The sequence below is a fragment of the Lactuca serriola genome, chromosome 3 (genome assembly GCF_051521515.1).
Source record: "Lactuca serriola cultivar US96UC23 chromosome 3, Lser_US96UC23_V15, whole genome shotgun sequence".
In the NCBI taxonomy this organism is placed as follows: Eukaryota; Viridiplantae; Streptophyta; class Magnoliopsida; order Asterales; family Asteraceae; genus Lactuca; species Lactuca serriola.
This window is the reverse complement of record NC_136410.1, coordinates 253,087,319-253,231,497: the sequence shown is the minus strand read 5'-3', so window position 1 is coordinate 253,231,497 and position 144,179 is coordinate 253,087,319. Positions and strand designations below refer to the sequence as shown.

At 37.5% G+C, this 144,179-nt stretch overlaps 2 protein-coding genes across 2 annotated transcripts; both read left to right on the top strand.

Moving 5' to 3' along the window:
• Positions 1-53,205: 53,205 nt before the first annotated feature.
• On the top strand, positions 53,206-55,968 carry LOC145096183 (uncharacterized). The gene is made up of 5 exons (XM_079033948.1): positions 53,206-53,221; positions 53,337-53,549; positions 53,929-54,072; positions 54,438-55,655; positions 55,724-55,968. The coding sequence occupies exons 1-5, from the start codon at positions 53,206-53,208 to the stop codon at positions 55,966-55,968; spliced, it is 1,836 nt and encodes a 611-aa protein (XP_078890074.1).
• A 25-nt stretch (positions 55,969-55,993) lies between these two features.
• LOC145096182 (uncharacterized) lies at positions 55,994-56,719 on the top strand. Its single transcript, XM_079033947.1, has one exon. The coding sequence runs from the start codon at positions 55,994-55,996 to the stop codon at positions 56,717-56,719; it is 726 nt and encodes a 241-aa protein (XP_078890073.1).
• The last annotated feature ends 87,460 nt before the right edge of the window (positions 56,720-144,179 follow it).

The following is a 144,179-nucleotide window of genomic DNA, read 5'->3' as shown; positions in this document are numbered from 1 at the left end:
GCTTTGGTTATTTTAATCAAAGGAAAGACATGGCTTAAAGGCATAGGAGACATGTAGGCTTTAGGGGAATTGAGTGTTTAAAGTGTTAAGCTTTCTTGGGTAATGATTTAGCTCTATGAAGGCTTTCATTGCATCCTTCTCTTACTAGTTGAATCTGTAAGTTGATGCCTTTTCCCTCTAATCTTCTCTCTAGTAAAAGGTGAGAGAATACTAGCTTGATTTTTGCTCTCTTTAAGTCATATTTGCATATTGACCTAAAGCTTAAGAGTTTTGACTAGCATATTCATCAATTTGAGTTCTTGTTGGTATCTCCATCAAAGGAAGAATTTTACTCCACATCCTACATCTACATTTAGGTCTCCCCTTGAGGACCCAAAGAATTACAAAGGTTGTTTTATGCTTTTATGCTTCTTTTGTTTTTGTTTTATTTCCAATCTTTGCAAGTAGATCCTTGGTGGGCATAAACTTATTTATGTTGTCTGAAATTTTAAAGTCTTTGTTGCTAAATCTTTTTTTTTTAAACTAATTTATGAATAAAAACCAATCAATTTGTATTAGAACCACCTTGTATGCTTGGTTAGAATTTTTTGATTATATGGATAATCTTGGTTTTTGGAAAGTATGGATAACTTGTTTTATGTGAAAAAAGTTTACATGCATATTTTTTCATTTAAAGTTGTCTTAGAAAATAAAGGTTGTTTTATATGTTAATGTATTTTAGAGTGCATAAACAAGTCATGAACCCTTCGTGTTGTTGTTTTGTGATGATTTATTAAAGTGGTTGTAATATTCGATTACTCATATGGTATGTAATAATAAATAGTTAGTTTTTTTATCTTTATGATTTTGTAAGTAATAGATTAGTGTTAAACTATTTTATTTTATATAAAGTGTAACAAGATGAAAAAGGTGTCTATTTTTGAAGATCATGATAGCCCACGGGTTTTATGATTTTTTATAAAATTTTATAACTTTTGTAAAATCTTGTAAAATTACTATAAAGGAGATTGTCAAAGCAAGTGAGAGAATCAAGAACAACATGAAAATTTTTGTGTAACATCCCCAAATTTCCAATAAATATAAACTTTTTAAATAGCATAAATCATCCATTCAATATATTTTATTCAAAATAAATTTAAAGCCAAAAACCCAAGATCAATTCAATTACCAAAACCATTATTAGTTATAATTCTAAAATTTATGGAACACACAATTATTCCATTATTAAAAATCCAATATCTCACCTCGAGCCGGTATGTACGATCATGCCCGACAATCTTGTGTACCTAAAACATTATTATTAAAGGGAAAATGGGTAAGCACAAATCTTAGTGAATTCCACACATACATATTATCATATCATATAATTCTTACCTCTATACATTGATACAAGTGGTATCAATACACAACCACATATGCATGTTAAAGAACGAATCAGAAATAAACATATTTCTATTGGGACACATTGGCTAGGCTCGATCCCCCTTTTCTCAATACATCGAGCCCTTGGTACATATTGGCTACGCCCAATCCCCAGCACATGAACCTATTGGGACACATTGGACATGCCCGATCCTCTTGCTTTGTACGTCGAGCCCTTGGGACATTTTGGCTACACACGATCACCACTTAGATGAGCCAAGTCCTACCATGCATAATCCCTAATACATGAGGGAAAAACATACTTCCACTAGACTCCACCCTGCCTAGTTCTACTCACATAAATACTTAGCAAACACGAGCCAACGTAAAGGAAATATAATATAATACGGCGTAGTGAGAAACTCACTTCAAGTAGCAAGGTCAACCTCCAACAATATCCCATGACCCACTCACACCAAGTCACCCTTCACTACTCCTAAGAATGGCAATCAATATTAGAAATGGCTACCGTTTCACCCTAAACATGTAATTAGATTACTAGGTTAAATTTCCAGACTTTAACCCAAAACAGCAGTCTGTTCAATACATGTTTTCCCCTCTTAAACACATCCAAACCAGATTATGGATCCATATTCATAATTTTCAGGTCAATACCTTTTATGGACTACTTACACAAGTCCATACGATTTTTCTACAATTTATAATGGATTTTACAAAATGAGATATCAATGCAACTAATTCCTGACCAGTTAGTGAAAATGATGATTTTCAACAAAATTATAGCCAACATCAGGTCAAGGAAAAATGATGGAGATAATATACTCAAAACCTAAACTTTGGGCACTGACAGAACCTAAATCCAACCATCCATGATTTTTCTATAATTTTAAAATACATGGACAGAATAGGATAATTTCATAAAATCACAGCTTTATTCTTTTATGGTTAATTTGGCATCTTAACCCATTAAGCACTTATGAAAACGACCTCAAAGTTAGATAATAAGGAATTAAAAGTCCTTATGAGGTGTTATGACATAATTGTCATTTGGTGATCAAACCACAAATCAAAGTACAATATCTAAAAGAGAAAAACACCAAACTAAGGATTATGGGTTCTTCTCTTAACCCATTAAGATATAGAGAGTTAACACCTTTTATTACATTTAGGATAATTAAAATGGGAGAATCACTTACAAGGATGAGTCAGATTAAAGATCCCATGCGAAAACCTTGACTCAGAACTATCCTCTTTTTTTCCTTTTTGTTTTCTTTCTCCTGCCTAACATCTCTCTAGATATATTGTCTCTCTCTTCATCTCTTTAAAAAATTTCTTCACCATTCTTCCTCCAAAAACTCTATAAACGTAGAATTTCTTATAAATTATTAAATGAGCTAGGGAGATTTTGAAAACCACATGTATAAATTGATCGTTTGTTTTGTTTTGTGACATGCAAATTTTACCCTCAAAGTCAAGACTTATCCTCTCTTTCTCTCTCATGTAACCCTCTTTCTTTTTGATTTTTTTGGCTGGAAGTTGATTTACACATACCTAGAATGAAGCTTGAAGCCTTCCTTCACTTTCTCGGTGTTCCATTCCACACTTTTCTTCTCTCCATCTCTTGCTTATTGGTGCCATACACAAAACGCAAACTCTTAGCTGTAGGGTGGATCGAGAGGTTACAAGAGCTAACGAAGGGTTGACCATTGATTGGTTTTGAGATTCCAAATATGTTCAATACCATAAGGAACAAGCATAAATTGCATTTCATGCATCTATCACCAAATGGCAAACCTAGTCCCTCTATTTTCACATAAACGTTTATTTTGTCCTTATGATCCATGTTTTTACATTTTAAGTTGTAAAATTGTTCCTTTTACCCCCTCCATTGAATTATAATTACAATTAACTCAATACTGATTTCTAAATTATTTTTATTACTAATTAGAAATAATTTTATTTATTTATTTGTATTTATAACTATATTCCTTTATTAAATAATTAAACCGAAAATTGGGTGTTACAACTCTCCCCACTTAAAACAGACTATGTCGTCGAAGTCTTCACTAGTGAATAATTATGGATAAAGTACCCACACTTATGCCTATGGTTCCCATGTCCATCCCTAACCCTTTCAATTTTGCCACTAGACCTTGACCAACCCAAGCAACGATATTGTATAGACCGTGCACCGATGTCCCTACTTTCCCCTCTTACAGAAACCAAATTACTCTTATCAAGGTGAAATCTTTAGCATGATATAATCTACTATCTGAATTTCAAAATTTGGATGCCTCATGCCAACATAAATCTTATGCCGACTATGTGCAGTTACCGATAATTTATGTACCATGTGAATCAACTCATTTGTCCTAAGTATGATATATACATCCCCTAGTACTTGATGACCAATTTTGCCCAAGACCTAGGCATCTTGCACTTTTCACCAGAAAATAGTCTGAATGCTGACAAGGAAATTTAATTACCCTTAAAGATTAAACTAGACATTTACTCATATTGTCTATTCATGGGTGAGATATTGTGCTAAGCAACAACTAAGCATCCATTTCTTCTTAAAACCTTCCTCAAAACCGAGATCTAAACTGTGTATCCCTATCAAGGGACAATAGAAACAATCAGCCTCGTGTCTGGTGTCGACCTTCTTCATGCAAACATTTGCTTCACCATCGACGAAATCTCTTAACTACATAATAAATGATCACTCTTATTCAATCAATAAATGTTGACCCCCATGACTGGTGGGTATACCAGCTTTCAACTACATGAATGAGTTGTACCTTATACACTGGCTAGAATTCTTCTATTTGTATGCCTAACTTACACTCTTACAGTATTCCACTTCTTATCCAAGGTATCGCACTTCGCACCGAATGGTACCCAATGGTACCCTCATCAATCAATTATAATACAGTCAAACTAAACTAGTCTAAACATGCACTTAATACATATCAATTGTATACGTATATACCCTTCCTTTGGCTCAAGGCAACCCGTTGGTCTTTCTATCATCCCAAATAGGCTTGTAGGTACAAAATCATCATCCCATTAACCTAAGGAAACTAGCCATCACCCGACATTACCTAAAAATAATAGTCAAGAACAAACTGAGATATTGAACCCTAGGAACCTAGAACTATCCGGTCTTCGGACCATGCCTCGAATATCCAAGCCTTCATCAAACAAGAACAGTCAAGGGGCCCCTCACCGTGATCCTAAAACCAGAGCCTATCCAAATACCTAATACGTTAATCAATGATGATGACTCAAAACTCCCGACAAGAACTTACTTGAATCAAGTTGCACTTGCTTTAGACAATCGAGCCTAGAACATTCTTAAATACCTAACAACCCGCAATGACACGCCATTCCCAAACCAAATCATCCATCTCTGAAAGTTCTGCCTTTTCTCTTCCATGTCCGCATTACTTGAATAGACTAGAGATTTTAAAAATCTACACCAACTGTCTCAAGTCTTCCCTACCATACCGAGGTCTACATAATCCCTAGATGGTTAGCCTGGAAAAATAACTTTCCCTTACTTATAGCACAAACAAAAACGTCGAAACCTTTATTATATATATATATATATATATATATATATATATATATATATATATATTCTAATAAAAGAATAGTTTTAATCTCCTTTTGACATGTGTCATCATATTAGACTTTCTAATTAATACACATTTTATTCTTTTTTTGTCATGTGTCATCCTATTAATCCTCTTAATTAATGCATGCCACTTGTCAACCTATTGATTATTTATTTCAAATTTTAAAATTTTCACTTTAATTACAATAAATTAATAACAATGCAATAAAAATTAAAATAAAATTAATAAAAATTATAAGAAGATATAATTTCACATATTTATTTAAATTAATGATTATGATTGATTAATAATTTTTTGTTCTAACTATTAAAATTTAATTAATTTTGTAGCCGTGGTTTCACGGGTTATATATATATATATATATATATATATATATATATATATATATATATATATATATATATATATATATATATATATATATATAAAAACCAACACGATGTTGTTTTGTTTTCTTGTAAAATTATATTAAAAATATAAAAAAGATTTTTCCAAGCCTATAGTGACGCCATGTACGTCTTCAGCATATATTTTCAGAAACCCACTTAAAATCTTTTCAGAAACCCACTTAAAGTCTTTTTGCTTCCCTCCTAATCTATTGCCGACACGACATGTAGTCGGTGTACTCTTTGAGGTCAAAAGATCATGGTCAAACACTGTGGTGACTACATGTATGTAGTTATAGCCCAAACAGTCGATGAGAAGATACAATTAATTTACCCACTCGCGCGAATTGTCTTAATTATTAATAAATGTATATGTATTAAAAGTTCAACCATACAAATATAAAGTAAATACTGAAGGTCAAGTCGAAAGATTATAACCATGCTATTTCACAGACTGATGCGCAGAACTTATAAGTTGAACCTTTTAATATATGGTTAGTACCTACAGTAGCCAAAACAAAACCATCCAATGCATGCATGGAATACTTCTTTTGCACATCATGTTACATTCTTGGAAGAATAAAATAAGATACATGCATACGATGCATGCATGTCCACATCATTAAAACTTATGGAAATTAACCATGTTCATGATGAGATCACTCACCATTGGTGACAGGTGGGATCATCCTCTGGGAAGCAACTTTAAGTTGTAAATTAATGATATATATGTACGTGGTGTTGCGGTTTGCGACTCATCTGATTCTCAGTCGATGGTGGCATAAAGCTCAGCTTTTCAGGTGGTTAATTTTTAATGGGTGGTGGTATTCCGATTGGAGTTTGTAGTCGTTGATCTTCGATTAGTGGTGGTATAGTGACTGGAGTTTGTGGAGGTTGATCATCAATTGGTGTTGGCATATTAATCAGTGTTTCCGGTGGGTCATCCTCCATTGGAGGTGGCATGTTGATCGGATTTTCTGACGGTTCATCCTCAATGGATGGTAGCTTATCGGTTGGCATTTCTGGTGGATCGTCCACCACAGGTGGTGGCATGTCGATTGGATTTTCGAGAGGTTCTTCCCCAAGGGGTGGTTGCATATCTATTGGCTTTTCAGGTGGTTCATCATCCACCGGTGGTACCATGCCAATTGACGTTTCTGGTGGTTCTACCTGAGTGGGTGGTGACATGTCGATTGGCATTTTTGGTGGTTCATCCTCCACGGGTGGTGGCATACCGATTGAAATTTCTGGCGGTTCTTCCTTACTAGGTGGTGTCATATCGGTTGCAGTTCCTGGTGGTTCAAACTCCACAGGTGGTGGGATGTCTATTGGAGTTTCTGGTGGTTCTTCCCTCATAGGTGGTTGGATGCCAGTTGGTGGTGGTTCAACCTCTATAGGTGGTGGGATGTCAATTGGATTTTCTGGGGGTTCTTCCCTCATGGGTGGTTGGATGCTTGGTGTTTCAGGCGGTTTATCCTCAATAGGTGGTGGCATGTCAATTGATGTTTCTGGCGGTTCTTGTATTGGTAGTGGCTGGTCGGTTGGAATTTCCGGTGGTTCGTCCTCCACAGGTGGTGGCAGGCTGATTGGAGTTTTTGGTGGTTCTTCCTTCATTGGTGGTGGCATGTTCGTTTGCATTGGTGGTTCATCCTCCATGGGCGGTGGTATACCAACTGAAGTTTCTGGAGGTTCTTCATCATTAGGTGGTGGTATGTGTGTTGGTGTTTCTGGTGGTTCATCCTTCACCGGTGGTGGCATGCTTATTGAAGTTTCTGGTGGTTCTTCGTTAATGGGTGGTGGCATGTTCGTTTGCATTGGTGGTTCATCCTCCATGGGTGGTGATATCCCAACTGAAGTTTCTGGAGGTTCTTCATCATTGGGTGGTGGTTTGTGTGTTGGTGTTTCCGGTGGTTCATCCGTCACCGGTGGTGGCAAGCCGATTGAAGTTTCTGGTGGTTCTTCCCTAACGGGTGGTGGCATGTTCGTTTGCATTGGTGGTGGCATACCAACTGAATTTTCTGGAGGTTCTTCATCATTGGGTGGTGGTTTGTTTGTTGGTTTTTCTGGTGGTTCATCCATCACCGGTGGTGAAGTTTCTGGTGGTTCTTCCTCAATGGGTGATGTTATGTCGGTTGGAGTTTTTGGCGGTTGAATGGGTGGTGGCATGGCGATTGGAATTTCTGGAGGTTCTTCATTTATGGGCGGTGGCATGCTGACCGGAGTTTGTGGTGGCATATCATAATGGGGTGGATCGTCAATAGGATCTAGTGGAGCTAGGGTTTCTAGTGGTGGCTGACTATCGGCAGGTGGTGGTGGTGGTGGTGGGATGTCATTTGAAACTGGTGGTCTGGTGTCCACAACAGGTGAAGGTGGTGGTGGAATGCTGATTGGCGGTGACATGTATATCGGTGGATTCACTAGAATAGGCCTTGATGGTGGTGGACTATTCTCTAAAAATGGTGGTGGGATGTTGATTATAGGTGAAGGTGATGGTTTCATGTTGATTGGCGGTGTGTACATTGGCGGCTCCACTCGAATATTCCTTGCTGGTGGTTGATTATTTTCTGAAATTGGCGGTGGCGTGTAGACAATAGGTGAAGGTGGTGGTTGCATGTTCAATGGCGGTGTCATGTATACAGGTGGTTGAACTCCTATTTTCCTTGCTGGTGGTGGGTTGTTCTTTAAAATAGGTGGTGGCGTGTCGATAATAGGTGGTGGTGGTGGCGGTTGCTTGTTAATTTTTGGTGCCATGTAAACCGGTGGAGCTACATGAATAGGTCTTGTTGGCGGTTGGCTGAAGACAGGTAATGGTGGTGGTTTTCTGTTGATAGGATGTATTATATACGCAGGTGGTGTCACGTGAATAGGTCTTGTAATTGGTAGTGGACTTTTTTCAAACCCTGGAGGTGGCGTATAGACAGGCAATGGTGGTGGTTCCTTGTTGATAGGTGGTATTGCATATATAGGTGGTGCTACATGAATTGGTCTCTTTGGTGGTGGACCATTATCAAAATTTGGTGGGTGTGTGTAGATAGGTAATGGTGGTGGTTGAATGTTGATAGGTGGTGCTATATATATTGGTGGTTCCACGCTAATAGGTGTTGTTGGTGGTGGACTACTCTCAACCTCTGGTGGCATAGGGACCGGAGATGATGGTGGTCCCATGTTGATAGGTGGTACCATGTTCATTGGTGGTGCTACATGGATATCTCTTGTCGGTGGTGTGCTATTATAAAAATCTGGTGGTGGCATGACAGGAGATGGTGGTGGTTGGTTGATGATTGGTGGTACTATGTATATTGGTGGTTCAACATGAATAGGTCTTGTTGGTGGTGGATTGTTCTCTAACTCTGGTGGTGGCATGACAGGAGATGGTGGTGGTTGGTTGATGATTGGTGGTACTATGTATATTGGTGGCTCAACACGAATAGGTCTTGTTGGTGGTGGATTGTTCTCAAACTCTGGTGGTGGCAAGTAGATAGGAAATGGTGGTGGTTCAATGTTAATGGAAGGTACCGTGTACATAGGTGGTGATACACGAATAGGCCTTGGTGCTGGTGGAGTATACTCGATATCTGGTGGTTGCATATAGACGGGTAATGGTGGTGGTTTGATGTTGAATGGTGGTACCATGTAAACAGGTGGTTCACGAATAGGTCTTGTTGACGGTGGATTGTTATTGAAGTATGGTGGTGGCTTGTAGACAGGCGATGGCGGTAGTTGGTTGTTGATTGGCGGAACTATGTACATAGGTGGTGCACCATAGGGTCTTCTTGGTGGTGATTCTTGTATTGGAGCAGGCAAGGTATATGCAGGTGTTGTTGGTCTAACCACCGGCGGTGGCCTTACCACCACCGGCGGTGGCCTTACCACCACCGGCGGTTTGCAATGGAAGTGCAAGGGTGAGGGGCGTCGATGATGTCTATGTGGAAGAAAGTTAGCTATGGAAAGGGTGGAGGGTGTTATAAGTACACTAAGAAGTAGGACTTGAAAGTGTACGAGAGACATTTTTTGTATGTGTATTAAAGAGAGTTTGTTGCATTTTATACTGTGGATTTGCCTTGAAAGAAGGCTCCCTTCAAGCCCATGTGAGAATTATGGCACGAAACACTTGACCAAATTTTTGCCGATGGACCACAAAAAAATGCATTTGGAATGAGAGCTTTTTGCAAAAAATTGGGGTAATTTCTGATTCTTTTGTAGAAAATGTGGTGTTTTAAAAGCTTTGCAAAAATGGGGTTGTTGGCACACAACAATCACACGAATCCTTTAGATTTACAAAAATAGTTCGGATATATTTACAATTTTAGCCTATTAGTTTATTCAATATATCATGTTTATGTCTTTTCTATTTTCAATTTCTTTTCATATCTATATCAAAATTATAGATATTGTTATTTATTATAAGTATATCATTAAAAAATTTATATAAAGATTAATAATTTATACCACTAAAAAGTCACATTATCACCATCAAAACAATGCTAAAATGGAATACTATTAGTCTATTACAATTATATCAATACAAAACTATATAAGTATTATTGGAATTATCACATGTACTTTATGTCATTGTTGCTGAGAAGAATATGTATAATTCTTGTTGGTTTATTTATTAGTTCTAACTTTTTTTTCTCAAAATATAAATTTTTGTTTTCGAAATTTGATTTCATAACGTATAATTATTTCAAAAATAACTTTAACAGAATCTTCGAACTTGTATCAGAATTTTTCGAACCCACTTTACTTTCAAGAATCTATTTATAACGTAAAGTGATTTCAAAATTTGATTTTATTGTCAATTTGGAACTCATTTATTATTATTTTTTTAACTTTTTTTTTAAATATTTCTATTTTTAATCTATTTAAAGAAACATTTCAATGTATCATGAGCAAAACTTCTAGAATTCAATACATTTTTAGTGTATATAAGTGGTAGCAAAACTTTCTAAATGATATGTATCGGGACAATACATATAAATCTAATTCATATATGGATGATACTATATACACATCATCTATAACATTCTATCCTAAATTTAGCCTCTAAAACCTTAACTATGTGTTCCATTTTCCAATTATATATATGTCATGTGTATCTATACCATGTGAGAGCATCCACACTTCATTCAACTCATAGAGAGTTGAACAGGGTGCCAAGTAGGAAAGAGAATGCATACTATCAAGTCAATTCTTTAAAAGTTAATAAATATGCATTAGAAATCCATTCAACCGTTCAATAAACATTGAACTCTATACTCTCTCTCTCTTCCATATTATCTACATCTATATCTATATCTATATCTATATCCTCTAATAAACAAAACTCATTTTTGCCACTTGTCCCTATTCTACATTGCCACTTGGCCACGTGTACTTTTCTAAAAAATCTCACACTTTCGATTTAAATAAATTAATACAAGAATCAATCCTAATTATTCGATAATATCTACTATCTAAACTATCTAAAATCCCGAATTTATATGAAGTAACTAGTTTATAACCCGTGTCTACTACGATTACAAAATTAATTAAACTTTCACAATAAAAACTTAAAATTATTAATCAATTATATTTTTTTAGTTATATAAAATTATAATCATTGATTTAAATAAATATGTGACCTTATAATCTGTACCAAATTTATTATAACTACTATTCTTAATGTTATTTAATTTAATTTAATTATAGTGGGAATTTTAAGTTTTGAAAATTGAAATGGATAATCAATAGATTGACATGTGACATGACATTTAATCATGATGCCTAATAAGGTGACACAAGAAACAAGGAGAATCAACCTATTCTTTTATTAGAATATGAATATTGAATGGTTTAAGGTTTGAAATTCCATGTTTTTTTGGAAACAAAATCAATTTACATTGTCAATCTTTGGTTACATATCCTATTTTTTTTAATCCTTTTAAAGATTTGAAACAATCCCAAAAAATCTGCAATTTTAATTCAAATTTTAATACATAGATATCGAATACTCCAATAATACGTCTTCAACTTTCGTTCCAATTCCAATTGTCGACTTTCATTGTGTTTTCTTCTTCAACATTACGTTTTCTGCTGATGATACATAATAACAAATTTGGTTAGTTCATCTTCATATCTTCATAAACCAATAATTCTAACCTTTTTCTGAAAACACTTTAATACCATTCTACTTTCAGTTCTTATTTCTTTGTTGAGATGCATCCTACTTGACTCATCTATTTCTGATTCGATTTCTCCATATATAAACTCAATATCAGATCCTACAATCTCATATATGTTTCTCTGCTTCTTTCATGCATAACAATATTATGTTTGTGAGTATATTGTTTGTTTTTCTGCAAAATATAACAAAAACTATGTATATCATCCGGAAATATCAAGATAGTTACATTTTAGTATATCCTAATTGATCAAAGATCGTACAACAATTAGCATCTTGACATAAAAGATGAAATCAGTATAACATTTACAAAAAGAATAACCAAGAAATATGCGTTTCGTGTTTTGGATAAGTATAGTACCTTGTAAATTTGTTTGTTCCTTTTAACCTATGAATTGGACCTTATTCACCAATGCTCGAAACATAATCAATAAACTTTTATTAATTTTTTTTTTGATGAATGTGAGAATTGAATCTCGGAATGTAAAGGCAATTTTTTTTTTCTGTTTTATTTTTTGTTTAGATGCCATTACAAAATACAAAAAAAAAAAAAAAAAAAAAAAAAAAAACCTTTGAAATAGGGGCAGTTTCGGTAAATTTTAAAAAACAGGGACCAAAATCAATTTTATAGCAATGCTTCTACTTTGTTATATGTTTGTAACATAAAGGAAAAAATAAAAATACAAAAAATTGTCCATTTTAAATTTTATAGCAATGTTCTTTGAAATAGGGACAGTTTCGGTAGATTTTAAAAAATAGGGACAAATTTCGTCATTTATCATAATACAATGTAAATTTTTTTTTTTTTGATGAATGTGAGAATTGAATCTCGGAATGTAAAGGCAATTTTTTTTTCTGTTTTATTTTTTGTTTAGATGCCATTACAAAATACAAAAAAAAAAAAAAAAAAAAAAAAAAAAAAAAAAAAAAAACTTTGAAATAGGGGCAGTTTCGGTAAATTTTAAAAAACAGGGACCAAAATCAATTTTATAGCAATGCTTCTACTTTGTTATATGTTTGTAACATAAAGGAAAAAATAAAAATACAAAAAGTTGTCCATTTTAAATTTTATAGCAATGTTCTTTGAAATAGGGACAGTTTCGGTAGATTTTAAAAAATAGGGACAAATTTCGTCATTTATCAAAATACAATGTAAAACGTTGGAGTACATATTTTTGTGAATGTGTAACAGGTCTGATGTATTTTTTTTAACTTTTAAGAAGCTTTATTTCCTTGATATCTCAACATGCTATTACAAAAAATGATCATAATTACCAAAAAAAATTAAAAAACTGATGTGGTTGAGCAATTTTTTTTTATAAAAACTGATATATGCTTCACTTTTTTTAAATAGCTTCTACTTTGTTATATGTTTTTAACATAAAGGAAAAAATAAAAATACAAATAATGGTCCATGTTAAATTTTATAGCAATGTTCTTTGAAATAAGGGCAGTTTCGGTAGATTTTAAAAAATAGTGACCAATTTTTGTCATTTATCTAATTACAATGTTAAAAGTTGGAGTACATATTTTTGTGAATGTGTAACAGGTCTGATGCATGTTCTTTGAAATTGGGGCACTTTCGGTGGATTTCAACTTTTTTAATTTGTCAAATAGCAATTTACCCTCCCGTTTCAATATTTCTTCTCATTTGATTGACTTTTCAAATATTTTGCAGAAATATGGCTACTTCAAAGATAACATTCATAAAAGAAATTGACCCAGTCAATTCGGATATCACAATCAAAGTAAAAGTATTGAAGTAATAGACACTCAATTCTAAATTTGATGCTAACCAAAAGTACTCTATCGAAATGATTTTCTTGGATGAAACATGTATATTGTTAAAATTTTACCATTTGGTAATTGTGTATGCTAATTATAATTGTTGTACAAAAATAAATGAATTTTATCATTCATTTTTTTAAATGAAACCTTTGTTGACAAATTGCTAATTTTGTGTTGTATATTTTTTTAGGGATCTCTAATTCAAGATAATGTTTTCCAAAACTTATTTTATAAGTTTGAAAAAAGTCTTCGCAAGGGATCCACTTATGAAATTACCAACTTATCTGTTGCAAAACACAATCCACATCCGAATTCTACCATCTTTTCTGATCTTCCAAATAAAATTATCTTTGTAAGAGAAACAAAACTTAAGGATTCTTTTGATTTTCCCGGAAATGTTTTCAGATTATCTTTCGTGGATTTTCAGAAAATTAACTCCAAAGTTATCCCAACCCGAAGATCTGTTGGTACGTTTTCATTTATTTAATAAATATTGTTTTTTTAATAGTTTAGATAGTGGTATTTATTAATTTTAAATTTTTACAACATTAATTTCGTAGATGTGATTGGCGTGGTTGTCTCTCGTACTACTATTATCCCCCCTCAAAAAAAGACAAGCAGAGAATCCATCTAGAGCTCAAAGACTTAGAGTTAGAAAATTTTCTTTTTGAATATTCGTTATTTATTCTAATTTTTTTTCACCTAATTTATACTTTTGTGTTTTTTTCAGTGGTGTACGCCTTAAGGTCATTTTGTGGGATGGATTTGCCAACAAAGTTTTTGATTATCTTGACAATCATAAAACTGATTATTGTGTCGTTATAATTCTACAGTTTGCAAAAATAAATGATTATAAAGGTTTGCCACTCAATAAATGATTATAAAGGTTTGCAAAAATAAATGATTATAAAGGTTTGTCACTCAATAACTGTCAATTTATTTCTTTTTATAAATATCTTTACGACATTTATTATGTTATCTATAGGTAATATCGGTGTTACAAGTTACTATGACGTGACAACTGTCTTCATCAACAACGAGATTGATGAAATCAAACAGTTTAGAAAAAAGTTGGTTACTTTCTTTTATGTTTATTTATTTTTATCTAATTGATTTGTTGTATTTATGTTTACTTTCTTACTTTCTTTAAAATAAACATTTGTTTTTTATTTATTATATGGCATTATATCACATTGAAATATACTTATATTTAAATATTAATGAGGTTGGCTAAGGATAATGAATCTTCACAGTCATCTGGTACCATCAGCTTAATTTGGACCAAACATGTTTCAATCAATCATGATTTCCTAAAAAATATGAGGTTAAGACAATTTTTAAAAGTAAAGAACCTGTCCAGGTAAATAAATATTTATAGAATCATATATTTATATACTAATGTTTATTCACATCTTAGTTTCTTTCAAGCAGGTTGAGGAGTTCATCATTGTCGGTATTATAATAGGAATCCGCCAAGACAAACCTTGGTGTTACCAAAGTTGTCCCGACTGTCACGTAAAGCAGTCGAAATTCCAGGTGGTAATGAAGATGTGAAACTTTACAAGTGTACAAATGTTGAATGCAACAAGTCCACTAAAGTTGTTGTCCCAAGGTTGTTTTTTTTAAATCATTTTAAATTAAAAATTAGGTTTTTTTTAATTAGCCATTTTTAATTTGTTATAACTTTCTTTTTTTAGATACGTGATTCCAGTTTGTGTACAAGACGATTCTGCTTCTACAATCTTAACTATGTTTGATCGGGAAGCATATGGGCTCTTGGGGATTTCAGCCACAGATTTAGCAGAAAAACATACTAGGGTATATATATATATATATATATATATATATATATATATATATATATATATATATATATATATTCAAATCTAATTAGTTTTACCGTTTAATCCTTATGTAATAGTTATTTTTACCATTTTTTCAGCTTCGATTCAGTTTGGCCATATATCCGCCTGAACTTAATTTTTTGAAAAACAAGCATTTAGCTTTTAAAGTGAGTGTCATGAAATATAATGTGAGATTTCAAAACAGTGTCTACACAATCTCAAGGGTAACGGAGGATAAGCATATAATTGAGACTTTGGAGAGAAAGCTACTTCAATTGCGAGTTATCATTTACTATTATTTTAATTTATTATGCAAATTTAAAACACCATATTATTAAATTTCTATAAGTACAATATTTTATTTTTATTTTTCTAATCTGCCCTAATATATCAATTTAGTTTCCAAGTACATCTGTATTTGCACGTATACTTAAATTTTAAAAATATGTCAAAATAAAAGATGTTTTGATTAAAAAAAATATAAGTATATGTTCATTTTTTTCATGTAGAAACAAAATAAATGGTGAGAATATGAGTCTGCTTTGTCAATCATTAATTCCATTTTTGTGAAAATTTTAGAAAGTAACATGCTTTTAAAATAACAAAAACAAAATCAAATGTATTTGTTTTAGTAATCTGTATCACAGTTACTTTGAATTGTACATATGATGGAGAAAACAATATGAAAGTAAACAAATTTACTTATGTTTTATATGTGTTCATGTAAACATTATGTATAAAGGGTAATCAGTAATTTTTGCAGTCCATGTTTGTTTATGTTGATGTGTATGTATCTGTTTAATGTTATTGATACATGTATCACATTATTAACATATATTGTCACATATATAGCTTGGAAGTTTAGAGTCTTTGAATGATGGACCATCCGACTCCAATTCTCAAGAAAAAATAGTTACCAAGGTATCATATAACACACTAATATAATGCCACTATAAGTATTTTACTTCTTCATTTTTTACATAACATGGTTCAATTTTATGTTTTAAGGATTTGGTTTCACATTCCGACAAAACTGTTACATCATCTACCGATGATATTTTGACACCTACAAGTTCTCATCATATCAAAACTACTCCAATGAATTTAACACGCAAGTTTGAAGAAGTGTACGATGTGGAACAGTATTCAAATTCGTCGTCAACAAAAGCATTGCGTCTTTCAACAGGAACCGGAGAGGAAATTAAGCTTTTGATACCAAAGGTTGAAAACTAAAAAGACAAACATTTATGTTAAGAGTTTTTTATTTAGGTTAATTTATAAGTACCCATGATGTTTTCAATAATTCTTGCCACTTGGTGAATAAGTTAATATAACATTTTACTTTGAAAAGTACAATTCCCCACTATTTTGTATCGATGGATTTTAAGACAATTATGTTTGGTTGGGTTTTTACCTTTATTAAATATTGTTATTTTTTTTAACTTCGTTTTCATATGAATTTATACTTGTGCCTAAATGTTAAGTACGAAATTTTATGCATTTTTAAAATTATTAAGTATATCATTGTATTTCATTAAAAATGGCATTTCAAACTCAAAGTACATTGATATTAACCAAATATGTTCATAATCAAATACAAAGTATGTTGCGAAGTAGAATGTTGTTTGTTGTATGATTGGAGAAAAAAAAATAATGAATGTTCGTTGCTATTTATTGGTATGACTACCAATACCAAAGTAAAAATTGTTATCATATTTGTGTTATGAAAGCATGTAAATTATAGAAAAAAAAGCAATGAGAAGTCAAATTGTGAAAAAATGACAAAAAATGGCCAAAATAAAATAGTAAAACTGATGAATATCACAAAATTGCTCAAAAATGGTCAATGATGGTCATTTTTAAGTGGTAAAAATTTGAAAAAAAAAACAGCAATAAAATGACCAAGTTGGACAAAAAGGGAAAAATCGTCATTTTTAATAAAAAAATCAAACTTTGAAAAAATTCCAACCAATGTAGCATCCTACTTACCTTTGCTTCTCACGATATCCTCAACTAAAGTGTATATTTGTTAACTTTATCAAAAAAACAATGAGAAGTCAAATCGAGAAAAAATGACAAAAATTGTAAAAATAAAATAGTGAAACTAATGAATTTGACAAAAATGTTAAAAAAAATGGTCATTTTTTTAAGTGGTACAAATTTAAAAAAAAAAAAAAATATAAAAAAAAAAACTTAAAAAAAAAAAAAAAAAAAAAAACAGCAACAAATTGACCAAGTTGGACAAAAATGGCAAAATGGTCATTTTCAACAAAATAATCAAACTTTGAAAAAACTACAACAATGTAGCATCCTACTTACCTTTTCTTCTCACAATATCCTCAACTAAAGTGTATATTTGTTAATTTGTGGCTATTTGTTTTAAAAATGTTTCATGTTGTTGTTTTGTTTTTTTTTTTTTTTCAAAATCCCATTTTAGCCTTGGATATACTAAAATTTATTCTATAACTGTTTTTTAAAAACTGTCATTTCATATTTATTATCAATATAGTGTTTCTTTTGTTTCTATAATTGTTCATTACCCTTATGACTTTTTAGTCATTAACTCATTTTTTATAATATCCAAGTTATGTTATGCTCTCTAAAAAGGATTAATGATATGTAACGCCCATAAAATTCAAGCCAATTTAAAACATTTTAAAACATTTAAAACCATTAAGTTATTACAAATTGTTTACAAAATAGTTTAAGCATCAGAGTATCCTCATAATCAATAATGAAAATGTGAGGAGGTGTGTGACAACCCGAAGTTTGTTTCATCGCCGTAACTCGTTTCCGTCCATAAAACTCGTCTTTAACAAATTGTTCCGATTACGTTTTTGGATTAAGTCATTTAAGTTACGACTTTTATTATGACCTCGTAAGTATCCAAAACCGTTAGAAACACATGAGAGCTCCCCAAATTATTATTTGGAAAACTTTTAGTTTCGACCATGTCGGGTTACATCAACTAAATCGGGTACGACCAAAAGCCCCGTCTAACGTCATTATCGGGTAAATTTCCACCGAGCCTCAAACTCAAACCATATATAAAGTAGAGTGAGCCTCATTTGAAGCTTTTTCACTCACTCTCTACTCTCTCTCTCTCCTCAAATCTAAGTTCTTGATCCAAAAACACCCCATTTCAAGCTTCAATTTGGTAATATATCTATCCTAACTCATACTGTAACATCTCTAGCCTTCAAATTCGTGTTTGAATCATGAAATAGGACCAAGAACAAGTGTTTACGGCCCAAGAACAGCCCTAGGCCGCAAACACACATAAATGGGGTTTTGGAGCCCCAAGACCCTTCCAAACCACCTTTAGAGCTTAGATATGACTTAGGGGCTTACAAGACTGGACTTGGAACACCAAAAACTCAAAATTTGAGGGGTAAACATGAGTTTACGGCCCAAGAACATGCTTGGACCGTAAACCCCCTTTCTTAGGCCGTAAACACCTTTTAAGGTGTTAAGATGCCCCTTAAACACCTCCTAAGCCTTAGAATAAAGTCTAGAACCAACCACCATTGTGTTAGGGGCCTTAAACTTGAAGGAAACCACCCCCTTTGGAGTTCACGGCCGTAAACCCCCCAAGGAATGGTTCCTGGGCCGTAAACTCCTATAAGTTGGTCAAACGGTGCCCTAACTTCCATCCAAGGCTTGTATATCGAGTTAGAATCACATGTGATTAACCTAGAACCACCAAAACACAATAAGAATGGTTATATGAGAGTTTATGGCCATAAACTCCTAGTTTACTGCCGTAAACTCCTCAAATGGTCCTTGTGTTGTTCAAGTCCCCTTCCATTGCCTTAAAACTAAGCCTAGCATTACCCCTCAATAGTTATAAGACCATTAAGCATCCTAGAACACCCCACCATGAGTTTACGGCCGTAAACTCATGGGGATATGGTCTTTGGGCCGAAAACTCCATTAGGAGTTTACTCTTGAAGAGAAAAATCCATATCTAGGCCGTACACATCCATAGATGCCACCGGGGTCACTCCAAACACTTGTAATGCAGTGTTTTCGCATCTCGAAGTGTTTATTCATATTTGATTAGTGGTTCAGACTCAAATTAGATACAAATGTGTATCTCTTCATATTACATAGGAACCTCGCGCGTTTTCAAGCCCCAAACTGATGTTTAGCATCCAAACCGACACATTCCTCGATTGGTGAGTTCATACCCCAACTCCTTTTTCCGTGTTTTACAAATGTTTTCAGGGGGAATACAAGCAAAAGTACAAGGAAATCTTGTACTCAAAATTATTATTTCAGTTCAAATGTTCATATTCTGTAAGTTTTTAATAATGAAAACCGTATTAACCAATAGTTCGAATTGCAGAGTTAGCTTTCAGACTAATTGTAGATTTCTTCATAAAATGTTATAATCTGTGTTACATTTTATAATTTGCGAAGGATTCATACTAATCATAAATTAGGATTATTACTAATAAAATACGCCTCCGGATAGTACCAGAACTTCGAAAGTACAGCTAGCTCACGCCTTTGGATGGCACCAAGACTTCGAATATACAGCTAGTGTACGCCTTGAGTGTCACCAGAGTTTCGGAAATAATTTGAAAGTACGCCTTTGGATATCGACAGAGTTTCGAAAATATACGCCTTTGGATGTCGACAGAGCTTTGGAAATACGTCTAAAACACGCCTTTGGATGTCACCAGAACTTCGAATATACAGCTAGTGTACGCCTCTGAGTGTCTCCAAAGATTCAAAATTTCAGATAAGTATAGTAGATATTCGACATTCGTGTATAGGATAACCAGGCTTTTAGAATACTTATCTAATACTACAAGTATGATAGATACTAGTACATTGCATTCCGAACCAAGAACTAACCACGACTTTTAGGAAAATAAGGGTTTTTCCTGGGATAACATAACTGCTCTTAACCACACTGTGTAACAAACGGATAACTAAACTTACTTATAAGAAAATATGGGATTTTCTTGGATAACGACTTTTTCAAAAAAAACCAAAGGAAACTTGTTCTTTTACGAAAATAAACCGCTTATGAACTCACCAGCTTTATGCTGATTTTCAAACTGCTTGTATTCTCAGGTCCACATTAGACAGGTACCCCGCGATCTTTTGGAGAAGACGGAGCGTATAAAAGACTCGTCTTAACTTTTGTTCATATGATATATATGTATAACACTTGTAACACTTTGTTTTCAGACAATGTAAATATTTCTATGTAATGTAATGGTTGTGTTTACTACGCTTACTATGTACATTGGTTGCGATACTACATGACGTCCTCCGCCCTAGAACGTTTCCACCTTTAGTTTCGGGGTGTGACAGATTGGTATCAGAGCCCTTGTTTATAGCGAACTAGTATACCAAACCTTACATGGTATAAGACTATAAACACTAAGGGGCCGAAATGCTTTGAACTAAAAGTATACTTTAAAATATAAGTATTTTCAAAAGTATACAAGTATACCTAACCGTCGGAATCCGTAACTACGAGTAGAAAAAAACATAAGTAATTGGGTGTTGTACGTTGCGGTTAAACCTGGGCAGTTATGTAGTCGTGTCTAGGGTCAATATAGCATGATCAACTATATTCATTCGAGACACGGCCAACATGTGCTTGGGAGTGACTGTGGTGTGCAGCATGCCTAAAACTTACCCAATACCCAAACAATGAGTCGTCGTCACAGCGAAAACATAAAATACTATAGGAGTATTTTAGCCAATGCCAAATACGTTGTAGAACTTCATTCCGAGTGTTGTTACTCATTCCTTCTTTAGCGATAGTTTATCTGCTTTGATAACTCTTTCCTGCTTATCGCTTATAGAACCCTATATCTGTCATAATGAGATATCCCATGTTCCATATCTCTTGATTCAAATCAGAGGACTTATGATCCTCTCTATCCTGGCTATTTTAGATCAAGATGCCTCCAAGGAAAAGACCCAGCTCAAAGAATAACAATCCTCCTCCGCCACCACCTCCTCCTCAATTTGATCCCGCCATGTTCCAAGCAGCCGTTGCTGCTGCTGTGGCTGTCGCTATGTCGCAAATGAACCCCGGTGGTTCAGGCGGTCCAGGAGGTGGTACCCAGTCCCAAAATCAGGAAGGTAGCCAAGGACACCGGAAGGAGTGTTCCTATAAAGACTTTATGAACGCGAAACCCACATCTTTTGATGGCACTGGAGGTGTCATAACTCTAACTCGGTAGTTAGAGAAAATCGAATTAATTTTCGAAATTTGTGCATGTTCAGAATCCGACAAGGTGAAGTTCGCTGCCTGCACGTTCACCGATAAAGCTCTGACTTGGTGGAACGGCCGAGTCAAATCTCTAACCCTACCTGTAGCCAATGCTATGGGTTGGGAAGTCATGAAAGAGCTTCTGCTTGCGGAGTACTGCCCTCGGGGCAAAATGTAGAAGCTGGAGCATGAACTCTGGAACCTGAAGATGAAGGGTTCCGATATCGCCGCTTATACTTCCAGATTCGATGATTTGGTGCTACTCTGCGCGGGAATGGTTACCCCGGAGAGTAAAAAGATTGAGAGGTTCATCTGGGGGTTGACCCAGCCAACCAAGGATAATGTCTTGGCTGCAAAGCCAGACACCTACGACAGCGCCAAATGCCTAGCGCAAACCCTGATTGACCATAGTGATGACCTAGAGGAAGCAGCCACCACTCCTGAGCCGATAGAGAGAAGTGGTGAGAAAAGAAAGTTTTGGAAGAAGAAGAAGAGTCAGTCTTCACTGGAATCCTCGAAGAAGTAGCAAACAGTGGCAGTCCACGCTGCTACTACCCCTGCTGCTGTTTCTGTCGTCGGTTCCTCAGCCCAAGCACCTATCACTGGATATGCTGGTATTCTTTCGTGGTGCAACAGGTGCAGTTACCACCATTGTATCCTTGGCCCATGTCATGAGAAGTTTTGCAAAAACTGTGGCCAAGAGGGTCACCTTGCGCGAAACTACAAAACACCAACCAAGCAGGCTTCCGAAGCGGGTATCAGTCAGGCCTGCTACGGTTGTGGTGAATTCGGGCATTTCAAGCGAAACTGCCCCAAGACAGTAACAACTGGCAATACTGGAAGAGCCCTAGCTATGGGACAAGATGAGGCAGCCGCCGATCCCACCGTTGCCACAGGTATGTTCCTCCTCGACAGCCCTTATACTTGCAATCCTTTTCGATTTTAGTGCTGAAAGAGAACCTGTTAACTATTCATTCAAACATCTTCATAATCTTAGTCCTCCACTAGTAACCGAAACGTTTATCGTCGATATAGCTAACAGTGAGAAAGAGAACACTAGCGATATATTCCTAGGTTGTACCCTTACCCTCGGCGGTCATTCTTTTCCCATCGATCTTATGTCGGTTTTTCAATAAAGAGCTTTGATGTTACCCTTGGTATGGATTGGTTGAACATCAATTGTGCTGATATCCTTTGTTACGAGAAATCTATCCATCTCAACCCTTCCCCTGGTCAAACCCTCATAATCTACGACAATGCATTACTTCATGCATCAAAGCTCAAAAGGCTTCCCCGAAAGGAGTGCCATAAATTCCTAGCCTATGTGACCAACGAGAAACAGGAAGTTGAAGACTTCGAGAGCATCCCAGAAGTCTGCAATTTTCCTGATGTCTTTCCCGAAGATCTCCCAGGAAATTCCTCCTGAACGCCAACTAGAGTTTCGCATCGACCCAATTCCTGGAGCAAATCTTGTAGCAAAGTCTTCGTATCGATTAGCTCCAGCAGAAATGCAGGAGTTATCCATTCAGCTTCGAGTTCGAGAATGATGTTCCTAAGACAGAATTCAGGACTCGATATGGTCACTACGAGATCGTAATGATGCCCTTCGGTCTAACCACTTTCCTTGGTCACGTGGTAAGCGAGGAAGGCATACACGTGGACCCGCCCAAAATCCAGGCAATAGAGAATTAGTCGGCACCGAAGACACCCATAAAAATTCATCAATCCTTGGGTCTCGCTGGCTACTATCGCAAGTTCATCCATAATCGCCTAACCCCTAACCACTCTGACACAGAAAGGTGTACCCTTTTGTTGGAGATTGTGTAATGTTGAAAGTCTTACCCCGGAAAGGCATGATACGCTTTGGAAAGTGCGTAAAACTTAACCCGAGGTACGTATGACCTTTCAAAATCCTCGTTAGGATCGATCCCGTAGCCTACAAACTCCGAATACCTTCAGAACTTAGCAGCATCCATCTGGTATTCCACGTCTCTACTCTTAAGAAGTGCCTATCCAATGAAACCCTAGTAACCCCTTTTGATGAGACCGAAATCAACAAAAGTCTGAACCTCATGGAAGAACCAATCGAAATCATAGATCGAGAGATTAAACGTACGAAACAAAACTGTATCCTGATAAGTGAAAGTTCATTGGAATGCTAAGCAGGGACCCAAGTTCACTTGGGAGTGCGAAGATCCGATGAAGCAGAAATATCCACATTTCTTTCCAAATCCATGATTTGTATCTAAAGTTTGAATTTCGGGACGAAATTCCCTCTAATGAGGGGATAATGTGACAACTCGAAGTTTGTTTCATCGCCGTAACTCGTTTCCGTCCATAAAACTCGTCTTTAACAAATTGTTCCGATTACGTTTCTGGATTAAGTCATTTAAGTTACGACTTTTATTATGACCTCGTAAGTATCCAAAACCGTTAGAAACACATGAGAACGCCCCAAATTATTATTTGGAAAACTTTTAGTTTCGACCACGTCGGGTTACATCAACTAAATCGGGTACGACCAAAAGCCCCATCTAACGTCATTATCGGGTAAATTTCCACCGAGCCTCAAACACAAACCATATATAAAGTAGAGTGAGCCTCATTTGAAGCTTTTTCACTCACTCTCTACTCTCTCTCTCTCTCTCTCTCTCTCTCTCCTCAAATCTAAGTTCTTGATCCAAAAACACCCCATTTCAAGCTTCAATTTGGTAAGATATCTATCCTAACTCATATTGTAACATCTCTAGCCTTCAAATTCGTGTTTGAATCATGAAATAGGACCAAGAACAAGTGTTTACGGCCCAAGAACAGCCCTAGGCCGCAAACACACATAAATGGGGTTTTGGAGCCCCAAGACCCTTCCAAACCACCTTTAGAGCTTAGATATGACTTAGGGGCTTACAAGACTGGACTTGGAACACCAAAAACTCAAAATTTGAGGGGTAAACATGAGTTTACGGCCCAAGAACATGCTTGGACCGTAAACCCCCTTTCTTAGGCCGTAAACACCTTTTAAGGTGTTAAGATGCCCCTTAAACACCTCCTAAGCCTTAGAATAAAGTCTAGAACCAACCACCATTGTGTTAGGGGCCTTAAACTTGAAGGAAACCACCCCCTTTGGAGTTCACGGCCGTAAACCCCCCAAGGAATGGTTCCTGGGCCGTAAACTCCTATAAGTTGGTTAGTGGTTCAGACTCAAATTAGCTACAAATGTGTATATCTTCATATTACATAGGAACCTCGCGCGTTTTCTAGCCCCAAACTGATGTTTAGCATCCAAACCGACACATTCCTCGCAGGGCCTATAGCCTATCTGGACCGCTCCCGAGCCTTTGGCCTAACTGGATCGCCTCGAAGGGCCTACAGCCTATCCGGACCGCTCACTGGGTATGTTGGCCTACAACACAAAGCAAGACCGTTTCAACCCAACCCCGAAGCAAACAAACATGTGCACATAAATATCATACGCTAGCACATATCATATAACAGTCAAACTGATCTAACAGATCACTAATCATTGCAACATCCCAATAACTGGGATACAGACCTAACCGGTCACTAACATAACATTGTCCTATAACCAGGACAATTATATGCACATAGATATCATATAACACTAGCATGTATATAACAGTCAAACCGATCTAATAGATCACAAGGCATGGCAACAATCCATAACCAGGATATTGACCTAATAGGTCACTAATATAGCATCATCCTATATACCAGGATACTGACCCAACCGGGTCACAAAAGCATAACATGTCACCATCCTAACTACCAGGATGTAATTCAGTAAGCATAATACACAATAATCCGAATAGAATCCATAAAGGGTCAGCCTTGGTGCCTTAGACCCTGTTGATATAGTGAGGATAACTCACCTGACATTGCTGAAGTCCCGTAGATAAAACTCCAGTTGCTGGTTGACAGGTTCCCAAACTGTCAACATCAAATAACACCCAATTAATAATTCGGTTCCAAGCCCAAGGTCCAACTCACTCTACAAAATCCCAAAAGTCAAATAATGGGCTTGAAGCCTAGCATATGGCCCAATTTTCCAAATTGGGCCCAGACCTCTACGGGGTTTTTCTTTAAGGCCTATCCCATTATTCCAATCCAATTCCCAAGATCCAATATCACATAATCATGATGGCCCAATCATGGCCCAACTTTCCAAATTGGGCCCACGCCCTCACATGGGCCTTACCCTAAAGCTCATCTAATTACTTTGGTCTATTAACTTGCTCTTGGATGGCCCACCAATAGTCCAATCGCCAAAGCCCAACAGGAAGGCCCAATTCAAGGCCCAAATGAGATTAGGGCTTTCACATGAAATGATGATTAGGGTTAAGTGTTCCTACTTAACCCATTAAGGACTTAGTCTACTAAGGACTTAATCCATTAAGTCTAATATTGCTTTTAGGTTAATTTTGTCAATGATTATTATTTAAAATTTCAAGTTGTTAAATAATCTCGTGTGTGTCCCGATTAATTCTCAAAATTAGGGTCTTATACCATTAGGGTTTTCCAAACCCTAATTAAGGTTTTCTAACCCAATACTAGCCCATTAGTCCATTGGTTGGGATTTTAGGTCATATTAGGCCTTATTGGGCCCATTAGGGTTCCATTGATCCCACATTGTCCAAACATCCCCCAAACTAGGTCCAAGCGTAATGAAAGCACACCGCCACCTGACACGGCGGCCGGTGGCGGCAGCCACCACCTTACGGTGGTGGTTTAGAGTTTTCTTACTATTCCGATAATTTTCAAGTTACAACATGATAACCGACACACACAACACACCCTACAACACACAGAACAGCAAGGCGTCAATAACCACCATGGTTGGCAACCATAGTGGTCTTCCATGGTTTCCGGCCAAACTAACACCATACATGAAAAGCGCAACAGCAAGAGGGACAGCACGTGCGACTTGGCTCGAAAAATAATCCAACACCCACCTGTGGTGGGCAACGACGACAGCAGCTTCACGGGAGAATAGTTACACGCCGGCTACAACTACGACGAACCCCAACGCCCGCAACCACGATCGGCTTCTCTCACGACCACAGCGTCGGTTCCTGTGGTGTTTTCCTGGCTACAACAACGTCCGGAGCCAGGAACTGGAAAAAGGATACGGAGGCCCATTGCTTCAAAGGCATCGGACAACAGCGGCGGTCTCACATCGGCATCAACTCTTGTCAGCGGCGGCGACGTTGGCTGAAACGGAGAAGGAAGAAGAGTAGTGGGCTTGCATCATTCCCGGAGGGAGGCAGCAGGGCGGAAGTCACGATTTCGTGATCCCCGGTCCTCCGACTCACAAGTCGCGTACCCACGGTAGTTGTCATCGACGGCAGCGGAGGCAGCATCGAGGAACGACCTCACCGGTGGCATGGTTGATCGGAGGGCGAACAGAAACGGCGATGGCAGCTGGAAGGGTGATACCCAGCGGCTGAAGCAATAACTTAGGGTTGGGGCTTAGATGGTTACGTTATATACCCGGCTTAATCAAACTTGGGTCCATAATAACACCTTTAGTCCCTCATTTCCCTCTTTCTTTCAATTTAAATCCGTATTTTACCATTTAAACCCTCCTTTAGAAAGTCTTTACATACGAAGTCCAAATATTACCAAACTCTCCCCTACTTCGGAAATGCTTATCAAAGTAAATCCCGAAATTACATTTTAACCCCCATAGCTTCAATTCTTGTCATTTGGCTTCCCGAAACTAACAACCCACTAATTATTAATTAATTTTGGACAATAATAGCATATAATAATAATGCAAATTGCTTCCTGGGCTCCAGGTCCATTATTTAATTATATTATTTTAAACGGGATGTTACAACTCTCCCCCACTTAAATTTGATTTCGTCCTCGAAATCGTTTATTACCATTCCTTACACGCCACACAACTTGAGCTACTTGGCTACAACCCCGAGCGAAACTCTAGCCTCTCCAGGGCAACCATGTCCAACCCTCGAAGGGTTTTAGAACCAGGAAAATAAACGAATCCCTTACAATATGATCACATTTACTCAATCCAAAATCTGGAATCTCGAGATGGTTTGGCTTCCTGATAGACCACCCATACTAGATCATTGCCGAGTTCATTGGACTTATCTCTCAACTAGCTACTCAACTGCTAAAACCCTGGGGTTCCCACCCGAAAACATAATCACAATCCCACACTGCTACTTGTAATTCTCTTTTGACAAGAGATTAGGTACTCCCTCAAGAGAATCCGTCTTGATAACCAATTCCTAGTGGTATAATAAGCAACGAGATGTAATTGGGAGATGAACCTTTTCTAGATCAACAAAAAAATGTTTCCTTTAGTTCCCGAACCACATTCATATAGTAACCGGCTTATAAGCACAATTACTCATACTTGGCCCAATCAGCCTCAGGCTGGAATACCAGGCATGCGCATGACGGGTCCAGTCATCCCTAGGAAGGAATACCCTCATATCACACACATGTTTGGTCCACTCAAACCTCAGGTTGGAATACCAACCACGTCAGGTCCACTCAATCGTAGGGCCTGGTCATCCTCACGATGGAATACCCTAGATTGGAATAACACTTTATACATAACTCGAGTCTAACCCATAAGTTGAAAATCCAAGGACCTATCCTTGCATCTCATCCAAAATCCTCTGATTCGCCACAACCGAGTAACACTCATCTGAAATACCAGGTTACGGCCCGATCGCGAAGCTAAAGGACTCCCACACAGTTTCCTCACACGACTTCCGAACGAAATCCTTCCTTAGAACTAGTTGCCACTAGTTATCATGCCTCTGCGACTCTAACAACCTCCTGATCTAACCGATCGGACCCATGCGTCACATCCTGACGTCACCAAATCCCAGGCTAAAAGTGATTGCTACCTAACCAACGGTAGACTTATATCACAAACGACCTTAAGCAATTCCTTGCTTCCTTGATCTCTTAATTGTAATGGCATTCCTACAGTCCTATCGCTGGCTTAAACAGGTCTAATCCCTCTGGGGAAACCCCTAAACCCATCAGTGGATTTCCATATGCTCACTGCTACACCCGAACTGGTGGTTACTACTGTCCCTTCTGCGTCCTAACAACGCACCCATGCTATCTACCAACCTAGTGAATGTTGTGGCTATTGGATTAATGTCTAAGTCCATAACTATAATTGGTAAGACTTGACCCAACCCGGCATGGTCCATTTGGGTTGCATACCATCATGCACTTGGATAGACTATAATGAGAGAAATAAGACACTTATGGTTATTAATATATTATAAGTTCTAGTATATTAATAATAAGAATAATAAGATTATTTAATTAGTATTGATCAAGAATTAATCTAGGATTAATTAAGTGATCAAAAGAAGACTAATTAAATATATGGGTTGATTGTGTAAATCATCCATACTTGTATAGTGGGCTAATGCTCCATGGATAATCAAGTTGGGCTAAAACACATAGGATGGTCCATGGATGCTCCATGGTGTATTTGTACCCATGGATCATGGAAATGAAAGGCCATGTCAATTAGGGTTTACATGGTGTAACCCTAACTATATAAGCATCTTATTCTTGACCAAAATCGGTTACTAGAGTGTGAAGTAAAAGGGCTAGCCGATTTCATGAGTTGTAGAATTCTCTCAAGTTATTCTAAGTGTTTTGGTGATTGTGATTCCATTTGAGGCTTCCACACTATTGGGGCTAGGCACTCAAGCTTCATGAAGACTTTCTACATCAAAGAGGTATGTATTCTATCTTGTTACACTCATTGTTTTGTATGCTAGATTAGGATTATACCTTGGAAGTTCTTATTTGCATGTATAATAGAGAAAAACATAGATCCAAGGTATTTAGGGTTGCATGTACACTTAGGAGTGTTAGAATGCTCAAAACCCAACAGTGGTATCAGAGCCACGGGTTGTTTTCTGTTATATTGATGCAAATATTTTATTTTCAAAGTTGAAAAAAAAAGAAAAAAAAACATGAAGTTCGTCAAATTTTAAGATAATTACTTGTTCTTGTGAAAAACTAATTATTTGTAAAATTTGAATAATTTGCTTTATGAGTTGAATTAGGTCAAATTTAATAAAAGATAAAATGATATGATTATTTTATTAGTTTTAAAAGTTTGATCTAAAGAGTTTTATTTTTTGAAACCTCCATAAGTTATGGATATGAAAAGGTTTTTAAAAAAAAATTGATTCAAAGTTTTTATGGAGTTACAAAATTTGGTGTTAATGTTTTAAAGGATTCCATAACTTAAGAATAAGTTATGGATCACCAAAAGTTTTTTGTGTTACCTTGTTTTATGAGTGAATTTAGATTAATGAATAAAATTATGTGATAGTTGGTTTTAATCCAAATTAATCTAAGAATTGATTCTAAAATGTGTTTTTGTAACTTGTCCTCAAGTTATATGAAAAGTCACATTTAAGAATCATAAAACTCATAAAAATTGGCAAAGGTTACAAAAATGAAGAGTCTAGTTCTAATTAAAAGGTGTTATGACTCCATAATTTGTCCTCAAGTTATGGAGGACCAAGAGTCTCTTCATTAAATAATAAATTAAAAAAAAGTGTAACCTTAATTAATTCCATAAGTTATAAAATAAAGAAAAAGTTAATTCTTTTATTAGTTTAAAGTCTTCCATAACTTGTCCTCAAGTTATGGAACTTGAAGAGTTTTTGAATTAAAACTACTTTAAACACATAAGTTATGGAATTAATTAGTTTTGAATAGTTTCAAAACTTGTCCTCAAGTTTTGGAATTTGTAAAGTTTTCTCTTATGAATACTTTAATTCCAATTTAGCCCTTAGAATTTTAAAGAGTTAAAATTCAACCCTTATACTTTATAATATTATAAGTTAATAATATATATATGTATAAGAGTAAAGTCAGTCTTACCGCTAGTACGCCTCATTCACGAAGCCGGTCTATAAGGTGGGTATAAGGTTGTTGCCTATAAAATGGCAACTTAATGGGTGTCCACTCTCACCCACCGCTTGCTTGACTGGTGGAGGGTCGTTAGCCGAACGGGTTTGACAGGACTATAATTCTCCCTTCATTAAAATTATTAATGATAATTACTAAGTAACTAAACACTTATAAATACCCAATCTTAGTTACTTAGGAAAATGTGAATAAGGTGCTAATCCATGAAATTACACTTTGCACTTTGTTTAAGTCGGTTAGTGGAGCGTGTGTGGTTAACCGGCACACTAACTCGTATTTAACAAGGTAGGCAAAGGGTAACTTAATGTTTATCATAGTATCGGTGGAGCGTGTGTGGTTAACCGGCACATCGATTGAGGGGTAAACACTTAAGGGTACCAAGTAATTTGCATGGTTACTTCACACCTTGTTTTGTGATCCTCGGCATCCTAGTCACAAAACCTGAAGGGCACACTCGAGATTGAAACATGCCATTGAACAGTTCAATGAATCTCAATAGATCTAGGAGTTTCAAAACCAATTAAAACCTAATAATACATTTAGTTTATCTTGGTGGAAATTGGTGAATCGTCATTCACCTACCTTCAAATATTTTATAGCTTGGATTACGGCATCCCTCTTCTAAGTTATAAAATAGTTTGTTGGGTCCTAGCCTTAATATTTCATATTGGGTGTTATATTAAGGACTTAAGATCAACTATCTTGAATATCTCCCAAAAGATGTCTGGTTTAGACATTTATGATCTTCCTAAATCTCTTGAAACAAGCTTTCCTAAATGAAGATGATGTCCCATGGAAATCATACTTCTTTCACCTCCTCCAATTATTCTCCCTAACCCACAAGTTCAAGGTCACTCAAGCCCTATTGGCAAGGCAAGGTCTAGGTGTGATCACATCTTAGAGATGTAGTCACATATTGACAAGCCGGGAGAGTTGGGTGTCAAAGTCTTGAGAAAGTTGGTGGTTCAATCACTTTCTAAGTCACATAGTGAGTTCCTTTGGGACACCTATGAAACAGACTATGACAAGACCCTTAATGATCTTATCTATTTGTTAAGATCAACTTCCTTAAAACTTGATGGACATTGACAATAGTGACACAGGAAATCCAGAAAAGCATTCTCTTCCCAATGGTAAAGGGATCGGCCATAGTCAACGTGGTTGACCAAATGGTAAAGAGAAAAGCTAAGTCTGTGATAGTCCCTTGTACCATTATCAAAGGGTCCATATGTTTATATTGCCAAAGGAAGGGGCATTGGTTGCGAAGCTGCCAAATTTACCTAAGGATGTTAAAGTCAATAAGTTTGACTCTACTTCAGGTAAATTCCACTATCTAACTCTGCTAAGTTTCTATTCTGAGATTCCTGATACATGATGTGACTGTGTCACATGGTGATGTTTTAAGAATCAAAGAAAAGTGAAGAAACTTAAAGAAAGAATATGTTAAATCTGATGGCGTAGATGGATTTCTATCGCATAGTTTGAAGATCGGATTCTTGAGCTACTTCTTAGGAGTTATGAGATATTGCTTAGGAATAGATAACAACAAGTTTTCATATGGATTGTAAGGACAAGTTCTTCCACAAAGTTTTTAAAATAAAAGGAAAATTTTTGATTTTATTTATTTTAAAATATCCTTACAATGGCATCTGTGGAAATTTTTGTTGCTTATAAGATTCCATTAATAGCAAGAGTGGAAGTATGAAATTGATTCTTTCATTTGTGGTAATGTCTAAATTTACCAAATAAGGAAAGATTCTCATCACCCAAGTTTCAATTGGACCGGAACTTGGAATCATGCAAGTTGTATAGCATGATGAATGAGAACTCTCAAGTATTGGAAAATTAAGACTAATTACTTGTTCACATGGATGTGTGAGTCAAGTGAAGGACTAAGGGATCGAGTACCCAGTCTTGAGCACTGATTAAGTCCACCACAAAAGATCGATAAGATTATTTGTCATAATTTACTATAGCTCAGTAAATATGGTTATACTTACAAGCTTAAGTGTAATTCTGAGACATTGGAAAAGGTTCCAATGCATGGCAGAGCGAATAAGAAGAATCAAATTAGGTAGAAGGATAAAAGTTTCTCAAATCTAAAAAGATGGGAGAGAGTACTTTCATATCAGTTTTGTGATCATCTTAATGATTTAGAGACAATTCATTCTCTAAGAGCCTTCTTATAGCTAAGAAGAGGAACTTGAATTGTTGAAGTGGTTAAATCAAGAAGATGATTCATACTTCGTTCCAAAAACAATTCTTAGAGTTATACTCTAAGATTGTAACTTGAGTGACATGTCTTAAAGAAGGTTTAAAACACTTGTCAAATGTAAGAGTAAAAGTTTCCTACTCTTGTACATTTGAAATTGGTAAGTTGTGATGTTTTGGACAAAACAAAGACCAACTAAGACCAATTGTGTGAAGTGTTTGTCTTGATTAGAATCCACACTATCTCTTGGATATTTGAAAAGGGAGTCTTATAGGTCAAGAGGACAGTGGGAGTCTTAAAGGTCTTGAAAGTCTCAAGAACTAATCAAGAATAGAACCTGAAGTTCTTCACTAGCACACGACTTGCGGTTTATAACCTATCGTGTTGACATATTCTATGCCCATTCCAGTTAAAGTTGGCTTTGCATATGAGTTCTTAGAGTTCTCAATTTGTTGTACAACAACTTGGAAGCAATGGCAGGCCCTTGAGCTGCCAGGTGGCAAGAAATTAAGATTGAGTTCAGTCCATATGAGTTTGGATTTGTCATTATCCCTGTCTTGTGACTATGGTTTTGATAATTCACATAGATAAGAACACATACACCATTAAATCTAAGTGTCATAAGGTTTCTCTCCGATTCATGAAAATGATGGTGAGGACACACTTTCACTAAGTAGATTTTAGCTAGATAGCAATTGTGATATTTGCATTCTCAAAGTCGTTAGTGGAGCGTGTGTGGTTTACCGGCACACTAACCTGGACTTGTGAGAAGTGGCAAAAAGGTCTAACCATTATGATTACGGCATCCCTCTTCATAATTGTTTAGACACACAAGTGTGCTATCTAAGGGAAGGTGTATGATTTTGATAAAGTTTTATCAATCTAGTATCAGAAATCTGAACTTTGGTAAGAAAGTCAGCTGATTTCTGAGTACATGTCAAAGCTAGTGGGAGCATAAGTGTTATGCTAATAATCATCATGTTAGTGGGAGCATGATAATTATGATAAGTATTGCAAGTTAGCAATGTTAATTATAGAAAACAAAAGTTTCAATTGGGAAAGAGTTGTTTTGCTATAATTAAGGGAGAGGAAATTATACTTAATCTCAAATCTATAAGCTTAGATCGTGAGGTTTTAATCATTTAGTCAAGGATATATATATGAATTTCATGTTGGAATGGCTCAACATAAGGAAATTATGTATATGGGTCCATTATTTGCGTTCTAAAATTCGATTATGATTACGGCATCCCTTTTCATAATCTGAATTATGAGAACTTGGCAAATAGAAATGGAAATGTGATAGCAAAAGACTGGTTTAGTCTTTATGTGAGACATCATGAATCGTGTCCCATATGCTTCGGATATAGGATCGATTACATGTGCTATATTCAACCATTCTAAAATTTTCCAGATAACTGGGGCATTAAGAAGGGAAAAGGTTTAGAACTGGATATGACTAAAAGGATTAAACAATTGTCGAGGACAATCTAAGGTTTACCAAAGATTGGTTGCTCAAGGACAGTTGGAAGTATAGTGATAATTCTGGAAGGACCATATTGACATAGTCTGTAAGGAGGCAACTCTTGTTCAGAAGTGATAGTCAAAATGGAATCTGGAAATGTTTCAAAGTTAGAATTTTCAATCTGTTTAAGATTAGGAAACTTAATGCAAGAAGGATGTTTCCAAGGAGCTGATCTCCTTTGGAATACTTTGTAATGGTTGTTGTCAAGTCTTTATGACTTTGTACATAATCATCACAAGAGGATCAATGCATATAAGTTTAGAATCTAACAGATTTCAGTAAATGGCATGAATTTGGAATTCTTGCATTTGCAGTAAGGATTTGGGAGTGTGAAAAGAGAATCATTGAAGTTATGTTAAATTGATCTAGTTCACAAAGTAAAGATCATAGACAAACATAGTATGCATACTTGGTGTATGGCATGACTAGTGTTTAGAAAACATAGTGTGCATGCTTGGAGCATGGGACAACTATTGTTTTAAATTCAAGAATAAAGTTGATAGCTGAAACAGTATACAATGAATAATGTGTAATCATATGGTGATAAATAAAAGGTGTTTTATTTATGTTCAAAGGGTTGATACCATATTGGATTCAATTATTATTGTGTTTCATTTTGCATGTTTTGACTTCCCGAATAAACTAGGTTATTCTTCCGGAATGACTAAGTTATTCAAACCATCCACAGTCGGTCATATGTTGGAAGTAGATATGAATTAAGACTGTCATGGGTTGGCTTGTAGAGGTCTAAGGTGTTGCACAAAGGGCTACAACACTCATGAGTGCTCATAAGTTCTGAGTATTGGATTCAACCCGCGCTCATTGGAATCACTTCATGGATTTTATCACGAGTGATCATGAGACGATAATATCTTATATTCTTCAAACCTAGAGATATGAGTTGTTACTATGAGTTGGTTGTACATTGATTGCACGAAAACGCATTTGGTAACTCGGTGCTATAAAACGTGCCTTTGTGTATGATTCAACAAGTAGTAGAACAAGCCATATGAGTCGAAGTTTATCCATTCCTTTTACCTTCGGGATAAAAGCGATATCTGTGGGCCCCTTGATGATTTGATGATGACAAATGGAAGTGCTCGGCCGGGCCAGGACTGATTTGATTTGTTCAATTAGTCAGTCGTCGTAAATCGGAAATCGAGAAACAACAAATGGACAGAGAGAATGATTATAATCCATGTCTCAGTCCATATGATATCTAGAATGGAGGAATATATGATCCCTTATCTAATGGACAAGTCATTGACAAAGGTCAGAGTTCATCTACAAGGTCAGAGTTCGACAGAAGCTTTTGAGAGCTACGATTGCCAGTTGGTTCCTGAAGTCATACGCAATAATAGTTTTAGACTTATCCAAGTGGGAGACTGTTGGATTAATGTCTAAGTCCATAACTATAATTGGTAAGACTTGACCCAACCCGGCATGGTCCATTTGGGTTGCATACCATCATGCACTTGGATAGACTATAATGAGAGAAATAAGACACTTATGGTTATTAATATATTATAAGTTCTAGTATATTAATAATAAGAATAATAAGATTATTTAATTAGTATTGATCAAGAATTAATCTAGGATTAATTAAGTGATCAAAAGAAGACTAATTAAATATATGGGTTGATTGTGTAAATCATCCATACTTGTATAGTGGGCTAATGCTCCATGGATAATCAAGTTGGGCTAAAACCCATAGGATGGTCCATGGATGCTCCATGGTGTATTTGTACCCATGGATCATGGAAATGAAAGGCCATGTCAATTAGGGTTTACATGGTGTAACCCTAACTATATAAGCATCTTATTCTTGACCAAAATCGGTTACTAGAGTGTGAAGTAAAAGGGCTATCCGATTTCATGAGTTGTAGAATTCTCTCAAGTTATTCTAAGTGTTTTGGTGATTGTGATTCCATTTGAGGCTTCCACACTATTGGGGCTAGGCACTCAAGCTTCATGAAGACTTTCTACATCAAAGAGGTATGTATTTTATCTTGTTACACTTATTGTTTTGTATGCTAGATTAGGACTATACCTTGGAAGTTCTTATTTGCATGTATAATAGAGAAAACATAGATCCAAGGTATTTAGGGTTGCATGTACACTTAGGAGTGTTAGAATGCTCAAAACCCAACAGTGGCTACACCCACAGACTTACAACACTTTACATACTAACTGATTACTTGTGAATGCTATGGCTACCCCTGCAGTCTTACAACACTTTCCATACTGGTCGAACACGCGCTCGACCTAACATACCACTGAACTAAATTCATGGATAGAATCCCAACCTGATTTCCCAAGTTCTGCTATCAAGCATCGAGAAAACTCGATTCACATGCTGGGGAGTTTTTTCCGAACTCCCAACCCACACAACACTTAAACCAAATCGCCACTAGGGTTGTCTTCCTTCCTGACAACGATGTGAAACTCATCCCATCTTCTAAACCGCTCCTGCTTCTAGATCCCGGAACAGTTCTCCCTCACTTAGATTCGACTAAGTCCTCACAATACATGACAGTTCAAGAATTTCCAATCCTTCTTACTTTCCAACGATCGAACTAATGAGAACCAACTCCTTCCAATTGGTTCTCCATTACCAGCCGATCAGAAGTGATCACACACTTCTAAGAACTAGCTGAACACTTCCTGAATCCCAGGGAAACCGACAGTCCCTAATACTTGAATGATCCCACACTCAAATCTTGAAGTCGACAAGATAGATGTTCTGACTAACATCTCAGCAACGAGCTACTTACCTTAGCGTCTTCCTCCGCTAACCAATAATAGTCACTGAACTACTGAATCTTGACAATGTTGAATGACCATCCTGTGGGATGCAGTCCGCAGACCTCCCACATAATACCTTTCTTCCCAAAGTGTTCAAACAATCATCCCGCTCTCGGCTCTAGAACTCATATCCTTCATGGCCTTGCACCCTGACTCACTCCCCAACTCAATCACCCACAGGTGAATTGCAGTAGCGGAGACAACCCTTGCCCTAAACCGGGCTACAACTACTCCCAAAACATAGTCTACAATCCCAAAATGCAATAGCTTGCACAATCAATCCTTACCATCCGATACAAGAGACCCAAGACGAATCAGATCTCATAAGATACTTATGCCACTTCGACCCACCTGTGCTCCACCGCGCCGAAATACTGTCGCCAATCCCAGCGACTAACTGGCCCCGAGCTGAAATACAACATGATCCTGGGGTCACAAGCCTGCTCAATCCTTCAAGCCCGTAAACTGGAAGAGCACAATCCTTGCCCTAGAAAACGGCGTTCCAATCCTATCACTTAACCATCCTACTTTCAGTTGCATAACTCCATTTGAACATAATCATTACTCCTTTCTGGAGTCCCCGTGACTCACATTCCGGCCTCGAGCAAAACCCCCGAAGCCTCAAATATAGAAAAGCATGTGCTAGACTTCCCGCTTAACTTACAGAATGTAACAAGTACATAACATCTCCCTGATCACAAGTGACTGCAGCCCTCTGCTCATCAGAATATATCCCAGTAACAAGTCCCGGTATCGGAAAGCTTGACCAGCTCCTTCCCTTGACGTCGATACAGCTGCTAAAGTTGTCGCGGCAACCGTCTCGGCAATGGATGAACAGCGTCTGTCGAAACACTCAACTATGGCGGTCTTATTAAATCCTAATGTCTCCGGCAACTGTCCACGACCAATCCCATTCACTTCCTCCCGGATGATCTCACTGACATGATCCTCTGACAATATTGGGCTATCCTGACTGCCAGCTTCTGATCCTACTCCGTATCTGGTCTCAAGACGTCTCGTAACCACAATTCTGGCAATGCACCAGAAGGATCTCTAATAACCCATATAAAAACCGGGAACAAAGTCCTACTAACCCCCAGGGGTTGTGACTTCCTTGCTACGCATATGGGTCCTGTGCTTTCAGTAGTACGGGCCCATACTACCTTCCACACCTACCCATATTTGTCTCAAGTATCATCACAACACCCTAAAAATATACAAAACATAGCGAGCGCTCGATCCTCACTCCTAGAGGAATGCTAAATATCACATAACTGGCCTCTCGACCTCACACAACCCACCCATCCATGAAACTTCCTCCAACCCTGTAGCACTAGTGTATGCTAGCCATACATAACGTTGGACCCCATAGACTTTCGAATATCCAATCCTACCCTAAGCCCCCAATCAAGAAGAACCGAACATAAGGCCAAATCAAACATTCTCAGGCTATAAGATCTTAATTGTGTATAACCATGATGCATACACTAAGCAACTACAGTAATAATGTCAATTTCATATAAGGAAAACCCTACGCTAGTAGGCATCATGTAATCAGGCAATTCTATCATGCAATTCCTGAAGATCCCTAGCCTAGTACTAGCATGTTGTGCTAACATATCACATAATCAAATAACTGTATGGTATTTTGGGGTCTACTTACTGGCTCCGGCTGATCGTACACCCTGCATCCTCCTTTACTTATTTTGAAAACCATTTTAGAAATCATTTTGAAAACCTTTCCTTGATTTGAGACTGGATTCACATGAATGTTCCTCCAATTCACTCAAACCAAGGCTCTGATACCATCTTGTAACACCCATAAAATTCAAGCCAATTTAAAACTTTTTAAAACATCTAAAACCATTAAGTTATTACAAATTGTTTTCAAAATAGTTTAAGAATCATAGTATCCTCAGACTCAATCATGAAAATGTGAGGAGGTGCATGATCACGCCTATGCCTTCCCGCGATCATCAGAAATACCTGAATTAAAATCAACAACTGTAAGCCCGAAGCTTAGTGAGTTTCTCCAAAATACCAAAGCCATACAAGTATAACCATATCATATAACAAATATAGAACAAAATGCATAATGAGCCTTCAGCCTGACTGGACCACCTCATAGGGCCTACAACCTCTCTGGACCACTCCCGAGCCTTCTGCCTGACTGGATCGCCTCGCAGGGCCTACAACCTATCCTGACCGCTCACCGGGTATGTTGGCCAATAACACAAAGTAGGACCACCTCAACCCAACCCCCAATCAAAAAAACATGTGCACATAAATATCATACGCTAACACATATCATATAACAGTCAAACTGATCTAACAGATCACTAATCATTGCAACATCCCAATAACTGGGATACAGACCTAACCGGTCACTAACATAGCATTATCCTATAACCAGGACAATTATGTGCATATAGATATCATATAACACTAGCATGTATATAACAATCAAACCGATCTAACAGATCACAAGGCATAGCAACAATCCATAACCAGGATATCGACATAACAGGTCACTAATATAGCATCATCCAATATACCAGGATACCGACCCAACTGGGTCACTAAAGCATAACATAGCACCATCCTAACTACCGAGATGTAAATCAGTAAGCATAACATGCAATAATCCGAATAAAATCCATAAAGGGCTGGCCTTGGTGCCTTAGACCCTGTTGATATAGTGAGGATAACTCACCTGACATTGCTGAAGTCCCGCAGATAAAACTCCAGCTGTTGGTTGACAGGTTCCTAAATTGTCAACATCAAACAACACCCAATTAATAATTGGGTTCCAAGCCCAAGGTCCAACTCACTCTACAAAATCCCAAAAGTCAAATAATGGGCTTAAAGCCCAACATATAGCCCAATTTTCCAAATTAGGCCCAGACCTCTACATGGTCATTCTTTAAAGCCCATCCCATTATTCCAATCCAATTCTCATGATCCAATATCACATAATCATGAAGGCCCAATCATGGCCCAACATTCCAAATTGGGCCTAAGTCCTCACATGGGCCTTACCCTAAAGCCCATCTAATTACTTTGGTCCATTAACTTGCTCTTGGATGGCCCACCAATAGTCCAATCGCCAAAGCCCAACAGGAAGGCCCAATTCAAGGCCCAAATGAGATTAGGACTTAATCCATTAAGTCTAATATTGCTTTTAGGTTAGTTTTGTCAATGATTATTATTTAAAATTTCAAGTTGTTAAATAATCTCGTGTGTGTCCCGATTAATTCTCAAAATTAGGGTCTTATACCATTAGGGTTTTCCAAACCCTAATTATGGTTTTCCAACCCAATACTAGCCCATTAGTCCTTTGGCTGGGCTTTTAGGTCATATTAGGCCTTATTGGGCGCATTAGGGTTCCATTGATCCCACATTGTCCAAACATCCCCCAAACGAGATCCAAACATAATCAAAGAACACTGCCACCTGACACGGCGGCCGGTGGCGGCAGGAGGCGGCAGCCACCACCTTACGGTGGTGGTTTAGAGTTTTCTTACTATTCCGATAATTTACAAGTTACAACACGATAACCGACACACACAACACACCCTACAACACACACAAAGCCACCACCACGCGGCGGCTGGTGGTGGCAGAACAACAAGACATCAATAACCACCATGGTTGGCAGCCATGGTGGTCTTCCATGGTTTCCGGCCAAACTAACACCATACACGAAAAGCGCAACAGCAAGAGGGAAAGCACGTGCGACTTGGCTCGAAAAAGAACCCAACACCCACCTGTGGTGGGCGACGACGACAACAGCTTCACGGGAGAATAGCTACACGACGACTACAACAACGACGAACCCCAACGGTCGCAACCATGACCGGCTTCTCTCACGACCACAACGTCGGTTCCTGCGGTCATTTCCCGGCTACAACAACGTTCGGAGGCAGGAACTGGAAGAAGGATACGGCGACCCATTGCTTCGAAGGTATCAGAAAACAGCGGCAGTCTCACATCGTCAGCGGCTCTTGTCAGCGGCGGCGACGTTGTCTGAAACGGAGAAGGAAGAAGAGTAGCGGGCTTGCGTCATTCCCGGAGGGAGGCAGCACGGCGGAAGTCGCGATTTCGTGATCCCTGGTCCTCCAATGTTGGCTTTTTCCAGGAATGCTAACAACTTCTTTTCAAGAAAATAAAGTAAACAGGGGATAGAAGCTCAAAGTAGAGGAAGCTAAAATCAGAGTGAGACAAACATACACAGGGCATAGGCAGAAAAACTGCAATGTTTCATACATAAAAATGGAAAAACTAGAGGAATGCATCTAACGGGGCATAAAGCCTTACAATTTAAACACTAAGAAATGCATGAAAATCGGAAACAAGCTAACTAAATGCCAAAGACCAGGAGAATCAACTTTCCACGTGCTTTGATTTATTCTTTTGCCTTTGATTTATTCTTGGACTAAAATTAACAAGTCTTGAATTATCTCAACACTTTCCCCCTTAATTCAAGACTTTTGTACCTTCTTGATTCCAATCAGCTCCTTCATCTCTTCATATTTTATTCTTCCCAACGGTTTTGTGAGGATATCTGCTTTCTGTTCTTTACCAGCCACATGACTAACTGTTATCTTTCCATTTTCAACACATTCTCTTATGAAATGATATCTTATGTCTATATGTTTGCTGCGTCCGTGGAACACCGGGTTCTTCATTAGCTCAAGTGCAGATTGGTTATCGACATGTAGTGCTACAGGTGGGACCTTTTGACCTGTAATTTCAGTGAGAAGGCGATGTAACCAGATACCTTGACAAACTGCCATGGTGGCAGCTATAAACTCAGCTTCACAGGATGAGAGGGCCACTACCCTTTGCTTTTGAGATGCCCATGTGACCAAGTTTCCATTTACATAAAAAGCTATTCCTCCGATGCTTCTCCTGTCATTAACATCCTTGGCCAAGTCACTATCTGAGTACCCTGTAACTGTGATTTCTTTCTGTCCCCTTCTGTAGGTTAGCCCATGATCTAAGGTTCCTTTAATATACCTTAGAATTCCTTTGACTGCCTGTAAATGCTTTGTGGTTGGTCGCTCCATGAAGCGACTAACTACCCTAACTTCAAATGATAGATCAGGACGAGTATGTGTCAAATACCTTAGTCCTCCAACTATACTTCTGTATTCAGTGGGATTTACCAGGTCTCCATCGTCTCTTTGTAGCTTCAGTTTGTGCTCCATTGGTGTTTGTGTGGGATTGCAGTTCAACATCTGGGTCTTGATCAAAATGTTCTTTGCATAAGTTTCTTGCTTCAAGGTTATTCCAGCCTCACTTTGGCTCACTTCGATTCCCAAATAATAACTGAGCAGGCCAAGATCACTCATCTCAAACTTGTTATTCATCTCTAGTTTGAACCTTGCCACATCATCTTGGTTGCTTCCAGTCACCAAAAGATCGTCCACATACACACCTATTATCAAAATGTGACCTTCTTTCTTTCTTGTATAAACAGAGTGTTCTTGCTGGCATCTAACACATCCCAGGCTCTTCAAATACTTATCCAAACAAGCATTCCAAGCTCTGGGTGCTTGTTTTAGCCCATAGAGAGCCTTTTTAAGTTTGTACACCATTCTTTCTTTCCCTTTTTTCTCGAAACCCTCAGGTTGGGTTACGTATACTTCCTCTTCTAAATTCCCATTCAGGAACGCTGATTTCACGTCAAGATGATGTACTTTCCAGCCATTTGAGCCTGCAAGAGCTAGGATAGTGCGTACCGTCTCAATTCGTGCAACAGGAGCAAAAACTTCCTCGTAGTCGATTCCCTGTTTTTGGACGTAGCCCTTTGCTACGATTCTAGCCTTGTGCTTTATTATCTCCCCTGTTGGATCCCGTTTCACCTTGAAAACCCATTTTAGGCCAATTGGCTTTCGTCCGTTTGGCAGATTCACAAGGCTCCAAGTATTGTTCTTCTCAATCGATGACAACTCTGCCTTCATGGCATTCACCCACTCGACTCTTTTCTTGGCTTCTAGGTACGTGGTTGGTTCTTCGTCTTCACAAACCATCAATATTTGTTCTGTGGCATCATATAGATCTATGAGTAGCCTATAACGTTTGGGAGCACCGCCACCAGTTGAGCTTGAATTTGTACTTGAGGAATTTGGCGTAGATACAGACGAATTTGATGAAGTCGGAGAATTTGGTGTTGGCGGTGAGTTTGACGCATGTGGTGAATTTAACGGACTCTCATTTTGACCTGATTGGGAGCCCAATTGGTGATTAGTGGGCTGTGAGTCAATACGAGTCCAGTCCATATCGTAAGTTGGATCTTCTCCATCGGGTGTACCCGGAATTTCCCTATCTCCTTCGTTAGTCTCGCTTTCAGCGACTAATTGGTCATCATCAAAGTTGAAACCTTCAACTGTGAAAGTCAAACCTGGTATTGCTCGTATTTTTGTCGCCTTTTCCCACATCCACGCTTGATCTTCATGAAACACAACGTTCCTACTTATGTGAATCGACCCAGTGTCCGGGTCTAGTAATCTGTACGCCTTCATTCCCCTCTCAATTCCCAAATGTACCACAGGCTTGCTTCTTTCTTCCAATTTCTTTAAATGGGTCTTAGTGATCATCATGTGCGCCAAGCACCCAAAAACCTTGAGGTGCCCAATTTGTGGTTTACGACCGGTCCACATCTCGTATGGCGTTGATTCATTGAGAGCTTTGGTACTGATTCTGTTCAGGATGTGAACAGCATAGCTCACTGCTTCACCCCACAGTACATCTGGCATGCTCATCGTCTTCAGGTTGCATCTAACCATCTCCAGAATGGTTCTATTGCGTCTCTCTACAACGCCGTTTTGCTGTGGTGAAAACGGTGACGTGTAGTGACGTTCAAGCCCCATTTCCTCACAATACTTTGTGAACTGGTTTGAGAGAAACTCACCTCCACGATCTGTTCTTAGTGTCTTTATCTTCTCACCCGTTTCTATCTCCACTTTTACCCTGAAGTTTTTGAAGAATTGAAAAGCCTCATCTTTCGTCTTTAGCAAGTACATCCACATGACTCTACTGTAGTCATCTACCAATAGCAAGAAGTATCGGTTCCCTGCGGGTGTGGGGGTGATATAGGACCACATAAGTCCCCATGGATGAGCTCCAGTCTCCTCTGTGCTCTATAGCTTGTATGAGACGGATAGGGATTTCTTGACTGCTTCCCTACCAGACAGCCGTCACAACGGTGTGAGGGGATTTCTATCTTGGACATACCTTCGACCAACTTCTTATCAGACATCTCTTTGAGTGCAGCAAAGTTTACATGTCCCAACCTCGCATGCCATAGCCATGTCGAATTGCTCAATTTCGCAATTAAACAATTTGTTCTGATCTCTTCCAATTCAATTTTGTAGAGGCAATTTAGGGATCGTCGGACCTTCATCAATAGTCGCCCGGTTGCATCATGGACCCATAGAAACGGCTCCTTGATTCTGATTTCGTCTCCTCCTTCAGACAACTGACCCAGACTTATGATGTTGTTACAGAGATCAGGTATATAATATACTTCCTGTAGCTTTCTTTGTTCTCCGTTTTTGCACTGAAAAACTATACTCCCCTTTCCTTCAATTCTAACTTTGGATTCATTCCCAAATCTTACATAGCCCTGGATTGCTGTGTTAAGATCACAAAATTTCCTTCTATCACCTGTCATGTGATTACTGGCCCCTGTGTCTAAATACCACAGGTTTGCTTGACTTGATTCATCTCCTTTTGTTTTCAATTTTGGGTTCATCTTTTCTTCATTCAGAAAAACTTCACATGTCTTTTCTTCTGTTTCAAGAGATGCCAACATGAGTGCAGGTTCGTCATCTTGTATTAGGTTGTTTTCTTGAACTCTTTCACGCTTAGGATTCTTGCATTCGGCTGCGTAGTGTCCGAAATCTTGACAATTGTAACATTGGACTCCACTCTTGTCTTGATTACTGGGTGAGGCTCGGTTCTCATTCTTTTGGTAGTGTGAACCACTTCTTCCGCGACCACCACCTCGACTGGCTTGATTATTACCTCTGCCCCGTCCTCTTCTTCTTCCATGTGAACCCCCCGTACCTGCTCTATTTCCTTTAAATTTAGAGCCATCTCCACCTTTCTTCTTATTTCTTTCTGTCCACTCTTGATGGGTCAACAAAAGTCTTTTTTCTTCTGTTTCACTATGGCCCTTCATCCTCTCCTCATGAGCTTTTAGTCTACCTATTACTTCTTCTGTGGACATTTCATCTAGATCCCCAAATTGCTCTAGAGTTGAGGCAATTTGCAGGAACTTAGATGACACGGCTCGCAATAACTTCTTTACTACATATGACTCTTCCACTGTGTCCCCCAATGCTCGTAAAGTGCTCACCACATTGCTTACCTTCACGGCAAAGTCATCTACACTTTCAGATTCCTTCATGTTCAGGGCTTCAAAATCCGACTTCAAGGTTTGAATTTTCGCCACTTTCACTCGATCGACTCCCATGAACATTATTTTGAGAGCATCCCATGCTTCCTTAGCCGTCTTCTTTTAAGCCAATTGCAGTAATAGGTCTTCAGGTATCCCTTGGTAGATTGCTGCTAGAGCCATCTTGTCCTTCTTTGTTTCTACAAGGGTGTTGGGGGTTCTTGGTTCAACAGCCTCCCATACGCCATGAGCCTGCATGTACACCTTCATTTTAATAGCCCACGCTGCATAGTTGCTTCGAGAAAGCATTGGGTAATGCAACGTGATCTGACCATCCTTCTCACCATTCCCTGACATTTCTTGTGGACGTGGCTGATATTTGGGCATGCACCAGATTCGCTCTGATACCAAATGTTGGCTTTTTCCAGGAATGCTAACAACTTCTTTTCAAGAAAATAAAGTAAACAGGGGATAGAAGCTCAAAGTAGAGGAAGCTAAAATCAGAGTGAGACAAACATACACAGGGCATAGGCAGAAAAACTGCAATGTTTCATACATCAAAATGGAAAAACTAGAGGAATGCATCTAACGGGGCATAAAGCCTTACAATTTAAACACTAAGAAATGCATGAAAATCGGAAACAAGCTAACTAAATGCCAAAGACCAGGAGAATCAACTTTCCACGTGCTTTGATTTATTCTTGTGCCTTTGATTTATTCTTGGACTAAAATTAACAAGTCTTGAATTATCTCAACACTCCAACTCGCACTTCGCGGACCCACGGTAGTTGTCTTCGACGACAGCGGAGGCAGCATCGAGGAACAACCTCCCCGGTGGCTTGGTTGATCGGAGGGCGAACAGAAACGGCGATGGCGGCTGGAAGGGTGATACCCGACGGCTGAAGCAATAACTTTGGGTTAGGGCTTAGATGGTTACGTTATATACCCGACTTAATTAAACTTGGGTCCATAATAACACCTTTAGTCCCTCATTTCCCTCGTTCTTTCAATTTAAATCCGTATTTTACCATTTAAACCTTCCTTCAGAAAGTCTTTACATAAGAAGTCCAAATATTATCAAACTCTCCCCTACTTCGGAAATCCTTATCAAAGTAAATCCCGAAATTACATTTTAACCCCCGAAGATTCAATTTTTGTCATTTGGCTTCCCGAAACTATCAACCCACTAATTATTAATTAATTTTGGACAATAATAACATATAATAATAATAATAATAATAATAATAATAATAATAATAATAATAATAATAATAATAATAATAATACAAATTGCTTCCCGGGCTCCAGTTCCATTATTTAATTATATTATTTCTAACAGGATGTTACAGGATACTTCTTATTTATAGTAAACCAACATATGCTTTGTTAGGCTTTAAACATCATAAGGTAAAGCAAAAAACTTATGTTATTGATAATAAATGCGATGCAGAAATGGGTTACAACTAAGCAACCCTTAGGCTAAAAATATATACAATTGTAGGGCTAGAGGCTACTTATAACCCAATGGTATGAAATCAAATACTAAGTTTTCCATTAGAGATGAACATAAACCAAAAGTCAGAACATAGAAAATAGATGTTGACATTCATATCAGAAATTTTATGACCTTTTTATAAAGTTTAATTTTGTTGTTATCTTTTACAGAGCTGATTTTATTTATTTATTTATTTATTTTTTGATGCTAATAGTTATGATTCCGTTACTATGCTTCTCCAAAGGCTAAAAATCTCATCTCAAAATATCAATCGGGGATTTTAAAAAAATGATAAAACACCAAGCGGGAAATACAACGAAAATTTCAGATTCTGTGATTTCAATTTTACGCACATAAACACAAAAAATTCAAATTTCGATTTCATCTACAAGCATATAAACAATTTAATAGATACTTAATCTGGAATAGGGAAAACCAATTATCTGTGCATCTACTACAAAAAAATGAAAATTTTAGATTTCCCTTCTATTCATCTTCTTCAGACGTCTTTCAGAATCAGATGGCAAGGAAGCCATTATTTCTTCAAAAACTTTTATCCTCATTTTGACCTCCATCTAGGTGTCTTTCTTCTCTACTCTCTAATAAAATTTTTTACCTCTGTTCATTCCTTATTCAAAAACAAAGTTAGCACTCAGGTTGAAAACCATGTGCGAAATCGTATGGATTTCACCAAAAATCCGAAATTGTGAATACGAAATCATGAAATCGCAACCTGTGAGAAGCAACTTATGTAACACGTCGATGAAATTTGAAGTAAAAACATTGATAACATATCTTTGAATTGTATATTTGGAATTGTGCCCTTTGTATTTTGTAAATCAAACCCATTCTTTGAGTTTGTACGATCGTAGAAATATTAATCATTTATTTGGATAAAAAAACGCCTGCCTTTTAGGTTAGAGTAGTTTAGGGTAAAATACATAAGTTGCAATATATATATATATATATATATATATATATATATATATATATATATATATATATATATATATATATATATATATATACTATCTTCTAAAAGAAATCTCACTATTTCTAAAAATAGATTGAATATAATAATATTATTTTTTTAAGACGTTCAAATCATTAAGCTAATAGTACAAGTAGTCATCAATAAAATAATATTAAATTTTAACCTGTGTTTTGAATCTTTATATTTCTCAACAAATTCTATCTCCTTCCCTAAATTTCGGATAATTCAAAATTTGAAACCATCAGAAAATACATGTTGATTCAAATATCCCTCCTGCAGATGGCTCTTTCTTAACAGGTTTTTATTTTAATCCTTACTTGTAATTGATTTCATCATTTTTAACTTTTTGTATTTTTATCTTATAAATATATTGGGTGAAGGCTTTATTATATCAGGTTTGTTCCTAAAAAGGTTTTTACTATGTTTCTTTAATGTGTTGGCTTTGCAGGTTCAAAGAACTCAACCAAGAGGGCCAGTTAGAGCATTGTATTATCATTAGTTTGTATATTTTGGCATCTTACTTTTGCAATAAAGAACGGTTAAACACAAGATTTGACATGATTAAGGTAGTTTGTATATTTTTAATCTTGTTTAGTCTAAAAATGAAACCTTTTTCATCATTGGTCCTTATACTATCAAGTTTCATCACATGGACTTCCTGATTACAGTGATTATTGTCCTTATTATAAGGTTCTATATAGATTTTGTTCAATATTTTAAGGTTTCGAGAACCTAAATCAATATGAATCCTTGAATTACATACCATCATTGAAAATGTTTTAATTTGTGACCAAACTTGGTTTAAAATCACAATGAACAAGTTGACACCTGAGTATTTTGGCATTCTCAAAGGCCTATTTATCGACTTTTGAATCACAACACCTGATATTCTAAAGGTTTATTTTTATAAACTATTATTTATATATTTTAGCATTTTACTTAGTAGGACATTAAATAAATAAATGAATTAAGGAAAACGAAAAAAAAAAGAGGACGATAAACAGTACAAGTGGTTTGGGTATGTATAAATGGAAGTAATAACCATTTAGGGGGTGTTTGGCAAAAAAAGCTTATTGCTTATTAGTTTATTAGCTTATAAGTTAATAAGTAAGTATATGGTAACTTATGAAAAAATGACGTATTAGAGGTTTCCCACCGGAATAAGTTATTTTAATCCAAACACTTTTTTAACTTATAGTGATGTGGAACCTAATAAGTTGTTTTAAAAAAGCTTAGTCAAACACCCCTTTAATATGGTATGATAATGCTCTTGAAAAATAAAATTCATTTAATATTCATTTCTCGAAGTGAACGCAAAATGGTTTTAACTCTAAAGATATCAAATTATTCGCCGCCCGCCGCTTTGCGCGGGGAGACGGCTAGTGTATATATATATATATATATATATATATATATATATATATATATATATATATATATATATATATATATATATATATATATATATATATGTTATTTGATATTTATGTTTTTTGTTATTTCTTTATAAATATATTAAATTAATACATTCAAATATGTCAACTTTATAAGTGTTACTAATAGCTCATCTATTCTATGGTTTTCAACTTACACGATATAACAGGTTATTTCAAGTGTCGTGCTCATTTAATTGTGATGGGTTACTCATTGGCTTGTCCATGGCATTGGGCCTATTTGAGTGTAAGACCATTGTTTCGTTTAGGTTTTCCATAGCATTGGGCCTAAAAATTGTTTTTATTATTTCATTAAGATAGAGTATTTTACATAAGATCTCATTAGGTTTTTAAACTCATATATAAGATAGGATTTTTAAGAAATACCTATTTATTTACGTTACATATCACTTAAACAATACAGTTTTAAATGTTATTAATTAACAAATATGATATTATATGCAAAAGTAATAATAATAATAACAATTTTCATATGTATAATCCAATGAAATTTTTATTTGAATGTGTTTATTTAACTCTCCATATATTCTTATAACATATTTACAAATATATATCATATTTTTTAACATTTAAATACTACTTTTTTTCTTTTTCTTTTTTTTTTTTTTTTTTTTTTTTTTTTTTTTTTTTTTAGATTCAACAAACAATATGGACTATAGTCATGCTAAAGAAAAGAGAAAACTTAGAAAATTATATTTGGATAAAAAAATCAAATTTTTTTTCTAAGTCGGTACCTCAGAATTCATCAACCTTTTAAACATGAAAGAGAATGGTGATAATATCAATTTTGTTTTTTATCCAACTTTTACTATTTTCGATATTATTATACAAAAGAATTACATATCAATCTCTTAAAACGATTTATAAATCTTTTTAACTATCTTGAAACATTTTTTTATTTTTCATTATATTTTGAATACATTTTATTGTAATATTTTTATCGTCTTCGTTACTTTTGTTTTATAGAACGAATGGACATGTAGTATAATTATGTTAGAGAGAAGAAAGATTAGAAAGTTAAATTTGGATATTAGAGAATCCAAAAGAATCTCCACTGCATCAACCGTTTAAAGTCCATATAATTCTCATGTTTTGAACATGCACATCGATGGTAATCATTTTCCGTTCCTTATATATATATATATATATATATATATATATATATATATATATATATATATATATATATATATATATATATATAGTTAGGTTCACATATAAGTCTTATATATTGTGTGAATGTATGACCAATTGTGGACCAATCACCAACCAAAGACAAATTAGGAAGATTGTGTAATATTAATTTCATAATCAAAATTACATTCCTATATTTATGGAAACTCTATTAATGCATCCATCTTTATTGATTTCTACCTCTAATCATCAGTTTATTTACCTGGTTATTGTTTATTGTCTTCTACCATTGCTACTTCATGAGAAATATATACATCTACAATATCTTTTTGTGGTTATTGTGCTACTTATGAGTCTATTACAAAATATACATACACAATATTTAGAACATAGTTATTATTTAAAAAATCATTAAGAATTATATTAGACAATACGTTTTCTATTATTAATAAAATCACAAAATGCTAATAAATAATAATTCATTAAGCATAAATATCATTTTCACTATTTATTTACATACCATTCTTTTAGAATTCATACAAAGTGTTTGGAATGAAATATTTAGTCGTAAACTAATTTCAAACTAAGTTTAGAACTAAGTACATCACTTGTAAGCAACAAACTTTTCACTTTTGTGTTCAAAAGGGTGCATACTTATTTGATAATGAATTACTTAATATTCTAAGAAAAAAAGATAAGAATGAGATTTACCATGCTATATTCTTTAAGAATATAACTTATTAAAGTTTAATTATTTCAAAATTTCATATGGCAATATGACTAAAAAAAACAATTACAAACAAATTACATCAACAACAAATATTCTAGTTTGGTTGATTTACAAACAAAATTACTTGCACAAAAACCATTTTGTCTTCTAGACCAAATATCATTCTTGAAGAATTGATACTAATTGCTTTAAAGAATAGAAAATTTATTACTGAACGAATTTAAAAACTAGACTTGACTTTTACATGCTTTATTCCCGAAGAATATGATTGCCTCATTTTTAAAGAATACAACTACTTTATTCATAAAGAATTTGACTGCTTCAATTGTTTTATAAATTCCACATGTTAATTAAACACGTAAGAATAAAAACCCCAATATTGCATCACCAAAAGTACTACGTTATAAAAATGATTTTATTTTCATATTAAATATTATTAATTGTATTGTAATATATTTTTCTCCTTATTCAATTCGTCTTCATATCAACAAAGAAGCTTACAATCTCCTTTTTCAATTCGAAATGTTAGAACATCATTATCTAACATTTCCAATGGTATGAGTAATTTTCTACCACCTATTATCCAACTTTTACTATTTTCGAGATTATTATACGAACGAATTACATATCAATCTCTTAAAATGATTTATAAATCTTTTTAAGTATCTTGAAACATTTTTAATTTTTTATAATATCTTCAATACATTTTATTGTAATATTTTTATTGTGTTCGTTACTTTTGTTTTATAGAACGAAGGGACATGTATTATAATTATGCTAGGAGAGAAAAAAGATTAGAAAGTTATATTTGGATAATAGAAAATTCAAAAGAATCTCCACTGCATCAACCGTTCAAAGTCCGTATAATTTTCATGGTTTGAACATGCACATCGATGGTAATCGTTTTCCATTTCTTATAAATATATATATATATATATATATATTTTTTCTTTTCATACCTTTATTTCTTATAAATAATTATATATTTTTTTAACAAATGTTTATATTGTATAATAGAAATGTGCAATCCTTATGGACAGTTGCTACCTTTAAACAACTCAAAAAATGTTGGTAACGAAAATACAAGCAACTATAAATCGTTTTCATATCAACAAAGAAGCTTACAATCTCCTTCTTCAATTTGAAATGTTAGAACACCATTATCTAACATTTCCAATGGTATGAGTAATTTTCTACCACCTATTATTACTATCATTCATTAAATGTATAAAAATTCTAACAAAAATTATACTGTCTAATTCTTCTATCATTTTTACAGGCATATATAATTCTTATAATAACATCCAAACACCAATATCAAATAACAGACATTACTCTTTCTTTTCCAGTGTCATGCAATCCATCGACTCATCGGCTATAATTCAATCTTCTCTTCTGTTAATTTAACAAGACGGACCCAGAGATTAAAAAGGAAGCCTACCAACATATCTACAATTCCTATATTTGACTTGACAATAGATGAAGAAGTTAATGATAAACATATGCATGCAAACATAGCTAAAGGTGTATCAAAAAGTAACCATCACAAAAAAATTATTTGAATTAATTATTATCTTAAATTTATGCAATTGTAACGGCTACATAGATTGTTATATTTGACATTGATTTTTTTAACAGATTATGTTGATCATGGTGACCAAAATGTTATATGTCAAATATGTAATGCAAAGTTATAGACGGGTGAACCTATTAGAGGAAAAGACAAATAGTATACAAGTTTTTCACTATGCTGTGGTTATGGCAAGGTTGAGTTGCCAGATTCTAAGAAGCACCACAAACTTACCTAAATCTTTATCATTCAACAGATTCTAAATTCAAATACTTCATTAACAACATTCGTCGTTACAATCCAATTTTTTCATTTACCTCAATGGGTGGGAAAGTTGATGCATCCATTAATAGTGGAAAAGCTCCATACATATTTAGACTTGGCAATCAAAATTATCATAAATTTGGAAGTCTGATACCCTCAAATGGATCTAAACCAAAATTCTCCCAGTTATACATATATGACACTGACAATGAGGAGTCAAAAAGGCAAACAATTTTTGGGTGCATATTCACACATATCAAAATTATTTTATGTTTTTTCATTATATTTCATTACAACTATTAACTTTTAAATTTCATTTTATTTCCAGTTGACAACAAGATGCATCTACATCAACTTTTGATTCAATTGATCTTCAGATTATACACGATTTGAAGCTTATGTTGGATTCGAATAATATGTTGGTTCAGTCTTATAGAATGGTGAGAGATTGTTTCCATGACAATCCTCACATTGACCTTAAGTTACGCCTTATTGGAAAAAAGATACAAGATGGAAGGACATATAATTTACCGTCTGCATCTGAGGTTGATGGTATAATTGTTGGAGACATTAATGATTCTTTTCAAAATAGATATATCATTGTATAAAATTCATCGGGCTTTCTTCAACATATTAGTGAATTACATCCTTCTTATCTCGCTCTTTAGTATCCACTACTCTTTCCATATGGTGATGATGGGTATAGAGTAGACATCCTTCATCGAGGTCTAACAAGTTCAAGCAGCAGCAAGCGGCCTAACTATACAGTGAGAGAATTTTTAATTTCCTTATAGAATTCAAGATAGGATTAATAGCTTCTCTTTAATTCTTAATTCAAGAAGGCCTTTCCAACAATTTTTGGTTAATGCTTATACAATGATCGAAAGTGAGAGACTTTTTTTTGTACGGAAAAAACAAAAAAAAATCTTAGATGTGCATCCTACGAACATCTTCGAAACGTACAAGATCAGGGGAAGACAACTTTCCAACACTGGACAACGTGTTATCTTACCTTCTTCTTTTACTGGTGGTGCACGTTACATGCAGCAGAACTATTTGGATGCTATGTCCCTTCGTAAATGGTTTGGATATCCATATTTTTTTATAACTGTAACATGCAATCCAAAATGGCCTGAAATCAAAAGGTTTCTTAAACATACAAATCTCAAACCTGAAGACAGGCCAGATATTCTGTGTAGGATATTTAAAATAAAGCTTGATGCAATGATTAAAGACTTGCGAGAGAAAAACTTATTCTGAAAAGGTCAAGGAGGTATGTTTGATTTTAAAATTTCAATTTTACCATCTTCATATTTATAGTATAAATGCTATCATACCTAAAAAATTATTACATTTCATTTATTATTTTATATTTATTTTCTATTTACATTCGTGACATTTTATATTTTATATTTTACTTTCCTTAAAATTTTATTATAGTTGTTTATACAATCGCGTTTCGAAAGCGTGACCCGCCTCATAGTCATATATGTCTCTTTTTGCACTCCGATGACAAACTCCATACTGTTGAACAAATTGGTATGTATATTTCGGCCGAGATTCCAAACATTAATGAAGATCCTGATTTGTATACACTTGTGAGCGAGTTCATGATGCATGGCCCTTGTGGTGCTAAAAATATGAAATGCCCATGCATGGTTGATAATAAGTGTTCAAAAAACTTTCCAAAAAAATCTTCTAATGAAACTTTAGCCGATGAAGACGGTTTTCTGATATATAGGAGACAAAATGATGGATCTTTTGTTGAAAAGTCTGATGTCAAATTGGATAACAGACATGTTGTTGCGTATAACAAAGACCTTTTGAAAAGATATCAAGGACACATTAAAGTCGAGTGGTGCAATCAAGCCGGTTCTATAAAATATTTATTCAAATATATCAATAAAGGTCCTGACAGAGCTACACGTATTGTCATAAAATCGAACAATGAAAGTGCTACTGATAATTCAGTAGACGAAATCAAAGAGTATTACGATTGTAGATATATATCTGCATGTGAAGCATCATGGAGAATGTTTGGTTATGATATTCATTATAGGTATCCTGCTGTGGTTAGGCTTTGTTTTCATCTTCCTGCTCAACAACAAGTTATTTATGATCCAGATGATGATATCGACAATATCCTTAACAAACCGTCTGTTGCATCTTCAATGTTCAGATCTTGGCTTGAGTGTAACAAGATCTATAATCAAGCCCGAGATCTTACTTATGTTGAATTCCCTACAAAGTTTGTGTGGAAAACTATATCACGGAAATGGAAACCAAGGGAAATAGGATTTTCAGTTGAGAGAATTCATGCTGTTTCACTTAAACTTGGTGAAGCATATTTCTTGAGAATTCTTTTAAAGAAGGTCAGAGGTCCAAAATCTTATGAAGATATCCAAATAGTAAATGGAGAAATATGTCCTACTTTTAGAGATGCATGGTATGGTTTAGGGCTTCTAGACGGTGATAGGGAGTATATTGAAGCTATTAAGGAAGCAAGCCATTCAACTACTGGTTATTACCTATGGTCATTATTTTCAATGATGTTGTTCTCTGATAGTTTGGGAAGACCAAAATTTGATTGGGAAAATACATGGGAATACCTTTCAGACGGAAATCTTTACAATCAAAGACGCCGATTAAAGTCTCCTTGTATAATACTTATCTTTTATTACTTTAACTTTTTTATATAAACTATATATTTGTATTTTTTTTCTAAGTTTATATTTACCATTGTACAAATTTATCCCTTACTGATCATCAATTGAAGAACTTGACTTTGTTTGAGATTGAATCATTTCTACTTCATAACAATTCCACCCTCAAGAACTTCACAGGCATGCCTTACCCAAATTTTGATTGTGTATCTTCTTCTAATAATCGTTTGATTGCTGAGGAGCTATCTTTTGACATCACAAGTCTTCAAAACGAATTTTCAGACACTGATTGTTTCATTAACAAATGAACAACGAGGTGTTTTTGAGGATGCCATGGCAGTAATTGAATATAATAAAGGAGGTGTGTTTTTTGTTTATGGTTATGGTGGAACAGGTAAAAACTTTCTTTGGAAGACTTTATCAACAACTATCAGATCTAAAGGACAAATTGTTTTGACTGTTCCTTCAAGTGGTATTGCTTCTTTGTTACTAACCGGAGGTAGAACAACACACTCTCACTTTGGTATTCCATTAAATCTTACTGAAAATTCTATTTATTCTATAAATCGAGACAGTGATGCCTCCAAATTACTAAAACAAACATTGTTGATTATTTGGGATGAAGCGTCGATGGTTAATAAGCATGTATTTGAAGCATTGGATCAAACTTTAAGGGATGTTTTAAGTTTTGGTAATGTTAGCAACTCACATATCCCATTTGGAGGTAAAGTAATCGTATTTGTAGGTGATTTTGGACAGATTCTACCAGTTGTTTCTAATGGTAGCAGACAAGAAATTGTCAATGCGTCGTTAAGTTCTTCATATATATGGACAAATTGCAAAGTTTTAAAATTAACGAAGAACATGAGGTTGACTGTTGGAAAAGATCCGTCTGAAATACAACAAACAAGGTTATTTGCAAATTGGCTCTTGGATATAGGAGAGGGAAATGTTGGTGGTTCTAATAATGTTGATGCAGTTATTCATATTCATGAAGATCTTCTTATTACTCAATCTTCTGATCCTATAGGTTCATTAATTGAGTTTGTATATCCATAATTTCTTGACAACTTGAACGATCCAAAATATTTTGAAGAAAGATCAATACTTGCACCAAAAAATGAAGTTGTTCAAGAAATAAATGATCTTCTGCTTTCATTATTTCCTAGATAAGAAAAAGAATACCTAAGTTCGGATAACATCTGCCAGACATAGTTTATTCACAATCAGTTTGATGAGAGTTTATATTGACCTGATGTTCTAAATGGACTTAAAATCTCCGGTTTGCCAAAGCATAATTTGATTTTAAAGGTCGGTGTTCCGGTTATGTTACTGAGTGATATCGACCAGAAAAATGAGTTATGTAATGGTACTAGACTTCAGGTCGTATCATTGGGTAATCGCGTCATAGAAACAGTGGTCTTAACTGGAAGTAACATTGGACATCGAGTTTTATTTCAAAGTTGTCTTTAAGACCTTCAGACAACAAAATTCCATATAAGTTCAAAAGGAAACAATTTCCCTAGCGGTTTGTTTTGCTATGACCATAAATAAAAATCAGGGCCAATCGTTAAAAAGGGTTGGGTTGTTTTTGCAAGAACCGGTTTTCTCACACGGTCAGTTATACGTTGTTTTATCTAGAGTAAAGAGCAGAGAAGGATTGAAGTTATTTATTTTAGATAAGGATGATAATTTGACTAATAAAACTTCCAATGTTGTGCTCAATGAAGTATTTCAAAATCTATGTTGAAGTTTTATGTTTATTTTTTAAAATCAAATAAAGTTGTACTTACTCACCATCACAATCAAATGTTTCTTTTACATTTATTATTTTATTTGGTCTATATAAAATTTTTAACATACCTCCCATGATTTCTACGGGTTATAACCTAGTATTGAAATATAATACATTGAACTCTTATTGCACATCCATTGTGGATGTCCTGAGGAGCTTTTCAAAATTTTAAAGTTATTTTTTTTCCTTTCCCCAAAACTTATAAAGTTATTTTTAAAGTTATTTTTTTTTCTTTCCCCAAAACTTATAACAGAAAGTTATTTTGTCTTTCCTTTTCAAAGTTCTTTTCTTATTTTCAATAGAATTTAGGTATGTGATATATATTATTAATTAATACAAAAAATTCTAAATTCTAATATTTCAAATAACGAAAACAACATATTAAATAAACAAAATAAATTCATTTGGGGCCTATAAATTTAGTACATATTATTAGTTAATATAAAAATTATAAATTTTAATATATAAAATAATGAGAAACAAATTACTATGTATTTTAAAGCAAAATATATCATACTTTTGTAATATTATATTTAAAATTATATAAAAAAAAACAAATTGAAAGGTTAATTTTGAAAGGAATAGTGTCACTAAATACGTCGAATTGCCCAAAACATCTATGTATGATAATAGTCAAAAGTAATATTGTTACATTTAAAAACAAAACAAATGTTTGATATTTTAAATAATTACAACAATAAAAATTAAAAAGTTAATCAAATGTAGTTTTTAAAATATATTTTTAAAACTAATTAATCATAACAACAACTATAAACAACATTAATTCATATACTCTATTTAATTTTAATTATGAGTAACATAATGATAAAGACCACTGAGAGGATTATGATCATATAATTTAAAATAATCAATATTTTATACTAAATTAGTATAAGAATTATTATATCAATGTTTACTATGCCATTTTTATATTTAAACAACATATAGTTTAAATTTATATTTAGTCCACTGAGACGATTAAGCCTATATAGTTTTAATAGATTTAATATAATCATATAATTCAAAATAACCAATATTTTATACTAAATTAGTATAATAATTATTGTATCAAAGTTAACTATGTTAAATTAATGCAAAAACTACATTTTAATCATAAATCAACTAAACTACAATATTAAAATATTATATTTTACTTCTATTTATAAAATTATGACAATAATTTTTTAAAATACTATAGTTAACTTGTTAGTTTATATATGTGGTTGTAAGTGAACAATTGTCATTTGAAAGTCACAACTTTTGTATAAGTTATGATTTTATGTAGTATAGTTAAATTATTAAATTCAATATAATGTTAAACGGTTAACTTAAATTAAAATTTTAGTTAAACTGAAAACAATCGATTGACTATTCTACAAATAGTTAAAAGTTATAAATTATAGTGTTAAATCTAAATTGTAATCCTAAATTAAAAAAAAAAAAGCCATGAAAGTATTTTTTATAATTATTAAAAAATTTCAAATAAGCGACTTAAATACAACTAACAGTAAGAATAGTTAAAAGTAGTATTATATAAAAATTATAATGGTATCTTTAAAAACATAAAGAGTGTTTGTTGTTTTAAATAATTACAATCAAATAAACTAAAAATATTCATCAAATAAATTTTAAAAAAGTTAAATTTCCGAAACCAAATGAAAATAATCAAGAGTTTTCAAATACGTTATTTAAAATAACTTACAACAATAATAGTTAAAAGACACATTATACAATAAAATTATATTGTTACCTTTTAAAAACAAAAATAATGTTTTACCTTTTAAATAATTAAAAGAAATTAAAATATTAAGCAAATAAACTTTTTAAAATTAACTTATCATAACAATAGCTATAAATATCAGTAAATCATATATTGTATCTAATTTTATTAATGAGTAACTTGTAGGTATAAGCCATTGACACAATTGAGATTATAAAACTTTAAAATATGTCTACATTATCATATAATTCAAAACAAACAATGTTTATATCAACATATTATAAGATTTATTATATAAGAGCTAACAACAACATGATTGATTTGTTTATATATATATATATATATATATATATATATATATATATATATATATATATATATATATATATATATATATATATATTTGTAAAGATTTCAAATATATTGTTCTATTCTACGCAATGCGTGGATATTCGTCTAGTATACTTATAAAGGTAACATTTTTTTTCTTTCACCACATTCATTTGAAACTCTCACGACTTTTCAATTTCTTTCTAATAATGATTATAAATTATGTTTAACTTAAAATGTAATCATATACAAAATAAATTTCAAGCCTTAAGTGTAATTATATATAAACTAAATGTCAATATTAAAATAATATATTTACTTTGATTTATGAAGTTATGTATTTAAGTTTTAACATGTTATATTTAACACATTAGTTTTAATATGTTGTTGTATGTAACCATTATCATTTTAAAGTTATAACATTTTAACAGTGTGTATAAAATACTTAAATTGTTAACTTTAAATATAACATTATAAGGTCAACATAAATGTAAATTTCAATTTAGCTTAAAAAACCCAAAAAATATTTTGTAAATAGTTAAAAGTGATAAATTATAATCTCAAATTAACTAAAATATTTCCTAAAGATATTTTTATAATCATTAAATGTTTTCAAATAACTAGCTTAAAATATCTTATAATAACAATAGTTAAAAATAACAATATATAAATGATTATATTGTCATTTTTAAAAACAAAAATAATGTTTGATGTTTTAAATATGGGCTAATGTCATAAAAACCCTCAAGTTTTCAAGGTTTTGTCGGTTTTGACCAAAGTTGAATTTTATTTCCGGTTTTACCCTAACATTTTCCAAAAAATGTTCGATTTTACCCTTTTACCGGTGATAACAGGTTCTCATTATATTAACTTCGCAAAAAACCCTTAAGTTTACAGTTTTTTTTTTACGTTTTTACCCTTAAGTTTATAATTTTTTTTATACTTTTACCCTATATACTTTTTTCATATTGTATATATATTCAAGCAGAAAAATCATATGAATATGTATATTATGAAAAAAAAATATACTTAGGGTAAAAGTGTAAAAAAAATATAAACTTAAGGGTAACAACGCAAAAAAATGGTAAACCTAAGGGTTTTTTTTTTGCGAATTTAATATAATGGTAACCTGGAAAACCTGTTATCACCGGTAAAAGGGTAAAACCGAATATTTTTTCGAAAATGTTTGGGTAAAAATGGACATAAATTTCAATTTTGGGCAAAACCGACAAAACCCTAAAAACTTGATGGTTTTTATCACATTAACCTTTTAAATAATTAAAATGATAGAAATTAAAACGTTAAACAAATAAATTTTAAAAAATTAATTAACAATAACAACAACTATAAATAACATTAAACCATATATTATATTTAATTTTATTCAAAAGTAATAGATGTCATTCAAACGTCTAAGAGTCTGCAGTTATAATAGATGTATATATTATCATATAATTCAAAATAATCAATATATTAAATCAACTTAGTATACGAATTATTATATCAAATTTAACAACAACGTTATTGTTATATTTAGGAAAATATATATTGTAAACATTTCAACTATATAGGTGTTTCTGTGCAACGTGCGGACATTTACTTAGTTACTAGAATAAAAGAGGTTAACATAAATTTAAAAACAACGATTGAGAACAATTGGTTGTGAATATATATCTTTTGTAATCATATATAAATTATTATTTTATAAAAAAATTATTATTTTTGTTTTATCTATCTTATGAAAAATAAGGTTGAAATACAAATTAGATGATAATAAAGTTAATAACAGTTTAATTAAATATCATAAAATAATAAAAAAAATTGAATTTTTTAGTTAATAATAACATAACGATAATAATAAAAGATAATAATTAATTTTAATTTTTTTTTAAAGTTAGGCTTAAGTTTATAATTGGGTAAATTACACCATTCGTCCCTCGTACACATGCCAGAAAGCGTGTTAAGTCCCTATTTTCAAAAATTAACTCGAACCGTTCCTGTGTTTGTTTTTTCTTGCACGCTCAGTCTCTATTGACATGAAATGACTGTGTTACCCTTACTAATTTCTTTTTTCATTGATTTTAATTTATTTATCAGTTTTAAATTAAAAAATAAATAAATAAGCCAAATATTCCAACCCCTCCATACGTCACTTCTCTTTTCCCCTGTTCTTACCTCCTTCACAGCAGACCTACATCACTGAACCAAAACACCATCACCACCTTGATCTGAAACTCCGTCGGCAACTTCCGACGCTAGCATACAAGTGAAGAAGGAGACCGATGACTTCCGACAAAGCACACCCATCATAGATCTGCTCAATCACCTTCTCCTTTCTTCTGTAACTATGCCGATGACCACACACCTAGAAATAGGGCCTGTAACAGAAAAAGGGTGCAAAATCGGAGGGGTTTCTTGAAGCTCATCAAAGAAGACGAAGGGTTTACAGATCTGAGATGATGAGGTAAGGGTAAGAAATCAATTCAAAGTCCAATCTGATGTACCATCCAGAGATTTCTGAAGACGAATGTTCAAGGGTTTTAGTTAGGGCGTAAGAAGGAGAATAATGCAACTTGTCTTTCTCTACAAATCATAACCACCATCATAACCTCTTGTTCTGATTTTGCGTGTGTATACCCACAACTATTGGATTTGGTGTCTAAGCTCATAACTATAATTGGTATGTACTCGAGGCGAGAGTAGCATGGTCTATTTGGGTTGCCTTCACCAGAACAATCTAATAGGATGGATATTTGAGAAAGAGGTTATTTATGATTTATTAATATATTACAAGATTAATATATTAATATGAAATCATTTTATTTAATTAGTATTGATCATGAATTAATTTTGTGATAAAAAGAGACTTATTAAATTAACGGGGGTTGATTATGTAAATCAGTGATATATAGTGTTTGGGCTTGTGATTCATGATGGGCTAAGTTTATAAAAGTATCCATAAGAGTTAGCCAACTTGAGATATAACCTAAGTGTATGGATTATGGTTTACCCATGACTCTTGGAATCCTATACTATATAAAGTTTACCCCTTAGCCAAAATCGGTTGACACAAGTGTTCTAAGAGTTCATATAACCGATTTTGTGTGCTCCATAATCTCTCTCAAAAAGTCCTCCTTTGTTCATCGTGTTTGTGAACCATCTGAGGCATCACACATGAGGTGCTAAGCTCTTGAAAAGCCAAAACTACAAAATACATCAAGAGGTATTCATCTAACTATGAGTTTTATATTGTATATCCTCTATTGTATGCTAGTTAGAATGTATGCTTTGGAAATTTGAAATTGCATGTATAATTAGAGAAAACATAGATCCAAAGCATCTAGGGTTGCATGTGCACCATATGAGTGTTACAGTGCTCAAAACCCAACAATGGTATCAGAGCCTAGGATTTTTTTCTATTATATTTGATGCTTGTTAATTTTCAAAGTTGAAAAAAATCAATTTTCTGGCCTATGACTGATGAAACTCGTCGAGTCCAGTTCATGCACTCGTCGAGTTGGTGCTGTTGGTTGCAGAATTTCAAATTTTCGGCCAGAATTGGTTTATGATCATCACCACAAACTGTTTTGTAATCATAAAAAATGTATTTTCTGATTTGGTAATGATGATCCTCTTCCGATTAAAATATAATTGACAAAGTTTTAAGTTAATTTTTGGTTATATGATAAACAAAGTTGCTTGTAAATTGTTGATATGAATTATCTTTCTTTATAAGTTTAGTTAGATCAATCATGAATTATATGATAATTTTATTTGTTGAAATTGATCTAAATGTTTTTTAATGACTTCTATAACTTGTCCTCGAAACATGAAAAGTCTCATCCATTAAATTGATATTAAACTCATAAGTTTTCATAAGTTATGAAAATGAAAAGTTTTCAAGAGTTACAAAACTTGCCCTCAAGTTTTGGTATTTGAAAAGTCTCAAATTATGAAAACATTAACTCTTGTAATTAAAAGATTTCAAAAGATTCAACTCTTGGGTTCATAACTTAAAAATTAATTAAATAGCTTTAATTTGACTTTTAATGGCCTAGTTGCTTTGAATAGTTCAATTACACCTTATGGACTTTATTAAATTAATTAAAGTGTTTAATTAAAAGAGAAGTTTAATAAATCCATAATAACATGGTTTAAGTTTAATTAAATTAAATTTTAGTTAAATTAAAAGATTAAACCACCTAGTATTTTAAAAGTCTAAAATACTCCCTTATACTATATAAAATTAAAAGTCTAATATATTATATATGTACAAGTTAAAAGTCAGTCTTACCGTTAGTAGACATCATTCACGAAGCCGGTCTATAAGGAGTATAAAGTTACTGCATGTAAAATGGAGGTTTAATGAGTGTTCACTCTCACCCACCGCTTCCTTGACTGGTGGTGGGTCGTTATCCGAACGGGTAGGATAGGACATTAATTCTCTTTAAAAGTATAATGAAAATACCAAGTAACTAAACACTTATAAATTCCCAATCCTAGTTACTTAGGAAAAATGTGAATTTGGTGCTAACCCATGAAATTGCACTTTGCACCTTGTTAAGTCGTTAGTGGAGCGTGGGTGGTTAACCGACACACTAATCTGGGACTGAAAATGTGTGGCAAAGGGTAGCTTGATGTTAATCATAGATCAATGGAGCATGTGTGGTTAACCGGCACATTGATTAGGTGCTCTGTAACATAAAGAGTACCAAACACATTTGCATGGTTATTCACACCTTGTTTGTGATCCTCAACGTCCCAGTCACAAAGTTGAAGGGCACAATCGATATTTAAACATGCCATTGAAAAGTTCAATGAATCTCAAAAGATCTAGAAATTCAATTCATTTAAAAGTTAATAATCAATTACGTTTTTCATGGTGGAAATTGGTAAATCGTCATTTACCTACCACAAAATATTTTGCAATTGGATTACGACATCCCTCTTCTGAATTGTTAAATATTGTGTTGGGTCCTAGCCTTGATATTTCATTTTTGGTGTTATATTAAGGACTTAAATCAACTAACTTGACTTTCTCCTATATATATGTCTAGGTCAGAACACTATGGTTTTCCTTATCTTGGTTGAAAAAGCTTTCCACATAAAGATGATATTCCACAAGACAATCAAGGTGAAAGATTAATCCCTTATTCTTCCTATAGTGGAACTTCACTTCCTCCACCTCCTCCAACAATTCTCCCTAACCCACAAGTTCAAAGACTTGAAAAGTTCAAGGCTACTCAAGCCCTATTGGCAAGAAAACATGAAGATGAAAGGTCTGAGTGTGCACATGTCTTGGAGATGAAGTCTCACATTGACAGGCTTGGAATGTTAAGCGTTGTTGTGTCGAGGAAGTTTGTTGCTGACTTGGTTCTTAAGTCACTTCCTAAGTCATATAGTGAGTTCATTAAAGATTCCTATATGACAGACCGCAACATGTCCCTTATCGACCTTACCTATTTGCTAATTTTTGCTGAATAAAAAATGATTTGGCGCACTGGTAAAGCAAATTGGATTGGAAGATCTACTTTCCAAACATCCATGGACATTGATAGTGGAAACATTGGAAGTCTAGAAAAGATTTCTCTTTCCAAGGGAAAGGGAAAGGCTGAGTCTGAGATTGTCTCGTGTTCCATTGCCAAAGAGTCCATATGTTTCTATTGCCAAGAGAAGGGGCATTGGTTGTAAAGCTTCCGTGTCTACCTGAAGGATCATAAGGATGGTAAAGTCAAAAAGTTTGACTCTGCTTCAGGTAAGTCAACTATCTAACACTATTAAGTTCTTATTGGTAGATTCTTAATACATGATGTGATAAGATTACATTTTGATGGTTTGTAGGATCAAAGGAAGCTTCAAGGAAAAGCATGATGAGTTTGATCGCGAAGAGATGGATTTCCATCGCATGGTTCGATGATCGGATTTTTGAGCTGATGCTAGGAGTTATGATAGATTGCTTAGGAATATTTTGAAACATAGTTTTTCATATGTACTTGCATTGTAAGCCAAAGTGTTCCGCATTTTATAAATATAGAGAAATTTTGATTATATCCTATTTGTATTTCCTTGCAATGGCATTTGGGAAAATTGATGTTTGTATGCTTCTAATTTAGCAATATGGATTTGATTCTTTCGTTTGTGGTAGTGTCATAATTTACCAAATAAGGAAGGATTCTTATCACCCAAGTTTCGATTACCCAGAAACTTGGAATCGTGCAACTTGTATTGTGTGATGGATGAGAACCTTCATCTTTGGGAAATTAAGATTGATTCCTTGTTCATATGTATATGTGAGTCAAGTGAAGGACTAGGGGATCGGGTACGCTTGGTTGTCTACTGGCCAGGTTCACCACAAAGAACAATAAGACTATTCGTCATGATTTACTAAAATTTAGTAAATATGGTTATACTTACAAGTTTAAGTGTAATTCTGAGTCATTGGAAAAGTTTCAATGTAGAGCAGAACGAATAAGAAAAATCAAATTAGGCAGAAAGATAAAAGTTTCTCCAATCTGAAAGGAAATGAGAGTACTTTAGTATTGTGTTTTATGATCATCTTAGCGATTATGAAAACCATATCACAATTGATCCTCTAAGGACACCTTAGTGCACTTGTATGGCTAAGAAGAGAAATCAGGAATTGTTGAAATCGTTAAATCAAAAGGTGAATCATACTTCGTTCCAAAATCAAGTCTTAGAGTCATACTCTAAGATTGTAAATTGAGTGACATAATCTTAAGAAAGGTTTATAACACTTATCAAATGTAGAGTAAAATGTTTCTTACTCTTGGACATTTGAAATTGGTAAATTGTGATGTCTTGGTTAAGACAAAGACCAACTAAGACTAACTGTGTGAAGTGTTTTGTCTTGATAAGAAACCACACTAACTCTTGAATATTTGTTTGTTAAGTAATGTTTCTTGACAAAGAGAGTCTTATATGTCAATATGTCAGTGGGAGTCTTAAAGTTCTTGAAAAGCTTCAAGAACTAATCAAGAATAAACCTATTGTTAATCACTAGCACACGAATTGAGGTTTGTAACCTATCGTGTTGAAATATTTTTGCATCTGTGCCCATTCCAGTTAAATTTGACTATGCATGCAAGTTCTATGAGTACTCAATTTCTTACATAACAACTTCGAAGCAATGGTAGGCCTTTGAGCTTCCAGGTGGCAAGAAATTAAAATTGAACAAATTCAGTCCATATGAGTTTGGATTTGTCACTAACCTTGTCTTGTGATTATGATCATGACAAATTCACATGGATAGGAACACATACACCATAATATCTAAGTGTCATAAGGTTTCTCTCCAATTCATGAAAATGATTGTGAGGAAACGCTTTCACTAAGTAGGTTTTAAGGAGATAGCAATTGTGATATTTGCATTCTCAAGTTCGATTATGATTACGACATCCCTCTTCATAGTTTGAGTTGTGAGAAATGGCAAATAGTTTGAACATTCAGAACTTATTGTTGTAAGTTCTGAATAGTTTAGACACACATATGCGCTTTCTAATAAAAGGTGTGTGAGCTTAGATAAAGGCTTATCAAAGCATCTCGTATCAGAAATCTGAACTTTGGTAAGAAAGCCAACAAGTATTGATTTCTAGAAGTCCAACTTATTTCTGGGTACATGTCAAAGCTAGTTGGAGCATAAATGTTATGCTAGTAAGATAATAATTATTATGCTAGCGGGAGCTTCATTATTATGGTAAGTGTTGCGAGTTAGCAATATTAATTATAGAAAACAAAAGTTTCAATTCGCAAAGTTGTAGAGTTTGAAAAGTTGTTTTGCTATAATTAAGGGAGAGGAACTTATACTTCATTTAAAATCTAAAAGTTTAGATTGTGTGATTTTAATCAAATTTAGTCAAGGACATATATGAATGTTATGTTGAAAAGGTTCGACATAAGGAAATTCTATATATGGAAATGTTATAGCAAGAGGCTGGTAAAGTATCAGGTCTTTATGTAAGACATTATAAATCGTGTCCCATATGCTTTGGATATAGGATCGATTGCACATGCTATAATATTCTCATGTCCTAATTTTCCAAATGCCTAGGGATTTAAGAGGGAAAAAGGACTAGAACTAGATATGATTAAAGTGGTTAAACAATTGCTAACGACAATCCAAGGTTCACTAAGGATTGGTCACTTGTGGGCAATTGGAAGTATAGTAATGTATGAACCTTATTGGTATAATTTTGAATAGATATGATTCTATTAAGAATGGATAGTCATATGGCAATTATGGAAAAGTTTCAATAATGGGAGTTAGATATCAAGAATCTATAAGTAAGTTAGAACTTCTATGCAAGAAGGATGTTCAAAGGAATGCACTTTGAATATAAGACTTCGCTTCCATGGAATTGGTCCAGTAACCAATGTCAAAAGGGAATACTTTGTAATGTCTGTTTCCAAGTCTCTATGACTTTTGTGCATAGTAATTACAAAAGGATCACTGCATATGGGATTAGAATCTAACAGATTACAACAAGTGGCAAGGACTTGGTGTTCTTACACTTACAATAAGGATTTGGAATTGTAAAATGAGTGTCATTGGAAATGTTTACAATTGATCTATTTCACAAAGTAAGGACCATAGGAAAACATAGTGTGCATGCTTGGAGCATGGGATGGCTATTGTTGTAATTCAAGTATTTAGTTGATAAATCGAAACATTATACAATGAATAATGTGTAATCAATAGGGTGATTAAATAAAAGGTGTTTTATTTATATTCAAAAGTTTTGAGACCATATTGGATTCAATTATTATTGTGTTTCACTTTGCATATTTTGACTTCCCGAATAACTAGGTTATTCAAACATCCACAATCGATCATACTTTGGAAGTAGGTACTGAGGCAAGACTGTCATGAATCTGTCTGTATATTGTCTAAAGGCATTTAGACATAGCACAAGTTTGGTGCAGTATTCATGAGTACTTATGGAATAAGATTCGTGTAACACCCGGTTCCTAACATGTATTTAATTCCAAGTATTATTGTATTTTACTCTGGGACTCGGCGAGTTGAAGGCCCGACTCGTCGAGTAGACTCGACATTATGCACGGATTTTAAGTGACCTACTCGACGAGTCGGGAGACCGAATCGACGAGTAGGAGCTGTTTGGACAAAACCCTAATATTTAGGGTTTACACCCTATTTAAACACCTTAAGTGGTTCCCTTTGTAGCCTCCAACACCCTCAGACCATCCCCACGAAACCCTAACCGTTTTTGAGTAATTTTGAGCTTTTTGTGCCATTTTGTGCAAGTTAGAAAGTTGAAGAGAAGAAGAAGGAGCTTGGGATTTCATAAGGAGCAAGGAGATCTAGAGATTTTGCTTCATTTCCTGTTTGTTGGAGGTAAAAAGTCTAGATGTTGCTTCTCCTTTCATTATATACTCTTTTTGGAGTAACTTATGGTTCTTGGATGCTATTTTGGAGCCATTCATGGATGCAACCACAATTTTGGGATAAGGACTTCAGATTTGGAACCATTGAGGGTTCCCATGGCATAAAGGTGCCAAATTTATGGCCATGGGAGACCCATGCTTCATATAAACCCCTTTTTATGTGTAACGCCCGTAGATCCGGGCTAGTCAATATAGAGATAATAAGGGTCGAAAACAACTTTTCGACAAAAGAATATTTAGAATAAATAATCTTAAAAGTTTTAGAATATGTCTCAAGGGTTCCGTACATATAAAGAGCTCCGAAATCCGAGTTATAACGAAGAAGTTATGGCCCGTTGAAGTTTTTCGGTAAAACCGGCACGACACCGGGCGACGTAAAATAATGAATTTACGATAGAAGACTTTTTGGCCTTAGTAATATAAACCAAAGTTGTAGTAGACGTTAAACCAAGAACATCCCTCAAAAGAACGCCCAAATCTGACTTCGTATGAGGAAGTTATGATTTTTCTAAGATTCGGCTTAGCAGTGCACGACCCGAAACTCAAATTTTAGTTCGAGCGGTTTTTGGCTTACGCGACCTAAATGAGAGTTGAAGATCTCATTAATAGGAACTCAACGGTAAAATGACAGACGAAAACAAAGTCCGTATGAAGGAGTTACGAACTCTTCGCTGTCATTTAACAGTCTAAACACCTCCTACTATTAAATTTAAAATCGGTCGATAATTAGCCGACAGAGTCTAAATTAAAGTTGTAGATCTTGTTTTTTTTTTTTATCTAGGTGTGGATATAAAGAATGTCAAAAACGGAACTCGTATGGGAAAGTTATGAATTTTTTAAAATCGACTGATTTCCACCCTGTGTGCGATGCCACGTGTCAGCACCAGGCTGTGACTTGGAGCCCAAGCTCACTCACGACGTGAACATCAAGAGATTCATGATGTGAGCCTTCCTCCAGGCCCTATAAATAAGTGGTGAGGCCTCCATTTATTCTGACACATTCCTACTTCTTCCTCTCTCTCTAGGACCTCTCTCTAGCCCCCAAAACCCCCCCGAAAAGCCTAGGGATCCTCCCTAGCACGAGGCGGAACCCCCGGAGCGCCCGATGGCTTCGAGAAGAAGAGCCTTTCGGCTCGGGAATGCTGCTCCAGCGAAGCCAGGTTTTCTATAAAACCCGTTGTAAGTGAGCTACGCCTACACAATTTTTAATGTAGCTTTTATTTAATTAAAGTAACGTTATTCGGAACTTATAATAATTATTTGGGCTATTATTATGAGTTATATAGTGTTGTTTAATGCTTATATATAATAATAATAACAGCTAGACTATTAATTAGCCTCGGTGAATATTAGACTAAACACTAGTGGTAATGATACTAGGTTTTGTCGAAGGAAATTGTTTTAAGAAGTAACGAAGTGCTATCTAAGTGCCGAGTCACCACCTTAACAAGTGGGATCATAGTTACTTTCATCTTACACATATATATGAAGTATTTTATATAAACTACGTGCTATGTGTGCATATTATCTGAATACTTGCTGTCTATGCTGGATGAACGTTTTTATACATGTTTTAAATGATTTAAACTATATACGTATTTTATACATACAAATATGTTGGGTATGACATGGGTAGATGAATGATGAGAGATAAAAGATGATGTGAGTAAACATAGGAAGCTATAGACTTAGTGCCTAATAAATAACATCAATAGCTATGGACTTAGTGCCTATTGGACAAACACTGGTAGCTATGGACTTAGTACATGTTAGGAATTGGTAGCTATGGACTTAGTACCTATTAGATAAACACTGGTAGTTATGGGTTTAGTACCCAACGAATAAACTATAGCAACTATGGAATTAGTGCTTTACGAACGAGAATTGGTAGCTATGGATTTAGTGCTAGTCCTATAACCCTAGAAGCAAGGGACTTCGGACTAAACGAATGCAGGATAGATGACTCTTAGGATAGATCCTTGTACTCACCAGGTTTTCCAACCTGACCCACTCAACTTATTTATATCACAGATGTTGATATGAAGTCACATTACACTGAGATTTAGGAGATATAAATCACTAGTGATAATGAATGTAAGTTATGTTTATGCTTATGTTTTTGTATTGACGATGACATCCCAAATGTTTTAAAATGAATAAAAATACTTTTCTTCGGAAATACTTTGATAACGTATTTAACATGTTTTACTGGGAACAAATTCCGCAACATTTTTATTAAAAGAGGTACTCTGATTTTTATAAAGCATAAACAAAATCGGTCTTTTCTGGACATGAAAATGGGGATGTCACATTATGGATTTTTGAGCCAAAAGCCCCATGCATGGACATCAAGTTTGTAGCTTTACATGAAAAAGGGATCCTAGGAGGCCAGATCTATAGTTTTGATGCATTAAGACCCATTATAATCGACTGTATCGTTTTGGAAAAAGAGGGACTCAGCAAGTCACTTGGGTGACTCAGCAAGTCGGGACGCTTTTTCCCCAAATCATCTTCTGGAAATGGTTTTGGTTGAGTGGAAGGAACACTCAGCTTGCTAGGGGATTGTTTTGGACTTGGAAATCATAGGACTCGGCGAGTGTATGAGCAGACTCGGGGAGTCCAAAGCAATGTCCCAACCTCATGAAGAAGGACTCGGCGAGTCAGAGGCTAGACTCATTCATTCGGATGAAGATAAACTCGGCGAGTTCAATAACGAACTCGGCGAGTTTAATAACGAACTCGGCGAGTCAGTTGAAGATAGTCAAAAGGTGTTGTTGAAGGTGAACTCATCAAGCTCTAGCTAGACTCGACGAGTAAGGACGAGATTATGGCAGTAAGGGGACGAGGGGACTCGGCGAGTTGGTGGACCAAATCGGCGAGTCGAGTCAATCAAAAGTTGACTTTGACCAGGGTTTGACCTTGAATTTGACTTGGATTTGGGTTGGCCCTTGTAAGCGTTTGTCACACCCCCAAACCAAGGATAACGGAAACGTCCGGGGGTAGTGGACTTCATGTATAGTATCACAACAACGTGTATATTAGTACTCAAAGTAAATACAACCATCATAAATATAATTGAAAAAGTTACACCAATGTATATGTTTACATGTTTCAAAATCAATTACATTATGATAACAAAATAGATTGTTTGACGATTTAACGTCCCATCCTCAAAGCGCTGATGTTTCCTGTTTCACTGATTTCCTGAGAATACAAGTAGTTTTGAAAAAGTGTAAACAATTAAGTTGGTGAGTTCATAAGAGTTTTGTTTTAGGAAGAAACCGATTTCCTTGTAAAAGCAATAGAGTTTGATTTCCAAAAAATCCAATATTTTCTTAGTTAAGTGTGAAAAGAACATTCATATATTAGATGATAATGAACCCTAGAAAGAGCCGTAGATTTCTCCTATAATCGTCCAACGTATATAAGTTATATAAGATTTGAGTTAGATAAAACATTGAATATAGTGGGTCTGCCCTAGGTCCACAACCCAACGAGGAACAAGAGATGAGGCGGGCCCACCAATTCTAAGCTGATCCAGACTAAATTCTTATACGACTCTAGCATATATGCTCAACGATTATAGCTGAAGTCTAACAATTCTAGATGAAATAAAGTTTTAATATCATAATAACTATTTTATGTGAACGTGGTACTTAGTATCTGTACCCCTTTTTGTATGAAAACCTGGTAGTTTGTATTTGTACCCCTTTTTGTATAAAACCGGTACTTTGTATTTGTACCCCTTTTCGTATAAAACCAGTACTTTGTATTTGTACCCTTTTTGTATGAAAACCTGGTACTTTGTATCTGTACCCTTTTTTGTATGAAAACTTGGTACTTTGTATCTGTACCCCTTTTTGTATAAAACCGGTACTTTGTATTCGTACCCATTTTCGTGTGAAAACCTTTTATAATGTAAATGATCATAAACTACACCTATTATAGTTTATTGAAATGTTTGAAATGTACATGCAACCTAACTATACCTATTATAGTTTAGTATGTTTGTTTGTGGTGTATAAGAACCCTTTTCTATGTAAGTCGAATGTATAGCATAGTATAACTATGTTTATCTTGCTTTGTTTTATACTAATGCTAATGATGGAGGATTCTTACAATTCGGTGAGTATTTACTATTATATAATTATACCACTACAAGAAATACATGTAAAATATGAAGTCATCAAAGATTTAACACTTTGCTCAACATGTTACAAAGTATGTTGAAAGTTATAAGCTGTTAAGTAGTTTTTAACTTTTCTACACTGTTTTAGAAAGATCATAGAAAAATCATACGAGGTCGAAAACTGAATCCGTAAATACTGAGAGTTCCTTAAATGTGTCTAGTTTACTCATAATTTTTATCATGATTTTTAAATACCTCCAACTTGTGTGAACAAGTCCATAATCACAGACTGGTCCGGATTGATGTTTGAAATGATAGACAGTTTTGTACAAATCACCATAAATTGTAGAAAAATCATATGGAGATGTGCAAGTATTCATTTTAAAGATAAGAACTAGAGCTACTTGCAACTAAAGCAGTTTTGAAAATGAAAATGTTTAAGTTGTCCAAAATAGTCCGTGAATGGAGTCCAACTTTTCTGATGAAAGCTGATAGAAAATTTTAGTTATGTTCTTAGTGTTTTGACTTGTATTCCCCCCCCTAAAAGCTTAAGAAAACATGAAAATATAGGGGTATGAACTCACCTTATATGATTTCAGTGAGTGAATGTTGAAGAAGTGAAGTGTTCAACTCAAGAAGACTTGAAGAATTGCTTTGAAGATTCAAGAATCTAACACAATAATGATGGAGTTTGTGTAAGGAATCAATGATTTGAATAAAAGGCATGTAATAATCATAAGGAGAGTGATGATACTTACTAAATGAAGATGGAAAGCTTGACAAATGACTTGGAAATCTCAAAATTGTATGAGAGAAAAAGAGAGAAAAGATGTGTTTGATCTTTGGTGGAAATGAAAGAAATGAGGGAGAGTGAGGAGAGAGGGTGGGTTTTCAGCCTTTGACTAAGCGTATGGCTGGTAAAATGGTGGGGAAAGTACCCTTGAATGACCAGGTATGGTGGAGAGGTGTGGCTTAGTCATTGAGTGGGTATGGGGGTGGTTGCTTGTGTCTAACACTAAGCTAAAGTCAACACTCCACCTCAATTATTCACTCACTAGATTTTATTCTTAGATAGATATTTCCATAAAAATATATTTAAATTATGAATATTTAGGGTCTTATATGTTAAAATATGTTTTTTTTGGAGAAAATCCCACGTTAAAAGGATGAAAAACGGGCTTAAAATGTTAATAATATTGAAAACCGGGTGCAATGTGTGAAAATCCGAAGTAGTGGGCGAGGTCTCGGGCTCAGCAGTCAAGAATCGAAGTGGCTTAGTCGCCTGGGTGCGGTCCGAGTAGGAGGGAAGCTTAGCCGCGGATGAAGAAAGGAGGCGCTGCGGTCCGAAGTCAGGAGAACCGGAAGCGAACCTCGGATGCGGGCTGCTCCATGCGGCTGCGGTCGGTGGCTGCGGTCTTGACGGCTGCGGCTCTGGGCTTCGGCTGGATGGCTGCAGCTACTCAGGGACCTCGGACTCGGCTTAAGAGGCCTCGGATCCAAGAGGACTTGGCCCCTATAGAGAGGCTTTGGCCCAAAGGAGCTATTTTCCAAACTATCTCCTCTCTTTGAGTGGTTTCTCATCAAACCAAGTATCGGAATGCCCCAATTGTTTATAAAAATTTCAAGAGAGGTTTCGGGAGAGATTTTGGAGAGATTTTACAATCTTGGAGAGATTTCTCATACAAACAGAGATTTGGGAGAGATTTCACATATGGAGAGAGACTTGGGAGAGATTCCACATTCTTGGAGAGATTTGGGAGAGATTCTCAATAAAGAGAGATAGAGTAAAAACGATTGAAAGATGTTTCGTGTGTGACATTTGTGAGTGTCCGGCTTCACAATGCAAGGTCCGTAAGCCCCGTTAAGCCTCGTTTAAGGATCTTACACACTCCCGATGAGTATGGAACATTGTTTTATCGGTTTGGTTCGTTACTTACTACAGTTTTTGGTTAAGGAGATCTAGATGTACGTACTTTTCAATTTATGACTTCTTATTAGAATAGCGAGTTGTGAAGTAATTACCTAACGTAAGCCCTAGAATCCACGGGCTAAGTGAGTCGACCGGTTTGACTTGTTGACTTTATTTGACTTTGACTTGACCGGATATTGACGGTTGTCACATATGTTGGATTAGTGTCTAAGTCCATAACTATTTTGGTATGTACTTGACCCGATGGTGCATGGTCCTTTTCGGTTGCCTTCACCAAAGCAACTTGATAGGATGAATTATGGAGAGAAAGGATTAAATGTGATTTATTAATATATTATGAGAATAATATATTAAAGGAGAAATCATATTGTTTAATTAATATTAGTCAATAATTAATAAGAATTAAGTTTGTGACTAAAAGACATTAAGTAAACTTAAGGGACTAGAACTGTCAATTGTATGATAGTTTAATATTGAGCTAATGGACTCCATATTAAAGGAGTGGACGAATTCTATGAGGAAACCCATTAGAAATCGTTCAAGGCCTTTAAGGAAAGGAGTCCATGGGTTGCTTAGGGCTTAAGCATCCAAATTAGGGTTTCCTTGTTAGATAACCCTAATAGCCTCACTATTTAAAGGACCCTTAAGGCTAAAAAACGTGGTGAACTATTTGATTAGGGTTTCCACACGTTTTGGGCAGCCTCCTTCTCTTCTCTTCTTCATCCTCTTGCTTTTGGTGTTTGTGAACCATTAGAGGAGTGACATTTGTGACTCTAAGCTTTCTGAAGTCATTACAAGGAGGATTTGAGATTGTTATTGCTACATAACAATCAAGGTATGATCTAAACCCTTATTCATATGTTATATTGGTTATCATATACTAGATCTAGGGTTTATAGTCTTGGATGAATTGAATGTACAATAGAGAAACCTAGATCGAAGCATTAGGGTTTGTATGAGCACATAGGATGTTCTTATGGCTAAAACCCATCAGTGGTATCAGAGCCTTGATTGGTTTCTATTGTATTGATGCCTTGTTAACTTGTTCATGCTTGAAAAATTCGATTTTAGTGAGTCTGCCTGATGAACGCGGCGAGTCCCATTGTGGACTCGGCGAGTAGGCCCCTACTTGGTGAGTCCATAGGGTACTCGGCGAGTTCGAGCGTCAGAAAGAGGGGATTTCAGGATTTCTTTCTGTTTTTCTTATGGATACTTGCCTTATCTGTTTTATGTCATTAAAATCCTATTTTATACATATTTATGAGTATATCCTTGATTTAACAAAAGATAATTACCAATTGATTAGATAATGACATCCTTATATGATTATAGTTGATTATTTGTATTAATTGGGTAACTTATTTTGCAAGAAATTGAAATCAGGTCAAATATAGATAATGATAAAATTAATTGTTTAATTTGTATTATTTGTTATTTGGTCCCTGTGTTATGAAAAGTTTCAATTTTCCCCTTTAGGTTTTATAGTTTAAATTTGAACTCAAAAGTTTTTGTTTTGAAATTTAAATAGTTGAAACCCTAATGTTTTGAAAAGGTTTCAACACTTGCCCTCAAGTTTTGGAATTTAAATATTGATTAAAAGTTTAATTTTGATGTATATTTAAATTCTATACCCTAATGTTTTGAAATGTTTCAAAAACTTGCCCTCAAGTTTTGGAATTTAAAAGTTGATTAAAGGTTTAATTTAGGAATGTTAAAACCCTAGTATTGTTTTTGAAAAGTTCATATCACACCCTTATGGTTTTATTAATTAATTAAGGTGTATAATTAAAAGAGGTTTAATAAATCCATAAAAGTTTTGGTTTACAAATTAATTGAATTAAAAGTATAATTGTTAAAATTGACCACCTAGTATTTTAAAAGTGTAAAATACACCCTATACTATATATAACATTAAAAGTCTAACATTATATATATGTATGAGTAAAAGTCAGTCTTACCGTTAGTAGGCCTCATTCACGAAGCTGGTTTATAAGGGGTGTTTAAGGAAATTGCCTATAAAATGGCGATTGAATGGGTATGCACTCTTACCCACCGCACTCTTGACTAGTGGAGGGTCGTTAGCCGAACGGGTAGGATAGGACAGAACCTTCCATTATAAGTATAATGAAGTACAAAAGTAACTAAATGTTTTACAAATTCCCAATCTTAGTTACTTTAGGCAAAAGTGAATTGATGCAATTCCATGAAATTACACTTTGTACCCTTGCAAAGACGTTAGTGGATCGTGTGTGGTTTACCGGCACACTAAATGGTTCTAAGCAAAGGTAGAAAAGGGTGACTCAATGTTTGTCATAGTTCGGTGGAGCGTGTGTGGTTTACCGGCACATCGAATAGGTGACTGTAACATGTGAGGGCACCATGTAAGTTTGCATGGTTATTCACACTCGCTTTGTGATCCTCGGCATCCCAGTCACAAACTAGAGGGGCATATTGAGATTTAAACATGCCATTGAAATGTTCAATGAATCTCAAAGGATCTAGGAGTTTTCAATGATTTAAAACTTAAATTTCTTTTTCGTTTTTCATGGTGGAAAATTATTGAATCGTCATTCACTTACCTTCAAATGTTCTGCAATTTGGGTTACGACATCCCTCTCCCGAGTTGTGGAATATTGTGTTGGGTCCTAGCCTTAATATCTCATTTGGGTGATTTATTAAGGACTCAATCTATCAACTAACTTGAATTTATTTTTCTCCCGTTTTGTAATTGTCAATGTACGAAAACTATGGTCTTCCCAAATCCCGTGGAACAAGCATTCCACATGAAGATGATATTCCACGATTCGATCGAGGAACAAGAAATCATGATTCACTTCCTCCACCTCCTCCAATTATTCTCCCTAACCCACAAGATCGAAGAATTGAAAGGTTCAATGTCACTAAAGCCCTTTTGGAAATGAAACATGAAGATGGTAAACCCGTATGGGCCCACGTTCTAGGAATGAAATCACACATCGATAGGCTGATAATGTTGGGTGCGTCATTCCCTGATAAGTTGGCTGTGAACTGGGTTCTGCAGTCACTTCCTGAATCATATAATGAGTTCAAAAGAAAGTATTATATGATGGATCATGACGAAAACCTCATTGACCTAACTTACATGCTCATTGTTGCTGAATCAGAAATGATTTGGCAAATCAATGCAGCATATTTGTTGGGAAAGTCAACCAACCATGCTTCCGAGGACGTTCTAGGAGAATCGACCTGCATTTGCTGCCAAGAGAAAGGGCATTGGATACAAGTCTGCCCTAAGAGCCTGAAGAGTCCAGAAGATGGGAGAGTCAAAGAGTATGGCTGTGCTTCAGGTAAAATCCACTATCTAACTCCATTAAGTTCCTATTCGTTGATTCTTAATACATGATGTGATAAGATTGCATTTGAATGTTTTGCAGGATCAGTGAAAAGAGAGGAAGCTTGATAAAAGAGCAAGATAAGTCTAATCACGAAGAAATGGATCTCGATCGCATGGATTTGAAGATTAGATTTTGAGCTTAGAAAGTTATGATAGAGTTGTTAGAAAATTTTCCTTTTGACTACATAGTTTTCAGTTGATTTTGCATTGTAAGGACAAATGTTTTCCGCTGCTTTTATGAATAAAATAAATTTTGTTTGACATATTTATTTATTTATTTATTTCCTTGCAATAAAATCATTGTGAAAAATTGATGTTTTCATATTTCTACAACGAGTGGATGTGATTCTTAATTATGTTGTTTGTGGAAATGTCGAGAATTTACCAAATAGGGAGAGTTTCTCATCACCCAAGTTTCAATTGGAAAAAAACTTGGAATCATGCAACTTGGTTGCATGATGAATGAGAAATTTCATATTTGGAAATTAGACTAATTTGTTGACAAAGTGTCAAGTGAAGGACTAGGAGATCGAGTACACAAAGTTTTGTGTTGATCAAGTCCACCACATGTATAACAAAGATATTCGTCATGATTTACTAAAGGTTTAGTAAATATGATTATACTTATAAGAGTAAGTGTAATTCTGAATTGATTAAAAAAAGGTTTAAATCAATAGAAAAACGAATAAGAAGAATCAAATAGGCAGAAAGATAAAAGTTTCTCTATTCTAAGAAGAAGGGAGAGTACCTTTTATTATGTTTTATGATAGGTCTTAATGATTAAGAACCATATCTCAATTGATCCTCTAAGTGAGTCTTAGTACAATTGTATGTCTGAGAAGAGAAATCAAGAATTGAAGAAATGGTTAAATCAAGAAGTCAATCATACTTCGTTCCAAAACAAGTCTTAAAGTTAAGATTGTGACATTGAGTGACAAGTCTTAAGAAGGTTTATAACATTCATCAAATGTAGAATTTGGAAAAAGGTTTTCTTATTCTTGCACATTTGAAATTGGAAAGTTGTGATGTCTTGGATAAGACGAAGACCAACTAGGACCAATTTATGAAGTGTTTTGTCTTGATAAAAGCTACACTAACTCTTGAATATTTGTTTGTCAAGAAATGCTTGTTGACAAGAGAATCTTATATGTCAAGGAGTCAGTGGGAGCCTTAATTGTCTTGAAGGGTTTCAAGAACAAATCAAGAGTAAACCTTATCGATCATCACTAACACACGAGTTGAGGTTTACAACCTATCGTGTTGACACTATCTTGTTTCTGTGCCGTTCCAATCGAGTTAATTATGCATGTGAGTTCTATGAGTTCTCATTTGAACGCATAAAAGGCAAACACGTTGATCAATGGAAAGTACATTGATAGGAAAGGGTGAGCTGCTTAACTACTTGGAAGACATGGTGGGCAGCCGTGTTACCATAAGGCAAGAAATCAAGATTTAGAAGTTCGGTCCATATGAGTTTGAATTTGTCGTAAACTTTGGTTTTAACAAATTCACATGGATAGGAACACATACACCATTAAAATCTAAGTGTCATAAGATTCCCTCCTTCATGAAAATGAGTGTGAGGAAATGCTTTCACTAAGGAAGATTTTAAGAAGATAGTGATTGTGAAAATTGTATTCTCGAATTCGATTTTGGTTACAGTATCCCTTTCCATGATTCGAATTATGAGATTTGGCAATTAGTCTAAATTTTTTAAGACACACATATAAACTATCTAAGGCAAAGGTGTATAAGTTTAAGAAGCCTTGATAAAAGATTATCAAAGCATTAGGTATTAGAAACATGAATTTAAGAAATTCAATAGGTATTGTTTTTCTGAAAATTAAGCTGTTTCTGAATACATGTCAAAGCTAGTGGGAGCATAAGTGTTATGTTTATAATAATAATCATGATTGTGGGAGCATAAATGTTGTGCTTGTATGATTATTAAGGCAAGTATTGCAAGTTAGCAATATTAATTATAGAAAACAAGAGTCATACTTTGCAAAGTTGTAAGCGTTGAATAGTTGTTTTGCTATAATTAAGGGAGAGAATATTATGCTTCATTTCGAATCTAAAGGCTTAGGTTGTGGAATGTTAATAAACTTAGTCAAGGATACATAGTGTGTTCTTAAATTTCGATTATGATTACGGCATTCCTCTTCATAATTCGAATTGTGAGAATGTAGCACGTAAAATATTATGGCAGAAGATTGATAAAGTATCAAATCTTTATGAAAGACATTATGCATCGTGTCCTATATGCTTCGGGTATAGGATCGATTGCAAATGCTATAATATTTGACCATTCTAAAATTTTCCAAATGTTTAGCGCGTTTAGAGGGAAAAGGACAAGAATCGGTTTGACTAAGATAATTAAACAACTATCAAAGGACAATCCAAAGTTCGCCGAGGATTGGTCGCTTGTGAGTAGTTGGAAGTATAGTATTGGATGGACCATATCGACATTATTATGAATAGAAAAGATTCTATCAAGAATGAGTTGTCATATGGAAAAATATGGAAACGTTTCCATATTAGGAATTGGATATTGAGAATCAATGTCTAGATTAGAAACTTTTATGCAAAAGGATGTTCAAAGGAATGTACTTTGAGTGAGAGACATCATATCTATGGAATTGTCTTGTAACAATCTCCGATAGATGACTTTGTAATTCATTGGCAATAGTCATTGTGAATTTTGTGCTATGACATTACAAAAGGGGTCATTGCATTAAATGTTAGAATCTAACATATTCCACAAGCGGCAAGAATTTGATATTCTTTCACTTGTGAAAAGGACTAGGAGTTGTGAAATGAGTATGATTGGGAATGTGTTCATTTGATTTATTTCACAAAGTAAGAACCATAGGTAAAAAATTGTGTGCATGCTAGGAGCATAGGACAAGCGTAGTAATAATTCAAGTAAGAAGTTGATTACCCGAAACAATAAATAATGAGTAATCAATATGGTGATAAATAAAAGGTGTTTTATTTATACCCAAAGGTTTGAGGTCATACGGGATTAGTATTATTCTTGTGTTTCACTTTGCATGTTTTGACTTCCTGAATAATTTAATTGGTTTAGAACAGTCAAATTATTCAAACAGGCCACAGTCGTTCATATGTTGGAAGTAGATATGAATGAAGACTGTCGTGAATTGGTGTGTGGATTGTCTAAAGAGTATTAGACATAAGCAAATGTTTGCTGCAACGTTCATGAGTGCTTATGAATATGATTTGAGCATTGGATTAAACCCGCGCTCACTTGGATCACTTCAAGGATTTTATCACGAGTGATTGGTGAGACGATAATATCTTATATTCTTGAAACCGAGATGTGTGAGTTGTATCTTGCGAGTCGGTTGCACATTGATAATATGTAAACGCACCAGTAACTTGGTGTTATAAAACATATTGTTGTGTGTGATTCGGTGAGTGAGTGTAAGCGAAAATTGAGTCAAAGTTTATCCGTTCCTTTTATTCAAAGTAGGATAAAAGCGATATCTGTGGGCCCCTCGATGATTTAGTGATGGCGCCTAAGTGCTTGGCCCAGCCGGGACTAATTTGATGTGTTCAAATTGTAGTCTGTTGTCAGTCATCATAAATCTGAATTTGGGAAACAACACATAGACAGAGAGAATGATTTAGATCCATGTCTCAGTCTATACGATATCTAGAATGGAGGAATATATGATCCCTTATCTTAAGGACACGCGTATCTGATACGATCAGAGTTGACAACGGCTTTGGAAAGCTACGATTGCAGATCTGGATCTGAAGTCGTACGCAGAATAGTTATTAGACTTATCCAAGTGGGAGACTGCTGGATTAGTGTCTAAGTCCATAACTATTTTGTTATGTACTTGACCCGATGGAGCATGGTCCTTTTCTGTTGCCTTCACCAAAGCAACTTGATAGGATGAATTATGGAGAGAAAGGATTAAATATGATTTATTAATATATTATGAGAATAATATATTAAAGGAGAAATCATATTGTTTAATTAATATTAGTCAAGAATTAATAAGAATTAAGTTTGTGACTAAAAGACATTAATTAAACATAAGGGACTAGAACTGTCAATTGTATGATAGTTGAATATTGAGCTAATAGACTCCATATTAAAGGGGTGGACGAATTCTATGAGGAAACCCATTAGAAATCTTCCAATGCCTTTAAGGAAAGGAGTCCATGGGTTGCTTAAGGCTTAAGCATCCAAATTAGGGTTTCCTTGTTAGATAACCCTAATAGCCTCACTATTTAAAGGACCCTTAAGGCTAAAAAACGTGGTGAACTATTTGATTAGGGTTTCCACACGTTTTGGGCAGCCTCCTTCTCTTCTCTTCTTCATCCTCTTGCTTTTGGTGTTTGTGAACCATTAGAGGAGTGACATTTGTGACTCGAAGCTTTCTGAAGTCATTACAAGGAGGATTTGAGATTGTTATTGCTACATAACAATCAAGGTATGATCTAAACCCTTATTTATATGTTATATTGGTTATCATATACTAGACCTAGGGTTTATAGTCTTGGATGAATTGCATGTACAATAGAGAAACCTAGATCCAAGCATTAGGGTTTGTATGAGCACATAGGATGTTCTTATGGCTAAAACCCATCAACATCATCCCCCTGTTAGAGGGAATTTCGTCCCGAAATTTGAATTTAGACAAGGAGTAGGCATGAATAATCGAGCCAAGAAGTGGGGATACTTCTTAATCGATTGATTCTCACGCTCCCAAGTGAATCTAGGTCCTTGGTTGGTATTCCAGTCGTATGATAAAAATCGAGTTCACTTGGAAATAAAGGCACTAGATTTGATCATAAAGGTGTTACAAACAAGACACCACTGTGCAACTTTTAAACCGAGTTACAATACTATTGATTTACTACAAGACTATTGCTGCGAACTAGGTATACTACAAAAGACAAGTATACGCGGCACGAGGGTCCCTTTACTGACGGGGTCTCGCAAAAGATAAGACTCTAGTTGCACTAGTTTTAAACAGTTTATGAGTCTGTTAGAATGAATGCCTTAGATACTCTAACGGGGCCCCAGAGTAGTTTCACCTGCGACAGTGATCCTTAGTATCTTCCCGTCTGCGCTGAGGTTCTTTATTATTGGAAAGTCCTTTTTGAGGTGTCCTATCTCGTTGCATTGGTGGCATATTTGGCTTGCACTAGCATTGGTGGTGGAAGTGAGGTGTTTAGTTAGAGTTACGTGGACACGGGTGCCCTCCTCGTTCATCCACTTCGAAAATTTCCTTTTATGGGGTCCGGTTTTACCACCACCTTTGTGTGCAGGGTTGGTCCCGATGCCAGGGACTTGAGAAATTGGTCGTGCTGGTGCTGAAGGGGCAGAAGTCACCACTAGTTGTTGTTGCATGGCAAGTCTTTGGGATCATTGGCACTCCTTTCGAGCTCGATGATTTCGTTTCCTCCTCTCGATTTTACAACTTTGCACGTCCGTGACTGTTGCCCTTTGTTGGCTTCCTGGATCGATACAACAATCGAAATTTTCAATTCCTTCGTCAGTCGTGATTGCGTTGCCAGTGTTGAGGTTTGTAAGGACAGCTGTCGCGGCTTGCAATGTAGCGGCTTCGATACGAAGGATAGGGGCTTTGTTGTTCGGCTGACTATTTCCGGATGATGACATGATTCTGCAACACGAAAGACAAGGAGTTTGTGAGTGACTAAGGTTGGCTCTATATTATTTTGATTCTGACAAAGAGATGATTTATTATACATGAAAACTTAGCTTATACACATTATGATATAACCAAGACTGGGCGGATAGTAAAATGTGTGATTCTACATTAGTTTCACATCCCAACGAGGAAAAGAAACTAAGTTAGAAATCTCAGATTCTATTGTCTACCAGGTCTTCGTTATATATAACTGGGGAATGTATAAGTGAGGAAATCATAATAATAACATTCTTACTAATCCTTCTCAACGAACTAGAATTCCTAGTAAAGGCTATCATTGAACCTAGATGTATTTCGACTGTTCACCTATAGAGTAGAAGTATGTTCTCGAAGGTTTGACCTACATCCCTATGATGCAGTCCTATTACGAAGTAGAAGTAAGTTCGTAGAATGGTCTCATGAAGCTTGTCGTTCAAACCGGGGATCCATTGGTTGGCGAATAACATGATTCAACCTTTGAAAGAGAATTGGGAATGATCCCGGAGCTAAATTACCTTAGTCCAATAACTTGACTAGAGTGGGTTTTCGATAGACTCCTATGATAGTATGATGGAAGTATTTGAACAAAGAGTGTCATAGAATTTAGCCGACTGACAATGTCATTGATGTTTAAGATGTAACAGGCATAGGAAAACTGACTGTGTAGAGGGTCTTACATCACATCCGGAGTAGGAAAGTTTTGGCCGCCTAAAGGCCTAACTAAAAGTACCTACAGTACAAGATAGTTTCATAGAGAATGCCAAATAGGACATAGATAGGAAAAACGATTCCTTTTTAACAGGGAAAGAAAGTAAGGCATCTACTACTGGCGGTGGTCATCCCTATGGTGAACCCTCAGTTCAACTAGTTGATGCTCCATATCAAGCATGTGCCTTTCGTACACCCTCTGGCGTACTCGGAGTTCTGTGACTTCGGTTCATGTTTCAGCCAGTGCTTGTAGCAGGGTTTCATGGTCTCTCTCAGATTTTTCACGAGTGTGCTCAAGGCGATTGGTGCGGATTGTATGCATTCTTGCATTTGCATCAACCTCTACGATACGATGGAGAGTTGTTCTGCCCTGAATCTCGTTTTGGGCAACTCTACGGACCAGGATTGGAAGAATTCTGTCTGCTGAGCTTCCTTCGCTTATGTTGTAGAAGCTTTAGTGTCCATTAAACGGCATAGGTTGGTCTTGCTCTTCGCTCCAGGTTTCCAAGCACTCTACCCAAGGAGGCGTCGGGCCTTGAAAAGCCGGATGAGGGGTAGGATTTGGAACAAGAGCCATTGGGGGGTAGGTTCTCCACTTCAGGTTCAGAGTCAGAACCATTAGCAAAGCCTTCAACTTGGTGACCATCCACAAGGATTAGGTAATCATTCTCTGGCTCCTCTCCGGGCCATCCAACATTGTTGTGGTTAGGGTAGTACGGGTCGTCGTGGGGATGGAATCCAGCCATGATATCTTCGCGAGAAAAGGGAATATAAGAAATAACTAAATAGACGTACTAATTAGATAATTATGAGATGATCTTTATCAGGTACTTCAATACATTGTTTAGTGCATACCAATCATATGCATTTGGGACAGGATAGACCTTCGAATAAGCGACCCTAACTCTAAATCCCTAATCCAACGAGAACAGGAAGTAAAGCAAAGATCCACAGATTCTAAGTCTATGACGTCCTGGATACATATAATTTTAATGTATCCACTAAGCAGTTATTGACCTATTGATAAAAATCTATTTAGTTCTCATATAAGTAATTATAATAACACCAAATACCCCTATGGTATTTCATTGTGGTAGTGTTGATAAGTTTTTAGACTTGTTGCCACATCACAACCATTCTTGGGCATATGCTAATCACTCCTCGGACCAACATAGTTGATCTGGATATGCCACTTCCAATACTGACCATACATCCCTGAGCTTACCTGTGATATCCAACAATCATTACTTTTGTTTTGTTCTACAATGATGCTGACCTTAGTATGTATGCATGCATGTATACTTTTAACCAGAAACTATTTATTTCTAAAAGTATAGTTGTTTTGAAAACTTTAAATCAGAGACCTTAGTTCCAATGCATTTATAGTTTGTATATCTTATGTGGTTCGATATACTTAGTTCACTATAAACAATGCTCTGATACCAATCTGTCACACCCCCAAACCAAGGATGGCGGAAACGTCGGGGGGTGGCGAACTTCATGTATAGTATCACAACAACGTGTATAATAGTGCTCAAAGTAAATACAACCATCATAAATATAATTGAAAAAGTTACACCAAAGTATATGTTTACATGTTTCAAAATCAATTATATTATGATGACAAAATAGATTGTTTGACGATTTAACTTCCCATCCTCAAAGCGTTGATGTTTCCTGTTTCACTGATTTCCTGAGAATACAAGTAGTTTTGAAAAAGTGTCAACAATTAAGTTGGTGAGTTCATAAGAGTTTTGTTTTAGGAAGAAACCGATTTCCTTGTAAAAGCGATAGAGTTTGATTTCCAAAAAAATTTAATATTTTCTTAGTTAAGTGTGAAAAGAACATTCCTATATTAGATGATAATGAACCCTAGAAAGAGCCGTAGATTTCTCCTATAATCGTCCAGCGTATATAAGTTATATAAGATTTGAGTTAGATAAAACGTTGAATATAGTGGGTCTGCCCTAGGTCCACAACCCAACGAGGAACAGGAGATGAGGCGGGCCCACCAATTCTAAGCCGATCGAGACTAAATTCTTATACGACTCTAGCATATATGCTCAACGATTATAGCTGAAGTCTAACAATTCTAGATGAAATATAGTTTTAATATCATAATAACTATTTTATGTGAACCTGGTACTTTGTATCTGTACCCCTTTTTGTATGAAAACCTGGTACTTTCTATTTGTACCCCTTTTTGTATAAAACTAGTACTTTGTATTTGTACCCCATTTCGTATAAAACCGGTACTTTGTATTTGTATCCCTTTTCATATGAAAACCTGGTATTTTGTATCTGTACCCCTTTTTGTATGAAAACCTGGTACTTTGTATCTCTACCCCTTTTTGTATAAAACCGGTACTTTGTATTCGTACCCCTTTTCGTGTGAAAACCTTTTGTAATGTAAATGATCATAAACTACACCTATTATAGTTTATTGAAATGTTTGAAATGTACATGCAACCTAACTATACCTATTATAGTTTAGTATGTTTGTTTGTGGTGTATAAGAACCCTTTTCTATGTAAGTCGAATGTATAGCACATTATAGCTATGTTTATCTTGCTTTGTTTTGTACTAATGGTAATGATGGAGGATTCTTACAATTCGGTGAGTATTTTCTATTATATAATTATACCACTACAAGAAATACATGTAAAATATGAAGTCATCAAAGATTTAACACTTTGCTCAACATGTTACAAAGTGTGTTGAAAGTTATAAGTTGTTAACTAGTTTTTAACTTTTCTACACTGTTTTAGAAAGATCATAGAAAAATCATACGAGATCGAAAACTGAATAGGTAAATTCTGAGAGTTCCTAAAATGTGTCTAGTTTATTCATAATTTTTAAATACCTCCAACTTGTGTGAACAAGTCCATAATCACAGACTGGTCCAGATTGATGTTTGAAATGATAGGCAGTTTTGTACAAATCACCATAAATTGTAGAAAAATCGTATGGAGATGTGCAAGTAGTTATTTTAAAGCTAAGAACTAGAACTACTTGCACCTAAAACTGTTTTGGAAACTAAAATGTTTAAGTTGTCTAAAACAGTCCGTGAATGGAGTCCAACTTTTCTGATGAAAGCTGATAGAAAATTATAGTTATGGTCTTAGTGTTTTGACTTGTATTCCCCCCTAAAAACTTAAGAAAACATGAAAATATAGGGGTATGAACTCACCTTATATGATTTCAATGAGTGAATGTTGAAGAAGTGAAGTGTTCAACTCAGGAACACTTGAAGAATTGTTTTGAAGATTCAAGCATCTAACACAATAATGATGGAGTTTGTGTAAGGAATCAATGATTTGAATAAAAGGAATGTAATAATCACAAGGAGAGTGATGATACTTACTAAATGAAGATGGAAAGCTTGAAAAATGACTTGGAAATCTCGAAATTGTATGAGAGAAAAAGAGAGAAAAGATGTGTTTGATCTTTGGTGGAAATGAAAGAAATGAGGGAGAGTGAGGAGAGAGGGTGGGTTTTCAGCCTTTGACTAAGAGTATGGCTGGTAAAATGGTGGGGAAAGTACCCTTGAATGACCAGGTATGGTGGAGAGGTGTGGGTTAGTCATTGAGTGGGTATGGGGGTGGTTGCTTGTGTCTAACACTAAGCTAAAGTCAACACTCCACCTCAATTATTCACCCACTAGATTTTATTCTTAGATAGATATTTCCATAAAAATATGTTTAAATTATGAATATTTAGGGTCTTATATGTTAAAATATGTTTTTTTGGAGAAAATCCCACGTTAAAAGGATGAAAAACGGGCTTAAAATGTTAAAAATATTGAAAACCGGGTGAAATGTGTGAAAATCCGAAGTAGTGAGCGAGGTCTCGGGCTCAGCAGTCAAGAACCAAAGTGGCTTAGTTGCCTGGGTGCGGTCCGAGGAGGAGGGAAGCTTAGCCGGGGATGAAGAAAGGAGGCGATGCGGTCCGAAGTCAGGAGAACCGAAAGCGAACCTCGGATGCGGGCTGCTCCATGCGGCTGCGGTCTTGAAGGCTGCGGCTCTGGGCTTCGGCTCGGTGGCTGCGGCTGGATGGCTGCGGCTACTTAGGGACCCCGGACTCGGTTTAAGAGGCCTCAGATCCAAGAGGACTTGGCCCCTATAGAGAGGCTTTGGCCTAAAGGAGCTATTTTCCAAACTATCTCCCTTCTTTGAGTGGTTTCTCATCAAACCAAGTATCGGAATGCCCCAATTGTTTATAAAAATTTCAAGAGAGGTTTCGTGAGAGATTTTACCATCTTGGAGAGATTTATCATACAAAGAGAGATTTGGGAGAGATTTCACATATGGAGAGAGATTCCACATTCTTGGAGAGATTTGGGAGAGATTCTCGATAAAGAGAGATAGAGTGAAAACGATTGAAAGATGTTTCGTGTGTGACATTGTTTTATCGGTTTGGTTCGTTATTTACTACAGTTTTTGGTTCAGGAGATCTAGATGTACGTACTTTTCAATTTATGACTTCTTATTAAAATAGCAAGTTGTGAAGTAATTACCTAACGTAAGCCCTAGAACCCACGGGGTAAGTGAGTCGACTGGTTTGACTTGTTGACTTTATTTGACTTTGACTTGACTGGATATTGACGGTTGTCACAACGTTATGAGTATGTAATAGTAATCAAGAAACGTCATTGTGTAGGGATTGAGGAGTAGAGGCGAGTTGATTGTCTTTGTGATAATTATCTAGGTTTGTTATTATTTGTTATGATTTATGTGCTAGAACAATTTGACGTTATGTGATAGTGGTAGTAGGGGAATAGTCCCCGACTACCTGTCGATACGGAAAAAGGGGTAGCCTAGTACCCAGCTATGTTAGACAGTATGTTTATGTTATATGTGTTGGAATAGTTTCTAAGGCTGCAACTATATTAGGCAAGTATTTGACCCGATTGTGCATGGTCCTTTTCGGTTGCCTTCACCATAGCAACTTAATAGGATGATTTATTAAGAGAGAGTAAATATTATTAATATATTATGAGAATAATATAAAGAATAATAATATTGTTATTTGATTAATCTAAGTCATAGTATTAATTGGAATTAATTTGGTGACTTAAAGAGATTAATTAAATAAGAGGGTATAAACTGTCAATTGTTTGATAGTTAAACTTTAGACTATAAATCCATATAGATATATAATGGACGGATTCTAGAAGCTAGGATAGCTTCAAAATCGTCCAAGGTGATATCTATGGAATGGATTTGGATAGCCTTAAGAGAAGATTATCCAATTAGGGTTTAGGTTGTAACCCTTAAGGAGTCTACAAGTATAAATAGACCCCATGGCTAAGGGAAATCGGCACTTCATCTAAAGCATAGAAACCCTAGCCGATTTCCTCCCCTCTCCTCTCTCCCAAATCATCCTCCTTGCTATTTGGTGTTTGTAGGCCATTAGAGGAGTGACAATTGTGACTCTAGAAGCTCCAAGACAACAAGATCAACAAGGAATTCAAAGGTATGGTTCTAGATCTTTTTCAATGTTGTTATTATACCTAATTAGTCATTAGAAGTCTTGGATTCAAAGCATGTTTAATTAGAAAGCCTAGATCCAAGCATTAGGGTTTTGCATGCGCACATAAGAAAGTTCTTATGGCTAAAACCCATCGGTGGTATCAGAGCCTAGCTTGTTTTCATTAAATTGTTGCTTAATTGTATGAATCATAACTGCAAAATTCGATTTTTGTGTTTCTGAGTCATGGACTCGGCGAGTTCCAAAGTGGACTCGGCGAGTTGGCCTGACTCGGCGAGTCCCTTTGTGCACTCGGCGAGTCCAAGCGTCAGGAATGGCCAGATTCGGGATTTCTTCATAATTATCTTATGGAAACTTACCTTAATCATATTAGATCAACCCAAATCCGATTTTTTGATATATATGACTATTATCTTGATCTAATTAAAGATATTTATCAACTAATAAAATATTTAATTTCCTTATATGATAATTAATTAATTATTTTAATTATTTTGGTAATTATCTTAAAAAGAAATCTTGAATAAAATCAAATATAGATAATTAGGATATTAATTGTTAATTGGAATTATTTTTTATTTGATCCTCCATGTTTTAAATGTTTAAAACTTTCCCTCAAGTTTTGAAATTTATATTTTGTGATTAAAAGTTTTAATTTAGACAACTTAAATTTCAAACCCTATATTTTAAAAGATTTAAAATACAACCCTATACTAATATGATAATACTAGAATAATATATATATGTATAACTAAATGCTAGTCTTACCGTTAGTAGGCCTCATTCACGAAGCCGATCTATAAGGTGGGTATAAGGTTGTGGCCTATAAAATGGCGCTTAATGGGTGTACACTCACACCCACCGCTTGCTTGATTGGTGGAGGGTCGTTAGCCAAATGGGTAGGATAGGGCAACCTCATCCTCTCATTAAAAGTATAATAAGTAATACAAAGTAACTACACATTTTTTTTTAAAATTTCCCAATCTTAGTTACTTTAGGAAAAGTGAATTGATGCAATCCCATGAAATTACACTTTGCACCCTTGCTAAGAAGTTAGTGGAGCGTGTGTGGTTTACCGGCACACTAATTGGTTCTAAGCAAAGGTGGCAAAGGGTGATTCATTGTTTATCATAGTTCGATGGAGCGTGTGTGGTTTACCGGCACATCGAATAGGTGATCTTTACAATGAAGGCACCATGTGAATTTGCATGGTAATTCACACCCGCTTTGTGATCCTCGGTATCCCAGTCACAAACAAGAGGGGCATATCGAGATTTAAACATTACATTGAATAGTTTCAATGAATCTCATCCGAACCTAGGAATTCTCAATACACTTAGGACTAATAGTTTAAGTTTTTGTGATGGAGAATTAGTGAATCGTCATTCACTTACCTTCAATTTATTTGCATGTTAGATTACGGCATCCCTTTTCTAGTATGTAAATGTTATTGTTGGATCCTAGCCCTAATTTTTCTTATTGGGTGATAATTAGGGATTCTTATTCTAATCTATCTTTGTCCTTTTTCTTTTGTAGATGTCGAACGCAAACAACGCTGGTGCTAGTTCTTTCATGTTGATGAGCCTTTGCCAAAAGGTCACCTTCGATGGAACGAAGTTTAGCGAATGGATAAGATACATTCGCACCATTGCTCGCTATAGGGATAAGGAGTATGTCCTCGATGAGAAGCTCGAGAAGATCAACCCTGAAATTGCTACTCCGGCCGAAATCACCGCTTTTGAAACTCATGAGCGAGATGCAACGAAGGTACATTGCATCATGATTGCCACCATGAACTCCGAATTCCAAAATTCCTACGAGGACATGTACCCGTAGAAGATGCATCAAGACTTATTGGAGAGATACCACCAAAACGCGAGACAAGAGCGTTATGAGATTTTCACTAACATGATTTCCGCTAAGATGGGTCATGGAGAATCTCTTACCGTGCACCTGCAAAAGATGCAAAGGTATGTCGACCGCCTTCGCAAGTTAAATGTTGACTTTGGGGAAGACTTGGCGATCGACATGGTGCTTCACTCTTTGCCTCCGATGTACAATCAATTTAGGATGACCTACCACATGAACAAAGAGGAGGTCACCTAAGCAAACTCCAAGGTATCTTGAGGGTCGCTGAGAGCAACTTCAAAGACAAGTCTGTTGCACGAACTCCCAATCCACCTGCTGCTCCTGTCTTGGCTATTGGTCAAGGAAAGGGAAAGAAGAGGAAGGCTTCGTCTATGAACTATCGCAAGGTTAAAGCCCGAGATGGTGCCTATTCTAGTGGGACCAAAGTTGATTCCGCTAAGCCCTGCCCTAACCCGAAGGAGGAAGAGTGCCACCACTGCCACAAGATAGGACATTGGAAGAGAAGCTGCCCAGAGTACCCGCAAGCAATCAAGAAGGAAAGATCAAACCATCTTTCGCAGGTATATACACAATTAAATCTAACGATTCTAATCATGCTATTTCTTGGGTTCTTGTTACCAGTTGTGGTTACCACATTTGTTCTAATGTGCAGGGACTAAGAAGAAGTAGGGATGTGGAGCAAGGAAGGATCAATCTAATCATGGGGAACAGAAGATCGTCGCCTGTGACCAAGATTGGAGTGTATTCTATAGTGCTTAGGAATAATTTATGTTTAGATTTGAACAATTGTTGCTATTCGCCAGAAAGGGCCAGAAACATCATTTCATTTCATGGTTTATATAGAGAAGGTTTTAGATTTTCTTTTAATAATGAGAATGGTTCTATTTTGGCTTATCTAAATGGTGTCTTTTACTTTGAAGCTATACTATGTAATGGAATTTATGAAACTGTTATGATTGTTGATAACTTAGGAAATGATGTTTTGAATATAGATTCTTCCACTAGTATGGATAAAGCATCCTTGTGGCATTGTCGTCTTGGGCATGTCAACAAGAAACGCATAGCCCAACTCCAAAAGGATGGAGTGTTGGAGTCATTCGACCTTAGGGAAAATGACACATGCGAGTCTTGTTTACTTGGAAAGATGACTAAATCACCCTTCACGAGTACGTGTGAGAGGGGTGAGGGTCTATTGGACCTAATACATACCGATGTTTGTGGACCGTTTAGATCAATCAGGAAGGATGGAAACCGCTTCCACGTGACCTTTACCGATGATTATAGTAGATATGGGTATATCTATTTAATCAAGCAAAAGTCAGAAACCTTTGAAAAGTTCAAAGAGTTCAATAATGAAGTGGAGAATCAATTGGGCAGGAAAATCAAGATGCTTCGATCCGATCGAGGAGGAGAGTACCTAAGTCTTGAATTCCATGATTATCTCAAGGAGTGTGGAATAGTTTCGCAATTGACGCCTCCTAGGACACCGCAGTTGAATGGTGTGGCAGAAAGGCGTAATCGAACCTTATTGGATATGGTTCGCTCTATGATGAGTCGTGCTTCACTATCTATCTCTTTTTGGGGGTATGCCTTAGAGACTGCCGCCCATATCCTTAACCGAGTCCCTACTAAGAAGGTTGCCAAAACACCTCACGAGATGAGGACAGGGAACGCTCCCTCGTTGGCACATATCAAGGTTTGGGGTTGCGAGGCTTTCGTAAGACGAGATACTCACGACAAGCTCGAACCTCGAAGTGAGCGATGTATTTTCATCGGCTACCCGCAGACATCCTTTGGATATCTCTTCTATAGACCGAAGGACAACGTTGTCTTCGTTACGAGGAGAAGAGTTTTCCGAGAGCGAGAGCTCATAAGCCAAGGAGACAGTGGGAGGCAAATCGAACTTGAAGAGATTCAAGAGTCGATAGATGAAGGAACCTCTACCACTGGCACTCAACCCGAGGAGGAAACTCCGGTTGAACCGATTGACGAGTCCTTACCTCTTAGACGTTTCGATAGAGTTAGAGTTCATCCCCAGTTTTATGGTTTTCATATTACTACCGAAGGGGACACGTATATTAGTGATGGTACACTAATAAATCTTGATGAACCTAATAGCTATAAGGAAGCCATGGTAGGCCCGGAGTCTGCGAAATGGAAAGAGGCAATGGATAGCGAGATCCAATCCATGTATGACAACCAAGTTTGGAATTTGGTTGATTATGTGCTCGGACGTAAGACCGTTGGGTGCAAATGGATCTTCAAGAAGAAGACCGAATTGGATGGAAAAGTACACACATATAAAGCGCGATTGGTTGCAAAGGGCTTTACTCAAACTCCCGGAGTTGACTATGATGAGACCTTCTCACCAGTTGTGAAGATTAAATCTATTAGAGTGATGCTAGCAATTGCCGCATTTCATGATTATGAGATTTGGCAAATGGATGTCAAGACCGCTTTCCTTAACGGAAAGTTGGGTGAGGATGTTTACATGGCTCAGCCAGAGGGGTTTGTGGATCCGAAGCATCCAAATAGAGTGTGTAAGCTTGAGAAGTCCATTTATGGACTTAAGCAAGCATCTCGCGGATGGAATCTTTGCTTCGATGAGAAAGTCAAAGAGTTTGGATTTGTACGAAGCGAAGACGAATCATGTGTATATGTCAAAGCCAGTGGGAGTATAGTAAGCTTCCTCGTTCTATATGTCGATGACATATTACTCATAGGAAACGACATCCCGACTCTGCAGGAGGTAAAGTCCTGGCTCGGGAAGTGTTTCGCTATGAAGGACCTCGGAGAGGCTTCTTACATTTTGGGAATAAGGATAGTAAGAGAAAGAAGTAAGAGACTAATTGGACTTTGTCAGAATACTTACTTAGAAAAGGTACTAAAACGTTTTAGTATGGAAAACTCGAAGAAGGGAGAATTGCCAATACAAAGTAATGCCAAGTTGAGTAAGACTCAAAGTCCGAGTACCGAAGCAGAGATAGCAGAAATGAGCCGAGTACCAAACGCTTCCGCAGTTGGCTCAATCATGTACGCTATGACTTGTACTCGCCCTGATGTAGCCTTCGCTTTGAGCATGGTTAGCAGATATCAAGGGAATCCTAGCAGAGCACATTGGATTGTGGTGAAGAATATCCTGAAGTACCTTCGGAGGACGAAGGAATGGTTCTTAGTCCTCGAAGGGAGTGATGACTTGAAGGTGCGAGGGTATAGTGACGCCAATTTTCAGACCGACAGGGACAACTACCGTTCGCAGTCGGGCTGGGTTTTTACCCTAAATGGAGGAGCAGTGACATGGAAGAGTTCCAAGCAGGAAACCGTAGCTGAATCAACGAGCGAATCAGAGTACATTGCAGCGAGCGAAGCGTCAAAGGAGGCAATATGGCTAAAGAACTACGTCGGTGATCTTGGAGTTGTACCCGCCATAAAGGATCCCATGGAGATTTTCTGTGATAACGAAGGAGCGGTTGCCTTGACCAAGGAACCGAGGGATCATGGTAGATCAAGACATATCGACAGAAAGTATCACTTCATTAGACATCATGTAGAAGAAGGACAACTCATAGTGAAGAGGATATCATCAGATGATAACCCAGCATATCCGCTTACGAAGGGACTGAGTAGGGTGAAGCACTTGCCGCATGCTAGGAGTATTGGGCTGAAGGATGATATTAGCGTAGATTAGATAGTATTAGAAATGTGTAATAGATAAATGTAATTAACATTTGATGATTAAATAAAGGAGTTTTATTTATGAGTAATGTTACTATCTTATGTTAATTGTTTAACTATTGTTTCACTTTGCATGTTTTGACTTCCAGAATAATTGAGTTTATTAGGAATAATCGAATTGTTCAAATTGTCCACAATCGTTCATATGTTGGAAGTAGATATGAATGAAGATTGTCATGAATTGGTGTGTAGATTGTCTAAATGGTGTTAGACATAGCAAAGGGTTGCTGCAATGTTCATGAGTGCTTATGAACTAGTTTTGAGCATTGGAACAAACCTGCGCTTGCTGGAATCACCTTATGGAATATGATATAAAAGGGTGATCGCAAGACGATAATATCATATAGTCTTAAGACCTATATATATGGTTTGTTATTTGTTAATTGATTGTACATTGATAATGCGAAAACGCATCAGTAACTTGGTGTTATAAAACGCATTGTTGTGTATAGTTGGTTAATGAATAAGTAAATGCATATAAGTCGAAGTTTATCTGTAACTTTTATCTAAGAAGGTAAAGGCGATATCTCGGCCGCTCGATGATTTGATTTGACTTATGTGTCGGGCCCGGTCATAACTGAATTGATGTGTTCGATTAAGTTCTATGTCAAATAAATAAGAGATCGAGAAACCTAAATGCTTGACTAACCATTCCATAGGATTGTCAGCATGATATCTAACAGAGGACTGTATGATCCCTTATCTAAAGGACAAGATTGATTAGATCAGAGTTTGACAGCGTCTTTGAGAGCTACGATTGCAAACTGAATTGTACTTGTGCATATAGTTAGTAGACTTATCCAAGTGGGAGACTGTTGGAATAGTGTCTAAGGCTGCAACTATATTAGGCAAGTATTTGACCTGGTTGTGCATGGTACTTTTGGGTTGCCTTCACCATAGCAACTTGATAGGATGATTTATTAAGAGAGAGTAAATATTATTAATATATTATGAGAATAATATAAAGAATAATAATATTGTTATTTGATTAATATAAGTCATAGTATTAATTGCAATTAATTTGGTGACTTAAAGAGATTAATTAAATAAGAGGGTATAAACTGTCAATTGTTTGATAGTTAAACTTTAGACTATAAATCCATATAGATATATAATGGACGGATTCTAGAAGCTAGGATAGCTTTAAAATCGTCCAAGGTGATATCTATGGAATGGATTTGGATAGCCTTAAGAGAAGATTATCCGATTAGGGTTTAGGTTGTAACCCTTAAGGAGTCTACAAGTATAAATAGACCCCATGGCTAAGGGAAATCGGCACTTCATCTAAAGCATAGAAACCCTGGCCGATTTCCTCCCCTCTCCTCTCTCCCAAATCATCCTCCTTGCTATTTGGTGTTTGTAAGCCATTAGAGGAGTGACAATTGTGACTCTAGAAGCTCCAAGACAACAAGATCAACAAGGAATTCAAAGATATGGTTCTAGATGTGTTTCAATGTTGTTATTATACCTAATTAGTCATTAGAAGTCTTGGATTCAAAGCATGTTTAATTAGAAAGCCTAGATCCAAGCATTAGGGTTTTGCATGCGCACATAGGAAAGTTCTTATGGCTAAAACCCATCAATGTGATGTTTTTATGTGGTAGTGGTAGTGGTGCAATAGTCCCCGTAACAGGTTGAGATACATCAGAGGGTAGGTCGGGCACCAAGATATGCTTGACAGGGTAGGCTGGGCACCCATATATGCCTGACAGTATGTGATTTGTATAGTATATGGTATGATGTCGGAACTCACTAAGCTTCGTGCTTACAATTTTCAGTTTTGTTTCAGGTACCTCTTCAGCGAAGGGGAAAGAGTCGACACGGTAGCTGCACATCACTCGCACATCAGATTTCTGCACTATGTGATTCATGGGATTGTATTCTGATTTTATTATTGTTCGATGTTTTGATTTTGAGACATGTTCATGATGGTTTATGGATTGATATGATATCGACAATGTTTTTCGTAAACGATTTTATAAACTACTTAATTAAAAACAAAATTTTTGGGCTCGAAGTTTGGGATGTTACAAGTTGGTATCAGTGCCTTGGTTTGAGGGATTCGGACACACCTTCGGGGGTGTCTGGACTCAAATCGAGGATTTGAAATATTTTTCACAAGAAAAATGTTTTTCCAAAAGATAAAGTGAGAACTTTTGAGTAAGAACGAGGTGTGTGATGTGCGCGACCGACCGAGCTCAAGTAAGTTTTCCCTAATATACTCATACACATGATGTTATGATATGATACGATTATGAGAACTGCATGCTAGATTAGGGCTAAGGATTTAGGAAGGATGCCTTATATGCTTATTGCCTATGTATGAGAACTGGATGCTAGATTAGGGCTAAGGATCTAGGAAGATGCCCGATATGCCTGCTATATGTGTTTTTGAGCTGCAAGATGTTACTGATTAGGTAGTTATATGATAGCTTGGATAAAGTATGTCTGATTGGGTTACTTAATGCCTGAATGTCGTTGCTTCATTCTAAAAGGAGTTCTAACTATCTTTAGTTAACTAATGAATGAATACATCACATTACATGTTGTGAGGATTGAATAATTTTGAGAAGGTTACGTTTAGCCCTATTTTGCAGCTCTTGTCTGAGTCCAACCGTTGTAGGGTAGGACCTCTCATTCGAAGAGTTATCTGGTGTTAGTAATATGTAATGATATTTGTGAGATAGCTAGGTAAAGGTAGCAGGAACTTCTTATACGGCTGATGGTGGAGAGTGGATTGGAGAGTTACCCTAGGGTAAGCCTAAGATGAGACTAGCAAAGAATGCAGCAGTAATAGAAGCGACTTGGTGAGGTCAAGGCAATCCTTGAGGAAAGTATGGATAAATGTGGAAGGTAGTATGGGCCCGTACTACTGAAAGCAGAGGATCCGTACTCGAGTCAAGGAGGGCCGAGATAGAACCAAGGAAATTGTTGAGTATGTAAGACCTCTAGAGATGTTGTATGGCCCTGACATTTATGTGTTTTGTTTGAGAATAGTGATGATTACGCGTCACAGAGCAGGAGGATTGGGATCAGGATCCATCTTTTGGGATCATGTTCGGGATCAGGTTCAGGATCAGGTGCCGAGCCAGTTGACGAGGGACTATGTGAGTTCATTGCTTCTGAGATAACTAGAGGCATCCTTGAGGCGACCCCAATTATCTTTGGGTAGATCAAGGAAGGGATCATAGAGTTAATGGAGGATCGCCTTCAAGCATTCCGGAGCGACATGGCATCTAGCCAATCAGGGCCGCGCACACTATCCTTCAAGGACTTCAGGGGGAGTGGTGCGCTAGATTTCCATGGGGCGAAGGACCCTATCATGGATAGGAGATGGGTTGTAGACATCGAGTCTGCATAGTTGACTAGCTTTTGCCCTGAAGGGTTGAAAGTTCGATTTGTTGGTGGATGTTTGAGGGATAGGGCTAGGGATTGGTGGGAGTCAATTGGTGACTCTTTGGGGGCCTCAACTATTGAGGCTATGACCTGGTCAGACTTTGTGAAAAGGTTCAGGGCGGAGTTTTGTGCCGGCTGTGAAGCTTCAGCAGCTAGCCAAGGAGTTTCTCAATATAAGGCAGACTACGGAGACGGCAGCGGAGATTACCACCAAGTTTTGAGAGAGGGCCTTGTTGGTGCCTCAGTATGCGGGAGATGAGGAAATGAGGAAGACCCACTACCATGATATGTTGAGAGATGATATCAGGGAGCATGTCAGTTACTAAGTGTGCCCGACCCTGGAGTCCATGATTTCCTGGGCAAGGGAGAGGGAGATCGACATAGAGCACCTTTAGAAGAGGAAGGCGGAGACTGAGTAGGGTACTGGGGTTTCGGGGAAGAAAACCAAGGGATTCAACGCTAAGTTGAAGGGCCTTCAAGGCCGGAGCCGTTGTGGGAACTACGCCAAGCCACATGAGGGGGCATGTAGACTAGGGTCATCGGGTTGCTATAAGTGCGGCAAGACGGGGCACTTCAGCAGGGATTGTACCGCCCCTGCACCTGCTGTTCAGATATCAGAGTTGTTATGTTTCCACTACAACCAGCGAGGCCATAAAAGGCCAACTGCCCGAAATTGACAGCAGCGGCAGCGCCAGTGGTGCCGCCAGCTCCAGTGACCCTGCAGATCACTGATGGCCGACAGGGCAAGACCGAGGCTCTAGTGACGAGGAGTCGAGCCTTCTAGTTGACTACTGAGGAGGCACGCACCGCACCTGATGTGGTGACGGGTATGATTTTTTCTCCTTAGCTTTTATTTTATCTTGCTTATGATATTGATGAGCCATGTTATATGTTTTGTTTAGGATCGTTTCATGTGAATGGTATCCCAGTTCAGGTGTTGTTTGATTCGGGTACTACCCGATCATTTGTCTCTCTTGCACTTAGCAAGAGGTTCCCTGAGGCTTCAGGCAAGTTGGATTGCTCCCTAGAGGTCGAGATTGCGGACGACCGATCAATGCGAGCATCAGTGGTTTTTAGGGATTGTGTTTTGAGGTTGTTTGAGGAGCAATATTTGTTAGAATTGGTTCCCATACGATTGTGAGGGAACAAGTTGATTATAGGCATGAATTCTCTAATCCCCAATGGGGCAGTGATAGACTGCGCGCAACAATTAGTGAGAGTCAGGACCCTAGGTGGGGGAGAGCTGGTGATCCAGGGTGAGAGGCCACAACATGGACCGACATTATGTTCAGCAGCGAGGGCTAGGCACTACCTTCAGCATGGTTGCGCAGGGTATGTCACCTATTTTTTGGACACCCAAGAGGTGGTTCAGGCGATGGTGAGTGATGTGCCAGCGGTACGCGAGTACGCGGATGTATTCCTAGAGGACCTTCCTGAGATACCTCTGGAGAGGCAGGTGGAGTTCAGGATCGACCTGGTCCCTGGTGCGGCTTCGATAGCCAAGGCACCGTATCGGTTGGCTCCTCCTGAGATGCAGGAGTTGTCTACACAGCTGCAGGAGTTGTTAGACAAGGGATTCATTAGACCGAGGAGTTCACCTTGGGAGCCTCGATACTATTATTGAAAAAGAAGGATGGGTCACATCGGACGTGTATAGACTACTGAGAGCTGAATAAGGTAACATTGAAGAATCGTTACCCACTTCCGAGGATAGATGACTTATTTGATCAGCTTCAGGGACCATCTTGGTTCTCCAAGATCGATCTGCATTCGGGTTACTTTCAGATGAGAGTCCGAGAGGTGGATGCGTAGAAGACTGCGTTTCGGACACGATATGGTCATTATGAGTTTGTAGTGATGCCTTTTGGGCTCACCAATGCTCCTGCCACGTTCATGGACCTCATGAACTGCGTGTGCAAACCGATGTTGGATCGGTATGTGACAGTTTTCATTCACGACATCTTGGTTTATTCCAAAACTCAGGAGCAACATGAGGAGTACTTGCGAGAGGTGTTGGATACTCTGAGGAGGGAGAGCTTGTATGCCAAGCTCTCCAAGTGCGAGTTCTGGTTGCACGAGGTGCAATTTATTGGGCACCTTATCAACCAGGAGGGACTTTGGTTGACCCGGCCAAGGTGGAGGCCGTGATAAGATGGGAGGTTCCGAAGTCTCCATTTGAGATTCGGAGTTTCCTGGGATTAGCCGGCTACTATCGGAGATTCATCCAGGATTTCTCCAAAATAGCCCTACCCTTGACCCGACTGACGAAGAAAATCGTTGTATTTCGCTGGGGGCCTGAGCAGTAGGCCACATTTGAGACGCTGAGACAGAGATGGTGCAAGGCGCCAATCTTATCCCTGCCAGAGGGCGTAGAGGATTTAGTTGTGTATTGTGATGTGTCCATCTCAGGTTTCAGCGCAGTATTGATGCAGAGGGGGCATGTTATTGCCTATGCTTCGATGCAGTTGAAGCCTCATGAGGCGAACTATCTGACGAATGAATTGGAGTTGGGGGCAGTTGTTTTCGCCTATGGGGTCCGCTGTACCATCTACACGGACCATAAGAGTTTGACGTACCTTATGGATTAGCCGAATCTGAAAATGAGGCAGCATCAGTGGCTTGATGTGGTGAAGGATTACGATTGTGAGATCCTCTACCACCCGGGGATGGCCAACGTCGTGGCCGATGCGCTTAGCTGCAAGGCAGCGCCGATTAGAGATATTTCCTTGAGGATGACGGTGGTGACTCTGCTGTTGGAGTGGATTCGAGAGGCCCAACATGAGCCTATGAAGGGGGAACATCGTAAGAGTGAGCACATTGTGGGCCATGTTTCCTCCATTGATTATGACAGTCGTGGATTGTTGACGCTACACCATAGAGTGTGGGTCCCATATCATGGAGGTGTGCCCCATATATTTAATTAGTCTCTTTTGATCACTAAGTTAAGTCCAAATTAATTCTTGATCAATACTAATTAAATAACATGATTTCATATTAATATATTAGAACTTATAATATATTAATATGTCACAAATGTCCTCTCCTCACAAACAGTCTATCCAAATGTTCTGATGCCATGCGACCCAAATGGATCATGCCGAGTTGGGTCAAGTATATACTAATTATAGTTGTGGACTTAGACACTAATCCAACAGTCTCCCACTTGGATAAGTCTAAAACTATTATTGCGTATGACTTCAAAAATCAACTGGCAATCGTAGCGCTCAAAATCCGTTTGTCGAACTCTGACCTTGTTGATGAACTCTGGCCTTTGTCAATGACTTGTCCATTAGATAATGGATCATATATTCCTCTATTCTAGATATCATATGGACTAAGACATGGATTAAAATCATTCTCTATGTCCATTTGTTATTTCACGATTTCCGATTTATGATGACCAACTAATTGAACAAATCACATTAGTCCTGGCTTGGCCAAGCACTTCGGGGTGTCATCACTAAATCATCAAGGGGCCCACATATATCGCTTTTATCCCGAAGATAAAAGGAATGGATAAAATTCGACTCATGTGGCTTGTTCTACTACTTGTTGAATCATACACAAAGACATGTTTTATAACATCGAGTTACCAATGCATTTTCGTGCAATCAATGTATAACCAACTCATAGTAACAACTCATATATCTAGGTTTGAAGAATATAAGATATTATCACCTCATGATCACTCGTGATAAAATCCATGAAGTGATTCCAATGAGCGTGGGTTGAATCCAATACTCAGAAATTATGAGTACTCATGAATGTTGTAGCACCACTTGCTAGGTCCCATACCTTGGACATCTACAATCCAACTTCATGACAGTCTTGATTCATATCTACTTCCAACATATGACCGACTGTGGATAGTTTGAATAACTTAGTCATTTAGGAGGAACAACCTAGTTATTCTGGAAGTGAAAACATTCAAAGTGAAAGACAAGAATAATCGAATCCAATATGGTCTCAGAACTTATAAATATAAATGAAACACCTTTTATTTATCACCATATTGATTACCGATCATTCATTGCATACTGTTTCAAACTATCAACTTTATACTTGAATTAAAACAATAGTTGTCCCATGCTCCAAGCATGTACACTATGTTTTTCTAAACACAAGTCATGCCATACACCAAGTATGCACACTATGTTTTTCTAAACACTATTCGTGCCATACACCAAGTATGCACACTATGTTTTTCTATGATCTTTACTTTGTGAAATAGATCGATTGAACATAATTCAAATGATTCTCATTTCACAATCCCAAATCCTTACCACAATTGCAATAATTCCAAATTCGTGCCATTTACCTAAATATATTAGATTCTAAACTTATATGCATTGGTCCTATTGTAATGATTATGCACAAAGTCACAAAGACTTGTCAACATACATTACAGAACATTCCAATGGAGACCCACTCCATGGAACTGAAGTCTCATATTCAAAGTTCATATCCTTTGAACATTCTTCTTGCATTAAGTTTCCTAATCTTACACAAATTTAATGAATAACTTCCACCTATGGGAACAACTCCATATTCACATTTTGACTATCACTCCTGAACAAGAGTTGCCTCTTTTCAGAATATGTCAATATGGTCCTTCCAAGATTAACATTATACTTCCAACTATCTTTAAGCAACCAATCTTTGGTAAACCTTAAATTGTCCTCGACAATTGCTTAACTATTTTAGTCATATCCAATTCTAGATCTTTTTCCCTTCTTAATGCCCCATGCACTTGGAAAATTTTAGAAAGGATGAATATTATAGCACATGCAATCGATCCTATATCCGAAGCATATGGGACACGATTCATGATGTCTCACCTAAAGACATGATACTGGACCGGTCTTTTGCTACAATATTTCTATTTTCCAAGTTCTCATAATTCAGATTATGAAAAGGGATGCCATAATCATAATCGAATTTTAGAAGGCAAATGATGTACCCATATATAGAATTTCCTTATGTTGAGCCATTCCATCATAACATTCATATATATACTTGACTAAACTTGATTAAAATCTCACGATCTAAGCCTATAGATTTGAGATGAAGTATATTTTCCTCACCCTTAATTATAGCAAAACAAGTTTTTCCCAATTGAAACCTTTTGTTTTCTATAATTAACATTGCTATCTTGCAATACTAATAATAATTATCATGATCCCACTAACATGATGATTATCAGCATAACACTTATGCTCCCACTAGCTTTGACATGTACTCAGAAATCAACTGGACTTCTAGAAATCAATACTTTATTGACTTTGTTACGAAAGTTCAGGCTTCTGATACGAGATTCTTTGATAATAAAACTTAATCAAAATCATACACCTTTCCCTAGATAGCACACATGTGTGTCTAAACAATTTTAGAACTATGAAAAGGGATGCCGTAATCATATTCTCAATTGTTTAGAGCTTTTCCATTCCTCACAAGTCCATTTTAGTGTGTCGGTTAACCACACATGCTCCATTAACGACTTTGAGAATGAAAACATCAAATTTGCTATCTCCTTTAAATCTACTTAGTTAAAGCGTTTCCTCATCATCATTTTCATGAATCAGAGAGAAACCTTATGAAACTTAGATTTTATGGTGTATGTGTTCCTATCCATGTGAATTTGTCAAAACCATAATTATAAGAGAAGGTTAGTGACAAATCCAAACTCTTATGGATTTAACTTGTGCAGTCTTAAAACTTCTTGCCACCTGGCAGCACAAGGGCCTGCCACTGCTTCCAAGTTGTTATGCAACCAATTGAGAACGCTCAGAACTCATATGCAAAACGAACTTTAATTGGACTGGGCACAAAAATAGGAATATGTCAACACGATAGGTTATAAACCTCACGTCGTGTGCTAGTGTCAAACTACAGATTTTTTATTCTTGATTAGATCTTGAAATTTTTTCATGATCTTTAAGACTCCCACTGTCCTCTTGACATATAAGACTCTCTTGTCAAATATTCAAGAGATAGTGCAGATTCATTTTCAAGACAAACACTCCACACAATTGGCCTTAGTTTGTCTTTGTTTTATCCAAAACATCACAACTTACCAATTTTAAATGCACAAGAGTAGGACAGTTTTACTCTTACATTTGAAAAGTGTTATAAACCTTTCTTTAACATATGTCACTCAAGTTACAATCTTGGAGTATGACTCCAAGAATTGTTTTTGGAACAAAGTATGACTCATCTTCTTAGATTTAACCATTTCAACAATTCATGACTTCTCTTCTTAGCCATAAGAATGCACTAAGATGTCCTTAGAAGACCAATTGTGATATGGTTCTTTAACCATTAAGATGATCACAAAACATGATACTAAAGTACTCTCCCATCTTTTCAGATTTGAGAAACTTTTATCCTTCTGCCTAATTTGATTCTTCTCATTTGTTCTAACATACATCGAAACTTTTCCAATGTTTCAGAATTATACTTAAACTTGTAAGTATAACCATATTTACTAAACTTTAGTAAATCATGACGAATAGTATTATCGATCTTTTGTGGTGCACTTGACCAGTGCACAAGAATGTGTACTCGATCCCTTAGTCCTTAACTTGACTTACATATATATGTGAACAAGAAATTAGTCTTAATTTTCCAAAGATGGAAAAATTCTTATTCATCATACCATACAACTTGCATGATTCCAAGTTTCGGTCCAATTGAAACCTTGGGTGATTAGAATCTTTCCTTATTTGGTAAATTTAGACACTACCACAAATGAAAGAAACAAATCCATTTTCCGATGTTGCTATCAGTAGAATCATATAAGCAACAATTTTTCACAAATGTCATTGTAAGGATACTTAGAATAAATGGAATCAAAACTTTTCCTTTTATTTTAAAGCTTTGCGGAAACACTTATCCCTACAGTGAAAAAGCATATGAAAAACTTGTTGTTACCTATTCCTAGGCAATATATCATAACTCATAAGCAACAGCTCAACATTCTGATCACTGAACCATGCGATCGAAATCCATCTTCACAATCAGAATCAATATATACTTCCTTTAAGTTTCTTCACTTTTCTTTGATTATTCAAAAATCAACATGTGACCCGGTCACATCATGTAATAAGAATCTCAGAATAGAAACTTAATAGAGTCAGATAGTGGACTTTACCTGAAGTAGGGTCAAACTTCTTGACTTGATCAACCTTATGATCTTTCTGGTAAATAGGCAGCTTCGCAATCGACGCCCCTTCCTTTGGAAAGAGAAACATATGGACTCTTTGGGAATGGTACATGAGACTATCACAGACTTGCCTTTCTCTTTACAATTTGGTCAACCGAGTTAATTATGGTCAATCCCTTTCCTTAGGAAGAGAAGGCTTTTCTAGATATCCAATGTTACCTTTGTCAATGTCCATGGTAGTTTGGGAAGTTGATCTACTAATCAAATTTGCTTTACTAGTCCTCAAATAATTTCTTAGTCTGCAGCACCAAACAAATAGATAAGATCATTAAGGGTCATGTCATAGTCTGTTTCATAGTAGTCCCAAAGGAACTCACTATGTGACTTAGAAAGTGATTGAACATCCAACTTTCTTAAGACTTTGACACCCAACTCTCCCGGCTTGTCAATATGTGACTCCATCTCCAAGATGCGATCACACATAGACCTTGCTTGTCAATAGGGCTAGAGTGACATTGAACTTGTGGATTAGGGAGAATAATTGGAGGAGGTGGAGGAAGTGAAGTTCCAAGAGATTTGGAAGATCATAGATGTCTAAACTAGACATCTTTTGGGAGATATTCAAGATAGTTGATTTAAAGTCCTTAATATAACACCCAATATGAAATATTAAGGCTAGGACCCAATACAATACTTTTATAACTTGGAAGAGATTTGTCGTAATCCAAGCTATAAATATTTGAAGGTAGGCGAATGAAGATTTACCAATTTCCACCATGAAAACGAAATAATTTAATTAGGTTTTACTTGGATTTGAAAATCCTAGATCTTTTGAGATACATTGAACTGTTCAATGGCATGTTTCAATCTCGATTGTGCCCTCTCAAATTTTGTGACTGGGATGCCGAGGATTACAAAACAAGGTGTGAATAACCATGCAAATATACTTGGTACCCTTAATATTTACCCCTCAATCAATGTTCCAGTTAACCACACGCGCTCCACGAATACTATGATAAACATTAAGTTACCCTTTGCCTACCTTGTTAAATTCAACTAGTGTGTCGGTTACCCACACACGCTCCACTAACCGACATAAGCAAAGTGAAAAGTGTAATTTCATGGTTTAGCACCAAATTCACATTTTCCTAAAGTAACTAAGATTGGGAATTTATAAAAGGTTTAGTTACTTTATATTTATCATTAATACTTTTAATGAAGGGATAATTCTAGTCCTTGTCCTACCCGTTCGGCTAACGACCCTCCACCAGTCAAGGAAGCGGTGGGTGAGAGTGGACACCCATTAAACTACCATTTTATTGGCAGTAACCTTATACCCCCCCCCCCTTTATAGACCAGCTTCGTGAATGAGGCCTACTAACGGTAAGACTGACTTGCTCTTTTATATATATATATATATATATATATATATATATATATATATATATATATATATATATATATATATATATATATATATATACACTATAAAGTATAAGGGTTGAATTTTAACTTTTAAAATTCTAAGGGCTTAACTTGGAATTAAAGTATTCATAAGGAAAAACTTTACAAATGCCAAAACTTGAGGGCAAGTGTTGAAACTATTCAAAACTATTCAATTCCATAACTTATGTGTTTAAAGTAGCTTTATTTCAAAAAACTCTTCAAGTTCCATAACTTGAGGACAAGTTATAGAAGACTTTGAACTATTAAAGAATATGACTTTTCTTTATTCATAACCTATGGAAAGATTTATGAGTTTTATGAATCTTAAATGTGACTTTTCAGATAACTTGAGGACAAGTTACAAAAACACATTTTAAAACCAACTCTTAGATTAATTTGGATTGAAAACAACAATTTCACATAATTTTGCTATTAATCTAAGCAACTCATAAGAACAAGATAATTCAATGAAACTTTTTCATGTAACTACCCTAACCATTAAACTAATACAAAACATGAATCTATTGACAATTATCTTTGAAATTGGATTAGCATGAACATTACCACACCATAAAGCAGGTTTATAAGTCGTCAAACAGCTTAGGGTAATGTTCCTAGTCATATTCCAGCCAAAACAGTCAAAGATATGCTGCCTGCGGGTCCAACTCGTCGAGTGTACGAACCATCTCGGTGAGTTGTATAAGTTTAGCCTTAGACCCGTCGAGTCCCTTCACGGACTTGGCGAGTCTGCTGAGCAGACAGCAACAAACTTCGATTTTTCAGCCAATTTTGCAAGTATAAAAGAAAACAAGCCTTGGCTCTGATACGATTGTTGGGTTATGAGCATTCTAACACTCCTAAGTGTACATGCAGCCCTAAATAGTTTGGATCTATGTTTTCATGCAAATATGAATATTCCAAGGTATTACCCTATCTAGAATATAATCTTTTGATACTTGGGTAATATAGCAAGTTAGAATACATACCTCTTGATGTAACTTGACTCCATGAAGCTCGAGAGCCTAGTGCCCCAAGTGTGACACCTCAAATGGTTCACAAAAAATCATCAACACTTGGAATAACCCTGAGAAGAGATACATGAACTCTAGAAATCGTCTTGCCCTCTTGTGTATACACTGGTGCCAATTTCACCAACCAAATTTGGTCTTTATATAGTGTGGCTATTAGCATTACACCATGTAACTCATGACTTTACCCATTCCTTACGCTCCATGGGTTTTAACCTCCATGGAGTATCCATGGGTCACTACATGGGATAAACCCAACATAAGGAACCATGGATCATAAGCCCACATATATAAGAATGAATGATTTACACAATCAATCCCCATATATTTAATTAGTCTATTTTGATCCCTAAATTAAGTCCAAATTAATTCTTGATTAATACTAATTAAATAACATGATTTCATATTAATATATTATAACTTATAACATATTAATATATCACAAATGTCCTCTCCTCATAAACGGTCTATCCAAATGTTCCAATGCCATGCAACCCAAATGCACCATGCCGAGTCGGGTCAAGTACATACCAATTATAGTTATGGACTTAGACACAAATCCAACAGAGTGCCCATTTCATACCGATCCAGGAGAGCATCTCGGCCGAGAAGTTGGCTGATATCTATATACGAGAGGTAGTGGCTCGGCATGGAGTTCCAGTTTCAGTGATTTCGGTCCGCGACGTATGATTAACTTCCAGATTCTAGAAGAAGTTTCACGTCGAGTTGGGTACTCATCTGCACTTCAGCACTGCTTTTGACCCGCAGACGGACGGTCAGAGTGAGCGGACCATCCAGACTCTAGAGGATATGCTACGGGAGTGTGTTTTAGACTTCAGAGGTAGTTAGGATACTTACCTTCCTTTGGATGAGTTTTCCGATAATAATAACTATCATGCGAGTATTGACCATCCTCCCTTCGAGATGTTGTACTAGAGGAAGTGCAGGACCCCGATATGCTGGGGTGAGGTTAGCCAGAGGGTCATGGGGAGTACCGAAGTGGTACTCAATACGACGAAGACGATCTAGCAGGTGCAGATCAGGCTTCAGACCGCTCAGAGTCGGCAGAAAAGTTATGCCGATAGGCGTTGTTCGGACCTGGAGTTCCAGGTCAGGGATATGGTGCTCCTGAAGGTGTCTCCTTGGAAAGGTGTCATTCGGTTCAAAAATTGGGGCAAGTTGGGCCCCAAGTACATTGGACCTTTCAGGGTTGTAGCCCGGGTGGGCAAGGCGGCATATAAGCTGGACCTGCCAGCCGAACTCAGCCAGATTCGTAGGACTTTTCACGACTCCCAGTTGTGGAAGTGTCTGGTAGATGATTCAACAGTGATGCCTTTAGAGGTTATTCAGGTGGATGGCAGCCTGAACTACATCGAGCGGCCAGTAGCTATCCTCGACAAGAAGTCGAAGGATCTGAGAAACAGGAGGGTGGAACTAGTGAAGGTGCAATGGCAGCACTACAAGGGCTCGGAATGGACCTGGGAGCCGGAGGATGAGATGAAAGAGCACTACCACGAGCTTTTTCTGGATCTAGCAACAAACATCGAGGACGAACTCTAAATTAAGTGGGGGAGATTTGTAACACCCGGTTCCTGGTACGTACTTAATTCCAAGTATTATTGTATTTTACTCTAGAACTCGGCAAGTTGAAGGCCCGACTCTTTGAGTAGACTCGACATTATGCATGGATTTTAAGTGACCTAATCGACGATTCGGGAGACCGAGTCGACGAGTAGGAGCTTTCTGGACAAAACCCTAATATTTAGGGTTTTCACCCTATTTAAACAACTTAAGTGGTTCACTTTGCATTCTCTAGCACCCTCAGACCATCCCCACGAAACCTTAACCGTTTTTGAGTAATTTTGAGCTCTTTGTGCCATTTTGTGCAAGTTAGAAGGTTGAAGAGAAGAATAAGGAGCTTGGGATTTCAAAAGGAGCAAGGAGATCCAGAGATTTTGCTTCATTTCCTATTTGTTGGAGGTAAAAAGTCCTGACCTTGCTTCTCATTTCATTACATACTCTTTTTGGAGTAACTTAGGGTTCTTGGATGCCGTTTTGGAGCCATTCTTGGACGCAACCAAAATTTTGGGATAAGGACTTCATATTTGGAACCATTGAGGGTTCCTATGGCATAAAGGTGCCAACTTTATGGCCATGGGAGACCCATGCTTCACATAAACCCCTTTTTAAGGATTTTTGAGCCAAAAGCCCCATGCATGGACATCAAGTTTGTAACTTTACATGAAAAAGGGACCATAGGAGGCCATAAATATAGTTTTGATGCGTGAAGACCAATTATAATTGATTGTATAGTTTGGACAAAGAGGGACTCGGCGAGTCACTTGGGTGACTTGGCGAGTTGGGACACCTTTTATAACATTTGGATTTTCAGGTACAGTATTGTGTATTTTAATCTTGAGATTTATGGAGAGACTCCATGAGTTGAGGGTCCAACTCGTTGAGTCGAGTCGAGTAGTTCGCATGGAATTAATGAGTGGACTCGGCGAGTCAGAGAAATGACTCGTCGAGTAGGTTCTGGTCAGAGAAACCCTAATTTCCTGGGGTTAAGGCCTATATAATGGAACTTATGCCCCCATTCACGCCTCACCAGTTACCCTACACCCCTGAGAGCAAACCCTAATCGCCTTTAGAGCTAGAGAGTGAGTGGGGAACTAATTTGAGTGGTTATGTGCATCCTTTGAAGGAGATTTGGTGAGATTGGTATGTTTGATTAAGGAGAGGTTGTAGATTCAGAGTTCTCTAGTGGTTAACTTCAATGCAAAGGTAAAAAGCTCCTATCTTGACCTTTCCTTTGTGAGATCTTAGTTTAGGGAGTTTTTGATGGTTTTCTCCCATCAATTCTTGGCAATGAGTTATTGGAGCATATCATGAGGTTGAAACCTCAGATCTGGTCTGTAGAAGGACTTGAGAGACCAAAGATCCAAGCTTTATTGAGCTAGAGTCTCGCTTTTGTGCATCTAGCCCTTGTAGGAGCATGTTTTGGCTTTATGAGTCGTATATGCCATGTTTAAATGTAAAGCTTGCAGCTTTACGTGACAATCGACCCTTAGGATGGTAGATATAGTGTTTGGGGTGATGGATCTGCTTTAAATCGTCTGAACGAGGAATCTGATCGAAGGGACTTGCCGAGTCCATGGCCTGACTCGACGAGTCGGTGACTGTTCGTCCCGATGGGTTGATTGTGCGATAACTCAGCGAGTTGGGGGTCAACTCGACGAGTTAAGCTAGACTTTTTGAGACTTCTAGGGACACGAGGGGACTCAACGAGTCGTAGGAGTGCACTCGATGAGTTGGGTCAAACATGTACTGTTGACTCGAGTTTGATATCTATTGACCTTGGGGTTCTAGTCAACATGAGTAATAAAGACCATGGAGGGGTAAAATGGTTTTTTATCCACTTCAAAGAGTTAGAGAGAGAAAGAATAGCCTTCGTTTATTTGAGTCGTGAAAAGAGTATTAATTAGATATATTCATCCTTTGTGTTAGGCGTAGGCTAGTTCGAGATCCGAACGTGAGGTTAATTGATCACCTGCTTGTGAGGTGAGTCATCTCACTATACTTTACCTAGAGTTTTACTTATGTGTGACCGGAAGGTCTATTGTGCTTACTTGAGTTGTGCATTTGTATGTATGATATATGCTATATTATGACCAGACTTGAGGGTCCAACGAATCATGGGACTGGAGGGTCCCAACCAGACTCGACCGGAGGGTCCAACGAGCCGTGGGACTGGAGGGTCCCACTGAGAAACCTAGACCGGAGGGTCTTACAGTGTTATAGCCTTGAGTGGCTAATGTGATGTATGTGGTATTTTGGGGAACTTACTAAGCTTCATGCTTACTGTGTTGTGTGTTATGTGTTTCAGGTTCCTATCAGGATCGCGGGAAGGCGCCGACTTGATTGTACACACATCAGAGTTGGAGATATGTCTTTGGAGGATCCTGCATTTGTGATAAACCATTTTTAAAATGTGTTGAAAATTTGTTACTTATGAGTTTTAAGAAAATGTGACATGTGGTTTATTGTGTTTTAAAAATGAAAATTTTGGTAGAAAATTTACGTTGTTAGAAGTTGGTATCAGAGCCTTGGTTTGAGGGATTCGGATGCACCTCCGAGTGTGTTTGAACTCAAACTGAGGATTTGAGAAGATTTTCAAAAGAGTTAAATTTTTCTAAAAATGAGAAAGAGTTTAAGAGAAAACGAGTTGGAGCAGTGTGTACAATCGGCCAGAGCCCTAACGGTGATTTTCCAAAATACCCTTACTTTTATGTTATGAGATATTTATGCGATATTTCAAGAGATATTATGCATGCTAGATATAGGCTAGGTATTTCATATTTTTGGACTAGAGTTGCCTGATTTGTGATGCCTTAGCCTAGGAGTTGCTACTATATGTGATGTGCTTTTGAGTATGTGCTGAGTAGAGTAGTTAGATGCCTCGAGATGTAGGATTACCTGAGTTGACAATGTATTTTGAGTTGGGAATAGAGCAAGAGGAAGTATATGCCAAGGTGGCTTTATGTGTTAGTGGGGGGGGGGGTCATTCGATGCCCGAATGCTTCTTGCTTTGTGCTTTATGGAGCTCTTGATAATGGGAGACAACTACTCATTGAATATGACGATATTCAGGAGGTAGATGGCTGGCATCATGAGGAGTTCTTTAGCAGCTGATGGAAGAGAAGTGTGAGAACCTAGGGAGTGAACTTAGTCAGATGGGTACGCTAACGGAGGAGAGTATTCACTGGAGGGCGAACTTGCGTAACAGGATAGGTGATCGAGAAGGTTGAATAGCTACTTAGGAAATCTGGGACGATCCGAGTGGAAGGTATGGGTAGATGTGGCAGGTAGTATGGGCCGTACTACTGAAAGTAGAGGACCTTACTCGAAAAAGGGAGAATTCTAAAAGTTCTAAGTAGCGAATTAAGAAGAGAGAACATTGTTCGAGTACCATGATTCATAGCAGAATAAGAGGAGATAACATGGTTTGGGTACCATGATTCATAGCAGATCGAGAGGTGGCCAGATGGTTCGAGTACCATGACTCATGGCAGTTAGTGCTTTCGGTTTTACCAGTTATTCCGTTGTGGTTGGCTAGACTGAGATCGGATGTGAAAGAGTATGGGGCCAGAGGGCCATGTTGAACGAGTTTCAGTGGAGCATAACTTGAGAGGGAAATCGAGTTAGTTTCTGAGGGATTTTTGGTGAGATGCCAGTTAGAGTCGCAAGACTCAGGGATGAGTAGAAAATGGTGATTTATGGAGGATTACAGTCTGAATTGAGCAATCGGCCGATAGAGGAGATGTTACTTTCTGTGACCAAAGTTGTGCTATTTCCATTTCCTGTGAGAAGCAGAAGAGATATTGAGACTTTCCGTTTCTGAGCTTGGGGTAAAACCTGTGGGGTAGCATTGGTTGCGATCTTTCACCAGAGTATATGGGCAGTATGTCTACCGCAAGGTAGTATTATAGTAAGAGAGGATCATTAGTGGTGACTGAGATGATCAAGGACAAGGATATACCCTATTTGAGTATAGTAGGACATATGTTAGAAGCAGTGCCAGGTAATCAAGAGGAGCATTTTTAGGGCTGTGGCTTTCATTTCCTAAGTTGTGTATCGGCTATGAGAGTGAGGTGTCTTGCTTTTATGATTATTCCCGCGTTGGGAGGCTGATCGAGGAGTCAGTGATGAAGTGCGTAAGAGTGCATTATTTTTGGAACGAGAATCAAGACTAACTCAGAACAGTGAGGTACCCTGCAGTGTGTCGGTCTGAGGCTTCAAGATGACTAGAGGCAGTCACATTGGGAAGATTTCGAAATTTTTTGTTAGAGACATGATATTTGGAGATTGCTTGGTTCCATTGGGAAGTTCCTTGAGTGATTGTGTAGTATGTTTCAAGAGTTAAGTGTGACATACCTGGTGAAACAGTCTATGGAATAGATTGTTGGCATGCCAATCGGTGATGGTTTGAATCCTGAGTGGGAGAGAATTGGGTATTCTATTGAGGGGATCAGGGATCCGTTCAAGTGTGGTTATAGAAATGGTTATGGAGATCTACGGTTCGGACACATGAGGCCAGGGTTATTGGAGTCGAGGCGAGGGCAGAGCGAGATAATGCATGTTGTATGTGTTAAGGAAAGGATGAGTGTCTCCACGGCAGGTGGCCGTCAGTCGAAGACCGTGTGGTAGCTCGTAAGGATAGTTTCCATGGTTGAGAATTTCTGGTTCATTGTATGGGTTGTTATATGCACTTCGGTAAGGGTAGGAGTTGATTGGGCAACCAGTTTCCAGTTCGGTATGGGTATTCTTGCATGGGATTTTGAGCAATAGAGGAGGGAGTTTCGGATGTTCGTCAACGTGTTCTGAGTCGTTGATGATTCTTCCGTGATTCATTTGAGAGTTGGAATATTCTGGAGTTACATGTTGTGTGAAATGAAGATTAGTTATGAGATTCTGAAGGAATGCATTGATGTATCTGTGTATGATGTCGTAAGTAGGAGATCAGTGGTTGAGGCAGGACATCGTGGGTTCTATTATGGTGTACCGAGGTATCCGAGTATGATGTTCTAAATTTAAGATTATTTTGGGACCTGAGTTATGAGATGGTGAGTGACGTATCAAGTGTCTACAGTTCTAGTGTGAGCCCTTTCAGCTAATTGACATCAAGCGGGGTTATCTGAGAATGTGAATTGCAGCAAGAAAAAGTGTTTTGTCCCGACGGTGGTCGTCAGGAGTAGTGATATTTAACATGGGTGGGTGTGTGTACCTATCTATGTTGGGCCACGAAGCGTGAGTTAGTGAACGTATTGAACTAATGACCTGAGGATGAGATTGTGGTGCGATAAGAAAGGGTGTTACGATACTGCGGGGAGCCGTAGTACTCACTAGTCAGCGAGAGGGTGTTATGATTCTATGGAGAGCCGTATTACTCACCAGTCAGCGAGAGGGTGTTGTGATACTGCGGGGAGCCCTAGTACTTACTAGTCAGGAAGAGGGTGTTGTGCTACTACGGGAATCCGTAGTACACACTAGTCAGCGAGAGGGTGTTGTGATACTACGGGGAGCCGAAGTACTCACTAGTCAGTGAGAGGGTGTTGTGATACTGCGGGGAGCCATAGTACTCACTAGTCAGCGAGAGGGTGTTCTGATAATGCAGGGAGCATAGTACTCACTAGTCAGCGAGAGGGTGTTGTGATATTGCGAGGAGCCATAGTACTCACTAGTCAGTGAGAGGGTAGTGTGATACTGCGGGGAGCCGTAGTACTCACTAGTCAGCGAGAGGGTGTTGTGATACTGCGGGGAGTCGTAGTACTCACTAGTCAGCGAGAGGGTGTTGTGATACTGCGGGGAGCCGTAGTACTCACTAGTCAGTGAGAGGGTGTTATGATACTGCAGGGAGCCGTAGTACTCACTAGCCAGTGAGAGAGTGTCGTGGTGCTGCGGGGAGCCATGTTATTTGTTAAGCCAGAGCATAACGCATGAGAGTTCTTAGGCTTGAGTAGCCTTATTATATTGAGTCTTCGGGAACCCGGTGGCCAGACCAGGAAAGAGGTGGAGGTCTCCATAATTGTCGAGAATCATTATATTCTGAGTTAGGTTGGGGAGATTGCAATCAGAAGGAATCGGAGAAGTGATATACACGTGGGTTGCGGGACATGGGTCGCAAGTTGAGTGTTTCGTTAGGACGAGTGGTTCCAATTCTGTGTCGGACCAGACTCTCGAGTTGAGTTTGATTCTAGTGGTGTCTTGAGTAGACGGAATGAGATTCCGGATTCAGAGATGGATTTTATTTTTGAGGGGGTATTGTTTTTCATCTGGTGTCTTAGACCTGAGTGGGTCAGTTCGTTGGTATGGGAAAACCGCGAGATGCATGGGACTAATGGGTAGTTGACGACAAAGGTCGAGGGTTAGACGATTTCAGTTGGGATTATAGTGATCGCTGGGGTAAAGCGAGCTTCATGACTTGTGTGTCAAAGTGGGACAAGAAAGTTATTGTTACAAGGAAGTCAGTGAGACGTTTTGGAGCATGTTGGGTAACCATTGGAGGTTCAATTGCTAGGTCAAGAGATAACCTAGTGCTCAGTGATGAAATGGGATATCTAAGGAGGGAGCTAGGGTTTATGATTGTTAGATGTCGAAGGATACTGCTGAGCGAGCATGTTCTTTTCTTGTGTCTGAGGGCAGGGTGTTGAGAGCTCATCGTTCATATGGGTTTTGTTTACAGTTAAGTGGATGGGGTCCCTGGTGTGGTGTGATTCGTTCGTTTCTTTGAGTTTGATTTGGATTATTTAATATATTTGGTTTAAGTGATCGGAAACCGATTTTTGGGTATTGCCTTGGTTTATCTGTCACAATGAGAGAATCGGAGCGGCAGTGAGTTATCGGGGTCTGTTATTCAAAGAGCAATTATCATGGCGATATCTTGATAGTACGGTCCAGCAGTGAGACAGGCCACTAGAGTTTCCAGAGTCTGGAGAGTCAGAAGGAGTGTCGTAGCAGTAGAAAGTTCAGTACCATTCCAGGTTCGGAAGTTCCTGTTTGGATTCAGGTGTCTATGGGGAGGATATTAGAGTGGTATGAGATCCTTCTAGTGGTGCTTTTCGATTTATTGGGTTCGATCTATTTGTTGTTCAAGGGTAATTTCGAGGGAGAAATCAAATTCAAGTGGGGGAGAATTGTAACATCCAGATTTTCAGGCACAGTATTCTGTATTTTAATCTTGAGATTTATGGAGAGACTCCACGAGTTGAGGGTCCAAATCGCTGAGTCGAGTCGAGTTGTTCGCATGGAGATAATGAGTGGACACGACGAGTCAGAGAACCGACTCGCCTAGTAATTTCTGGGCAGAGAAACACTAATTTCCCAGGGTTGGGGCCTATATAAGGGAACTTATGCCCCCATTCACGCCTCACTAGTTACCCTACACCCCTGAGAGCAAACCCTAATCGCCTTTAGAGCTAGAGAGTGAGTGAGGCATCTGATCGAAGGGACTCGACGAGTTGGTGAGGGGTCGTCCCGATGGGTTGATTGTGCCGTAACTCGGCTAGTTGGGGGTCAACTTGACGAATTAAGCTGGACTTTTTGAGACTTCTGAGGATACGAGGGTACTCGACGAGTCGCAGGAGTGCACTCGACGAGTCGGGTCAAACATGGACCGTTGACTCGAATTTGATTTCTATTGACCTTAGGGCTCTGGTCAACATGAGTAATAGAGACCATGGAGGGGTAAAATGGTCTTTTATCTACTTCAAAGAGTTAGAGAGAGAAAGAATAGCCGTCGGTTATTTGAGTGGAGAAAAGAGTATTAATTAGAGATATTCATCCATTGTGTTAGGCGGAGGCTAGTTCGAGATCCGAGCGTGAGGTTAATTGCTCACCTGCTTGCGAGGTGAGTCTTCTCACTATACTTTACCTAGAGTTGTATTTATGTGTGACCGGAAGGTCTATTGTGCTTACTTGAGTTGTGCATTTGTCTGGCTGATATATGCTATATTATGACCAGACTGGAGGGTCCAACGAGCCATGGGACTGGAGGGTTCCAACCAGACCGAAACGGAGGGTCCAACAAGTCGTGGGACTAGAGGGTCCCACTGATACACCTAGACCGGAGGGTGTTACAGTATTATAGCCTCGAGTGGCTAATGTGATGTATGTGGTATCTTAGTGAACTCACTAAGCTTCGTGCTTACCGTTTTGTGTGTTATGTGTTTCAGGTTCCTATCATGATCGCGGGAAGGCGTCAGCTTGATTGTACACACATCCGAGCTGGACATATGTCTTTGGATGATCCTAGATTTGTGATAAACGATTTTTAAAATGTGTTGAAAATTTGTTACTTGTGAGTTTTAATAAAATGTGACATGTGATTTTTTGTGTTTTAAAAATGAAAATTTAGGTAGAAAATTTATGTCGTTACACTTTTTCCCCCAAATCGTCTTTTGGAAATGGTTTTGGTTGAGTGGAAGGAACACTCAGCCTGCCAGGGGTTTGTTTTGGACCTAGAAATCATAGGACTTGGCGGGTGTATGAGCAGACTCGGCGAGTCCAAAGTAATGTCCCAATCTCATGACGACAGACTCGACGAGTTCATGGTCAACTCGGTGAGTCAGAGGATAGACTCATTCATTCGAATGAAGATGAACTCGACGAGTCAGTTGAAGATGGTCAAAAGGTGTTGTTAAAGGTGAACTCATCGACCTCTTGCTAGACTCGAAGACTAAGGATGAGATTATGGCAGTAAGGGGACGAGGGTACTCAACGAGTTGGTGGACCAACTCGGCGGGTCGAGTCAATCAGAAGTTGATTTTGACTAGGGTTTAACCTTGACTTTGACTTGGATTTGGGTTGACCCTTGTAAGGGTTATGAGTATGCAATAGTAATCGAGAAAGGTCGTTGTGTAGGGATTGAGGAGTAGAGACGAGTTTATTTCCGTGCCAAGGACTATGCAGATACTACACTACATCGAGGTGAGTTACCCGCAAATAGAAATGGGTCTAAGGCCACAACGTCGACCCATCATCAGGAGTTTCTTGACAGATGATTGTCTTTGTGATAATTATCTAGGTTTGCTGTTATCTGTTATGATTAATGTGCTAGCATGATATGAAGTTATGTGATAGTGGTAGTAATGGGGAATAGTCCACGGCTACCGGTCGATAGGGAAAAAGGGGTAGCCTAGTACCCAGCTATGTTAGACAGTATGTTTATGTTATGTGATGTTATTATGTGGTAGTGGTAGGGGTGAAATAGTTCCTGAAACCGGTTGAGATACACCGTAGGGTAGGTCGGGCACCCAGATATGCCTGATAGGGTAGGCCGAGCACCTATATATGCCCGGCAGTATGTGATTTGTATTGTATGTGGTATGATGGGGGAGCTCACTAAGCTTTGTACTTACAGTTTTTAGTCCTCTTCATCGAAAGGGGAAAGAGCCAAAACGGTAACTGCACATCACACGCACATCAGATTTCCGCACTATATGATTCATGGGATTGAACTCTGATTTTATTATTGTTCGATGTTTTGATTTTGAGACATGTTCATGATGGTTTATGGATTGATATGATATCGATAATGTTTTCCGTAAATGATTTTATAATCCACTTAATTAAAGACGAAATTATTGGACTCGAATTTTGGGATGTTGCAATTCGAGTACTGGATTAAACCCACGCTCATCTGAATCACTTCACGGATTTTATCACGAGTGGTTATGAGATGATAATATCTTATATTCTTGAAACCAAGACATGTGAGTTGTAGCTTAGAAGTCGGTTGCACATTGACGTATGTAAACGCACCAGTAACTTGGTGTTATAAAACATATTGTTGTGTGTGATTTGATGAGTAAGTACAAGCAAGCATTTGAGTCAAAGTTTATCCATTCCTCTTACCCAATGTGGGATAAAAACGATATCTGTGGGCCCCTCGATGATTTAGTGATGACACTCGAAGTGCTTGGCCAAGCCTAAACTGAATTGATTTGTTCGATTAGTCGGTCGTCATAAATCAGAAATTGGGAAACAACACATGAATAGAGAGAATGATTATAATCCATGTCTCAGTTCATACGATATCCAAAATGGAGGAATATATGATCCCTTATCTAATGGACGCGTCATTTGACTAGGTCAGAGTTCGACAACAACTTTTGAGAGCTACGATTGCTAGTCGGGATTTTGGAGTCGTACTTGCAATAATAGTTACTAGACTTATCCAAGTGGGAGACTGTTGGATTTGGCGTCTAAGACCATAACTATAATTGGTATGTACTCGACTCGAGAGTAGCATGGTCCATTTGGGTTGCCTTCACCAGAACAATCTGATAGGATGGATATTTGAGAAAGAGGTTATTTATGATTTATTAATATACTACAAGTATAATATATTAATATGAAATCATGTTATTTAATTAGTATTGATCAAGAATTAATTTGGAATTAATTTTGTGATCAAAAGAGACTAATTAAATTAACAGGGTCTGATTATGTAAACCAGTGATATATAGTGTTTGGGCTTGTGATCCTGTTGGATTAGTGTCTAAGTCCATAACTATTTTGGTATGTACTTGACCCGATGGTGCATGGTCCTTTTGGGTTGCCTTCACCAAAGCAACTTGATAGGATGAACTATGGAGAGAAAGGATTAAATATGATTTATTAATATATTATGAGAATAATATATTAAAGGAGAAATCATATTGTTTAATTAATATTAGTCAATAATTAATTAGTAATTAGCTTCTTGACTAAAAGAGATTAATTAAACTTAAGGGACTGGAATTGTAATTATAAGATAATTGCAATTTGGGCCATGGATTGCCTTTTATTATAAGGTGGACGAATTCTATGGGGGAAGCCCATATGAAGTCGTCCAAGGCTTTAAGAAAGGGCTCCATGGGTTGCTTAGGGCTTAAGCAACCAAATTAGGGTTTCCTTGTTAGATAACCCTAATAGCCTCACTATATATAGAACCCTTAAGGCTCAAAAACATGGGGAACTTCTTTTCTAGGGTTAGAACACGTTTTGGGCAGCCTCCATCCTCTCTCCTCTTCATCCTCTTGCTTATGGTGTTTGTGAGCCATTAGAGGACTGACACTTGTGACTCTAAGCCTTCCAAAGTCAATTCAAGGAGGAATTGGGATTGTTATTGCTACATAACAATCAAGGTAATATCATAAACCTAATTGTATGTTAATATTGATTTCCATATGCTAGAATTAGGGTTTATAGTCTTGAATTCAAAGCATGTACAATAGAGAAACCTAGATCCAAGCATTAGGGTTTGTATGAGCACATAGGATGTCTTATGACCAAAACCCATCAGATCCATGATGGGCTAAGTTTATGCAAGTATCCATAAGAGTTAGACCACATGAGATATAACCCAAGTGTATGGATTAGGGTTTACCCATGACTCTTGGAATCCTACACTATATATAGGTTACCCCTTAGCCAAAATCGGTTAACACAAGTGTTCTAAGAGTTCATATAACCAATTTTGTGTGCTCCATACTCTCTCTCAAAAATTCCTCCTTTGTTCATGGTGTTTGTGAACCATCTGAAGGGTCACACTTGAGGTGCTAAGCTTTTGAAAGGGAAAAACTACAAACTACATAAAGAGGTATTCATTTAACTATAAGTTTTGTATTGTATATCCTCTATTGTATGCAAGTTAGGATGTATGCTTTGGAAATTTGAAATTGCATGTATAATTAGAGAAAACATAGATCCAGATGCGTCTCTTTCCAAACTACAACCTTATTCTTCTCTCTCTAATCGATCACCAGATGCGTCTCTTTCTTCTTGTGAAATGAAGAAGACAATAAATTGGAGGTTAAGGGGTACGAAATGGATGAACAACGAATTAGAAGAAGTGCAGATTTACAACCTCCTCTTGCCATCTCCTTGGTATCGAATCATATTTGGAGTTTCACTGAATCAGATTTTCTTTCAAATTAAGAACTCTAAATCCTTTACTGATTTCGAATTGAACATTTCCATGTCAGGATTCATGCTTCCTGATTTGCCATGATTATTCTTTCTATATTTGTAAGTGGGTTTTTCGATAGAGGTTGTGGTGGTGTTAACAGTAAATGGCTGATTCGATGGTGGTTTGAGTATATGTAGCTGGTTAGGTGAATGAGCTGGTGGTTTATGGTTATTTTTAGTGAAACATTTGAAATTTGAACGAAGGAGTGGGTAGGATGAAGTGAGGGGTGGCGGTGGTACTCCATTTCCGATGAGGGGTGGCGCTGATGCTTCATTTTCCGTTGGTAGTGTAGATTACCGGTGGTGGTCAGGTGTTATTCAACAAAAAAGAAAAATAATTGAAATAATTTTCAATAATTAAAAATATAAAAAAATGTTCAAAATAAATGAAAAAGAAAAAAAGGTATTACAGTCTTTTTATGTATCACAAGGGATGAAACGTGCACATTTAAACTAACAAGGGATGAAGCGTGCAACTTTTAATGACATGAGGGACGGTTCAAGTTAATTTTTGAAAATAGGAACTAAACACGCTTTCTGGCATGTGTACGAGAGACGATTGATGTAATTTACCTTTTTGAATTTTAGGCCTAAGTTATGAAAAATAATTAGAAAAGTAGGTCAATTGTGAACATACACCAATGAAAAAAAGTGAAATAAAAAAAGGGCAATAAGTTTTATGGATAAATTAGAGAAACCCAAATGTCACTCCACCTGCATTTTCATGGTAAGCAATAATTTAGATCCAATTTCAAAAAAAATGAAAGACGTCTAAAAAAATAAATACAAAATTAATAAAAAAAGCGACAGATGTATCAAAAGGTCTCCAATTAAACTAGTCAAAAGTCTGTTATGTTATTGAATAATTAAAAATCCCTATAGATAGATTATTGTACAATTAGGCATATATGGATTGGTGCGTAAAAAAAATTCCATTCATATAATTGTATTTTACATATTAAATAAAATTTATATCTTCTATGGATCCATAACATGGTTTTAATTTCGTGTTGGTTTATGGAGATAGAAAGTGTTTTCCGCACTAGTACTTACCCCGTAGGAGCTAAGGTTCGGTTCGCCTTTGAATCTCTTGTATCGGGAAGCAAGGATTGATTGTGGGATCTATTGCGCTTTCAGGATTGGATATGATGTCTTGGGAGTAGTTTGTAGCCCGGTTTAACGCAGAGGTTGCTTCAACTACTGCAGTTCAACCGTGGAAGATTGAGCTAGTGAGTATGTCAGGTTGCGAGACCCTGAGTGATATGATTTCTAGAGCCAGAGAGCGGGAGACTGATTTGGAGCACTCAGGAATGGGATCCAGATTCTGGCTCCGACTCAGGAGCAGAACATGAGTCAATCGATGCGCAATCACGGGAGTTCATCTCATTAGAGATTACTTGAATATTTTTGGAAACGGACCTCGGTGGTGTTTCGTTCATCCAAGGAAGGAGTTTTGGGGGCTCTCGATAGTCGTCTCTGGGCCTTTCGGGCCAGATTTTTCGTGGGCAGTTAGGGACTCATCTGGAGCCCAAAGCCTGAGGATTATCTAGAATTTTTCAGGAAGGAGGATCCTACTGTTAGTTCTTGTCATTAGGATCGGAAAGGAGTGTTGCACCATGTCCTCAGGACGGTCAAGGTAACTCTCGAGGAGGTGGTCAGGATTCCTTCAGATGTTTGCGGGTACGATATCTTCTGCCACTTCAAGGTGGATATCGAGAAATTGTATCACTTGGGAATTTTGATTAAGTTTGAACAAGTTAGATCCTGGGTCGGTTCTCTGCTATTGTGTGGGTTATCAAAGATTGTTACATGCCATTCTGCATGCCGAGAAGTCCTTTGATGAACCTACAGATGGACGTATCTTGACGAGTGGGTTCTGCGTGTACCGTTATCGTTCCGGGTGTTTGTCAAGATCCATTCATGTAACAACCCGATATTTCAACTCTTTGTAATGACCTAAAAAGTCAAGTATTATAACCACCTTGGGGTTTATAAAATTAACTTTGATAATAAAATGCCCAAAAAGTATCTATTTAAATTCCTACTATGTTTAAAATCAATAAACCGGGATCGTACGTAAAACGGATGCCCAAATCCGGCTTCGTTTATTGAAATTTAGATTTTTCCAAGTTCAGCTTAGCAGCAGACAACTAAAAACTCGAATCGGAAGTCGAGCGACTTTTAGCCGGAATGACCTAAACGAGAATCGAAGGTCTCGACAATGGTATTTCAGCGGTAAAAAGTCTGGTAAAAACCGACGTCAGATAAAGAATTTATGAATTTATAAAGAAATTCCTTAATAACGACATTTTAATAAATAAATAATAAAAATAATTTCATAATTTGCGGGGGTTTCCGAAAAACATGCTCATTTCTTCTCATTTCCCTTGCGTTTTGCCTCGTTTTCCGTGCCCGTTCAAATCCGAAGCGCTGGTCATTTTTACTCAAGTCCCGAGAGTCGATTTTACTCCCGAGATTCCCGAGAATCCCGAGAAAGATCCGCTTCGCGAGACGAAACTCTGCCCGGTTTTCCATCCCGCTATCTTCAAACTTCCAAGTGAGTTCATACCCCTTCAAACACACTTTAAATATATTTTAAATGCTTTTATACTCTTTTAGGGGGGGGGGAATACAAGTAAACATACGGTTATTATCGTGTATTTCATAATATTTCACTTGCTTATTTTTATTAAATGAATCACTTGTGATTTAGTACTGCTATGTGAAAACCCTTGTCATACTTTACATACATTAGATTCATACAAAGTATTTAGTAATTCCAAAGTATCCTTCATTTCTAAACCGTTTTATACATTCTAAAAACTTATGATTTATGCTTTGTCAAACATTGTGAAAAAGGATAAACTTTGCACACAAAACTATTACTATAATACAGACTTAGTTGAGAATCCATGAGATACGTACATCTTCAACTACTGCCTTTTTATTAGAAGGTATCGCTACAAGTCCTGTCTATAACCAGAGTCTCCCGTTCGGAGAACGTGTCAAATGTGTATAGATCTATACGGGAAGTCATGATCCCGCGCCCTGACTGTTAAGCTACAGTCCTTCCTTTGGGGTGACAGTTTGTCATAACGCTACGACGCCTGAAGAACGTCGCTACAGGCATATTATGTTTAGTATGGTTATAAAACTCATCGGATATACAATTATTATAGTACTTCTGATTGATGAACGAGTAGCTATTAAAACTATTCTTTATCTAACAAACTGAAATCTTCTGATAGGTTTATTATATAAATCTATGTTTAAAATAGCCTAAAACATGTGGATTGCTTTCAATTTTTTTTGTCTTGGACATTAAACAAACTATTACTTTAGGAAAATAAGGGATTTTCCTATATACAAACCAAACAACTATTAGGAAAATAGGGGATTTTCTTGGTTCAACTAGCTGTATTTTTCAACACAAATACTCTCATACATTTCATACCTTTATTAGAAAATAAGGGATTTTCCTGGAAAATATACATTCATTTTTGGAATGGCATTCAATGTTTCTAAATCACTTATGAACTCACCAACTTAATTGTTGACACTTTTTCTTTGAAATAACTTGTATTCTCAGGGAACCGTTAAGCAGGTTTGGAACTCAACTTTTGGGGATTAACGCGCTGACATTAATTATTTCTTTTGAAAGATGTTTATGCATTTATCTTTTGAGTATGTAATGAATACAATGATGTAAACATTTTTTAAAACCTTTATATATGTATGGTGGTGTGTACTTTCCTTTCTATGAACTGTTATGATACTGAATATGACGTCCTCCGCCCCCGAACGTTTCCGCCGTTCTGGTTTGGGGTTGTGACAGATTGGTATCAGAACTTTGTTTATAGGGAATTAAGTATGTCAAAACCATTTCTTTTTGATATACAACTATAAACTCAATTGGGCAAAAACACTCTGAGAAGAGTCATACTTTTGAAATTAAATTTAATTAGTTTTTAAAGTAGGCATGCACTCATTTCATACTAATAACAGTTTCATATCGAATAATTTTAGAAGTATTATAAATAAGTTGTGCATTACAGGTACGCCTTGGGACATGTAATCGGAACTGGGAAGAATATAGCCTGATCAACTATATTTGTCCGAGAGTCGACTAACATGTGCCAAGGAGTGTCTGCAGTGGACAACAATTTTAAAACTTACCGAAAGCACAAACATTACATAATACTAAGGAAGTTTTTGTGTTGTCGTCAACCATTAAATTTAAGTGTAAACTTCATGTACTCTAGCTTATAGTAAATTCTTAACCCTATTCTCGTACAGACTCAATGGCTGGATTCCACCACCCCAATGACCCCTACTTCCCTAACCAAGGTAATGGAGGATGGATCGAAGAAGATCCCGAAGAAGACGAAGAGCCGATAGAATTAGATGGGAAAGATGACTCTGACACAGATTCAGAACCAGAGGTTATCAATCCACCGACCCCACAACCTCCTGTCCATGTGAGGAACTTCCAAGGACCCACTCCTGTGTGGGGAAGTCACCTCCGCCATTGGAGCCGACAACAAAGCTTACGCCCTCCCTACGGCATGTGCCGAGACTTCTATGATGCTAGAGGCGGGGGATCAGCAGACCGAGCACTTCCAGTCATGGTTGGCAAACTAGCCAACCAGTGCTACCAATCCGGAGTTCAAGCCAACCGGATCCGTGAGGACAATGTGGAAGTGCAAGTGCACACTTCCGACATCCGCCGGTTGGACAAGTTGCAAGGGTATGGCCTAGACCGCACTAATGCCATCCAAGAACAAATGAATGCAGCAATCGCAACAATAGCGGAGATAAGGGAACGACAAGCCGCGTTTGATAGGCGCCTCATGGAGTCAAAGCAGTCCGACATGGAGTCAAGTTCCAAGCGCAAACCAAGCCGCAAGTAGTACTTGCCCGATTCTCAAATTTTGTTATAAACTAGGACTTCGGATAAAAGTATTATTTTCTTTGAAATTTTCTGTAATCGGAGACCTTTAGAAAGGTCAAAAACTTTTGCCTATGACTCAGATGTAACACAACTATATGTTTAATATATATAGGGCATATCTCTTTCTTGTTTTAATTATGTGTAGTCCGTTCAATCCATTAGTACATCTATTCAAACGATATTTATGAATCAAGCTCAAAGCCCTGTGTTGGCCAAACCAAATACTTAAACGATTAAGGAGAGTTAAATCATTATAATTCAACTCTGAACTACCAAAACTTATAAATCTTCCATTTTCTTTTTGGCAGCGCGATGCCTCCTCGCCCAAAGCTAAGGCCCAGACCGGGCACGGCACCACCTCCACCACCATCTTATGACCCAGCCATGGTCCAGGCTGCTATCACAGCAGCAGTAACTGCATCCCTCTCGCAAATTAACTCCAACGGAAATGGAGGAGCAGAAGCAGCACGAATCATTCCAATCATGGCACTGGTCGTGGTCAAGTAAGAGAATGTACTTACAAGGAGTTCTCTAACGCTAAGCCAAGATCTTTTAATGGAATTGGGGGAGTCATTGCACTAATGCAATGGTTCGAAAAGACCGAAACGGTCTTCGAGATCTGCTCATGCGAAGAAACAAGCAAAGTCAAGTTTGCCGCTTGCACCTTCATTGACCGAGCCCTCACCTGGTGGAAAAGCCATGTCAATTCTGTGACTCTTACTGTCGCCAACGCAATGAGTTGGGAAGATCTGAAGGTTCTACTGCTGGAAGAATACTGCCCAAGGGGCGAGATACAGAAACTTGAGCAAGAGTTTGGAATCTGAAGATGACTGGGTCTGATCTAGTCGCCTACACAGCTAGGTTCAACGACCTCGCTGCTTTGTGCCCTACCATGGTCAACCCATAATCAAAGAAGGTCGAAAGGTACATTTGGGGGTTGTCACCCCAGATTCAAGGGCATGTCCTAGCTTCCAACCCTATTACCTACAACAGCGCTAAACGCCTGGCTCAACGACTTATCAATCACGGAGTAAAACAAGGTACCATTGCAGCTACCGCCATTCCATCTAAAGAGGCACAGGGCCAGGGAAGGCCTTGGAACAAAAGAAGGGGGCAAACCATACAGGAGAACCCCAAGAAACAACAAGTGGTAGCGACCAACGCTATTACTGTACCTACCACCACTACTCCCACAAGTTCATACAATGGAAAACTTCCAAAATGTAACCAGTGCAACTTCCACCACCACGGTCTTTACCGTAACCTTCAATGCACCAGGTGCAATAGGAAGGGTCATACAGCCCGCTACTGCAAAGATCCAACCCAACAATCCGCCCCCACTGCTAATACTGGAGTAAGCCGTGCCTGCTTTGAGTGCGGAGACACGGGGCACTACCGCAGGGACTGCCCGAAGGCAAACAACAGGAATTCCGGCGGAAGGGGCCGAGTTTTCACAATGGGTCAAGATGAAGCCGTTGCGGACCCCACTGTTGTTACGGGTACGTTTCTTCTCGATAACTCATATGCTTGCATTTTGTTTGATAGTGGAGCGGAAAGGAGTTTTGTGAGTCACGACTTTAAAGGCATGCTAAAACCAATACCACAATCATTAAGTGAACCGTTCATAGTAGAAATGGCCAACGGGAAAACCGAAGGCACTAAGGAGATATATTTAAATTGCACCCTAACTCTAAACGATAATCCCTTTCCAATCAATCTGATGCCAGTCTCGATTAAGAGTTTCGATGTCATCAATGGCATGGATTGGCTGAGTTCTCATCATGCGGACATTTTATGTTACGATAAGGCCGTTCGCCTTAATCTGCCAACCGGCGAAACTTTCATTGTCTTGGGCGACAAACCCAGTACTACTCTTCGTATCATCTCAAGTATCCAAGCACAGAAGTGCCTACGCAAGGAGTGTCACGCGTTTCTGGCACATGTTGTAAATATGAAACGCGAAGTCTAGGGCGTCAAGGATGTGCCCGACGTATGCGATTTTCCCGACGTTTTTCCCAAGGACCTCCCAGGAATACCACCCGCAAGACAAGTCGAATTCAGAATCGATTTGGTTCCCGGAGCTACCCCAGTAGCCAAAGCACCCTATCGATTAGCCCCGGCAGAGATGCAGGAGCTATCCAGCCAACTGAATGAACTACTTGGAAAAGGATTCATCAGGCCGAGCTTCTCGCCATGGGGAGCACCCGTGTTGTTCGTGAATAAGAAGGATGGATCGTTCAGGATGTGCATCGACTACCGAGAACTTAACAAACTTACCATCAAGCACCGATACCCCCTACCCCGAATCGACAACTTATTCGATCAACTCCAAGGAGCCAACTACTTCTCCAAGATCGATCTGAGGTCAGGATATCACCAGCTGCGAGTCCTAGAGAGTGATGTTCCCAAGACGGCCTTCTGGACGAGATACGGACATTACGAGTTTGTAGTGATGCCGTTCGGTCTAACCAATGCCCCGACTGTATTCATGGATCTAATGAATCGGGTATGTCGTCCATTCTTGGATAAATTTGTGATAGTATTCATAGACGACATACTCATTTATTCAAAGAATAAGGAAGAACATAGTCAGCACCTGAGACAAGTCTTAGAGACGTTGCGGACTGAGAGACTTTATGCAAAATTCTCAAAATGTGAGTTTTGGATTAGAAAGGTGGACTTCCTCGGTCACGTGGTCAACAAGGAAGGAATCCACCTGTACCCCTCAAAAATCAAGGCTATTGAAAAGTGGTCTGCACCAACTACACCAACAGAAATTCGCCAATTTCTAGGTCTTGCTGGTTATTATCGAAGGTTCATCCAGAATTTCTCCAGCATCGCAAAGCCTCTTACCGCTTTAACCCAGAAAGGTGTGACCTACAACTGGAGAGAAAAGCAAGATGCTGCATTTCAAACCTTGAAACAAGCCCTTTGTAGTGCACCTATCCTTTCTCTTCCGGAAGGGACCGAAGATTTTGTGGTGTATTGCGACGCTTCGAAGCAAGGGCTGGGCTGTGTGCTAATGCAGAGGGGAAAGGTTATTGCATATGCCTCACGACAACTGAAAACGCATGAGGTCAATTACACCACTCATGACTTAGAACTTGGAGCGGTGGTCTTCGCTCTTAAAATCTAGAGGCACTACCTATACGGTACCAAGTGCACTATCTTTACAGACCACAAGAGCCTCCAACACATCTTCGACCAGAAGGAGTTAAACATGAGACAACGACGTTGGGTCGAATTGCTCAACGACTACGAATGTGAGATTCGCTATCATCCGGGAAAGGCGAACGTTGTGGCCGATGCCCTTAGTCGAAAGGAGTACTCTGGCCGAAGAGTGAAGTCATTAGCAATGTCAATCCATTCGCACCTGTCGGCGCAAGTCAAGGAAGCTCAAATAGAGGCCTTGAAACCCGAAAACATGACAGATGAGGCCCTTAGGGGAATGGACAAGAACTTAGAAATCAAGAGTGACGGAGCACGCTACCTCATGAACCGGATCTGGACACCCAAGTTTGGTGGATTCAGAGAGGTAATTATTAGCGAGGCACAAAGGACTCCATACTCCGTACACCCAGGGTCAGACAAAATGTATCTAGATCTCAAGCAACTCTATTGGTGGCCAAACATGAAAGCGGAGATTGCTACTTATGTGAGCAAGTGTTTGACTTGCACCAAAATAAAAATAGAACACTAGAAACCTTCAGGCCTACTCCAACAACCTGAAATACCTGAGTGGAAATGGGAGCAGATTTCCATGGACTTCATAACCAAACTGCCCAAAACTCAGAGTGGCCAAGATACTATTTGGGTAATCGTCGACAGATTAACCAAGTCAGCCCACTTCTTACCGATCAAGGAAACTGATAGGATGGAAAAACTATCAAGAACCTACATCCGGGAGATCATACGACTTCATGGCGTACCGATGTCCATCATCTCAGATAGAGACAGCACACTTCCAGATTCTGGCAATCACTGCAAAAATCCATGGGAACAAGGTTGGATATGAGTACGGCGTACCACCCACAAACTGACGGACAGAGTGAGAGGACGATCCAAACCTTGGAAGACATGTTGCGAGCATGTGTAATCGACTTTGGTAAGGCATGGGATGTCCACTTACTTTTGGTCGAGTTCTCTTATAACAATAGTTATCATACTAGTATCAAGACTGCTCCATTTGAATCCCTTTACGGCTGTAAGTGCAGATCACCCATGTGCTGGACGGAAGTGGGCGACACGCAACTAGCAAAGGGGCTAGTCCCTAATAGCACCCTCACTGGTCCGGAGATCATCAGAGAAACGACTAAAAAGATCGTGCAAATACGAGAACGACTGAAGTCCTCAAGAGATAGGCAAAAGAGCTATGCCGACAAAAGACGTAAGCCCTTGGAATTTCATGTTGGCGACCGTGTACTACTAAAGATCTCACCCTGGAAGGGCATGATACGTTTTGGAAAGCGTGGAAAGCTAAATCCTAGGTACATTGGACCCTTCGAAATCATTTCAAGAATTGGTCCAGTGGCCTACAAACTCCGACTTCCAATCGAGCTTAACAAAGTCCATCCAGTATTCCACGTATCGAACCTGAAAAAGTGTTTGTCCGACGAAACACTTGTAATTCCACTCGATGAAATCGAACTAAATGAAAATCTTAACTTTGTGGAAGGACCCGTCGAGATCATGGATAGAGAAGTTAAACGAACTAAACAGACTCGCATTCCAATAGTTAAGGTTCGATGGAATGCTAAGAGAGGACCCGAGTTCACATGGGAACGGGAAGACCAAATGCAACAGAAGTATCTGCATCTCTTCCCCAGCCCCTAAGACCTCTCTTTTGTATTAAAATTTCGGGACGAAATTCCCTCTAACGGGGGGATGATGTAATAACCCGATATTTCAACTCTTTGTAATGACCTAAAAAGTCAAGTATTGTAACCACCTTGGGGTTTATAAAATTAACTTTGATAATAAAATGCCCAAATCGGGATCGTACGTAAAACGGATGCCCAAATCCGGCTTCGTTTATTGAAATTTAGATTTTTCCAAGTTCGGCTTAGCAGCAAACAACTAAAAACTCGAATCGGAAATCGAGCGACTTTTGGCCGGAATGACCTAAACGAGAATCGAAGGTCTCGACAATGGTATTTCAGCGGTAAAAAGTCTGGCAAAAACCGACGTCAGATAAAGACGTTATGAATTTTTAAAGAAATTCCTTAATCACGTCATTTTATTAAATAAATAATAAAAATAATTTCATAATTTGCCAACGGAGTCTAAACGAAAGTTGTAGATCTTAGTCTCACCTACGGGTGGATATAAAGACCATCGAAAACGGAGTTCGTATGAAGAAGATATGATTTTTTGAAGTTTATTAAATTTATTATATATAAATTTAATTCAAAAATGCTAGTAATATCCGAAGAGGAGTCAGCGTCCTCATTCGAGGTACGCGTTGCGTAAGCCAGTACGCCCCGCGTACCCGAGGGCCTTGGTCTCGGTCCGTCCACATCACCCCTATGCGAGCTACCCACCTTTCCGTCCCATCCGAAGCCGAGGTAGTCGAAGACTCGCTCATGCGTGACACACGGGTACACGCTGCGTACACCCATACGCCCCGCGTACCGAGGCCTCTCAGCCCCTATAAAAGGGGTGCGGGGGTTTCCGAAAAACTTGCTCATTTCTTCTCATTTCCCTTGCGTTTTGCCTCGTTTTCCGTGCCCGTTCAAATCCGAAGCGCTGGTCATTTTTACTCAAGTCCCGAGAGTCGATTTTACTCCCGAGATTCCCGAGAATCCCGAGAAAGATCCGCTTCGCGAGACGAAACTCTGCCCGGTTTTCCATCCCGCTATCTTCAAACTTCCAAGTGAGTTCATACCCCTTCAAACACACTTTAAATATATTTTAAATGCTTTTATACTCTTTTAGGGGGGGGGGGGAATACAAGTAAACATACGGTTATTATCGTGTATTTCATAATATTTCACTTGCTTATTTTTATCAAATGAATCACTTGTGATTTAGTACTGCTATGTGAAAACCCTTGTCATACTTTACATACATTAGATTCATACAAAGTATTTAGTAATTCCAAAGTATCCTTCATTTCTAAACCGTTTTATACATTCTAAAAACTTATGATTTATGCTTTGTCAAACATTGTGAAAAAGGATAAACTTTGCACACAAAACTATTACTATAATACAGACTTAGTTGAGAATCCATGAGATACGTACATCTTCAACTACTGCCTTTTTATTAGAAGGTATCGCTACAAGTCCTGTCTATAACCAGAGTCTCCCGTTCGGAGAACGTGTCAAATGTGTATAGATCTATACGGGAAGTCATGATCCCGCGCCCTGACTGTTAAGCTACAGTCCTTCCTTTGGGGTGACAGTTTGTCATAACGCTACGACGCCTGAAGAACGTCGCTACAGGCATATTATGTTTAGTATGGTTATAAAACTCATCGGATATACAATTATTATAGTACTTCTGATTGATGAACGAGTAGCTATTAAAACTATTCTTTATCTAACAAACTGAAATCTTCTGATAGGTTTATTATATAAATCTATGTTTAAAATAGCCTAAAACATGTGGATTGCTTTCAATTTTTTTTGTCTTGGACATTAAACAAACTATTACTTTAGGAAAATAAGGGATTTTCCTATATACAAACCAAACAACTATTAGGAAAATAGGGGATTTTCTTGGTTCAACTAGCTGTATTTTTCAACACAAATACTCTCATACATTTCATACCTTTATTAGAAAATAAGGGATTTTCCTGGAAAATATACATTCATTTTTGGAATGGCATTCAATGTTTCTAAATCACTTATGAACTCACCAACTTAATTGTTGACACTTTTTCTTTGAAATAACTTGTATTCTCAGGGAACCGTTAAGCAGGTTTGGAACTCAACTTTTGGGGATTAACGCGCTGACATTAATTATTTCTTTTGAAAGATGTTTATGCATTTATCTTTTGAGTATGTAATGAATACAATGATGTAAACATTTTTTAAAACCTTTATATATGTATGGTGGTGTGTACTTTCCTTTCTATGAACTGTTATGATACTGAATATGACGTCCTCCGCCCCCGAACGTTTCCGCCGTTCTGGTTTGGGGTTGTGACAGATTGGTATCAGAACTTTGTTTATAGGGAATTAAGTATGTCAAAACCATTTCTTTTTGATATACAACTATAAACTCAATTGGGCAAAAACACTCTGAGAAGAGTCATACTTTTGAAATTAAATTTAATTAGTTTTTAAAGTAGGCATGCACTCATTTCATACTAATAACAGTTTCATATCGAATAATTTTAGAAGTATTATAAATAAGTTGTGCATTACAGGTACGCCTTGGGACATGTAATCGGAACTGGGAAGAATATAGCCTGATCAACTATATTTGTCCGAGAGTCGACTAACATGTGCCAAGGAGTGTCTGCAGTGGACAACAATTTTAAAACTTACCGAAAGCACAAACATTACATAATACTAAGGAAGTTTTTGTGTTGTCGTCAACCATTAAATTTAAGTGTAAACTTCATGTACTCTAGCTTATAGTAAATTCTTAACCCTATTCTCGTACAGACTCAATGGCTGGATTCCACCACCCCAATGACCCCTACTTCCCTAACCAAGGTAATGGAGGATGGATCGAAGAAGATCCCGAAGAAGACGAAGAGCCGATAGAATTAGATGGGAAAGATGACTCTGACACAGATTCAGAACCAGAGGTTATCAATCCACCGACCCCACAACCTCCTGTCCATGTGAGGAACTTCCAAGGACCCACTCCTGTGTGGGGAAGTCACCTCCGCCATTGGAGCCGACAACAAAGCTTACGCCCTCCCTACGGCATGTGCCGAGACTTCTATGATGCTAGAGGCGGGGGATCAGCAGACCGAGCACTTCCAGTCATGGTTGGCAAACTAGCCAACCAGTGCTACCAATCCGGAGTTCAAGCCAACCGGATCCGTGAGGACAATGTGGAAGTGCAAGTGCACACTTCCGACATCCGCCGGTTGGACAAGTTGCAAGGGTATGGCCTAGACCGCACTAATGCCATCCAAGAACAAATGAATGCAGCAATCGCAACAATAGCGGAGATAAGGGAACGACAAGCCGCGTTTGATAGGCGCCTCATGGAGTCAAAGCAGTCCGACATGGAGTCAAGTTCCAAGCGCAAACCAAGCCGCAAGTAGTACTTGCCCGATTCTCAAATTTTGTTATAAACTAGGACTTCGGATAAAAGTATTATTTTCTTTGAAATTTTCTGTAATCGGAGACCTTTAGAAAGGTCAAAAACTTTTGCCTATGACTCAGATGTAACACAACTATATGTTTAATATATATAGGGCATATCTCTTTCTTGTTTTAATTATGTGTAGTCCGTTCAATCCATTAGTACATCTATTCAAACGATATTTATGAATCAAGCTCAAAGCCCTGTGTTGGCCAAACCAAATACTTAAACGATTAAGGAGAGTTAAATCATTATAATTCAACTCTGAACTACCAAAACTTATAAATCTTCCATTTTCTTTTTGGCAGCGCGATGCCTCCTCGCCCAAAGCTAAGGCCCAGACCGGGCACGGCACCACCTCCACCACCATCTTATGACCCAGCCATGGTCCAGGCTGCTATCACAGCAGCAGTAACTGCATCCCTCTCGCAAATTAACTCCAACGGAAATGGAGGAGCAGAAGCAGCACGAATCATTCCAATCATGGCACTGGTCGTGGTCAAGTAAGAGAATGTACTTACAAGGAGTTCTCTAACGCTAAGCCAAGATCTTTTAATGGAATTGGGGGAGTCATTGCACTAATGCAATGGTTCGAAAAGACCGAAACGGTCTTCGAGATCTGCTCATGCGAAGAAACAAGCAAAGTCAAGTTTGCCGCTTGCACCTTCATTGACCGAGCCCTCACCTGGTGGAAAAGCCATGTCAATTCTGTGACTCTTACTGTCGCCAACGCAATGAGTTGGGAAGATCTGAAGGTTCTACTGCTGGAAGAATACTGCCCAAGGGGCGAGATACAGAAACTTGAGCAAGAGTTTGGAATCTGAAGATGACTGGGTCTGATCTAGTCGCCTACACAGCTAGGTTCAACGACCTCGCTGCTTTGTGCCCTACCATGGTCAACCCATAATCAAAGAAGGTCGAAAGGTACATTTGGGGGTTGTCACCCCAGATTCAAGGGCATGTCCTAGCTTCCAACCCTATTACCTACAACAGCGCTAAATGCCTGGCTCAACGACTTATCAATCACGGAGTAAAACAGGGTACCATTGCAGCTACCGCCATTCCATCTAAAGAGGCACAGGGCCAGGGAAGGCCTTGGAACAAAAGAAGGGGGCAAACCATACAGGAGAACCCCAAGAAACAACAAGTGGTAGCGACCAACGCTATTACTGTACCTACCACCACTACTCCCACAAGTTCATACAATGGAAAACTTCCAAAATGTAACCAGTGCAACTTCCACCACCACGGTCTTTACCGTAACCTTCAATGCACCAGGTGCAATAGGAAGGGTCATACAGCCCGCTACTGCAAAGATCCAACCCAACAATCCGCCCCCACTGCTAATACTGGAGTAAGCCGTGCCTGCTTTGAGTGCGGAGACACGGGGCACTACCGCAGGGACTGCCCGAAGGCAAACAACAGGAATTCCGGCGGAAGGGGCCGAGTTTTCACAATGGGTCAAGATGAAGCCGTTGCGGACCCCACTGTTGTTACGGGTACGTTTCTTCTCGATAACTCATATGCTTGCATTTTGTTTGATAGTGGAGCGGAAAGGAGTTTTGTGAGTCACGACTTTAAAGGCATGCTAAAACCAATACCACAATCATTAAGTGAACCGTTCATAGTAGAAATGGCCAACGGGAAAACCGAAGGCACTAAGGAGATATATTTAAATTGCACCCTAACTCTAAACGATAATCCCTTTCCAATCAATCTGATGCCAGTCTCGATTAAGAGTTTCGATGTCATCAATGGCATGGATTGGCTGAGTTCTCATCATGCGGACATTTTATGTTACGATAAGGCCGTTCGCCTTAATCTGCCAACCGGCGAAACTTTCATTGTCTTGGGCGACAAACCCAGTACTACTCTTCGTATCATCTCAAGTATCCAAGCACAGAAGTGCCTACGCAAGGAGTGTCACGCGTTTCTGGCACATGTTGTAAATATGAAACGCGAAGTCCAGGGCGTCAAGGATGTGCCCGACGTATGCGATTTTCCCGACGTTTTTCCCAAGGACCTCCCAGGAATACCACCCGCAAGACAAGTCGAATTCAGAATCGATTTGGTTCCCGGAGCTACCCCAGTAGCCAAAGCACCCTATCGATTAGCCCCGGCAGAGATGCAGGAGCTATCCAGCCAACTGAATGAACTACTTGGAAAAGGATTCATCAGGCCGAGCTTCTCGCCATGGGGAGCACCCGTGTTGTTCGTGAATAAGAAGGATGGATCGTTCAGGATGTGCATCGACTACCGAGAACTTAACAAACTTACCATCAAGCACCGATACCCCCTACCCCGAATCGACAACTTATTCGATCAACTCCAAGGAGCCAACTACTTCTCCAAGATCGATCTGAGGTCAGGATATCACCAGCTGCGAGTCCTAGAGAGTGATGTTCCCAAGACGGCCTTCTGGACGAGATACGGACATTACGAGTTTGTAGTGATGCCGTTCGGTCTAACCAATGCCCCGACTGTATTCATGGATCTAATGAATCGGGTATGTCGTCCATTCTTGGATAAATTTGTGATAGTATTCATAGACGACATACTCATTTATTCAAAGAATAAGGAAGAACATAGTCAGCACCTGAGACAAGTCTTAGAGACGTTGCGGACTGAGAGACTTTATGCAAAATTCTCAAAATGTGAGTTTTGGATTAGAAAGGTGGACTTCCTCGGTCACGTGGTCAACAAGGAAGGAATCCACCTGTACCCCTCAAAAATCAAGGCTATTGAAAAGTGGTCTGCACCAACTACACCAACAGAAATTCGCCAATTTCTAGGTCTTGCTGGTTATTATCGAAGGTTCATCCAGAATTTCTCCAGCATCGCAAAGCCTCTTACCGCTTTAACCCAGAAAGGTGTGACCTACAACTGGAGAGAAAAGCAAGATGCTGCATTTCAAACCTTGAAACAAGCCCTTTGTAGTGCACCTATCCTTTCTCTTCCGGAAGGGACCGAAGATTTTGTGGTGTATTGCGACGCTTCGAAGCAAGGGCTGGGCTGTGTGCTAATGCAGAGGGGAAAGGTTATTGCATATGCCTCACGACAACTGAAAACGCATGAGGTCAATTACACCACTCATGACTTAGAACTTGGAGCGGTGGTCTTCGCTCTTAAAATCTAGAGGCACTACCTATACGGTACCAAGTGCACTATCTTTACAGACCACAAGAGCCTCCAACACATCTTCGACCAGAAGGAGTTAAACATGAGACAACGACGTTGGGTCGAATTGCTCAACGACTACGAATGTGAGATTCGCTATCATCCGGGAAAGGCGAACGTTGTGGCCGATGCCCTTAGTCGAAAGGAGTACTCTGGCCGAAGAGTGAAGTCATTAGCAATGTCAATCCATTCGCACCTGTCGGCGCAAGTCAAGGAAGCTCAAATAGAGGCCTTGAAACCCGAAAACATGACAGATGAGGCCCTTAGGGGAATGGACAAGAACTTAGAAATCAAGAGTGACGGAGCACGCTACCTCATGAACCGGATCTGGACACCCAAGTTTGGTGGATTCAGAGAGGTAATTATTAGCGAGGCACAAAGGACTCCATACTCCGTACACCCAGGGTCAGACAAAATGTATCTAGATCTCAAGCAACTCTATTGGTGGCCAAACATGAAAGCGGAGATTGCTACTTATGTGAGCAAGTGTTTGACTTGCACCAAAATAAAAATAGAACACTAGAAACCTTCAGGCCTACTCCAACAACCTGAAATACCTGAGTGGAAATGGGAGCAGATTTCCATGGACTTCATAACCAAACTGCCCAAAACTCAGAGTGGCCAAGATACTATTTGGGTAATCGTCGACAGATTAACCAAGTCAGCCCACTTCTTACCGATCAAGGAAACTGATAGGATGGAAAAACTATCAAGAACCTACATCCGGGAGATCATACGACTTCATGGCGTACCGATGTCCATCATCTCAGATAGAGACAGCACACTTCCAGATTCTGGCAATCACTGCAAAAATCCATGGGAACAAGGTTGGATATGAGTACGGCGTACCACCCACAAACTGACGGACAGAGTGAGAGGACGATCCAAACCTTGGAAGACATGTTGCGAGCATGTGTAATCGACTTTGGTAAGGCATGGGATGTCCACTTACTTTTGGTCGAGTTCTCTTATAACAATAGTTATCATACTAGTATCAAGACTGCTCCATTTGAATCCCTTTACGGCTGTAAGTGCAGATCACCCATGTGCTGGACGGAAGTGGGCGACACGCAACTAGCAAAGGGGCTAGTCCCTAATAGCACCCTCACTGGTCCGGAGATCATCAGAGAAACGACTAAAAAGATCGTGCAAATACGAGAACGACTGAAGTCCTCAAGAGATAGGCAAAAGAGCTATGCCGACAAAAGACGTAAGCCCTTGGAATTTCATGTTGGCGACCGTGTACTACTAAAGATCTCACCCTGGAAGGGCATGATACGTTTTGGAAAGCGTGGAAAGCTAAATCCTAGGTACATTGGACCCTTCGAAATCATTTCAAGAATTGGTCCAGTGGCCTACAAACTCCGACTTCCAATCGAGCTTAACAAAGTCCATCCAGTATTCCACGTATCGAACCTGAAAAAGTGTTTGTCCGACGAAACACTTGTAATTCCACTCGATGAAATCGAACTAAATGAAAATCTTAACTTTGTGGAAGGACCCGTCGAGATCATGGATAGAGAAGTTAAACGAACTAAACAGACTCGCATTCCAATAGTTAAGGTTCGATGGAATGCTAAGAGAGGACCCGAGTTCACATGGGAACGGGAAGACCAAATGCAACAGAAGTATCTGCATCTCTTCCCCAGCCCCTAAGACCTCTCTTTTGTATTAAAATTTCGGGACGAAATTCCCTCTAACGGGGGGATGATGTAATAACCCGATATTTCAACTCTTTGTAATGACCTAAAAAGTCAAGTATTGTAACCACCTTGGGGTTTATAAAATTAACTTTGATAATAAAATGCCCAAATCGGGATCGTACGTAAAACGGATGCCCAAATCCGGCTTCGTTTATTGAAATTTAGATTTTTCCAAGTTCGGCTTAGCAGCAAACAACTAAAAACTCGAATCGGAAATCGAGCGACTTTTGGCCGGAATGACCTAAACGAGAATCGAAGGTCTCGACAATGGTATTTCAGCGGTAAAAAGTCTGGCAAAAACCGACGTCAGATAAAGACGTTATGAATTTTTAAAGAAATTCCTTAATCACGTCATTTTATTAAATAAATAATAAAAATAATTTCATAATTTGCCAACGGAGTCTAAACGAAAGTTGTAGATCTTAGTCTCACCTACGGGTGGATATAAAGACCATCGAAAACGGAGTTCGTATGAAGAAGATATGATTTTTTGAAGTTTATTAAATTTATTATATATAAATTTAATTCAAAAATGCTAGTAATATCCGAAGAGGAGTCAGCGTCCTCATTCGAGGTACGCGTTGCGTAAGCCAGTACGCCCCGCGTACCCGAGGGCCTTGGTCTCGGTCCGTCCACATCACCCCTATGCGAGCTACCCACCTTTCCGTCCCATCCGAAGCCGAGGTAGTCGAAGACTCGCTCATGCGTGACACACGGGTACACGCTGCGTACACCCATACGCCCCGCGTACCGAGGCCTCTCAGCCCCTATAAAAGGGGTGCGGGGGTTTCCGAAAAACTTGCTCATTTCTTCTCATTTCCCTTGCGTTTTGCCTCGTTTTCCGTGCCCGTTCAAATCCGAAGCGCTGGTCATTTTTACTCAAGTCCCGAGAGTCGATTTTACTCCCGAGATTCCCGAGAATCCCGAGAAAGATCCGCTTCGCGAGACGAAACTCTGCCCGGTTTTCCATCCCGCTATCTTCAAACTTCCAAGTGAGTTCATACCCCTTCAAACACACTTTAAATATATTTTAAATGCTTTTATACTCTTTTAGGGGGGGGGAATACAAGTAAACATACGGTTATTATCGTGTATTTCATAATATTTCACTTGCTTATTTTTATCAAATGAATCACTTGTGATTTAGTACTGCTATGTGAAAACCCTTGTCATACTTTACATACATTAGATTCATACAAAGTATTTAGTAATTCCAAAGTATCCTTCATTTCTAAACCGTTTTATACATTCTAAAAACTTATGATTTATGCTTTGTCAAACATTGTGAAAAAGGATAAACTTTGCACACAAAACTATTACTATAATACAGACTTAGTTGAGAATCCATGAGATACGTACATCTTCAACTACTGCCTTTTTATTAGAAGGTATCGCTACAAGTCCTGTCTATAACCAGAGTCTCCCGTTCGGAGAACGTGTCAAATGTGTATAGATCTATACGGGAAGTCATGATCCCGCGCCCTGACTGTTAAGCTACAGTCCTTCCTTTGGGGTGACAGTTTGTCATAACGCTACGACGCCTGAAGAACGTCGCTACAGGCATATTATGTTTAGTATGGTTATAAAACTCATCGGATATACAATTATTATAGTACTTCTGATTGATGAACGAGTAGCTATTAAAACTATTCTTTATCTAACAAACTGAAATCTTCTGATAGGTTTATTATATAAATCTATGTTCAAAATAGCCTAAAACATGTGGATTGCTTTCAATTTTTTTTGTCTTGGACATTAAACAAACTATTTCTTTAGGAAAATAAGGGATTTTCCTGTATACAAACCAAACAACTATTAGGAAAATAAGGGATTTTCTTGGTTCAACTAGCTGTATTTTTCAACACAAATACTCTCATACATTTCATACTTTTATTAGAAAATAAGGGATTTTCCTGGAAAATATACATTCATTTTTGGAATGGCATTCAATGTTTCTAAATCACTTATGAACTCACCAACTTAATTTTTGACACTTTTTCTTTGAAATAACTTGTATTCTCAAGGAACCGTTAAGCAGGTTTGGAACTCAACTTTTGGGGATTAACGCGCTGGCGTTAATTATTTCTTTTGAAAGATGTTTATGCATTTATATTTTGAGTATGTAATGAATACAATGATGTAAACATTTTTTTAAAACCTTTATATATGTATGGTGGTGTGTACTTTCCTTTTTATGAACTGTTATAATACTGAATATGACGTCCTCCACCCCCGAACGTTTCCGCCGTTCTGGTTTGGAGGTGTGACAATTCTGGAGTATTGCTTGGAGGATCTTCGCTCAGGAATTAGCGGGGTAGTTCTCCAGTGAAGCCAAGGTTCAGTGGTTAAATCATTTGTTCGGGTACGAATGAAATTTGCTTACGGAAGAAATTTGGAGTTCCAGGCCCTACCGTTTCTAGGAAAAGAATGGCAGCATGAAGATGGTGGTGTTAGTTGCATGAGCTGTTTGATTATTGGATGGGTCAAGGTAATTGTATCTTCGCATGGACTAAAGTCGGTGAGAGTTCAATGATTCCTTGAGGATAGAAATTAGAGTAGAGGTTCGTCAGTGCATGGAAAGGGTTATGATTCTTAGCCGCAAGCATAAGAACTAAAGGAATTGGTATGGTATCATGGGATGTGATTTGGATCATTAGACTGGTTAAGGCCTCAAGAGTATTCTTCTGGAATCTAGGAGTTGGGCAATCGTTGAGATTTGCTAGTAATGGAACACTAGTTTTAGTAAGCGAAGGGCATAGACATCTCACGATATATGAGGGTCGATGGTTTTGGAATCCATCAGACTTATGGGATGAAGAAGCTTCGTCAAATCCAAGTGGGGAGAATCGACCAGAATTCCTGGGAGTTGAATTGGTTGTGGAACTAGGGCAAGTTTCACAACTTCCTCAGGAATAGAGGCGACCCAAGTGGTTGTTTAGGTTGAGGTGGTTTAAGTGGGAGTTCAGGAAACTCCCAACATCTGGTCAGCATCTTCTTGTTCTGCATATCAGGTTTGCGGATGGATCCATATCGAGGTTGGTGTTAGATCCTCGCTGCCCGTTCTTATCTGATGAGGGTTTCAGAATTTGAGGTATGACCCAAACACCTAGATGGATGTGGGTTTTGACTTAGATGCATGGGCTTGTGATGGTTAAGGTGTGGTAAGGTCATGGATGGTAATCGTGGTCGATTTGAAATGTTGTAAAACTATGATGAACATTGAATTCTGAGTAAACGAGTGTGGCAATGGCCATAAGGGTATAAGGGAAATCATTTGTGCCTTTGGCATGCCAACCAAGTCTACCAATGAGTATTCCTATGTTTAGGATTAAGGACCATTGAACTTCAAGGTGGAGCCGGGCCTATGTAGCCCTAGTTGGGGTGTGACCCGCGGGCGAGGCCCGTGTCATTTTGGCAAATATAGATGAGACCTGGTCAAGACCGTTGGGTCAATGATTTGGATCTTAAATTGAAAAATATGTAGGGTGGTTAGTGTGTATCGCAAAGAGGTTTAAGTTGGGTAGTCTTGTTATTTGGACTATTGAGGACCTGGTGGTTGGGACAAGTGTGAGACTGGTAGTCTCTGCGTCGGTTGGGAACCTTTATATCTACGTCTATCAAGGACTGTCGTTATCAGAAGCATTGGGTGTAATGCAAGTACATAATTGTGGATCTCGGTTTATGAGT

What these genes read in the sequence shown, in the direction of transcription:
- LOC145096182 (XM_079033947.1), top strand. Translation starts at nt 55,994, where the DNA reads ATGGCAGTAATTGAATATAATAAAGGAGGTGTGTTTTTTGTTTATGGT.
- LOC145096183 (XM_079033948.1), top strand. An exon ending in TTTGGATGCTATGTCCCTTC is followed by an intron (nt 54,073 to 54,437) that starts GTAAATGGTTTG and finishes ATTTTATTATAG; the next exon opens with TTGTTTATACAATCGCGTTT. An exon ending in ACGCCGATTAAAGTCTCCTT is followed by an intron (nt 55,656 to 55,723) that starts GTATAATACTTA and finishes TTTTTTTCTAAG; the next exon opens with TTTATATTTACCATTGTACA.